The sequence below is a fragment of the Bos indicus x Bos taurus genome, chromosome 11 (assembly GCF_003369695.1).
Source record: "Bos indicus x Bos taurus breed Angus x Brahman F1 hybrid chromosome 11, Bos_hybrid_MaternalHap_v2.0, whole genome shotgun sequence".
Lineage (NCBI taxonomy): Eukaryota > Metazoa > Chordata > Mammalia > Artiodactyla > Bovidae > Bos > Bos indicus x Bos taurus.
The window spans coordinates 7125806-7250255 of NC_040086.1; the positions used below are offsets into that span (position 1 = coordinate 7125806).

The window sequence follows — 124450 nt, forward strand, 5'->3', positions numbered from 1 at the left end:
AGCGTTCCTCATGATGTACTCTGCATAGAAGTTAAATAAATAGGGTGACAATATACAGCCTTGATGTACTCCTTTTCCTATTTGGAACCAGTCTGTGGTTCCATGTCCAGTTCTAACTGTTGCTTCCTGACCTGCATATAGGTTTCTCAAGAGGCAGGTCAGGTGGTCTGGTATTCCCATCTCTTTCAGAATTTTCCACAGTTTATTGTGATCCACACACTCAAAGGCTTTGGCATAGCCAATAAAGCAGAAATAGATGCTTTTCTGGAACTCTCTTGCTTTCCCCATGATCCAGCGGATGTTGGCAATTTGATCTCTGGTTCCTTTGCCTTTTCTAAAACCAGCTTGAACATCTGGAAGTTCACAGTTCACATATTGCTGAAGCCTGGCTTGGAGAATTGTGAGCATTACTTTACTAGTGTGTGAGATGAGTGCAATTGTGTGGTAGTTTGAGCATACTTTGGCATTGCCTTTCTTTGGGATTGGAATGAAAACTGCCCTTTTCCAGTCCTGTGGCCACTGCTGAGTTTTCCAAATTGCTGGCATGTTGAGTGCAGCACTTTCACAGCATCATCTTCCAGGATTTGAAATTCCATCACCTCCACTAGCTTTGTTCGTAGTGATACTTTCTAAGGCCCACTTGACTTCACATTCCAGGATGTTTGGCTCTAGGTGAGTGATCACACCATCATGATTATCTGGGTCGTGAAGATCTTTTTTGTACAGTTCTTCTGTGTATTCTTGCCACCTTTTCTTAATATCTTCTGCTTCTGTTAGGTCCATACCATTTCTGTCCTTTATCGAGCCCATCTTTGCATGAAATGTTCCCTTGGTATCTCTAATTTTCTTGAAGAGATCTCTAGTCTTTCCCAGTCTGTTGTTTTCCTCTGTTTCTTTGCATTGATCGCTGAGGAAGGCTTTCTTATCTCTCCTTGCTATTCTTTGGAACTCTGCATTCAGATGCTTTTATCTTTCCATTTCTCCCTTGCTTGTCGCTTCTCTTCTTTTCACAGTGATTTGTAAGGCCTCCCCAGACAGCCGTTTTGCGTTGTTGCATTGTTCTGGTGAGCATAACAGTAAGTTGGGGGCTAAATTCTTCAGGGAATGTGAAACTGAGGGGACCCCTGGAGGCATCCCCAGGGACAGAACCCCGAGTCCCCCACTCTTGTCTGTAGAAGAGCTTTAGCTGCCTAGGCTTCCTTGAGTTCCAAAGAGCAAATATAATCAAAGTGAGAAAGTGCAAAAACAAAGGATAGCAATAAAACAAAATGAAATGCTAACAGTTCAGCCATAAAACTAAGTCAAGGACCTTTAGTTCCTCCTCAAGGGGTGTAGATAAGATTGCCTCTCCTGTCAAGCTCTCTTCATTCTCGATTTGAGCTGTCAAACTCACTTTATTAATCACCTCCCTGAATCACTTTAGACTCAACTCCTAGGTCTGCATCAGGATCTCTGAAGCTTCACAAAACCAGCTCCCACATTGCAACTCACTTGAATCTAGTTCAATTCAACAGGTATTGAGTACAGGCCATAGACAACCCTTATGTTTGGCCTTTCCCTTCCAATCTAGACACATCTCTTCCCAGGTCTTTATTCTTCCTGCTGTGTTGCTCCCTCATGACGCTGTGAGCCTGGAGCCTCACATGCCTGCAATATTGTTCATCTGTTCCCTGTGACCTGTCTGGAAACAGGCCTGGAAGAAACCTCATTTTCTCTTGGAATTCTAGGCAGATTTGTGACCTGGGACGGATATGTTTTGGGGTTCATTCCTAGTTATAATAACTCACTCCCTTTTTTCTCCTCCATCTCAGGTAAACACTTATTTCACCTTCATCCCAAAGTGAATGTAGTCTTCTTTTGCATTTTACATCATCCTCTAGATAAATGTAGAAAAAGCCCTGGAGCATTCAGATGCTCAATGAATCAGCCTTATCTTGAGGAAGGATGGTTTCTAGGCTTAACCAAGAAGCTTAATCAAAACTCTTTCTGACCAGGGTGCTCTCAGAGAGTCCTCAGGTTCTTATTAAGTGATTTTATTTGTTCTATGAAAGGAACAGTAATATTCTTAATTGGGATTTCCCAGGTGGCTCAGTGGTTAAATAATCCGCCTACCAACGTAAGAGATGAAGGAGACGCAAATTTGGTCGCTAGGTCGGGAAGATCCCCTGGAGTAGGAAACCACTCCAGTATACTTGCCTGGGAAACCCCACGGACAGAAGAGACTGGTGGGCCACAGACCATTGGATCACCAAGAGTCGGACACAACTGAGCAACTGAGCACACGCCACACGGGCTGTTCTTAATTATATGTTATATTTTGAATCTTTCCTTAATAAAAATAGGCACCAAAAAACCTTGGTGATTTTAGACTTTAAATTCATTTCCATGTCTATATAAATAAATTATTGTTTCAAATAAATGTTGATAGAGTTTTTTTTTTCTTTTGCAGAATTAAAAAAGTTAATCACAAGAGAAGCTTTAGATTATATCATAAAGGCTACATTTTGGGGAGTTTTACAAAACAAAATAGAAAAACCCAAAACCCACAGTTGAGAAATTGAGTTGAATGCTAATAATCTGTACAGGAAATTCCTGTAAAGGAAGTAGGCTTACTCACTCTTTCAACTAAACCTAACCGCAAACCTCATCTAGTCAAGGAGGTTGGTCTGGAGAGAATTTTAGATGCTTCATCTTTCGGTCATTTCCTTCTACTGATAGAGGCAGTTCATTTGATTTTTCTCTTTATGATCATGAATTTGACAATGTCAATGGTCATTTTCCTTTAGTAAAAGATTTTCCTTTTTTTTTCTCTCCAGTTTTAGCTTATTATTTCTAAACTTATGTGAGTTAAATGTATCTCTCTGGGCAGGATGACATACTGTATTCCTCTTTCAAAATGGATATGCTCACATTTCTTCATCAGACAGAAAAGCCGGCAGTCACTGAAATAAAGCCTTGAAGTTCCTTCCTCCTTTTCAGTGGCTTAAGGACAGGAAGTACAGGTAAGACATATTTTTCACTAGAAGTACATTTTTTTCCACTAGATTTCCTAACCAGCAAATATAAGTTGAGAAAAGAACTTGAAACATTTTCAGGATGGGTTGCTAATGCAGTTCCTTTTCCTAAACTATTTTATACTGATAGGTGTGGTATTGAACTAGCAAATTTTATACCTCTCTATATATGGAGGCTTCACGTTTTTAAAAAACTTGTGGTTACCAAATAAGCCTTTCTATAAAGCTTCAAGTATGTTGTGGGAAAGCTGGAGAGTAGAGGGATTTAAGGTGGTTGCTGAATTTCAATGCTTGTCTTGACTTGACCACCTTAAGATCTCTGAGAGTGTGAGCTACACTCTTTAAAATAAATTATTTGTTTGGCTGCACCAGGTTCTAGTTGTGGCACATGAATGAGATCTTTAGTTGCAGCATGTGGGATCTAGTTCCCTAGCCTAGATCAATGCCAGGGATTGGCCTGTGGGATTGAATCCCAGGCCCCCTGCTTTGGGAGCTCAGCGTCTTAGCCACTGGATCCAGCTATACTCTTGACCTTCTGTAATTCCTAGACAATGGTATATAAAGCTACCATGGATTATGTGAGAACCATAATTATAGTAGTTGAATTAAATGGTTGCTATTACACCAGATCAGATGTCTACATGTACCTGTGTTCTCTGTGTATAGTCACCGATGATCCCGCGGGAAATTGTCTTTGACGGTGGGATTCCCCTACTTGAGTTTCAGATTCTTTGTTGATGCCTGCCTTTCCTCTTCTTATTCTCCCACCAAAAGCCTGGATCAGCAAAAGAATAGTTCATCATCAACCAAAGATATTGAAAGCGTAGTCTTGACCAACTGATTGGGCAGAGGGGAGGGATCGTCAACCTCTGACAAAGGAAATATGGAAAGCAGGTATGGAAGCTGTTTTGGAGAAGAGACCATTCAGATACTTGAAGTCACCCTGTGACTCTCATTTCCACTTAAAAATTTTATTTATTTGGCTGTGCCAGGTCTTAGTGGCAGCTTGCAGGATTCCTAGTGTGGCATACAGACTCCTACTTAGTTGAGGCATGTGGGATCTGGTTCCCTGACTAGGAATGGAACCCAGGCCTTCTGTATTGGGAGCATACAGTCTTAGCCACTGGACAACCAGGGAAGCCCCCTCTCATCTGCTCCTCTGAGATGATGACATATGGTGATAGGAAAATTAGAGTCTCTGAGACCCTCTTCATATGGACACAAATTGCTCTTCTAATATTTCTAAGATGTGCAATTATCATTAATAGTGGGGTCCACTCTTCAAGCAATGTGAGCCTTGGTTGTCCATCAGTAAAACCAGAAAGACAACAGCCACCTTCCCAAGTGTGAGCAGAAAGTATGTAAAAGGTCAGGACCCCATTAGATTCAGAGCTCCCTGGCTATTGTTTTACTCCTGTTTTATGAACAGACTTGCAGCCTGGTTTGGTTAAGTTGCTCAGTGCATGATAAATGTTTGATAAAGGCATCTTGGATAATTCCTTATGATTCTTGGAAGTGTTTTGGTGATGGTGGAATGGAAGGCATCTCATAGAAACTAAAAGATCTCAAAAAGGTAGATGTTGACAAACAAAACCCATTGAGTTATCCCACACGGATGGGGTTTCCAGAATGGACCAGCTCTCACCTTCAGTTCACGGCAGTGCTGGCAATAACTGCCATGCCCTTGCACAGACCCACCTCCCCAGGCTCTATTCTTGCCCTTGAGCAGGACTGCCCCGGGACGCTGTCTGGGTCACGGTGACGTCCCTGACACTTGTTTGTTTTTTCGTTTATTTATTTTTGGTTGCACTGGGTCTTCACTGTTTCACGCAGGCTTTTCTCTAGTTGCGATGAGCAGCGGCTCCTCTTCATCGCGGTGCACAGGCTTCTCACTGTGGTGGCTTCTCTTGTTGCCAGCATAGGCTCTAGGCTCGTGGGCTCAGTAATTGTAGCACACAAGCTTAGTTGCTCCACAGCATGTAGGATCTTCCCAGGCCAGGGATAGAAACCCTGTCCCCTGCATTGACAGGTGGATTCCTGTCCACTTTACCACCAGGGAAGTCCCCTGACACTTGTTTATAAGATAGAGCCCAATGTTCTTCTCTTTGAGAATCTGATTTAATATGGTTTGAAGAGCTCAGACATCTGAATTTGTAACAAGCATTCTGGGTGATTCTCATAATGGAGATCATTTGAGAAACGCAATCCCAGAGACAAAGGCATAGCCTAGGGACAGTCCCAGGCAGCCTGAGGTCCTATGCCAGCAAGTGAGCTTGTCATGGACAGAACATCTGTCCACTCAAGATTTGGATGGGAATTTCTGAGGACTGGAGACTTACAGGTGTCGTGGTAGCCGATTTTCTATGATTGGTCATTGGTCATTCAATCATGGAACCATGGAATGTTAGAGCTGAGATAATCTTAGAAATCATAGAGTCTCATGATTTCCCCAGTCAGGGAGCTTTAAAAAAAAAAAGGATGTTTCCCAGCCAAATCCCCAGAAGTTTGAGTCCCCTAGCTCTAAGGTGAAAGAACAGCTATTACAGTCCAAATAGTTTATTTTGCAAATAAAAAATCCCGAAATGCAGAAGGAGGCTAAGTGTCTTAGCTAGAGTCACACAGCAAGTTAAGTGTCGATATCGATTTGTTTTGGCTCCTGAATTCTTCTGCATTTATTTGGACAATAGAATTGATTATGATTTATGCACGAAGATTTGTCCTAGGCTGTGCAGCCTGCGAGACAGGCTCAGTTCCTGCCAGCATGGAGCTTTGATTCTAGTTAGGGGGAAAGTCTCTAAAACAAGATGTTTTTCAGACAATAATGAGTGCTAAGACAAAGCAATCCAACACGCAAGTAAAAAGAGAGATGGCTGCTGGCTGGGGCAGTGGGGAAGAGGGAGGGAGGTAGACCACTTGATCATGCTGCAAGTGGTCAGTGGAGGTCTCTCTGGGGACGAAGCACAAGATAAGTCATGAGGGAGCCATATTAGGTCATACAGGGTTTGGCGTCTGATGCTTTGGAATGGACTCTTTATCTCATGGATGGAGGTCTGGTGAGGTTATCAGCACAGAAGTTACATTCTCAGGCCTGTTGTCTAGGCAGATGCTTCTAGGACTTATTTCCAGGCAGTGACTGGAGATGGAGATATTGTCCCTTCAGTGGCTTTGTGGGCAAAGGAAAGGCAAACAGAGGTGGGAGGCAGACTGCATCTTGAAAGGCAGTTACTTATCCTGCCCTATTCCTTGATTACAATCTTGGTAAGAAGATAAGAAGAGCCACCTCTCACCCCCACATTGTTACCACTGGGGAAAAGTGAGGCGGTGACTCTGGTCCCCGTCCCTGGCCCCCTAGGTCTTCCACCATCTTGTGAAGCCGTTTCTTCTCTGAACACGCCCTCCTCTCAGCGGATCAGCTGCCGGGTGGAAACATCCTGACTTCGGGTCCCACCTGGGCAAACGGATCTGGAGGGACCTCCCACTGTATATGACCCTGTTCACCTCCATCCAAGATAATGTCTCTGTGGTTTTCTGGGTTTGCCTCTTCCTGCCTCCTCAGAGAAGTTGGTGCATGCTCTCTCTCCTCACCCTCACTTGCATTTGGCCTGCTCCCCCTCCCACTCCTTCTCCTCCGAGGTGGAATGAAGTCAGCACAGGAGGAGACATTTCCTTGTCCTGTCTCCTGTGCACAGGGTAGCCTGGGGAGGGCGTGGCTTGCCCCACTCCCCACCTTTCTTTCTGACTCCCTCGTCCCGGTCACCCTAGGCCCTCCACACTTGCGGGTCTGATGGGCCATGGCCAAGCCGCACAGAAGCTGTCCAGTACTGCTTGTGCCCAGCTTCTCTGTGGCTTTTACCGTCAATACCGAGTCTTTCCTCCAAACTTCCTCTGTGCTTCAGGTCAGGGTGGTCTCCGTGTTCTGTTTCCCTGACATGGGTAGCCCCTTCGGCCATATGAGGACGCTGGGAAGGTGTCACTTATGAACCAGGAAAAGAGGCCTCACAGAAGGTGATCCTGCTGGTGCCTCGATCTTGGACTTTCCAGACCCCAGAATTTTGAGAAAGATGTTTCTCTTGGGTATATCACCCGGTCTTTGGTTTTCTGTTATGGCAATCTGAATGGCAAGAATACACGGAAGACCTGTGCCAAATAGGCCTTAATGACCAGGATAACCACGATGGTGTGATTACTCACTTAGAGCCAGACATCCTGGAGTGTGCAGTCAAGTGGTCCTTAGGAAGCATCACTACAAACAAAGCTAGTGGAATGATGGAATTTCAGCTGAGCTATGTCAAATCCTAAAAGATGATGCTGTTTGAGTGCTGCACTTAACATGCCAGCAAATTTGGAAAACTCAGCAGTGGCCACAGGACTGAAAAACACCAGTTTTCATTCCAATCCCAAAGAAGGGCAATGTCTTCGAAGAACGTTCAAACTACCTCACAAACCATGGGGTCACAAAGAGTTGGACATGACTGAGCGACTGAACAACAACCTGAATGGACCCGGGTGTGCACCCAGCAACCTCATCTCTCCTCTCTTTCAAATGGTTTGAAGCGTCCAACAGCCACTCTATCAACAAGATGGACAAAACCACCGTGAACACAGTCCAGGGTCTGACATTCTACCCTGGGTGACCTTCTTTCCCTTTCAGACTTCAGAGAATCCTTAGAAATGCCACCCAGCAACAATGCTCCCTGTTTCACTTGGGGCACAAGTCAAACATCCTCTGTTCTCTAGCATCTATTACAAACCAGCAAAGCACAGACATTCTCATTTATACACATGAGCTACAGGCCTCGCTTCCCTAACAAGAATCTGGCATCTTCACTCAACTTGGGTCATCTTTTCAGGAAAACTTTCTCTTAACTCTTTCTAAGCTGCTCATGAAAATATATGTGATTAGAAGTGAAGTCAAAGTCGCTCAGTCGTGTCTGACTCTGCAACTCCATGGACTGTAACCTGCTAGGCTCCTCTGTCCATGGGATTCTCCAGGCACGAGTACTGGAGTGGGTTGCCATTGCCTTCTCCAGGGAATCTTCTCGACCCAGGGATCAAACCCAGGTCTCCTGCATGGCAGGCAGATTCTTTACTGTCTGAGCCACCAGAGAAGCCTGAAAATATACATATTTGGTGAGAAACTTAAGAAAAGAAAAAAAAAAAGTATTCCAGGGAGAAATAGCATCAAAAGAACACACTGTACAGAGTATAAATTCAAGCAGGACCCAGAGTCGGAGATGCCCTTCCGCCTTCAGTTGAGTAAGAAGTGACATACGCAGGACTGCCACACACCGCTGAAAACACCACTTGAGTGCAGGCATGTGAGGGCTCTTGGGTAGGACCTGCCCTTTCAAAGCTTCCTGTGTGACTTGCGTTTTGATCGCTGGTTCCAATTTCTTCATTTCCCATTTCTTGATTTACAGAAATGAAGAGGATTCTCAGGGTGGAGCTCTGAGGGGCAATGTCCTCTACTCTGACCACAGAACCAATGTCCTGAGGCGATGACAGGGACCCAGGGAGAATGAGGCTCTCTTTGGGCTGGATACTTCTTTGGCTTGTCGCACGAGGGAGAATTAGAGGATTGAATACTCCAGGTAGGGGGTTTTCACTTTTCCTGCTGACCCTGTGAGTCTTATGTTCCAAGTTAAAAGTGACAGATATTCTGTAATACATGAGAAAATGATATAATTATACAGAGCACTTCCTTTCTGCGGTTAAAATGGGGGTGACGTGTTTGGGGAGACATGATTGGGCTGAACAGCTTTGAGTTGATCCCAAGCATTGATGGGGAGCCCAGTTACCCTCTCTGAGTGTTCAGCGGTGCAACTGAAGAGGAATTACAGGTGGGTTGGCCATCTCTAACAGGAAACCTCCATTACTATTAGTGATGCTGAAGACCAGTGGAAGGGAATTAGACCTGAACTTCTTTTCCTCACAAAATGGGAAATAATAAGAAGAAAGACCCATGGGAGCTTAATTCTTTGTGAAACCATATACTCTTTGGAAATATAAGTTAGAGTGTATTCTTTTTTTTAAATTACAACTTTCAATATTTATTTAACAGAATAGGCAATTTTCCAGTCACTGTTTAAAGACAGAGTTGCTTTTTTTTTATTGGAATGTAATTGCTTTACAATATTGTGTGCGTTTCTGCTTTACAACACCGCAAATCAGCCATATGTACACACATATCCCCTCCCTCTTGGACTTCCCTCCTACCTCCCACCCCACCCCTCTAGGTCATCACAGAGCACCGAGCTGAGCTTCCTGGGCTGTGCAACTGTTTCCCGCTCTATATCTATTTTATTCTTTATAGTGTATATGCACCAGCGCTATAGAGTTTCACCTTCTAATGTGTTTCTGGGTTGTTTTGCTTATTGTGGTTTCCAGATTGCATCACTGAAAAGCCACTTAGAACATACTCTGCAAGGTGTGGAGAGGAGTTTGTCTTGTTTTGTGATTTGCCAGAGCCACAGAAATCCCACTTCTACCACGGAAGTCAACTCTCACCCACCCGAGCTTCTGAATACCTGCCCTGTAGTGGCAGTAAGAACCTATCTGATGTCCAGTGGTACCTACAGCCTCAGAATGGAGACCCAGCAGTAGAAATCACTCAGAATGCTCCTCAGGTCATCCAGGAGAAGAGCAACCTTCATTTTCTGAGCACGGGGATAAATCATGCCGGGTTATATATTTGTAGACCTAGGATGAGGTAATGTCTCAAGTGCATTTCTCTCTGCAAACATCTCCACGTCCTTTACTATCTGAATATAGCGGCTGTGTTCATGTTGTTGTTCAGTCGCTAAATCGTGTCCGACTCTTTGTGACCCCATGGACTGCAGCACGCCAGGCTTCCCTGTCCTTCACTATCTCCCAGAGTTTCCTCAAATTTATGTCCATTGAGTCGGTGATGCCATCTAACCATCTCATCCACTGTCTTCCCCCTTCTCCTCCTGCCTTCAATCTTTCCCGGCATCAGGGTCTTTTTTCCAATGAGTCAGCTCTTCCCATCAGGTGGTCACAGTATTGGAGCTTCAGCTTCAGCATCAGTCCTCCCAATGAATATTCAGGGTTGATTTCCCTTAGGACTGACTGGATTGACCTTCTGTGTTCATGGGACTTTATTAATTTCCCTAGGAGCCCCCAAGAGAATGCCTGCTGTGTCCGGATGATCTTGGAAGTTAAGCCCCAAACAAATATGTCCTGTGAGAGTTCTGTCTCACATAAGCAACACCTTCTTCTTGGTAGTGTGAGCTCCATTTACTGCCCAGGTCTCAGCCACCAAAGTGATGCACAAAGTCCAGAGGTGACCTGGTACCAGGTAAGAATGACTTCTCTGAATCTGATGCCAGAGTTTGTTTTTTTATGGTAATAGCTCCTTACGTACATTATAGAAGCATGGGTTTGAATCTGAGGTCTAGAGCAGGGGTCCCCAACCTCCAGAATCTAACGCCTGATGATCTGAGGAGGAGCTGATGTAATAATGATAGAGCTAAAGTGCACAATAAATGTAGTGTTTTTGAATCATCTCAAAACCACCCCCTCCCCCGACCCTGGTCCATGGAGAAACTGTCTTCTATGCAACCTGCCCCTGGTGCCGAAATATTGGGGACCACTGCTCCAGAACTTCCCAAAGCGTGGCCTCATGTCTACGGAAAAGACCTGACTTCCTAAAGCAGTCTATCCCCTAGCAGCCACAGAGTCTGATGTCCCAATCATTAGAACCACCCTCTTGATCAGTGCCAGAAAATCCTCTAAAACTCAAGTCCATGACATGGGAGGTTAAGACATAAACTTATGACCACTCGCTCATGCAGAAAACCTGATTTGTTCAACTTCACTGCCTTTGGAAAGCAAAGGGTATGGTTAAGGTGAAAGGTGCACCCAACAAGTGTGTCTTGAAGGGTTTCTAGAAGCAGCAGGAGACCAGAGTAGTTTCTGAAGAGGGCACATCTGGGCAGACCAGACAGCAAACACAAGGCCTCCCAGGGGACAGGTGTCTCGCACTGGTGAGTAGCGGGTGGGGGGAGGGCAGTGTTAAGCCAAAAAGGGAACAGGAACTAGGGAAAGACAAGTTCCCAAATGATTCTGAGTTAGGAACGACGTGTGAGTAAACTTCATGACAAAAACATTTCACATTTCCACTGAGTCTTACGGTTTCTCTGAGTCCTATCAGATACACAAATGCTGCATGAGCATCTCTTCTGATGGCAGTTGACCCCGGGGTGGCAGAATCTGGGAAGAGAGTTTAAATTGCCTCCTACACTTGTAATGCTTGTTTGAAGTTCAATACTTTGCTTTAAGAAAGCATGCGAAAGTTTAAATTCGACTTCCAAATATATCTGTTTATTAATGTAAAATCATTATTTCAAATTGCCACTGGTCAAATAATTTTTATGATTTCTTTAAAAAAATGTACTTATTTATTTGACCATACCGGGGCTTAGTTGTGGCCTATGGGATCTAGTTCCCTGACCAGTGATCAAACCCGGGCCTTCTGCATTGGGAGCACAAAGTTTTAGCCATTGAGCCACCAGGGAAGTCTCTACCTGTTGGCTTTTTGTATTCCCAGACTCAGCATCAGATACTCCTGGAGGTAAAATTATTGTGGGGTGAGATGCTATTTCCTCACTTGATTCTCTTGAGATTCAGTGACAACCAGTGTTATGGCCATTGTAGAAGTAAGTGAACAGGGAGGGTGAGTGTGTGTTTAAGGCCTCAATTTTATATTTTAAAGTGACACTGAAAACATACTGCCCCATTGAAATCCTAATTTAAGAAACACCTGACTACAAAGAGGTATCATTTCACACTGGTCACCATGGCCTTCATTAAAACGTCTACAAATAGAAACTGCTGAAGAGAATGTGGAGCAAAGGAAACCCTCCGACACTGGGGATGGGAATGTGAAGTCGGTGCAGCACTATAGGCAGTGCATGGAGGTTCCTCAGAAGGAAAACAGAGTCGCCATACCATCTCGCAACCGCACTCCTGAGCACACGTGCAGACGAAACTCTAACTTGGAAAAATACGGGCATCCCAATGTTCACTGAAGCACTATTTACTATAGCCAAGGTATGGAAGTGTCCATCCAGTGAATGGATAAAGAAGATGTGGTGCACACACACACATGCACACAATACAATATTACTCAGTTGTAAAAAACAATGGAACATTGCCATTTGCAGGAACATGGGTGGACCTGGAGATTGTTACACTAAGTGAAGTAAGTCAGATAGAGAAAGACAAGCATCATATGATATCTCTTATATGTGGAATCTAAAATACGACAAAAACGAACTTATTGATGAAAAGGAAACAGATTCCCAGACATAGAAAACAAACTTATGACTACCAAAGGAGAAAGGAGGGGAGGGGTAAATTAGGAGTTTGGGATTAGCAGATACAAATGACTATACATAAAATAGATAACAAGTTTCTACTGTATAGCACAAGGTCCTATAGTCAATATCCTGTAAAAAGCCATGATGGAAAAGAATAGGAAAAAGAGTATGTATATGTATATACTTCTGCTAAGTCGCTTCAGTTGTGTCCGACTCTGTGCAACCATAGATGGCAGCCCACCAGGCTCCCCCGTCCCTGGGATTCTCCAGGCAAGAACACTAGAGTGGGTTGCCATTTCCTTCTCCGATGCATGAAAATGAAAAGTGAAAGTGAAGTTGCTCAGTCGTGTCTGACTCTTTGCGACCACATGGACTACAGCCTACCAGGCTCCTCCGCCCATGGGATTTTCCAGGCCAGAGTACTGGAGTGGGTTGCCATTGCCTTCTCCATTATATGTATATACATGTGTGTGTGTGTGTGTGTGTGTGTGTGTGTATACAGATGACACCACCCTTATGGCAGAAAGTGAAGAACTAAAGAGCCTCTTGATGAAAGTGAAAGAGGAGCGTGAAAAAGTTGGCTTAGAGCTAAACATTCAGAAAACTAAGATCATGGCATCTGGTCCCATCAATTCATGGGAAATAGATGCGGAAACAATGGAAACAGTGAGAGATTTTATTAGTTCAGTTCAGTCACTCAGTTGTGTCTGACTCTTTGTGACCCCATGAACCACAGCATGCCAGGCCTCCCTGTCCATCACCAACTCCTGGAGCTTACTCAAACTCACGTCCATTGAGTCGGTGATGCCATCCAACCATCTCATCCTCTGTCATCCCCTACTCCTGCCACCTTCAATCTTTCCAAGCATCAGAGTCTTTTCAAATGAGTCAGTTCTTCGCATCAGGTAGCCAAAGTATTAGAGTTTCAGCTTCAGGATTGGTCCTTCCAGTAAATATTCAGGACTGATTTCCTTCATGATTGACTGGTTTGATCTCCTTGCTGTCCAAGGGACTCCCAAGAGTCTTCTCCAACACCACAGTTCAAAACCATCAATTCTTCAGTGCTCAGCTTTCTTTATAGTCCAACTCTTACATCCATACGTGTATAGTGTATGTGTGTGTGTGTGTGTGTGTGTGTGTGTGTAACTGTTTGCTGTACACCAGAAACTAACACAACATTATAAGTGAACATCCTTGAATCAAAAATAAAAAATTTCATAACCTCTAAATTGTAGTAAGTAAAGTCAGTGGTTCTGTTCATTATTTTCAGTTCTCTCTTAAGAACAAAGCTTCCCACAGTTCAAATGAATCCGTCATCTGGGGTGATCAACATCTTACTATGTCAAGGTGGCTGTTCCCAGTCCTGGAAAGTAAGCTTGTCCCCAGTTATTTAAGTTGAAAATGCATTTGAAGTTTCAATGTTCGTGTCCCTGAAATGAAAGCTTTGTTGCTTTCTGGTAAGCACAATCCACAGGGTAGTTGACAGCTTTCTGTATAAACCACTCTTACGAACGAAACCCTAACACCGTGTGACATGCACAAAAGGAAGTTTTATTTCTTCTCTGGCTTGGCTTCAAAGGTCAGGATGTGTTCAGTGGTGATGTAGCATCTGTCTTAAAAGCAGGCAAACAATGACTGTTGTTAAAATTGTATCTTTTTTTAAAGTTTTTATTTTGTATTGAAGAATGATGCTAAAGCTGAAACTCCAGTACTTTGGCCACCTCATGCGAAGAGTTGACTCATTGGAAAAGACTCTGATGCTGGGAGGGATCGGGGGCAGGAGGAGAAGGGGACGACAGAGGATGAGATGGCTGGATGGCATCACCAACTCGATGGACGTGAGTCTGAGTGAACTCAGGGAGTTGGTGATGGACGGGGAGGCCTGGGGTGCTGCGATTCATAGGGTCACAAAGAGTCAGACACGACTGAGCGACTGAATGAACTGAACTGAACTGAACTGATGCCTGATTAACAATGCTGTGATAGTTTCAGGTGGACAGCAAACTCATACATGTATCCATCCTGATAAAGATTTGGACAGGTCGTTATTTAGGTTACGTTTCATGAACTGCGTGAAGTGCATGCATTGCATGTGTGTGTGTGCACCTGTGCTTACACACACACGCACACATACACGGTATCATGGAAAGTCACAGACCTCCTGGAAGCGGCATATCACTAAAAGTGATGACATTAGACAAACGGGGCTTCCCCGGTGCTAGTGGTAAAGAAACAACCTGCCAGTGCAAGAGACATCAGAGATGTAGGTTAATAATTTAATAATAAATAGATTAATCATAAATTTAACATTAATGATAAATTAATCAATTAACTCAAATGGACTGGACTGTAGCTCACCAGGCTCCTCTGTCCATGGGATTCTCCAAGCAAGAATACTAGAGTGGGTTGCCATACCTTTCTCCAGGGAATCTTCCTGACCCAGGGATCAAACCCAGGTCTCCCACATTGCAGGCAGATTCTTTACCGTCTGAGCCACCAAGGAAGCCCTAAATAAAAATATAAGAACAAATAACTGGCATAAACAGAATTCATCTAGAGATGATGTTATATTGAGCTGGTCCAAAAGTTCCTTTGGATCTTTCTTTGAGATGTCGTGGAAAAACCCAAATGAAGTTTTTTACCAAGTCAGTATCACTGGGAGGGCTTCCCTGATGGTGCAGAGGGTAAAGAATCTGCCTGAAATATGGAATACCTGGGTTCAATCCCTAGGTTGGGAAGATTCCCTAGAGAAGGGAATGGTAACCCACTCTAGTATTCTTGCCTGGAGAATCCCATGGACAGAGGCCACAGTCCATGGGGTCACAAAAAGTCGACATGACTGAGAGATTCATTCTTTCTAATATTAAGGGGAGTGTGTTTTTTGTTCAATCTTTAGTGAATCTTTGACCCAAGGCAGAGTTAGAGCAGTGGGAGAGGCTCTTCTGGAAGGGCTTGGGGCACTGAGCCTTGGGTGCCCACGACACGGCCATGACCTCCTGCCAGTAGGACTGTGCCCAAATGACTTTTCCACTGGTGGTTTAAGATGGCCTCACTCACACACCACAGCACTGACGTGGCTGCTGCATCCTCTCTGAACCTGAGTTCCATGGAATCTTCACACATAGACCGCCACTTCTTTTCATTTCCTCTGGCCTCATTCTTCTTGTCCCTGATACCCAGTGACATCCTGTGAGCCCAGGGTCATGGGGAGCTGGGGAGCAGGTGAGACTCGCCAGACCAAAGGCTGATATGATGCCAGGGAGGGAGGGGGTTTTGGAAATTATTTCCAAGGTCCACACATTGGCCCATTCAATGGTTCTCACTGTGAAACTTCTGAACCCTCGGCAACTTCCTACCCTCTGTGCAACGCTACCATCCACAGGGTGTCAGAGGTGTCAGTTCTCTGTAGGACTCACTGATGCTCTTTACATACACTCACGCTGATCCGCTCTTCTCCTTCCCTGTTTTGTTCATGACTGTTTCATGTCTGAGCAAAACAAAGAATTTCTCATGAGGCCCCAGCGGCACCTCTTTCTACTTGGATCATTTACGATTGTTTTATTAGAAGGGCTTCCCATCCGTCTTGAGACAAATGGTTTATCTCTTTTCTTTGATGTTTTGCTTGAGTTCTGTCTCATAAAGTCTTGTTTTTAAATTTTTGCTTATTTTCGGCTATGCTGGGTCTTTGGTGTTGTGCAGGTTTTTCTCTAGTTGAGGCAAACGGGGGCTACTCTCTAGTTTAGGTGTGCAGGCTTCTCATTGCTATGGCTTCTCTCGTTACTTCAGTAGTTGCTGCACGGCTTAGCTGCCCCTTAGTGTGTGGAATCTTCCCTGATCAGGGACTGAACACTTGACTCTTGTGTGGGCAGGCAGATTCTTTACCACTGAGCCACTAAGGAAGCCTCCATCTCATAAAATCTTAGTGATACATACTCAGCCATACTTACTTTTCATTAAAATAAATCAGGCTCACTTAGTAATTACTCATCTTCCGCATGGCCCAGCTACAGTCTGGTTCCAGTTCTGCATCCTCTTCTCTGTACTACTTTCTCATATAATTTAAAACCCATCTTCACCAATTTCTGTTCTTCAGGTATATTACCATCTTCTCTAGAAGTTTCATCTCTGAGTTTTACCCCATGCTCTGAAGCTTCCTTTTAAAAGCTTCTTGATCCTTGAGATCCACTAAACACTGTCTAACCTCATCTGTCCCCCTTCTTGGTCTTGTTTGACTTCCTACCTGCAGTTGCCCAGCTCTGACCAGCTCTGATCTTCTTCTCAGCCCTTGGCCAACCTACTGGAAATTCTTTCTGGGGCCACAGGAAACACAACAGAGACTTGAGGAGGGGAATTCCTGCTTCTGCGAGTCAGCAGGCAAAGTGGAAGGGAAATTCCTTAATCAGAACATGAAACTCAGAATCAGAAAAATGTAGATGGATCCTCAGGTCTCTCATGAGCTGTACGATATGGAGTAAAACACAGACTTCAGAACCTCAGTTTCTCATCTGTAAAATGGAAGCGTAGTCTGTGCAAACCCAGTCAGAGAATCCTTAGAATAATCATATGAAATACGCAGAGAAAAAACTTAGCAGTCTACATGCATTGTTGTTAATGGCTAAGTCATGTCCAACTCTGTTATGAGCCCATGGACTGTAGCCTGCCAGGCTCCTCTGTCCATGGGATTTTCCAGGCAAGAACACTGGAGTGGGTTGCCATTGCCTTCCCCAGGGGATCTTCCTGACCCAGAGATCACACCCGCTTCTACTGCATTAGTAGGTTGATTATTTACCACTCAGCTACCAGGGAAGTCTCTACATGGGTAATCAGATCAGATCAGTCGCTCAGTTGTGTCTGACTCTTTGCGACCCCATGAATCACAGCACGCCAGGCCTCCCTGTCCATCACCAACTCCCGGAGTTCACTCAGACTCACGTCCATCGAATCAGTGATGCCATCCAGCCATCTCATCCTCTGTCGTCCCCTTCTCCTCTTGCCCCCGATCCCTCCCAGCATCAGAGTCTTTTCCAATGAGTCAACTCTTCGCACGAGGTGGCCAAAGTACTGGAATTTCAGCTTTAGCATCATGGGTAATAGATTATCATTATTTTGTTACTTTTGTTTTTTAAATCTCTTTTCCCTTGACTGCAGTGGTGAGAAATATACCATTGGAGTACTTGTTGGTACACTCTTAGTGGGGAGTTGGAAGGCCAAGTGCTATGTGAAGGTTAGAGAATTAATGATTACAAGACTAATGATAAACTTATCACCCATCATTCAGTAAATATTACAGTGTCCCTAAAGATACAAACACAGAATTTTTTTCACAATTTGAGGGTATGATTTCTGCAATATCCTTATGTCTGACTGACCTTCTCTGGTTCAGATTTGTGAGGTTTGGCTATAGCAGCACTTCATCTGAATAGTAACTCTCTGGTTACGTTCTTTAATTTTCTTCTCTCTTGCATTAGAATGGAAAACTTCTCTCTGAAAAGAGGAGCAACCCAATTGAAGTGGATGAAGTTTATTACTATCACCAGGGCACGTACGTGTGTGATTACACTCAGACAGATAATTCAAGTTCATGGACAGTAAGAGCTGTTGTTCATGTGAAAACCATTGGTAAGTGAGATTTTTTGGTTTCAATATTTGATATTTCAAGTCCAATTATCCAATTAAAGTTATCTTCTTTGGCTTAGTGATGTTTTTCCCTTTGGGGGGTGAGGGGAAGAAGATAGTCATAGACTATAGTCATGAAAAGCCTGGAATATTGGTAAACATCAATTTTCCATTAACCCAGCTTCCATCCTCTAAGGAAGGCCTTTTTGTGGATCATATTCAGGTGTCACATTTGGTTTTTTTACGCACTGATTTTTTGTTTTGTGATACTATATATATATATATATATATATATATATATATATATATATATTGGACTTTCCTGGCAGTTCACTAGTTAAGACTTTGCCTTCCAAGGCAGGGGATGTGAGTTCAATCCCTGGTCAGAGAGTCAAGATCCCACATGCCTGCTGGCCCAAAAACCAAAACATAAAACAGAGGCAATATTGTAACAAGTTCAATAAAGACTTTTGAAATGATCCACCTCAAAAAAAAAATCCTAATTAAAAAATGAAAGATTCATGCACAGAAACAAAAAAGATTAAGTATTTCACACATGAGTGGTAATACATTTAAAAATAATACTAAAGGTTTCACATCCAGAGATAAGCGCCCCTCATGTGCCGGTCACCAGCTTCAACAGTGGCTTTTCCATCCCACTGTTTCTTTACTGAAACAAAACGCTATAGACAGAGCTTGAGGTCTGGGTCCCCAGCCCTTCCCACTTCCTCTCTTTGCAGTTGTAGCCCACTGTTTCCATCTACATGTTTATGCTTTTGCTACGTATGTATATTTCCATTAATAAAGTAGGATATTGTTTTATGTTATAAAATGAGATTTGTGTTATAAACACATGGGATTGTTCTTAAGCATTATTTTGCTGAATTATACCCCCATGAGCAATGTACAGATTCCTATTTGTCCCAAATATTAATAATATTTGGTGGTTTCAGGCTTTCTATTTATTTTATTTTTTGAATTATGAAAGTATGATAATATGTTTATAAGAAACTTAGAAAATCCAGAACAAAGTTACATATAGTTCTACTATATACTACAATTACGTTTTTAAGTAGATAGATTTTTAGTTGGAGTTTGAATATAAAACTCTCAAAAATTAATAGAATGAATATACAGAGAAGCAGAAGGATATAGTAGACCTGAAAAGCACTGTGAACCAATTCAACATAATTAAGATTTATACAATTTTCACACAACAGCAGAATATACATTCTATTCAAGTTTCCATAGACTATAAGCCAGGAGACATTGGGACATATCCAAGGACATAAAACAAGGTGCAAAAATTTCATGGTCTAAAGGTATTGAAATCATACAGAGTGTGCTCTCTTATCACTGTGGAATCATGTTAGAAATCAATATCAAAAGATATTTGAAAGTAACCCACGTAGTTTCAACTGCAACGTGACACTTAGCAACAGAGATCTTTGACTTGGCCATTGAAAGCCTCAGTAAAGTCAGAAGAGGTTTCAGACTTTCTGATTTGTCTCAGCTGGACTCTCTTTTTCCATTCCGATTTACGTTTCTCTGACGACTATCAAAGTTGAATACCCCGTCACTCGTTTCTTGGCCCATTGGGCTTATTCTTCTGTGACTTGTCTATTTTCACCCCAGGCTTTCCGTTGGGTCATTCTCATGCGATTTACAAATATCAGCATGGATAAACTATATGATATAATTTAAGTATGGCTGATCTCAAAACATAACCACTCAGAATGGTTGACTTAGCTCTGAGTAAATCCATTAATTACTTTTACTTCCTCTTCTTTCATTACGAGATACAAACCACATGAGGCACCCCGAGACCTGTCTCCTTCCTGGCCCTCGCACTCGCCACCACTGCCGACGTCAGAGATTTACATTTATAAGAGGTTGTTCCTTGGGTGAGGGCTTAGAAGGCAAATAGCCCACATGGAGCACTGGCTGCTCCTCCAAGTGCAGTTGCTCTTTCACTCAGGCGTGATAACTCGCCCCATCAAACTTTCAGTGGCAGGATTTGCTTTTCTCTCTCCCAGAGGATACCTTGAAACATCCATTGCATCTTTTCATGCCTTCTCTGTCATCATGTCTGTCTTCCTCACTTACTCGTTCATCCTCTCATGTATTCATTCTCACACAAGTATTTGTAGAACATCTAATACATTTCAGGCACTGGGCTTGATGCTAAAGATGTAAGAGTGAGCATCTGGACATTTCTCTGACCTCCCAGAACTTTCTATCTTGTGGGACAAACCGGGAGGATTCAGGCTTCTACGGTTCAGTAGGATGAATAGAGAGAAAGGGAAGCAGTGAAGCATGAGGGAGGCCCATCAAACCCACACCTGGGTACCGAGGCCAGCGGAAAAGTGAGGGGCAAAGACAAAAAGATGGGCAAGATGCTATTCCAGCCAGAATGAGCAGCACAGCTAATGTGCGAGAGATGAGAGAGAGCATGGTGCATTCAGGGCGCAGAAGAAAGTGAGTTGAGGGTATCTGGAAGCAGAACTGACTCCACACTGTTCTAGTAAGTCTGGACTTTGTTCAAGGAACAACCGGGAGCTGTTGAGGGTTCTATGAAGGAGAGTGTCATGAATAGATCTGGTTTTGACATAGATCTCTCTGCTTATTGTGCAGAAAATGTGTTTGGGGGAGCAACAGTGGAGGCAGGAAGAAGAATTAGGAGGCTACTATCAGGCAAGCAGGCAACTGCTGATGGCGGCCTGAACTAGGAGGGATGGAGGGATAGAGAGAAGTGAATGAACTCCAGAAATATTTAAGGAGTTACACGTAAAGGGGCTTGGGAATCAGGAGTGAGGAAGAGGGAAAAGGAGGAGTCCAGGACGAGAGCCAGGTTATAAGTTGGGCAAGGAGGTGGACTTTCTGTAATACACTGAGAGAAGATGAGATAGAATGGGGAGGAACGGGGTGAGCTGGGATGGGATGGAACAGAAGTGGAAGGGCAGGATGTGGTATAGGGGGCTGGTAGAGGGAACAGGCAAGAAGCAACAGGTTTGAATTATGCTCTTGAAAGATGTCTCTTGTCACTTTTGGGGGGAGGGGCTGTGCTGGGTCTTCATTTCGGTGTGTGGGCTTCTCTAGTTTCAGTGCATGGGCTTCTCTAGATGTGGCTTGGGCTTAGCTGCCCCATGGCATGTGGGGTCTTAGTTCCCCAGCTAGGGTTGGAACCTTGTCCTGTGCATTGGAAGGTGGATTCTTTACCACTGGACCACCAGGGAAGTCCTCTCTGGTTACTGTTTGAGCAGACCTAGCAGAGGTGATTAGAAATGGCTTTATATATATGTAAAAAACATGTGGATGGAGTTTAAGTGCAAGATGAAAGAGGAAACTCAAAGACGGTTTACTTTTCTGGCATGATGAGTTGGCAAACCGTGGTACCATGCCATGAGACAGACGAACAAGAAGTGAGTATGAGGAGGAAATTCAGTGTTAGCCTTGAAAGGACTTTCAGTCACCAAGTCACCGTGACAAGTGGGTGTTTGGGTAAACCAGACTGGGATGTAAGAGTTGGAGCTGTGAATGTGAGAATGGTTGGCATACAGTCCAGGGAGACGGGGTCAGGCTGGGAGTGAGGACAGAGAGAAGAGAGCCAGAGCATCCAGCGCTGGGGGGTGTGGGGGACGAGGAGCGTCCTCACAGGAGTTGAAGCAGGGGTGCGAGGACAGAGGAAAACTGCCCCGGAACTCAGAGATAAGGTGTTGCAAGAAGGAGGGGGTGAGGCTTGGCCTCATGTGGTGAGACCCGGGAACAGATCACTGGCTCTGGGAAGAGAAGGGTCATTATTTGCATCAGCAAGTGGGTATCAGTGGAAGGGCAGGAGGGAGCAGTTACACAAGTGAAACTGATGATGCAGGAGAGAGACCCTTTCAAGGGCAGAGAGGTCTCATGGGGAAGGCACCTGGAGCTGCCCCACATGGAGAGCAGGTGCAATGAAGACCACTTGGAAAGAACTGCGGAGTGATATTCACCAGAGGCAGAGCGGGAGGAGGAGCCCACAGCGCTTAGTGCAGTGAGCAGAGACTGGGAGGACAGGCCAGCTTCGGGGCCCGGAAATGTGCTGCCCAAGGAGGAGAGGAGAGCGTGCCCGGCAGCAGCCAAGGCTGCTTGCTGTTGTTTAGTCGCTCAGTCATGTCTGACTCTTGTGACCCCACGCAGGGTCCCACCAGGGTCCTCTGTCCATGGGATTTCCCAGGCAAGAACACTAGAGTGGGTTGCCATTTGCTTCTCTGACCTAGCTACTAAGAGGGAAAGCAAGTTAAAAACTCAGCTGTGCCCAGCAGATTTTTGTGCAAGGAGGTCATGGAGGTCACTGGCAACTTTGGCCAAAGGGCTTTCAGTGGAGAGATGGGAGCAGAAATCAGATGCGTGGGAGGGGAGGGGGAGGAAATGAACACACAGTGCTCCTTGCAGAACTCAGCGGGGAAGGAAGGAGAAGGGGTGGGGATGTGAGTTGAAGGGTGTTTTTACTCCGTTTTAAGATGGAGAGACTGGGGAATTCCCTGGAGGTCCAATGATTAGGGCTCTGAGCTCTCACTGCTGAGGTTGCAGGTTCAATCCCTGGTCAGGGAACTAAGATTCCTACAAGCCACTGCGGGGAGTGGCAAAAAAAAAAAAAAAGATGGAAAGACTGAGCAAGGATAAATGCTGATGGGAAGAGAGAGAGAAAGTCAAAGATACAAGAAGTAGGTGGTGTAATTGAAGGAAGGAGGTCCCTGAGAAGTGGGAGAAGAATAGGAGGTGCCCAGAGTAGAAGAGGTGGATTTTCCTATCTTAGGAGATGAGGCATCTTCAGGAGGGAGTTTGACAGTGGAGGCACATTTGAAAGTTTGTGACAGAAAGTTGAGGGATAAATGATTCATGAAGGGCTGAACTCACCTTTATTTTGAAATAAATCGTAAATTTGAGGATGGAGGAAGAGGTGAACTCCAATCTGGCTGACCTGTGCATTTCCTCAGGTGGGTTCTCCTTCCTGTTCCATTTCTCCAGATGGACCAAAAACCAATCTTGGAGGGTAAAGATGAGGGTTCAAGTCTGTGGTCAGCAAGCAGGCTGGCCTGGAAGAAAATGTACCTGGACAGATATGGACTTATCAAGGACTCCTGTTTTGCCAAAACCTGCAATCTGATGTCACAGTCATTTCTGGAAGCATGATTTTCACATGCAAACTTGAATTTCTAGTCTTATGGATTATGAATAAAATCTGGAAAAGTTCCCCCAAATTAGATCAAAATGTGACCCTGCAGACCAGGCCTTCATATTTCCAATGCAAATAATGATTTCTATTTTTATCTTTTAGTGAAGAACACTAATCTCAAACCAGATATTCTGGATCCCATCAAGGACACCTTGGAAGTAGAACTTGGTAAGATGGGTGGGGTCATCACCCCTGAATGACCTTGTGCTTCTGGGAGCAGGTCTAAGTGTGGTTCAAGGAAGAGCATCAGGATTTCAAGTCAAACAGAACCAGAGGTGAATCTCGACTCGGCCACTGACAAGTTCTGTGACCTTATACAGTTGCTAAATCTCTTGAAGCCATGGTTTGTAAAAGTGACCTCACAAAATTGCATTGAGAAATAAGGGTGACTTGAATGTCAACCATGGTTAATAGATTTTTAAAAAAGATTCTTCCGTACTCCACATAAATTGGAACATAGATTGGTTAGGTCCATTGATTATAAATTTAACCATTTACCAACTTAGGCAGCACTAAGTATGTATGAACACAGAGTTTGGTTTGGCCTTTAAGATAACCACAAGAGAATACTACAATCCCTGTTTAAATAAGTTGTATTCCAAAGTAGTGTCTTCTTTGGGGTGGAGGGGGAAGCAATGTCTAGTGGTTCCCTTTGATTTTGTCAGCTTCAATAATATCTGCATCTTCCCATATGGGCAAGTAAGAACTGCTGTCTTCAAAACCAAGTGCTGATTGTGCCAGTAAAATAAATGCTACTTTAAGTGCTAATAAAGTATTTATCCTTGTAGAAAGAAAAAAAGTAATACTATCGTAAAAGACCACTGTGTAGCAGTTTCTTTTAGGTGCTAATTATAGCTCCCCTGATGGCTCAGGGATAAAGAACCCAGGAACCAAAGCAGGAGACACTGGTTTGATCCCTGGGTCAGGAAGATCCCCTGGAGGGCAAAATGGCAACTCACTCCAGTATTCTTGCCTGGGAAATCCCACAGAGGAGCTTGGTGGGCTACAGACAAGACTTGGTGACTAAACAAGAAGATAATATTATCTCATTATAGAAACGTCAAAATAGATATGGTAAATTACCACTAGGTGGCGGTAGCGGTATATCCTGGTAATGAACTAGAGCTACTGGGCTGGCTAAACGGCTCATTGGGTTTCCCCTGTAAGACCTCATGGAAAAACCCAAATGAAGTTTTTGGCCAACCCAATAGTACAGGCAACATCACAAGAATTAAAGGAAGGAGGAAAGAAGGAAGGAAAGCATTAATTAATATAAAAATAGCCAAGTTACCTATGTGCTGTGCTAAGTAGCCTCAGTCGTGTCTGACTCTTTGCGACCCTGTGGACGGTAGGCTCCTCTGTCCATGGGGTTCCCCAGGCAGGAAGACTGGAGTGGGTGGTCATGCCCTCCTCCAGGGGATCTTCCTGACCCAGGGCTTGGACCTGAGTGTCTCATGTCTCCGTCATTGGCAGGAGGGTTGTTTATGGTACCAGTGAATGTTAAAGTTATTACTGTAGGAAAAGCATTATCAAGGTGAGTTTTCAAATGAAGTCCCTAAACTTTATATGGTTAAAATACTGAATTTCTGGATAACCCTTCCCCAGAAAATGGGTAGAAAGAAGGCAGTATAGTTACGTACACACCCATCCACAGAGCACAATTCAAAATAGAGCTGAATATCCAGATAATCACAAAAACCTCAGGATTTTCATTTAGCATGCAAGTGCTTCTGGCCACCTGATACGAAGGGCCGACTCATTGGAGAAGACCCTGATGCTGGGAAAGATTGAGGGCAGGAGGAGAAGAGGGTGACAGAGGATGAGATGGCTGGATAGCATCACCAACTCAATGGACATGAGTTTGAGCAAACTCTGGGAGATGGTGAAGGACAGGGAAGCCTGGCAGGCTGCAGCCCATGGGGTCACAAAGAGTCGGACAACAACAAGAAATGCAAATACTGCCTATAAAATATTCTTCAGCAACACCCTTGTAACTGCTTGAGCAGCAGCGTTGGAAGACAGGGCTAGTCACTGAAACTGCTCATTTTCCTGGTGTTTATCCTGAAACCACATCAGAACTCTTAGTGTATGACCATGCCAGTCTTCATTTGGGTAAATATAGCCACAGGTTTGAGATCTATTCCTGGTTTTACACGTTTCTCAATGAGAGACGGGTGGACGGTTGGCTATGTCCAGCACGCCTGCTCTACCTGTGAACCTGACCACCTCAGGGGACAGTTTCCAGGTGGCGTCTTCCTCCTTCACAGGGCACATCATTCTCACCAGCGGCCTTCCTGTTTTCTGTGGCCCCTTCCTTTTCAGGAAAGCCTTTAACGCTTAACTGCACGGCACGATTTGGCTTCGAAATAAACTTTAATCCTGTGATAAAATGGTACATCAGAGATTCTGACCAGGAGTGGGAAATCAAAACACCCAAGGGAAGAAGGTAAGAAGGAAATGAGCCAACTTATTCTTTGCAACTCCCACAAAAGTCTTTCACCTTTAAAAAACCCCTCAAATGTCCACCCAGAGCTGCACACACACACCCACGGTTGATGGTGTGGCCACTAGCGCCAGCTAGTGGAGCAAGCAAAAGCGTAGACGTGCAAAGTGTGAGTTAATTTTAAATTTGGGGGCCAAAGGCAGTTTTGTATGGGCTTCCCTGGTGGCTCAGAAGTAAAGAATCTGCCTGCCAAGACAAGAGATGTGGGTTCCATCCCTGAGTTGGGAAGGAGTAGGAAATGGCACCCTCCTTCAGTATTGTTGCCTGGGAAATCCCATAGACAGAGGATCCTGGCAGGGTACAGTCAAGAGGGTCATAGAACTAAATATTTCAGTTGTTTTATTACTTTTTAAATTTATTTTTTATTTTTGGCCTTGTGACTTGTGGGATCTTACTCCCCTGACCAGGGATTGAACCCAGGACCCTGGCAGTGAAAGCCTGGAATCTTAACCACTAGACTATCGGAAGTTCTCCCCTATCTCCTTTTCTTTTTTTCCTGTACTTTTTTTTTTTTTTGGCTGCACTGTGCAGCATGTGGGATCTTAGTTCCCTGACCAGGGATCAAACCTGCATTCCTTGCATTAGAAATGCAGTCTTAACCACTGGACTACCAGGGAAGTCCCTGAAGTCCCTTTTTAAAAATTACTTTAAAAGTTTTTATTTTTAAAAAATTGTATCAGCTGTTTCAAAGTTCTGTTTGTAGAACAGTTTGCTGTGGCTGCTTTGCCCACCATGCTAATAAGTAGGCACACTGACCCAGGCTACTTGAATAGACTCGGTGTGTCCAACAGACTGGAGAAGACTCTGCACCCGTGCCAGACTCTCCCATCCCCCCGTGGGGTCCTCCTTTCACAGTGGGGTGAGTCAGGGTCTGAACTCTGTAGTCCTTAATGGTCCGAGTGTATCCAGAGGAAAAGGCACAGGAATAAGCAGTCTGACCAAAATTATGAGGCATGAGGAATAGTTGACACAATCCGACCTGGAAAATGAGACCCAGAGATGGGATAGCTATTTTTTTCTTATTTTTTTATGCACGTCCACAGCAGCTTTATTTACAATGCTGTTGTTGTTATTGTTCAGTTGTTCAGTCATGTTAGACTCTTTGTAACCCCATGGACAGTAGCCCATCAGGCTCCTCTGTCCATGGGATTCCCCAGACAAGAATATTGGAGTGGGTTGCCATTTCCTTCTCCACAGGATCTTCCTAACCCACGGACGGAACTTGCGGCTCCTGCATCTGCAGGCAGATTCTTTACTGCTAAGCCACCAGGAAGTCCTTCAGTAGAAGTTAGACATTTATAAATTGTAGTATCTCTTCTCAAGGGGAATTTGTCATGAAAGAAAGATCGGATGAGGCCCACAAGCAATTATCAGTTCAGTTCAGTTCAGTTGCTCAGTAGTGTCTGACTCATTGTGATCCTATGGACTGCAGCACGCCAGGCTTCCCTGTCCATCACCAACTCCCAGAGCTTGCTCAAACTCATGTCCATCAAGTTGGTGATGCCATCCAACCATCTCATCTTCTGTTGTCCCCTTGTCCTCCTGCCTTCAATCTTTCCCAGCATCAGGGCCTTTTCCAATGAGTCACTTCGTCGCATCAGGTGGCCAGTGTTGGAGCTTCAGCATCAGTCCTTCCAATTAAAATTCAGGACTGATTTCCTTTAGGAGTGACTGATTTGATCTCCTTGCAGTCCAAGGGGCTCTAAAAAGTCTTCTCCAACAACCAATTATATTCTAGTATAAGTGCTTAGTATGATGCTTAGCCAACTCCATCATTTTTAAAAAGTGGCTCATCCCTGAGTATCCTCCATCCTTCCAGCATCTCCTTGTACTATCTGACAGCTCTTCTGAAAGCCAAACAGTTTGTCTGCTTATACAAGTTCCAAAAACTGTTTAATGCATGTCAATCTGTGTTACCCAAGTGGTGTGGTATTTTGCCTCTTTTCCTAGTGTTAAATCCACCTTAAAGGATGAAGTCATAGAACGTGTTGTCCTCTTGGAAAAAGTTACTCAGAGTGATCTTCACAGGAAGTTCATTTGCTTTGCCCAGAACTCCATTGGGAACACTACTCAGTCCATCCAGCTAAAAAAGAAGACAGGAGGTGAGCCTGAAGGGGGATGCAGAATGCACGCAACTGCTTTTACCTAGGAGGAGAGGAACTTCCCTAAAAAGTAGTCATGGTGATGATAGCCACAAACGTGCACTAGATGCCAAGCTAAGCATGCACTTTGCTTGTGTTGATTCACTCAATACCTTCACCAAGGCCACACAGCTGTAAGTTTCACATCAGTGACCGAGAGCTGGTCCTCTTACTAATATTCTGCATACAGGGGCTGTGCTGGAGAAACCTATCATTTGTTCACTCACTCCTTAGTTCATTCACTCATTCATTCTTTCTGTAAAGACCTACAGAACATGCCCTACATGACAGGCATCACGCTGGGACCTAGCCCTCTTTCTTATTGTCCTCCCCTGGCTTCCAAATCCGGAGCATGTGATGGTCTGGACTTGGCGAGTGGAGGAGAGAAAGAAGGGAGATGGAGAAAAACGCTCAGTTTAGGAGTTACATGTATATATCACAGATTGTGGCTGGAGAGGAAATTCTTGATAAGGAATGGCTTTCAAATTTCTTTAAGAAGTTCAGAGTTGAAGGTGATATCATTTACTCACCAATGAATAGAGATGAGAGAACAAGCACGTTTGGAATGCTTGTGGGGCTTAACTAGGACACACGTAATGCCCGGCGCCTGGTGGATGCTCTGTAGAGGTGTGGGTTGAAGGTGCCAGGTGTTAGGTACTTTAGAGGTGAGAAAGCAAGATGGAAGTAGCCCTGGGCTCCAGGAAGTTTAGATTTTAGTAGATTTGATAACACATGAAAGTAAATTACAATAAATGAGAAGGAAGCTTATCAGGGAAAAGTAAATAAAAGTAGTTTTTGTCAGCTTCCCCAGTCACCCCAGTCAGGAACTGGCCATTATCCTGGGTTCTCTTGAGTTTATTTTATGACAATTCCTTCAAGATGTGATCTAAGACATGTCCGGAATCAAGAGAAATGTTTTCAATGGCAGTGATTCTGGTAAATCACCTCTGGCAGAGGTGCCGGGCAGGCGCTGCTTGAGTGTGGGTGTGTGGGAGGGCGCTCTGCCTCTGTGACTGCTCAGCTCACACCCGCGCATCTCTGTCCCCAGTGGTATTCCTCTACATCCTCCTGGGCGCAGTCATGGGCCTGGCAGGCGTGCTGACCGCGGGCGCACTGCTCTACATGTACTGGATTGAAATAGTGCTGGTCTACCGAACCTACTGGAGCAAAGACAAGACGCTCGGGGGTAAGACGGCCCACCTCGCCTCTGCTGCTTCCCCTCTGAATGGACCTAGAGGGAGAGAGCTTGGGACACGCACGTTCCCTGAGGGGCAAAGTCATGACCCCCAGCTTCTGAGGTCCTTCTGCTGGTCTGGTGGCTTTACACCTGGGAGGGTTGGGCCCCTGGGGGAGAAATGATCTCTTCTCATTCCAGTTACTAGGAATCTTGCCAATGATGCTATTGTAGGACATATTGGACTTAAAAATGACTCTCCACTCAACATCCTAAAGCAAGATGGTGGATGACTTAACATCTCCATGCCTCCTTCGTTCTCTCTTCTGTGAAGTAGGGTTGTAATCACAATGAATGCCATGTGGGCTCGTTGAATGGACACACTGAGGGTTAGAATGGCATGTAGCACAACATAAGCACACAGGACGTGTCCGTGCCAGGCTTGCCAGGTGGCACTATTGGTAAAGAATCTGCCTGCCAGTGGGGATTGGCAGAATCCAACCCCCTGGGTTGGGAAGATCCCCTGGAGAAGGGAATGGCAACCCACTGCAGTATTCTTGCCTGGGAAATCCCATGGAAAGAGGAGCCTGGTGGGCTACAGTCCACAGGGTCGCAAACAGGTAGACACGGCTGAGTGATCGAGCACGCACCCAGAGCTGCTCTACAACGCTGTGTTAGTTTCTGCTGTACAGCAAAGTGAGTCAGCTATATGTATACACATATCCCCTCTCTCCAATAATACTATTTGAGAGGCATTATGCAAAGGGCTGGAAAATGAGCCAGTTGTGTCCAATTTCAGAGTCCAGAGGCTAACTTTTGAGATGTTCTAAAGTTTCCATTCGGAGAAGACAATGGCACCACACTCCAGTCTCTTGCCTGGAAAATCCCGTGGACGGAGGAGCCTGGTAGGCTGCAGTCCATGGGGTCGCTAGAGTCGGACACGACTGAGTGACTTCACTTTCACTTTTCACTTTCACGCATTGGAGAAAGAAATGGCAACCCACTCCAGTGTTCTTGCCTGGAGAAACCCAGGGACGGGGAAGCCTGGTGGGCTGCCGTCTATGGGGTCGCACAGAGTTGGATACGACTGAAGCGACTTAGCAGCAGTAGCAGTAGCAAAGTTTCCATTTAGTTCTTCAGCACACCTTAGAATCTATGTGTATTTATAATAGTTGAGTCAACAACGGCATTTGTTGTTATTGTTATTTGGTCGCTAAGTCCTGTCTGACTCTGTGTCCTCGTGGACTGTAGCCCACCAGGCTCCTCTGTCCACGGAATTCTCCAGGCAAGAATACTGGAGTGGGTTGCCATTCCCTTCTCCAGGGGATCTTCCCCATCTAGGGATTGAACCCACCTTTCCTGAATTGGCAGGCAAATTCTTTGCTGCTGGGAAGCCCCAACAGAATCTTATGAGACCTTGCTGCTGCTGCTAAGTCGCTTCAGTCGTGTCCGACTCTGTGCGACCCCATAGACGGCAGCCCACCAGTCTCCCCCATCCCTGGGATTCTCCAGGCAAGAACACTGGAGTGGGTTGCCATTTCTTTCTCCAGTGCATGAAAGTGAAAAGTGAAAATGAAGTCGCTCAGTCGTGTCCGACTCTAGCGACCCCATGGACTGCAGCCTACCAGGCTCCTCCGTCCATGGGGTTTTCCAGGCAAGAGTACTGGTGTAGGGTGCCATTGCCTTCTCCGTATGAGACCTTAAAATACCCTAAACAAGTTCCAAAATATAGTTCTCTATCTGAAAGGGAAAGGAACAAGACTGCTGTAAGTCAGACACTAAACTCTTCATCTACATTATCCCAGGAAACTCTGGCAGCAGCCTGCCAGGGGTTGTTCGTCCCTGATTTTACACTTGGGGGTTCAAACCCTGGTATGTGTGCCGTCAGCGCGCTAGCGTGCCAGGCCCTCACAGGGCTTTGTTCTCTGGATATTATCATGCTTCGATGGAGCAGACTGTCCTTTGATGTGTACCTAATAAGACAGCGGGGCTGCAGCTACAGAGACAGCCTGGAGGAACTCCGGAGTGTGTGTTGTTTAATCAGAAAAAAAGCCCCGGCTGTTTGATCTGACCTCAGGGAAGACACAGGAGTGCCTCATTGATTAGAATCTGATTCTGGGTGCACAGTGGATGCCCCTCAGCAGTGTGGTTCTGAAAAAGTGAACACAGATGCTGCTTTTGACTTTCAAAATCAGTTCAGGGCTTCCCCAGTGACTCAGTGGTAAAGAATCTGCCTGACAATCTTGGAGACGTGGGTTTGACCCCTGGGTCGGGAAGATCCCCCTGGAGGAGGAAATGGCAACCCACTCCAATATCCTTGCCTGGAGAATCCCGTGGACAGAGGAGCCTGGCGGGTTACAGTCCATGGGGTCACAAAGGGTCCGATCCAACTGAGTAACTAAACAAGGATCCCAAGTCTTAATTCTTCCCCACTTACCATAAGGCTTGAGCTTAGGTAGGTATTCACATTCTTTCTTGTTGCTCTTTCTCAGACCAAAAGGAGTTTGACGCCTTTGTATCCTATGCGAAATGGAGCCCCTTTGAGAGCGAGGCCTCTTCATCTCTGAGTGAGGAAACCTTGGCTCTGAATCTTCTCCCTGATGTTTTGGAAAACAAATATGGATATACCCTGTGCCTGCTTGAAAGGGACGTGGCCCCTGGGGGAGGTAGGTCTGCAGCCGGCAGAAAACGCAGAACAGGAGAGCTACAGGCATGCACTCTGCATGTTGTCCTCCATTCTTTCTCTTGGGCTACATATCTTCTGGAAGGATTCATGAGCTTAGAACATCTTGGGCAATGACACAGAAAGCCATGTGTTGCAGAGACATGCTCCATCATGAAAAAAAAATCCGTCTTCAGAAAGCCCAGAGAGACTTCCAGAACAAAGATATCTTTTCTGGCTCCTCAACCGGAAGTTAGTTCTGTCTTCCCAAATGAGTGGTCCCTCTCCTTCCTGGGACTCTGCCAGCCACAGACTCAGCATTGGGCTCAGCAGGCTCCCAGGCCAGGTACCCATGAGATGTGTGGACCTCATTCCTCCCACCGTCCTCCTCTGCCTCAGAGGCCCCCACCCAGGAGCCAGGGACATTGCTTGCCCCTCCCTCATTCCAGTCAACCTGGTTCCAGTGAGTTTTGATCCTGGAGGGACTCAGAAGTTGAGGGGAGAGAACACAGGGGAGGAAGCTGAACTGACAGTCACTAGACACGGAATATAATCCAACTGTCTGTAGAGTTAGTAGATGCAGTAAAAGTGATTGAGAAAATCAGGCTTCTCCTTTCCTTTGCCATCACAAAGAACCCCGCTGGGTGGATCTGGGAGATTCAGGGTTATGGTGACTCAAGGTTTAACAATAACAATTGCAAATAATTAAATTCTTTCTCTCCAGTGTACACAGAGGACATTGTCAGCGTTATTAAGAAAAGCAGGAGGGGAATCTTCATCTTGAGCCCCAACTACGTCAGTGGACCCAGCATCTTTGAACTACAAGCAGCGGTGAATCTGGCTTTGGAGGATCAAACACTCAAACTGATTTTAATTAAGTTCTCTTCCTTCCAAGAGCCAGAGTCCCTACCTCATCTAGTGAGAAGAGCTCTCAGGGTTTTGCCTTCTGTCACCTGGAAAGGCTTAAAATCAGTTCCTCCCAACTCTAGATTCTGGACCCAAATACGCTACCACATGCCTGTGAAAAGCTCCAGGGGAGTCACGTGGAACCATCTGAGAACTATGCCATGGATTTTTTCTTTGGAAAAGACGCAGTAAAGACAGAACCCACTGGGAGGAGCTCCCAGCCTGGAGGATGGTAAAATGGATGTGAACCGCCTCCCTCTGCCTCTCGTCCTGCCCCTGGTGAGCAGAGACCTTGATGGATGGAACACACAGCACACACCAGGCTGATATCACCGGGAAGGGTCCTGCCAGCCCCAAGCAAGCTTGGCCGGCACTGGAATGAACGGAAGCTGTGGTGCAAGGCTCTGATTCCCTGGACAGGACAGAGGGAGGGCGAATTCTCCAGACTCCTGCACACATTTGGCCCACAAAGTCCCTAAGATTTTCCTAGTGGTGGCTGTGGACTGTTGTGTCTATTTTGTTTCGTACACATCACTTTAGATATCTTTGCAATCAAATAAATATTACTTTATTAGAAACAAGTGATTAAAACTTTGCCTAAAGCATCTCTGTGAAGAAGACAATTCTTACTCTGTGTTCACCATTCACTGGAGCCCAGTATGCAAGGAGGAAAAGAGAAAACAGGGGTCAAGGACCAGACAGGACCTTGGTTCATCTCTAGTGTGTCCTTGTGGGAACTAGAAGGAAGATCCCCTTCTTCTGGGCTGACACAGCCCTGAGTCAGGACACAGGCCTTAGGGAGCAGACTGGGGCTAATGTCAGCTCCTCCTTGTCTCCTGGCCTTTGTGCAGGGCCTGAAGTTCATGCTTTACTCTGGACCACAGGAAGTGGGGACCAATTAAGCCAACATGATATGGCCAATGAGGAGACAAGGAATCGACCAGTGGTTTTGCATGCGTGAGTGTGTGTGTGTATGTATGTGTGAGTGTGTGTGTTAAGTCACTTCAATCATGTCTGACTCTTTGCAACCCTATGGACGGTAGCCTGCCAGGTTCCTCTGTCAATGGGATTCTCCAGGCAAGAATACTGGAATGGGTAGCCATTTCCTTCTCCAGGAGATCTTCCTGACCCAGGGATCTTATGTGCAAAATATTGTGTTGGCCCGAAAGTTCGTTCAGGTTTTTCTGTAAGATGTTATGGAGCTTTTTGGCCAAGCCAATAGAAAGACAGTGGCAAGAGGCAGCAGCCAAGACAACAGTCTGGGAAATAATTCTCTACACTGGTTGACAGATAGCAATATTAGGGCTTGAACAGTGCTTAAGTCTGAACTGTTGGCCCATTGAGACTGGTGGTCCCCATGTGCTTCCTGACCCACCAGTCTCATTGAGGTCCTCGTAAGTGATGGACCATCAGCTGGGGGACCAAGTACCTGTTTCTCCTAGACAAGGCTCATTTCATTCTCATCAGTGTGTTTTCCTGATGAGAGTTCAACCTGCAGTTATAACAGTGTTCTAGTCACAGACGGATGTGCACATGTCATGCTCCGTCTTCCCCATTTGTTGTTATGGTTCAGTTGCTAAGTCGTGTCCAACTCTTTGCAAACCATGGACTGCAGTATGCCAGGCTTCCCTGTCCTTCGCTCTCTCCTGGAGTTTGCTCAAACTCAGGTCCAGTGAATCAGTGATGCCATCCATCATCTCATCCTGTGTCGTCCCCTTCTCCTCCTACCCTCACTCTTTCCCAGCATCAGGGTCTTTTCCAATGAATCAGCTTTTTGCATCAGGTGGCCAAAGTACTGGAGCTTCCCCAATAGAAGGGAGCAATTCATTTGTGCAGTAAAGCATAGCACCTTCTGGACTGATTCACACATACTGTGCCCTGCTCACTGGTGTGAGCATGATCCAGGTTTAAAGCCATTGTCATCTGGCCACTGCTTAGTGCCGGTGGGAAAGGCTCTGAGGTTTCTTTGCACAGAGGCACCCACATCACACAAACCACGGTGGCTTGGCATCGAGCAGCATCCTTGTTGGGAATTTCAGTGATAAAGTTAAAGATGAGTTCAAGGGTACAAATTATTCCTGGACGGAGTTTCTTGTGGGAAGCCTCATTGCAGGCTCTCAGAAGGGAAGGAGGCACACTGTCATTGTCCCATGGTGTCATGGGATGACCCGAGTCCTTGGTTTTCCGGTCGGTCACTCTCAGAGACCTAAGCCTCAGAAATCTCTTTCGGCTAGTTTATCCAGGTTTCTTTTATTCTAGAATAAGTATGGCCATAGCTGATATTTCCGGAGGTCCGGAGTTTTGTTCTTTTTAAAATACTTATTTATTTATTTGGCTGTGCTGGGTCTTAGTTGCAGCACTTGAGATCTTCAACCTCCGATTTGGCGTGTGAGATCTTTAGTTGAGGCATGTGGAATCCATTTCCCTGACCAGGGATCAAACCCAGGCCCCCTGTATTGGGAATGCTGAGTCTTAGCTTCTGGACCACCAGGAGGTCCTTGGAGTTTTGTTCTTAGATTAACCAAAGCTTATTGCTGCATACACACAAAAAAGAAACTAGGTCTACCATTTACAGAATACACTCTTTCAGGCGAATCGGTGCACTGAGAATGACAAATAAACATTTAGGATAAAGCTTTATTAATATTTCTTACAGGTAATTCAATCAAATAAGGTGGACAGCCAAAACGAGTTGGTGATACAGGAGATTGATGGTAATTAAACAATTGACCTCGGTAAAATGCAATGTGAAGGAATAATTTTTTTCCCCCACCACACCTTCTAAATAAGGTGCCCATATGCTCTGCTTCTGTTTCACACCTGTTGTCCAAGTACAATTTTCATAGTGAGAGGATAGTTTCTGATTCTGAAAATGTGTCCCACTTTAGATTGTGGTCATCTTACCTCTAGGGCACATCGTAGAATGGTCTTTACTGACCCTGGATGATATCTCAGGCAGATCTGACAATGTACCTGGTCTCACCTTGGTTTTAACACCCACATTTACTATCTATATTATTACCTTTCCAGACTGCTGCTGCTGCTGCTACTAAGTCGCTTCAGTCGTGTCCGACTCTGTGTGACCCCACAGACGGCAGCCCACCAGGCTCCCCCGTCCCTGGGATTCTCCAGGCAAGAACACTGGAGTGGGTTGCCATTTCCTCCTCCAATGCATGAAAGTGAAAAGTGAAAGTGAAGTCGCTCAGTCGTGTCTGACTCCTAGCGACCCCATGGACTGCAGCGTACCAGGCTCCTCCGTCCATGGGATTTTCCAGGCAAGAGTACTGGAGTGGGGTGCCATCGCCTTCTCCGACCAGATAAAATGGAGTAAGCATTCAACCACCTTTTCCCCACTCATTGTGGCTATGAAGCTTGGATTAGATGCATATAGGGATCAGTTTGGTTTTTCAAATATGACACAAAAGAACCTATCTATGAAACAGAAACAGAATCACAGAGAGAACAGACTGCTGTCTGCCTAGGGAGCAGGGGTTGGAGGAAGGATGAAGTGGGAAGTTGGGATTAGCAGATGTACGCTTCCATATATAGGACGGATAAACAAGGCCCTCCTGTACAGCACACAGAACTGCATTCAATATCCTACGATAAATCATCGTGGGAAAGAATATTGTCAAAGGTATATATGTACACATACACGCATAACTTACACTACTGAGTACCTGCTTGGCTTCAAGAGCCGACGTCTCTGTGGTGGGGGGCGGGGGGATGTGTCCGTTTTGATTCGTGGAGCTGTGGTCTCAAGAGGGCGTGGCCAACATCTCTTGACCCTTCCTTCTTTCCTCTTACCACCTGGTGGGGGCGCTGGAAGCCGCGACGGGAAACGCACTGCAGGGTGGGGCGCTTAAGGGCACCCGCTCGCTCGAAGAGGGAGCCAGAGGTGTGTAGAACCTGAGAGTACCTTGCTGAATATAGACAGGAAGGCACTCAGGAAAGCAAACTCACCGCCAAGCCTCAGAGGCGTGAATCTGACCCTAAATAGAACAGCATAAACTCTGAGAACAGCACTATAGGATAGACGGCTTCCTGAGCTCCAGGGACCAGCCCAGACAGAACTGAAGGACAGTGAAAAAAAACTGACAGTGAAACCACAAGGCTGGTTAGCATTTTGGGCTTGAGTCCAACTAGGTCAGTTGCCTGCTTAAACAAAGTGGCATCCTACATAGGATTTCATAAGATCCAGAGTTGCATGACATAATATTTCAAATATCCAGGATAGAGTCCATTGAGAGCAAAACAGTGACATTTTCGGATGGAATTTTCAATGTAGGTAGATGTAATATCAACATACAAGGGACAAGGTAGGGGCCTTTGTGTGGTGGTAAGGCACACACAATTTGAAGTAGTAAAATATTATTTCCAAGTAGAAAGTGAGAGCGTAAATATATTTTTATTCCTCGTGTTGGGCTGTGCTCAAGTCATACTTTCTCCAACCCCATGGACTGTAGCCCTCCAGGCTTCTCTGTTCATGGACATTTTCAGGCAAGAGAACGAGTGGGTTGCCATACCCTCCTCCAGAAGGATCCTCCCCACCCAGGGATCGAACCCATGTCTCCAGTACTGGTAGGCGGGTTCTTTACCACTAGGACCACCTGGGAAGCCAGTGTGCAGGTGAGTCAGAGTGATGTGGCTGTGCACAGGGGCACGGGGTGGGGTTGGGGGGTATCCATCGTGGGCCAGAGGCTTAAACTGCATGGTGTCCAGGACAGATGAGAGGCAGTTTCCTCTGTGTGTACAGCCTTGGAAGGGCACTGGCAGACACCACACACCCATGCTGCTGATAGATGGGGCAGCAAGAGGAAGAGAAACACGGAAAACAGCAGCGGGAAACAGGAAGGCTCTCCTGCATGGTCCCTCCAGCGCCCTCTGCTGACGGAGCTACACGGTGCTCACCATAAAGGATAAATGCTTCAGAAACCAAGTCCACTCCGTGGAGCAGATACTGAATGGTGAATCTGGGGCCAAGAGGTAATCGAGTGATTCCTGGCATAGAGTGCACCAATCCATCAATAGCTGTACATGCAAAAATTAAGTACTTCTCAGCAATAGAAGAGAATGTACCACTGAGACACACAACAGTTTGGCTGAAGCTCAAAGTGTGATGTGCGTGCATGCATGCTAAGTCACTTCAGTAATGTCCAACTCTTTGTGACTCTGGACTGTAGCCCGCCAGGCTCCTCTGTCCATGGAGTTTCCCAGGCAAGAATAACCATGCCCTCCTCCAGGGGATCTTCTGGACTCAGAGATTGAACCTGAGTCTCTTATGTCTCCTGCATTGGCAGGTGATTTCTTTACCATTAGTGACACTTTGGAAGCCTGTTGTTGTTTAGTTGCTAAGTCGTGTCCAGCTCTGCCACCCCATGGACTGTAGCCTGCCAGGCGCCTCTATCCATGGGATTCTCTAGGCAAGAATACTGGGGTGGGTTGCCATTTCCTTCTCCAGGAGATCTTCCCGACCCAGGAACTAAACCCACACCTCCTGCATTTGCATGCAGATTCTTTACCACTGAGCCACCTGGGAAATAGATACATGTATGAATGATTCAATTTACTGTAATAACACAGCGTTGTAAAGCAACTATATGCCAATAAATTAAAAAAAAAAGAATCTAAAATTCATCTGGTATCTATTATGTACTAAGCACTTTCCTCTCAGACATGTGTTTAATCACTTAATCTCCACATCACCTTTAAGATAGTCATCATCACCACCATCACCATCAGAACCATCATCATCACCATCAATAAGGCAGTTGAAGCTCTGTGGTGTTTAGAAGAAGCCCAGGATCACACAACTTCAACTTTCTTCTCTCTACAAAATCCCTATTCCCTTAGGGAAGCGATCACATTAGAATTGAAGACCGAGCCAGGAGCCACACTCTGGTGTGAAGACGTGTTTCATTTCAGAGCTCATATTCACACCCGCCCCATCCACCAGCAGCACCGTGGTGCCTCTACTCTGACGATGCGGAATCTCCCAGAGTACAGCGCACCCTTCCACAGCGTCCTCTGTTCCTCCCTGAGTAGTGGAAGTTTGACTTTGGGGAGCAGAGACAGAGCTCAGCTCTTCTGTCCTGAGAGCGGGGTCAAAGCTCTTGACTTCACTCCAGCACGGGATGCAGGCTTTCAATTTAGGGTGTGACGTGCCAGCCCTTGATCCGAAGCCATCCAGCTTAATTGCTAGTTGCGGGCTTGGAAAGCAAATGGTGTTTCTGGACAGCACTGGCCAATTCTCTATCCCTGCTTTCTTCTCCTTTCTTCCTAAAAAAAGAATCAAATTTAAGCCCCAACAAAGTAACAAGAGCTTTGGGGCAAGCGATGGATACTTCAATTCCAGAAGCACTGTGCGGTAAAGTCAATTATGCCGCCTACTAGGGGAAAGAAGAAAAGATGTGCTGATCATTTTGTTTAAAACTATTCTTGGAGGAAGGTGATTATCTAATTAACCATGGGCATGCACAGAAAAGTCAATTCTGCTCTTTGAGAACAGAAGCGGCTTTGTGAAACTGAGGGTAAAAAGGAAGAAAACCAGCAACCCCCACCTCAAACTTTGTTTCCAACTGTGCACAGTTGAGGTCCTAGGTGAAGAGAGATTTCTCTGCTGGGTACATCACCCCTTAATTAGTCTCTTGAGGGTGGACCGGATTTGGTCACTTAAATTACAAGGGATCCACTGGGAAGAGGATGTCCTTCCCTCCACACCACTGGACTCCACGAGAAGACGGGTTTAGAAGAGCAGATGACAAGGATCACAAGGCTTCTTGGGACCCGGCACCAAAAACGGTCAGAGGAAGCCAGGTTTCTACCGCTAATACAGTCATCAGATGATCAAACCAAAAGCTTCAGATGGGTCATGAGTTTGCTGACCTGAAATGCCATAAAAATTCCTTTGGTGCTCTGCTTTGCAAGCTGAGTTTCCCCTCCATCATATTTCAAATCTATTTGTCTATGAACCTGGTTTAGATGACGATTACATGGTCACCTTAATCTCTGGGCTTCCCTGGTGGCTCAGACAGTAAAGAATCTGCCTGCAATGCAGGACACCCAGGTATAACCTCTGGGTAGGGAAGATCCCCTGGAGAAGGGAATGGCAACCCACTCCAGTATTCTTTCCTGGAGAATTCTATGGACTGAGGAACCTGGGGTGATACAATCCATGGGGTCACAGAGAGTCGGACACCACTGAAATGACGAATCAGTTCAGTTCAGTTCAGTCGCTCAGTCGTGTTCGACTCTTTGTGACCCCATGAACCGCAGAACGCCAGGCCTCCCTGTCCATCACCAACTCCCAGAACTTACTCAAATTCATGTCCATTGAGTTGGTGATGACATCCAACCATCTCATCCTCTGTCATCCCCTTCTCCTCCTGCCTTCAATCTTTTGTAGCATCAGGGTCTCATTGGAAAAAATGAGTCAGCTCTTCACATCAGTTGGCCAAAATATTGCAGTTTCAGCTTCAACATCAGTCCTTCCAGTGAACACCTAGGACTGATTCCCTTTAGGATGGACTGTTTGGATCTCCTTGCAGTCCAAAGGACTCTCAAGAGTCTTCTCCAACACAACAGTTCAAAAGCATCAATTCTTCGACGCTCAGTTTTCTTTATAGTCCAACTCTTACATTCATGACAACTGGAAAAACCATAGCTTTGCTGCTGCTGCTGCTGCTGCTGCTAAGTCACCTCAGTCGTGTCCGACTCTGTGTGACCCCATAGACGGCAGCCCACTAGGCTGCCCCGTCCCTGGGATTCTCCAGGGAAGAACACTGGAGTGGGTTGCCATTTCCTTCTCCAGTGCATGAAAGTGAAAGTGAAGTTGCTCAGTCGTGTCTGACTCTTAGCGGCCCCATGGACTGCAGCCTACCAGGCTCCTCCGTCCATGCGATTTTCCAGGCAAGAGTACTGGAGTGGGGTGCCATTGCCTTCTCCGTTGACTAGTACTTAATCATTAATTGAACCTTCCAAGGTGTAGTACTGAGGCTGCCCACTAGGTGTCAGCAGTGTAACTGCCAGAGAACTCAGGGAAAGTATTTCATTACAGAAGTCAAATCTGAGCAAATAATTAAGTGTGGTTCAAGAGCTACCTGCAACCTTGGCCATGCAAAACAAGGGAGCTAGCAGGGGGAGGAGAGAAGGAGCAAGTGCAACCCAGGTTTCTGGGAGACAGGGAAGAACCCTCTTCCTGGTTAGGAGGGCCCCAGTGACACCTGGAATGAGAACCATGGTGTTCTTTTTAATTTTCGCTCACAAGATGAAACCAGTGTGCAGTGACGTGAGGAAACAGCTTTAAAGGAACAGGTATTTCTGCTTCATAAATTGCTCTTCGAATCATGATTGGATGGAAGTCACACAGGTAGTTAGTTCTCTGGGCTTTCTCGAGTCTGCTGAGTGACAGGATGCGTTAAGTCAGAAGCTGTGTTGCCTGAACACAAATGCTGTAAAGGTGACTGGAAAACATGTGTACTTGGAGCTCAGTGACACGCTTGGACTCTTCCTGGAACGACCCACGGGCTGTGTGTACATCACCTGTGACCCAGGTGGCGGCTGGCACGCTCTGACAATCCTCCTCTCTTCACAAGAGTGGTGCAGCAGGGCACACGCCCTGAGAGAAGCCCCAGCATGGGCATTCGGGGGTTTGTGCCTTTCTGTCCTTGGAATTGGTGCCTGTTGCTAGCGACCCTCCAGTGCTGCGGAGCATTTTCTGAGTTGAACAGATCCACAGACTCCTCTGCCCGGCGTGAGCTTAATGTCCGGTATGCTGCTGCCAGCTCCCAGCCAGCCGAGACAATATCTGTCTTCACACTGGATTATGACTACGTGCAAATTCCCTACGAGGTCACCCTCTGGATACTCCTAGCATCACTTGCAAAAATAGGTAAGGCCCCGAGTGTGTTAGCTGGTTTGGGGAGTTGTTTTCTATGTGAGATAATGTGTATGAAAATGCCTTGTAGATGGTGGGTCAAGTGGATTTTAACTATTGCTGCTCTTAGATAAAAATTGTATTCTCTTGACTCAAGGGAAAGGCATTTTTGTCTGGCCATTTATTGCTTCAGGTTGTGCTATGAAATTTAAGAACCTACTTCTGGGCTCTGGGTTGTTTCTATTTCATCTCCTTTCAGGGTGACAGCCATGTGACATTATTTGGTATGTAAAAATCTCAAGTTCTGTGCGTTAAGAAATGCGGAGTAAAGTATGCTGACCTTGGGGTGATGCCCACTGGAAATTTTAGGACCCACATAATGATTCTTCTGTAAAATGTGCTTTCTTCATTCTTGGCCATGGAACCATGGGCTTCATCAATGACTCTCTTTGTTCATTTTTAAAAGTGGTGTGTGCTCCTTGAAAATTGACAGAAAGCAAGAAACAAGGCAACCAGTGGCAACTCATATCCCTCAGTGATGAGGGAGGGTGGAATTAGAGATGGTATCTGTCAGTAAAATCTTGGTTTACACCTGAGCCAAGAGGAGCCAAGGGAGCACTTGTGGTTTCTTCTGCGACATAAAGTGGATTCAAGCTAATGGATGAAATTCTAGCCAGGGTTCTTAGTGCCTCCAGCCAAAGTGAGGGATTCCACTCTGAGACCATTTAATCCCCAACTTCACCCCCTTGTCTCCTTAAAAACAGGTATTCCAGAGCGGAAGGCGGATACAATTATCTCAGTGGTCAAGCATAGCATCTCCTTTGCCTTAGTGATAAACTTTGTTATTTGAATAGATAGATTGTCTCAGTGAAGGAGACACAGTGAAGTATGTAGGTGGCTATTTATATGTTTTGTCTGGAATGGCTGTGAAGTGTGGGTTAAGGCAAGAAATCAGACAGTTAACTCAGGATTCTGGCCATTTCATTGAACTCGCTCCTCGTGGATGTTGGGGGCACCGGCATATTCATTAGGCGCCCTTCATAACTGCCATTCATTTTGAGCTCGTAATGTATGCAGATAAATTGTCAGTTTGAAGAACTCTTGTGCGGTCACATGACCTGATGACACAGAGGGTCTCACATTATTTCTGAGAAGTGCTCAAGTAATCATGGGGTTTCCCAAGGGGATGATATTCTCGCTTCAGAGCTAGGGGTATATCACCTTTCCTGCAAGCACACAGATGCTAAGAACAGTCCAGGTGATCTTCTGTGACCTTGAGATGTCCTTTGTCAAAATGCCAGCGATTCTGGTCCCACCCACTCCCTTCCTTTCCACAGGAATGCGTGATGTTGGTCCAGAACCAAGAAACTAAATCTGCCACTGACTAGTCACGCTGCCTTTTTAAATCTCAATTTGTTCATCTGTGAAATTATTCCTGAGATCTCTTCCTGGTGCAAATAAGGATTTCTTAATGGAAAAGAAGCTTCCATTCTATACCACTAAACATCTCAATGTACACAGTGTATGTTTTATACCAACAGAAAACACAGATAGTCCTTTAGAGGTGTTGCATGTGCCCAGACTATGTCTACAAGTTGAGAGTCCTGTGAGGATGCTGTTGTTCACTGAACTGCTGCCTAAATGTTCTTGATTTTCATGTGGATGCAACTCAACATGCTATAGAAAAAAAAAACTAAAGTAAGTTATCAGTTGGGGCATGCCTATTGAAAAACAATGTCATCTTTGCTGGCCTTTAAGAATTCAGATTATGTTTGTATTGTACATGAAAAGAGGGATTCCCTGATAGCTCAGTTGGTAAAGAATCTTCCTGCAGTTCAGGAGACGCCGGTTCGATTCCTGATTTGAGAAGATCCCCTGGATAAGGGAAAGGCCTGGAGACTTCGTGGACTGTATAGTCCATGGGACTGCAAAGAGTCAGACACGACTGAGCGACTTGAAATGAAGGTCAAATTTAGTGAATGCATAGTGTGATCCAGGCATTGGGCTTGTAGCTTTACTCTTGTTGCTGTTCAGTCGCTAAGTCATGCCCGTTTCTTCACATCCCCATGGACTGCAGCACACCAGGCTTTCCCATCCTTCACTACCTCCTGGAGTTTGCTCAAACTCATGTCCATTGAATCAGTGATGCCATCCAACCATCTCATCCTCTGTCGCCCCCTTCTCCTCTTGCCCTCAGTCTTTCCTAGCATCAGGTCTTTTCCAGTGAGTCGGCTCTTCGAACCAGGTGACCAAAGTATTGGAGCTTCAGCTTCAGCACCAGTCCATCCCATGAATATTCAGGATCGATTTCCTTTAGGATTGACTGGATAACTTTATATACGATAGCAAACAAATAATAATAATAATGACATAAAACTTTAACACTTAAGGAGTCCACAAAGATTTTTTAGATTCTATATTATAAAGCTTGAATCAAAATCTGATTAATAATCGCTAGTATTATCATTCATTCTTTTATTCAGTCTTCTACCAAGACACATGTATTGAGTGCCCAGGCAATGTGTGGGAATCATTTCGGTCCCTAGCCTCAAAGGAAAAGATGGGTGAGTCTAGTCGTGCCTCATAGGTGCTCCAACAAGGGCCATCTTTGACTTTCAGGCAGGACTTAGTTATCTGTGGCCATTTAAGTTTCAGGCCCTGAAACTGTAAAGTCTAAAAGTGAGTGACTGTTTTGTCCATTATGGAAAGGGAGAAGAGTTGAGAAAGGTGAAATTCACAAAATATTTCCCTGAAAGGGCCCTGCTTACAGGCTGAACCCTCTTGCTGCTATCAGTGTGTAGATACGCCTTAGTTTCAGGCAGGTGACGTGGGCTCATTTCAGGAAACTCAGTTCCTGGAAGCAGGACCACCCTGGGGGAGACACAGGGCCTGAAAAAAATCACACTAGGGGCTCTTCTGCCTACCTTACATATTTTAAAAGTTAAGTGTGATTAAAATAAGCACTCATGAAGAAGGAAGAGGAGCAAGAGAGGGGAGAAGGAGAAGAAGGAAGCTCTTAGTAAGAAATGGAGAGCGCTTCCCTGGTGGTCCAGTGCTTAAGAATCTGCCTGCCAATGCAGGGGACCCGGGTTTGATCCCTGGTCCAGGAAGATTCCACAGGCTGCGGGCAACTAAGCCTGTGTACCACAGCTGCTGAAGCCTGTACACTTCAGCCCATGCTCTGTAACAAAAGAAGCCACCACAATGAGAAGCCTGGGCACCGCAACTTGAGTGTAGCTTCCGCTCACCTTAACTGAAGAAAGCCCTCATGCAGCAATAATGCACAGCCAAAAATAAATAAGAAAAAAAAAAGGAAGAAACAGAGAAAGCAGCACTCTAGAAGGCGAACTTAAACTGGTCTTGAAGCCAGTGGGCTGGGTGTGTGGTTTGGCGTGTCTCTGGATACTAATTAAAGTCCATTGTATTAGTTCAGTTCAGTTAAGTCGCTCAGTCCTGTCCAACTCTTTGCAACCCCATGAATCGCAGCACACCAGGCCTCCCTGTCCATCACCAACTCCCGGAGTTCACTCAGACTCACGTCCATAGAGTCAGTGACGCCATCCAGCCATCTCATCCTCTGTCGTCCCCTTCTCCTGCCCCCAATCCCGCCCAGCATCAGAGTCTTTTCCAATGAGTCAACTCTTCCTATGAAGTGGCCAAAGTACTGGAGTTTCAGCTTCAGCATCATTCCCTCCAAAGAACACCCAGGGATGATCTCCTTAAGAATGGACTGGTTGGACCTCCTTGCAGGCCAAGGGACTCTCAAGAGTCTTCTCCAACACCACACTTCAAAAGCATCAATTCTTCAGCACTCAGCCTTCTTCACAGTCCAACTCTCACATCCATACATGACCACAGGAAAAACCATAGCCTTGACTAGACGGACCTTTGTTGGCAAAGTAATGTCTCTGCTTTTGAATATGCTATCTAGGTTGGTCATAACTTTCCTTCCAAGGAGTAAGCGTCTTTTAATCTCATGGCTGCAGTCACCATCTGCAGTGATTTTGGAGCCCAGAAAAATAAGGTCTGACACTGTTTCCACTGTTTCCCCATCTATTTCCCATGAAGTGATGAGACCGGATGCCATGATCTTCGTTTTCTGAATGTTGAGCTTTCAGCCAACTTTTTCACTTTCCACTTTCACTTTCATCAAGAGGCTTTTCAGTTCCTCTTCACTTTCTGCCGTAAGGGTGGTGCCATCTGCATATCTGAGGTTATTGATATTTCTCCCAGCAATCTTGATTCCAGCTTGTGTTTCTTCCAGCCCAGCATTTCTCATGATGTACTCTGCATAGAAGTTAAATAAGCAGGATGACAATACACAGCCTTGACGTACTCCTTTTCCTATTTGGAACCAGTCTGTGGTTCCATGTCCAGTTCTAACTGTTGCTTCCTGACCTGCATATAGGTTTCTCAAGAGGCAGGTCAGGTGGTCTGGTATTCCCATCTCTTTCAGAGTTTTCTACAGTTTATTGTGATCCACACAGTCAAAGGCTTTGGCGTAGTCAATAAAGCAGAAATAGATGTTTTTCTGGAACTCCCTTGCTTTTCCCATGATCCAGCGGATGTTGGCAATTTGATCTCTGGTTCCTCTGCCTTTTCTAAAACCAGCTTGAACATCTGGAAATTCATGGTTCACGTATTGCTGAAGCCTGGCTTGGAGAATTTTGAGTGTTACTTTACTAGTGTGTGAGATGAGTGTAATTGTGCGGTAGTTTGAGCATTCTTTGGCATTGCCTTTCTTTGGGATTGGAATGAAAACTGACCTTTTCCAGTCCTGTGGCCACTGCTGAGTTTTCCAAATTTGCTGGCATATTGAGTGCAGCACTTTCACAGCATCATCTTTCAGGATTTGAAATAGCTCAACTGGAATTCCATCACCTCCACTAGCTTTGTTCATAGTGATGCTTTCTAAGGCCCACTGGACTTCACATTCCAGGATGTCTGGCTCTAGGTCAGTGATCACGTCATCGTGATTATCTGGGTCATGAAGATCTTTTTTGTACAGTTCTTCTGTGTATTCTTGCCACCTCTTATTTATATCTTCTGCTTCTGTTAGATCCATACCATTTCTGTCCTTTATCGAGCCCATCTTTGCATGAAATGTTCCCTTGGTATCTCTAATTTTCTTGAAGGGATCTCTAGTCTTTCCCATTCTGTTCTTTTCCTCTATTCCTTTGCAGTGATCACTGAGGAAAGCTTTCTTATCTCTCCTTGCTATTCTTTGGACCTCTGCAACCAGATGCTTATATCTTTCCTTTTCTCCTTTCCTTTTCACTTCTCTTCTTTTCACAGCTATTTGTAAGGCCCCCCCAGACAGCCATTTTGCTTTTTTGCATTTCTTTTCCATGGGGATGGTCTTGATCCCTGTCTCCTGTACAATGTCACGAACCTCATTCCATAGTTCATCAAGCACTCTATCTATCAGATCTAGGCCCTTAAATCTATTTCTCACTTCCACTGTATAATCATAAGGGATTTGATTTAGGTCATACCTGAATGGTCTAGTGGTTTTCCCTACTTTCTTCAATTTCAGTCTGAATTTGCCAATAAGGAGTTCATGATCTGAGCCACAGTCAGCTCCCAGTCTTGTTTTTGGTGACTGTATAGAGCTTCTCCATCTTTGGCTGCAAAGAATATAACCAATCTGATTTCAGTGTTGACCATCTGGTGATGTCCATGTGTAGAGTCTTCTCTTATGTTGTTGGAAGAGGGTGTTTGTTATGACCAGTGCGTTCTCTTGGCAAAACTCTATTAGCCTTTGCCCTGCTTCATTCCATATTCCAAGGGCAAATTTGCCTGTTCCTCCTGGTGTTTCTTGACTTCCTACTTTTGCATTCCAGTCCCCTATAATGAAAAGGACATCTTTTTTGGGTGTTAGTTCTAAAAGGTCTTGGAGGTCTTCATAGAACCGTTCAACTTCAGCTTCTTCAGCGTTACTGGTTAGGGCATAGACTTGGATTACTGTGATACTGAAACGGTTTGCCTTGGAAATGAACAGAGATCATTCTTTCATTTTTGAGATTGCATCCAAGTACTGCATTTCGGATTCTTTTGTTGACCATGATGGCTACTCCATTTCTTCTGAGGGATTCCTGCCCACAGTAGTAGATATAGTGGTCATCTGAGTTAAATTCACCCATTCCAGTCCACTTTAGTTCGCTGATTCCTAGAATGTCGACGTTCACTCTTGCCATCTCCTGTTTGACCACTTCCAATTTGCCTTGATTCATGGACCTGACATTCCAGGTTCCTATGCAAAATTGCTCTTTACAGCATCAGACCTTGCTTCTATCACCAGTCACATCCACAACTGGGTATTGTTTTGCTTTGGCTCCATCTCTTCATTCTTTCCGGAGTTATTTCTCCACTCATCTCCAGTAGCATATTGGGCACCTACTGACCTGGGGAGTTCCCCTTTCAGTATCCTATCATTTTGCCTTTTCATACTGTTCATGGGGTTCTCAAGGCAAGAATACTGAAGACGTTTGCCATTCCCTTCTCCAGTGGACCACATTCTGTCAGACCTCTCCACCATGACCCGCCCATCTTGGGTTGCCCCACGGGCGTGGCTTAGTTTCATAGAGTTAGACCAGGCTGTGGTCCATGTGATTAGATTGACTAGTTTTCTGTGAGTATGGTTTCAGTGTGTCTGCCCTCTGATGCCCTCTTGCAACACCTACCGTCTTACTTGGGTTTCTCTTACCTTGGACGTGGGGTATCTCTTCACGGCTGCTCCAGCAAAGCACAGCTGCTGCTCCTTACCTTGGATGAGGGGTATCTCCTCGCCGCCCCTCCTGACCTTGAACGTGGAGTAGCTCCTCTAGGCCCTCCTGCACCTGCGCAGCTACCGCTCCTTGGATGTGGGGTTGCTCCTCTCGACTGAGGGACTAACACTACCTCTTTAGCCTTGAATTTCACACCCTTCATTGTTTAGCTCAAAATTATCTTGCAACTCTTCCCCTAATAATCTTCCCAATTAAAATGTGCTCCAGTCAGATTGTTGCAGGGAAGAACAAAATCTGACTACAGGTCAGATCTGTTTCTTTTACTTTAACCTTTGCTTCTCGTTGCTTCTGTTTACTAAGAGGATACTGTCTGTACACAATGGCCTGCCTTGGTGAACCCAGCCTCTCGGCCTGAAGGTTAAACCAAAGTGCCTTTGCTCAGGGAAACACCCTGACTGGGTCCACCTGTGGGTTGCTACAGGAAGGAAGAAATTAACACATGCCCTCCCAGTGCTAGCCATCCCAGGAGATATTTGCAAGATTACAGGGCTTTTTACTTTAATTCCTCACCACCTCTGTCTCTGTGTTTTAAAGAAACTGGCATCCAGGCCCTCCAAAGAGCAAGTTTGGACTCAGTAACAAGGTGAATCTACTCAATGAATGAAGATATTTTTGAAACCATCTAGCCGGGCTATTGGAGAAGGCAGTGGCACCCCACTCCAGTACTCTTGCCTGGAAAATCCTATGGACGGGGGAGCCTGGTAGGCTGCCGTCTATGGGGTCGCACAGAGTCAGACACGACTGAAGCAACTTAGCAGCAGCAGCAGCAGCTGGGCTATTCCTGACTCTCCCCTATTTCTCTCCGAGTTCTCCCCTTCTAAAATGCCTTCCCTTCTGTTATTCGATTATTTAAGCCCTTGTTGTAGTTTAGTTGTTCAGTCGTGTCTGACTTTTTATGACCCCCCTGGACTGTATCCCTTGAGCGGGGATTCGACACCCAGATATACATGGTGTAGAACATCTGGCAGCAGGAAGTGGAATGCACTGGGAGATGGGGGGTGAAGTAGGAGGTCAGGAAGACACTGCAGTGAGTGGATGAGAAGTGGGGAGAACCTGCCCTCAGTGAAAGTCACGGGAGTGGAGAAGAGTAGATACGTGTCAGGGGCAGCGAGTGGAAGGTGTAAGTGATAAAATAGGTTGCTGATGCATGAGGAGCAGAGGTGATGGAGTCCTCATAAGAATGCCACTTGACTTCCTCTTAAGTGGATGACTGGGTGGCAATGTCACTGGTTAAATCAGGGAAACAAAGATTTTTCATCTTTATTTATTGGTTTGGTCGAGAAGGAGGTGTACATTTGGAAGGAGCTGGTGTTAAATCCCAGTGATAGACATTTTTTTTTTAAGTTAAAAATGCTTGTTTTATTTTATTTTTAGTTGAAGTGCCAGTGTATATATAAGTTACAGGTATAGGACATAGTGATTCATAATTTTTAAAGGTTATACTCCATTAATGCATGGGTGCTAAGTCTTCAGTTGTGTCCGACCCTGTTCGACCCTATGGACTGTAGCCAGCTGGGTTCCTCTGTCCATGGAATTCTCCAAAGAAGAATACTGGAATGGGTTGCCATTTCCTCCTCCGGGAGATCTTCCCAACCCAGGAATCAGAACCTGTGTCTTTCATGTCTCCTGCATTGGCAGGCGGGTTCTTTACCACTGGCACCACCTGGGAAGATATACTGTATTTATAGTTATTATAAAATATTGGCTGTATTCTCCATGCTGTACAATACATCCTTGTAGCTTATGCTTCACCTAATAGTTCGCACCTCTGACTCCCCCACCTATATCTTACCCTGGCCCCGTCCCCCTCCCCACTGGTAACTACTAGTTTGTTCTCTATACCTGTGAAGTTGCTTATTTTTTTGTTAAATTCGCTAGTTTGTCCTGTGGATCCCTCAAGACTCTTGCTTGAGCTTCAAAGGCGAGTTTTGCATGAGAGCCGAGTTCTCTCTCTCATAGCCCTCAGGATGGAGGAGGCAGAAAGCAGGAGGAGGCAGGAGGGCACGGGAGGACTGAGAAGATTCTAGAACCTGCACAGGCTGTGGGAGGCACTTGATCTTGTCAAGCTCCAGTCTTGACAAGGATGCTGAGGCTGGGGGATGCGTGCCGGCTTGCCTGGGTACCCATCTGCGTGGCTCTGAAAGGCCCCTGGCACCCACCTCCACTGGTGTCCCAGCGACCGGAGCCGGGTTACCTGCCCACCTCTCATCCTGGTTCTCTGCTCCGCAGGCTTCCACCTCAACCGCAGGCTACCGGGCCTCATGCCCGAGAGTTGCCTGCTCATCCTCGTGGGGGCGCTGGTAGGCGCGGTCATCTTCGGAACGGACCACAAGTCCCCGCCGGTGATGGACTCGAGCATCTATTTCTTGTACCTCCTCCCGCCCATCGTCCTGGAAAGCGGCTACTTCATGCCCACGCGGCCCTTCTTCGAGAACCTCGGCTCCATCCTGTGGTGGGCGGGCCTGGGCGCCCTGCTCAACGCCTTCGGCATCGGCCTCTCGCTCTACCTGATCTGCCAGGTCCCGGCCTTTGGGCTGGGCGACATCAACCTGCTTCAGAACCTGCTGTTCGGGAGCCTCATCTCGGCCGTGGACCCGGTGGCCGTCCTGGCCGTGTTCGAGGAGGCGCGTGTGAACGAGCAGCTATACATGATGATCTTTGGGGAGGCCCTGCTCAATGACGGCATCAGCGTGGTGAGACGCACACACGGTCCCCAGGGAGCGGGGCAGGGGTCGGGGGTGGGAAGCGGGCAGCACAGAGACTGGCCCGGGCGGCCTGGCCACATCCGCCACTGGGATCTGCAGGGTGCCCACACTGGCTTGCTACACTGCTCGCCTTCATTAGCTTCTAAGTTTTGTGTTTTTTGGCCAAGAAGGATGTGGGATATTAGCGCCTCCATCAGGGATTGAACCTGCAACCCCCTACACTAGAAGGCAAAATCCTAACCACTGGACTGCCGGGGAAATCCCCACTATCTTCTTTAAAGAGAGAAACAGAGGAGAGGATGCATAAGTCTAGTGCATTTGGTTTTTCACTTTGCAGAAACCCTTGCTGAAGGCTCTTCTGTGTTTTCACACTGGGTCGAGCAACACTATTGTTGTTAGTTTCTAAGTCGTGTCCATCTCTTTTACAACCCCATGGACTATAGTTGGCAGGCTCCTCTGTCCATGGGATTCTCCAGGCAGGAATACTGGAGTGGGTTGTCATTCCCTTCTCCAGGGGACCTTCCCAATCCAGTGGTTGAACCTATGTCTCTTGTGTCTCCTGCCTTGGCAGGCGGATTCTTTACCACTGACACCTGGGAAGCCTGGGAGAAGTAATACTTCGGATTTAATGTTCTCTCAGCATCGGACCTCAGCTTTCAGATTTCTTTCTTAAGTCCTGATTTAGATGATGAAGTTAGATAAAAGATAGGGGTCGGGAGAGAGATGATGGCGGGTTTGCATGAATGCATTGGCTTGTTTATCAGTCTCAGTTGTGTGACTCCCATAGAGAATGTGAGGGGGCACCTTTGCTTAGGAGTCCTCTGGGAGAGAAGCTGAGAAGGGTTTACAGGCCAGATCAGCACAGAGCATCAACCCCAGAGGTGTCTTTGGCTAGAGGTGCTGGAACATTCTAGACTGGCTGTTGCACTTCACCAGGGGTTAGTCTCCATGATTTTATATAAACTTTGATGCACCTTTCTTATTTTTACATTGATATCACATCACATAACAAATACTAGAATGCACTTTCAGTGTAAGAGACTCCAATAGTACAAAATTATACCGAGTAAACAAAAGCCTCCATCTGGCCCTCTCCTCACCCTCCTGGATCCAGTTTCCATATCCCTTCCGGTCTTTATGTTGAACACAGGCATATGCATAGGTAAGCATTGTTATTGTTCAGTCGCTAAGTTGTATTGGAGAACTCCAGGCATCCTTGTCCTTCTCTACCTCCTCGAATTTGCGCAGATTCATTCCTTGAGTCGGTGATGCCATCCAACCATCTCATCCTCTGCCATCTACTTCTCCTCCTGCCCTCAGTCTTTCCCAGCATCAGGGTCTTTTCCAGTGAGTCACTTCTTCACATCAGGTGGCCAAAGTATTGGAGCTTAAGCTTCAGCATCAGTCCTTCCAGTGAATATTCAGGGTTGATTTCCTTTAGGATTGACTGGTTGGATCTCCTTGCATCATTCTACATAAACTGGGTGGGATTATATCAGATGTATGCTTAGATGTAACAAATCTTAGACTTCTTTCTAGATCTTTCCCACTGTTGCAGAGTGTTTCATAGATGACATTTGCAATGATTTATTTAACCATTTCTCCATGGATGGATATTCACGTGGTTGCCAGTTTTTCACTTTCAAAAACAATACTGCAATAAGTATTCTTGTTTCTACATGCATCTCTCTTTTGTACTTGTGTGCCTTTATATAGGATAGTTTCTTGAAAGTAAAGTTTCTGGGTTAAAAAGTAGTTGTACCTGGGGGCTCCCCTGGTGGGCCAGTGGTTAAGACTTCATGTTCCAGTACAGGGGGTACAGGTGCGACCTCTGGTTGGGGAGCTAAGATCTTGCATATGTCACAGCAAAACAAAACAAAACAAAACAAAACATGAAACAGAAGCAATATTGTAACAAATTTGATAGACTTTTAAAATGGTCCATGCTGAAAAAATCTAAAAAAATTAAAAGTGTTTAAAAATAGGTGCACTTAAAAAGTTGAGAGACGCTGTTCTAATCACCTCTTCTTCATTCAGCTGGTAAAGGAGGGATTCCCACCCCAGGGTTCAGGAGTGACTCCAGCAGTTAACAAAAGAGACTAATGATAGTGTATTAGTCACTTATACTCACAGTTCAGGGGAGGAGACGTAACACACCCCACAGGGTCACGTGGGAGCTGCACTCGGAAACAGTGAGCTCTCAGTGTCTGCAGAAGACACTGTTAGAAGGATGGGGTACCTCCTGGGTCCTCGGGAAAGATGTGCTTGACTTTTTTTTTAAACAAACATTTATTTGGTACCTATTTTGTTCTAGGCATTGTGCTAGCTACTTGGGTGGCAATAATGAGATGAGACGAGGTTCTTTGCTCTTTTTTTAGAAATTTTTTTATATTGGATCATAATTGATTAACAATGTTGTATTAGTTTCAGGTGTACAGCCAAGTGATTCAGTTATACATGTATCAATTCTTTATCAAATTCTTTTGAGTAATTCCACAAGCTGGCAGGGAACTGGGCCCCAGTTTGCATGGATATGCAACTACTGGTCCCTGAATAAGGAGCTTATTGGCTGGAGGATGTTACCCTGGTGTCAGGTTGCAGGGGGAGCTTGCAGTAGGGTCACTCAGGACCCCGCCCCTTTTTACCAAATACAATATTAAACCTTAATTTCAGTTTTTATGTACACAGCTGCCAAGATTTCCTGGAAATCTTTATGGACTTATATTTCCATAGAACATGTGTTATTAATAAGTGCATATTTCCTTGTGTTGCTGTCAACAAAGGGCCTTATTTTCTTAATGTTTTCCCATCTAATGAGAAAAAAAGGATGACAAGTGTTTGTTGTAATTTGCATGATGATTAAGCATCTTTTCAACAATTGTAGATCATTAGTGTTTCTTATCCTGCAAACTGGATGTTCATGTCCTATCAGGGTTGTCAGACTTAAATAAATATATAGGACACCAGTTAAACTTGGATTTCATATAAAAAATGAATCATATTTAATAAGTGTGTCCCAATTATTGTATGCAAGCATTGATTTTTGTCTCTTTTCTTTGAGACCATTTGCTGATCTTTTTTTTTTATTTTTTAAAGAAAACTTTAAAAAGGAACTTTTTAAACTTTCTAAATTTTAAACTTTTGGATGCTACATAAAAAGCAAATATTTTCTCCCATTTTGATCCTTAATTATTTTAAATCTTGGTATCCTGTAAAAGTTTTAAATTTGTATGTAGTCAAACCTACTATCATATTATTTTCATATTTTGCTTTCTGACATTGTACATAACCAAAAATCATACAAACTTTAAAAAAATTTTCTCCCTTTTGCAATTAATTATGTAAGTCACCTAGCATACAGTTTTTTAGTATTGTTAGTCATAATTTTATTTTCTCTTTTTAGAATTTTCATGTATCAGTTTTATTGAAGCTAATTTACCATGTTGTGTTAACTTCCGCTGTACAGCAAAGAGACTCAGGTATATACATACATACCTTCCTTTTAAAATTCTTTTCCATTGTGGTTTATCCCAGGATATTGATTATAGTTCCCTGTGCTCTAACGGTAGGACCTTGTTCATCCTGGCACAAGATTCTATTGTGAGAATTTGATCAAACTAGGTCAAAATAGATAGTACTGGGGGCAGGGGAAAGTAATCCAAGATATGGGGTGGATTCACCAAGTGGAAGACCCACACCTGAAATTAGAAATCACTTCATTTATTCATAATGAGAATCTCTAAGTGTTGAGCATGACTCTAGGCTCATCAGACGGGCACAAGCTTTCCTGCTGGGTGAGCGTCTCAGAAAGCCAAGTTGTCAGCAAGTCGCCACAGGACCCTGGGCTCCAGCCTGCCAGCCCATTCAGAGACCTCATTTCTCAGCATGTGGCCCTCAAGCTCTGTGCCTCAGAATCCCCCAAGTGGGTCTGATGGGCACTCAGACATCCAAACCCCACCCCAGACCCACTGACCCCCACTCTCTGGGAATGGAGCCTGGGAATCTGTATTCTTAACCAGCATCTCAGACAATGGCTATTGTTTGAGAACTCCTGGTTCATGGCCTTTAAGTGTCAAGAAACTGACCCATCTGGATATAAAATATTGCTACATCTGGGAAAGGACTGGGCTGGACTCATCTTGGAGATCCCCTTTCCCCCACCCTTTCTTTCTTTAGATGCTTTCTTGCTTGGGGTTTTGTTACAGTAGAATAAGTGATGCCAGCTGGAAACCAGTTCCCCCTCCTAGGGCAGCTTCTCTGAGCTATGGTGCCTCCAGACGTCATCTCACTGTACTCATATCCAAGTCCCTTGGGGTCCCTTGCTGACTGTAATGCCATGTAAGGCCTCTTGGCAACCCATCATGAGGCCATTATTCTACTTCCTCTTCATAAATGTTTAGTGTCATGGTCTGTGCGCCAGGTGGAGAAGAATTTGCAGACATGAGACAGAATGAGAGGTGAATATCTTTTAGAGTGAGAGATGCTGTTAGAATAGTGGGCCATTGCAAGGGAGAGCCGACAGCTTTCACTGGATAGTAGCCAATTATTGTAGCCTCAAGACAGAGGAAACTCCTGCAGGAAGGCTGGCATTAGGTGATTGGTTAGGACGCTATAGGGTGGGCATTTTTACCTAATATGGGATCCGAGAGCTGTATGGTTCAGGTCAGGGGAATTCAAGGCAACTGTTGCTATGGGGCTCTGCTGCTGAGTCACGTCAGTCGTGTCCGACTCTGTGCGACCCCATAGATGGCGGCCCACCAGGCTCCCGTCCCTGGGATTCTCCAGGCAAGCATACTGGAGTGGGTTGCCATTTCCTTCTCCAGTGCAGGAAAGAGAAAAGTGAAAGTGAAGTGGGGCTCGGTCACTTCCAAAGGTGACCTCGGTACAGGGCTCCACATCTGTGGCCTTGGTGATCTTGGTATAGGGCTCCACAGTTAGAGAAATTTAGAAATGACAGTACCACCTCACTTACTTTTCATAGAACAATCTCTTTCTTGATGCAGCCTATAAACTTTCTTGCCGAGACGTAGTCTTTATTGTTGTTCAGTTACTAAGTCGTGTCTGACTCTTTGTGACCTCCATGGACCCTTTCCTTCACTATCTCCCAGAGTTTGCTACAACTCATGTCTATTGAGTTGGTGATGCCATCCAACCATTCCCATCCTCAGTCTCCCTCTTCTCTTGCTGTTAGTCTTTCCCAGCATCAAGGTCTTTTCCAATGAGTCAGCTCTTTGCATCAGGCAGCCATGAAAACATGGGGCTCTGCTATCTCCCTGGCTGCCTCTGAACTTGAGACTCACTTCGTCCTGAATTGTCTCTAGATGTTACATCTAGACCCGTCACGGCTTGGGGGTTCTTTGCTGACGAAATTTGTTTGACTTTCCCAAAGTTTAATTGCTTCCACTTGGACTTTTTTTTTTTTAAATGATCATTTCAAAATAAAATTGCAATTTTCGGCTGACCAGAGTATCTGTGGAGGGCCCTGCTGTGACCTCCACCCGGCGAAGCTGCTGTGGCGTTGGCTCTGGGTTGAGATGGGGGCTTGCTCACACGTCACTCCAGGTCACTCTGTGGTCACCCACAGCACAGTGATATTAAGTGTGTGCTGGGGCCCTTCTGCATCCCTGCGTGAAATTGGAGAAGCTCCGGGCTGGATTTAGAAAGCAGTTTGACAGCAACTGGTATTTAATGCAGGGCAGTTGTATTTTGAGTGCAGGGCTTGGACTCACCCTTTCATTGAGGAGGGCAGCCATCACACGCGGGCTCTTCCAGCAGAAAGTCTGAATCAGCAGAGAGAGACCTGTGATTTGCGGGTGACTTGAGACAACTTTGCAGATCCTCATCCACGGAAGAGCTGCCTGGCGCTGAAGGGAAGATGTTGCAGAACCATGGAAAAGAGTGATGGCCCTGACCCTCCAAGCCTCTTGTCCACTTAACTTCTCCTTCTTGCTGCATATTTTAGGTCATGATTCTAATCATAAGAATTTTCTTAGTGGTAGGCAGAGGAAGCAGAGACAAAACCCAAATACCTTTTAAATAATAACTAGTATCCTCAGCAGATGCGTCCCAGGTGGCTCAGTGGTAAAGAACCCTCCTGCCAGTGCAGGAGATGTGGGTTCGATCCCTGGGTCAGGGAGATCCCCTGGAGAAAGAACTGGCCTCTTCGGTATTCTTGCCTGGGAAATCCCATGGATGGAGGATCCTGGTGGGTTATAGTCCATGGGGTCACAAGAGTCAAACACGACTTAGCAACTAAACCACCACCCATCCTCAGTTGAATCTCATGGCCAATTTCATAGCAGAAAAAGAGAAGCAGCTGCTATGTCCAGGCTCTGTATGGGGGTCACTTGTGCATTTACTATTCGATCCAATTCCTAGATTTTTACTGTCAGGCCTGAATGAATAACCATATTTCACAGATGAAGAAACTATAGCAAAAGGAGTAAAGTTGCAGAAGGGCATCCGGCCTGGCCATGATGGACCAGACATGGGTGCACAAGGAGGTCTCTTCCCATTCTCTTTTCTTTTTTCTCATTTTATTTGTATTTGGCTGTGTTGGCTCTTCATTGATGCTTAGGCTTTTCTCTAGTTGCAGTGAGCAGGGGCTACTCTCCATTGCTGTGCATGGGTTCCTCATTGCAGTGGCTTCTCTTGTTGCCGAGCATGGGATCTGGAGCACAAAAGTTGTGATGCAGGGGCTTAGTTGTTCGTCGGCATGTGGGATCTTTCTGACCCGGGGATTTGACCCTGTGTCTCCTGCATTGGCAGGTGGATTCTTTACACTGAGCCACCAGGGAAGTCCCCCTTTCTCTTCTCTCTTATTCTTACCCTTTGAATGTTCAACTCATGGAGCTGGAAAGACAGGAGAGAACCCATATGTTACTGACGAGGAGACTGGGCTCATGTCCAGTGGGCAGGAAATACAGCGGTCTTTCTCCAAAATAGAGTTGGCTTGTTTGGCCAAGTCCAGCATGTGGATCCAGGAAAGATTCTGGTCATCTCTGTGCCTGAGTTCTGTAAAATTAGGGTGATGGTATTACTTAGCTCTTAAGACCACTAGAAAATTCCTGTTAAGCTTTTAGAACAGTGAGTGCTCAGCATGCAGGGAGAACCCCATGCACGCTGGCTATTGTTTTATATCACACCAGCTCAGGTCAAAGCCTTTGACTGTGTGAATCACAATAAACTGTGGAAAATTCTGAAAGAGACGGGCATACGAGACCACCTGACCTGCCTCTTGAGAAATCTGTATGCAGGTCAGGAAGCAACAGCTAGAACTGGACATGGAACAACAGACTGGTTCCAAATAGGCAAAGGAGAACGTCAAGGTTGTATATTGTCACCCGGCTTATTTAACGTTTATGTAGAGTACATCATGAGAAATGCTGGGCTGGATGAAGCACAAGCTGGAATCAAGATTGCTGGGAGAAATATCAATAACCTCAGATATGCAGATGACACCACCCTTATGGCAGAAAGTGAAGAGGAACTAAAGAGCCTCTTGATGAAAGTGAAAGAGGAGAGTGAAAAATTTGGCTTAAAACTCGACATTGAGAAAACTAAGATCATGGCATCTGGTCCCATCACTTCATGGCAAATACATGGGGAAACAGTGGAAACAGTGTCAGACTTTATTTTTTGGGTCTCCAAGGTCACTGTGGATGGTGATTGCAGCCATGAAATTAATAGACACTTGCTGCTTGGAAGGAAAGTTATGACCAACCTAGACAGCAGATTCAAAAGCAGATATTACTTTGTCCACACAGGTCCATCTAGTCAAGGCTGTGGTTTTTCCAGTAGTCATGGTTTTGGAGAAGACTCTTGAGAGTCCCTTGGACTGCAAGGAGATCCAACCAGTCCATCCTAAAGGAAATCAGTCCTGAATATTCATTGGAAGGACTGATGTTGAAGCTGAAACTGCAATACTTTGGCCACCTGATGTGAAGAGCTGACTCATTGGAAAAGATTCTGATGCTGGGAAAGATTGAAGGCGGGAAGATAAGGGGACGACACAGGATGAGATGATTGGATGGCATCACCGACTCAATGGACATGAGTTTGAGTAAGCTCCAGGAGTTGGTGATGGACAAGGAGGCCTGGCGTTCTGCAGTCCGTGGGGTCACAAGGAGTCGGAAATGACTGAGCGACTGAACTGAACTGAACTGAGCTCATGGAGGTCTGTGCTGGTTAGCTCCCTCCTCGTAGGCATTTGGTTTTAAATATGGCACTGCTTCAGGTACTGTAGGCACTTTGTTCTTATATTTGTATCCCTCCCTGGTTTTCCTGCATCAATTTGTGGAATAAGCAACAAGGTAAGGCCACCAAGGTTCCTATCGCCTCCCATCTCACCCCATACCCTCCTCCTCCACCTCACTGAGGGGTCTCAACATCCCCCCTTCCACCTCATCTGAGGGGTCCCTACATTCCCCCTCCTCCACCTCACTGAGAGGACCCCAAGTCTGCTTGGCCAAGGCTGAGATTTGAACCTCGGCAGCCTGGCTCCAGAGCATCTCTGCTTCTAACTGCCACGCCATGCTGCCTCTTCACGCCTTGCTCCCTGTCCCTCTACTTTCTTCTCCTCTAGTTTTTCTCCGTCCTCTGATAATGTCTTCATTGGGCATCTTGCTGCCTCTATGGTCCATTCTTTGGGAGCACAGTGGATGAGAGAGTGGTAGAAGAGCCACTGAGAGTTTCTGAGCAGGAACCTTCGGCCAGCCACATTGGCGGGTATTTGACATACTTTTGCTTCTTGCATGCTGAGTCACTCAGTTGTGCCTGACTCTTTGCGATCCCACGGATCACCAAGCTCCTCTATCCATGGGAACAAGAATACTTGAGTGGATTATCATTTCCTCCTCCAGAGGATCATCCTGACCCAGGTGGTATGGATGACGTCTTAAATTCAAAGCAAGCTAGGATGGCAGGGGAACAGCTTGCCAGAGGAAACTGTATCTAATTTGGAAGAGATTTTCAAAAACATTCATTTGGGGGTGAATTTTTCTCCATAGGAGAAGGCAATGGCACCCCACTCTAGTATTCTTGCCTGGAAAATCCGATGGACGGAGGAGCCTGGTGGGCTGCAGTCCATAGGGTAGCTAAGAGTCAGAGACGACTGAGCAACTTCACTTTCACTTTTCACTTTCCTGCATTGGAGAAGGAAATGGCAACCCACTCCAGTGTTCTTGCCTGGAGAATCCCAGGGACAGGGGAGCCTGGTGGGCTGCCATCTATGGGGTTGCACAGAGTCAGACACAACTGAAGAGACTTAGCAGCAGCAGCAGCAGCAGTTTCCTCCATAATTCTCTCTGGTTTATATTAATATTTTCCTGCAGCAAAGAAATCCTAGCTCCAGGAAGATCGCATTCAAGAGGCAGTACATTGTGCCCGTGAGCATGGACAGGGAGGCCACATGCCCTAGTTCAAGGCCCGGCTTGTTTACCTGCAAACTGTGTGCCTTCAGTTGAGTGACTTAACCCCTCTGACCCCCAGTTTCCTTTCTGCAGACTGGAGCCAGGATGTCTGAGGGTTCAAGTGAGTTGATACACGTAAGCATTCAAAACAACACCTGGCACAGAGTGAAGCACAGACCTTCGCTGTTTGTAATATTATGATTTACAAGAAGAAACATATATATTTGCTCTTTGTCCCCATTCAGGGCACTGCTATTGTTGTTCAGCTGCTCAGTTGTGTCCAACTTTTTGCAACCCAACCCCATGGACTGCAGCACGCCAGGCTTCCCTGTCCTTCACTATCTCCTGGAATTTGCTCAAACTCATGTCCACTGAGTCAGTGATGCCATCCAACCAGCTCATGCTCATTCAGGGCATTGAGCTCATTAAAACACTTGGAATTTCCTAAGTGAAGAGAGCTGAATTTGTTATGCTAATGAAGTGACTTTTGGAAAGCCCCTACGTAGGGGAAGAGGGCTGGTTGCCAGTGGAATCAACCTTATAATTAAGGAGTTGGACTTCTCAGTCTCCCTCCTTAAGCCTCCCCCCTCCCACCTACAGGAAAGGGAGCTGAGCTGGAGTAAAGTCAGTCACCCATGACCGGTGATTTAATCAACCCAGCCTATGTAACGAAGCCTCTGGAAAAAGCCTAGAGGATTGGCTTTGGAGAGCTTTCAGGTTGGTGGAGATTTGGGGAGGGTGGTGGTCCTGGGGAGGGCATAGGAGCCCCACAACCCTGCCCCCATCCTTTGTCCTAAGAATCTCTTCCATCTGGCTGCTCCTTCTGTAGTAAATCAGTCGTCAAGTTAGTAAGATGTTTCTCTGAGTTCTGTGAGCCATTCTAGCAAATTAACCAACCCCAGGAGGGTCTTCCCTGCTGGCTCAGAGCTTAAAGCGTCTGCCTACAATGCGGGAGACCTGGGTTCGATCCCTGGGTTGGGAAGTTCCCCTGGAGAAGGAAATGGCAACCCACTCCAGTATTCTTGCTTGGAGAATCCCATGGACAGAGGAGCCTGGTGGGCTACAGTCCACGGGGTCGCAAACAGTCAGGCACGACTGAGCGACCTTACTTACTTACTTAAGGAGGGTCTATAGCTGGTGAGTCAGAAACCCAGGTGACAACCTGGACTTACTTGTGCTGGACATCTGAAGCAGAGAAGGGGCTGTCCTGCGAGGCTGAACCCTTAACCTGTGGGATCCGACTCCCATCTGGTCCTGTAGGTGGACTGATGCCAGATGGTGAAATCAGTCCTCTGGGCATTTGCTCCAGGTTGGCGTGGAGGTGATGAGAGATGTCAGGCTGGTTGGTTCCTTGATGGGATCAGGGTTGAGGAGCAGTTGTGGGTAAGTGATCACTACTGGGCCTTCCCTGGTGACTCAGAGGGTAAAGAATCTGCATGCAGTGAGGGAGACTCAAGTTCCATCCCTGGCTTGGGAAGACCCCCTAGAGAAGGGAATGGCACTCTCCACCCACTCCATATTCCTGCCTAGAGAATCCCATGGACAGAGGAGCCTGGTGGGCAAATGTCCACCAGTAATCCATGGGGTAGCAAAGAGTTGGACACGACTGAGTGACTAACACTTTGACAAGATCACTCTTAGTTCTGAACTGCTAAGTCTGAGATGCCATCAAATCAGCCCACTGAAAAGAAATTTTCCCTAGTTTTAGAAATAGGAGTCTAGAGCCTGGAAGAGAGATTGGAGGGAAATGCGTATTTGAAAGTGATTGGCAGGTAGATGGTAACAGCAGCTATGAAGTATGGTCTGTCCTTTACCCTACCATGTTTTAAGCTGAGAAGGAGTGTCAGGCTTTTTAAATTGAAAAGAAGCTCCTTAAAGAAACTTCTTTGCTGTGTCCTAAATCAATAAAATCCTGCCACTCTTTGTTAAATTTTCTGACCTTTTTTTAGAAGTAAGGTAAAAGCTTCTTCCCTTCTGTCATTTTTTAAAGCTTTTTTTCTAATTTAAATTGAAGTATAGTTTATCTACACTTATCTGAAAGTTAGTTTCAGATATATAGCAAGGTGAGTCAGTAATATACTGAATATATGTGTGTATACACAGTATATTACACAGTATTTATATTATATTACATTAGTATATTATATTATATTGGTGTTTATATTACACAGTGTAGTACACAGTATATTACTGACTCATCTTGCTATATGTATGTATATATATATATACACACACACACACACACACACACACACACATATTTGTTGTTTTTTAGTCGCTAAGTCATGTCTGACTCTTTGTAACCCCATAGACTGTGGCCCACCAGGCTTCCCCGTCCATGGAATTGGCCAGCGTGAATACTCAAGTGGATTGCCATTTCCTTCTCCTGGGGATCTTCCTGACCCAGGGATTGAACTGCATCTCCAGTTTATCATTTGTATATCATTCCTCAGTAAAGTTGGTAAAAAAACAAATACCAGCACATTTGAAGTTGACTCTCCACTTCTGCTAAACCCTGGGTGGTGGGCAGGTGTCTTTGATCATTATTTTCTGTGTTGAAAGACCTTTGCAAACTTTTATAGTGGTGTCCATAAAGGGTTACCAGTACTGTGATCTTGGGAGGTTGGTGAGCTTGTTAAAGGTAACAGAAAAGGACCACTTAATGAAACTTCTCTAAACTGTTTTTTAACAGCATGACTTCTGACACCAAATGTGTGCATGTTTTTCCCAATTCCAACCAGTTCTCCAAATCTTCAGATACCAACTTAGTGTCCTACAATTTGTTTCAGTTCTGACACTATTCAGAATTAGCACAAACCCCACAGGTTAAGGGCTCAGTCCCATAAGACTCCTTGACCTCAGGTACCGACCACAAGACAACATGCTTCTGACTGACTGGCTGTAAAATTGGGCGTCCCCACAACTCGCTCTTTAGGTTTGACAATTTGCCGGAACAGCTTATAGAACTCAGGAAAGTAGCTTAGTTTTTATTTCCAGTTTATTGTCAATCTTAAAGGACTTCAACTCTGAATAGTCATTGGAAGGATTGAAGCTGAAGTTCCAGTACTTTGGCTACCTGATGTAAAGAGCTGACTTGTTGGAAAAGATCCTGATGCTGGAAAAGACTGAGGGAGGAAGAGAAGGGATGACAGAGGATGAGATGGCTGGATGGCATCATCTACTCAGTGGACATGAGTTTAAGCAAACTCCAGGAGATAGTGAAGGACGGGAAAGCCTGGTGTGCAGTCCATGGGGTCTCAAAGAATCAGACATGACTGAGCGACTGAACAGCAACAGCCAGATTTTTGGAAAGGGTGCAACTCAGGAACAACCAAATGAAAGGGATGTGTAGGGTGAGGTCCCGAGGAGTGTGTGCAGAGCTTCCATGTCTTCTCCAGGTGCACCACCCTCCCAGCACCAACCTGTAAGCTTTCTGAACACTGTTCTTTGGGGTTTTTCCGGAAGTTGCATTACTTAGGCATGACTGATGACGTTGTTGGCCACTGAGTATTGAAATCAAGCTCCAGCCTTTCTCCTCTTCCTGGAGGGTCAGGGAGTAGGGATGAAAGATACAACCTTACCATCACATGGTTGTTTCCTCCAGCAACCAGCCCCCTCCTTGCGGCAGGGTAAGAGGGAACCCCAGCAAGAGTCACTTCATTAGTGTAAATTCAGGAGGGATTGAAAAGCACTCATTACAAATGACTCAGGGAATTACTAGATCTTTAGGAACTTTGTGCCAGGTACTGGGGACAAAGGAAAACATATACATATTTTTTTATTTTTAATATTTTATTTTTTTAATTTATTTATTTGGCTGCACTGGGGTTTAGTTGCAGCACACAGGATCCTTTTTTCCTCCGGCATCTTTTGGTTGTGGCGTGTGGGATCTTTAGTTGTGACTTGCAAATTCTTAGTTGTAGCATGTGGGATCTACTTCTCTGATCAGGGGTGGAACCAGGGCCCCCTGCTCTGGGAGCATGGAGTCTTAGCCACCAGACCACCAGGGAAGTTTTCCAAAATATATATTTCTTATTTTGTCCCGATTTTGCACCTGCCCACTGAGCAAAGAAGGTAAATATGATTTTGTTTCCCCTTAGTGCCAGGGATGTGTTTGAGTGTTAGCATTGGCTGAGTTTCCCCTTCCAATATATTAAAAATATACACACATGATTGTGATTTGAAAGGAACCCAAAGAAAATCTTTCATAACTGTAATGACATTCACAGCCATATAATTTGAAAGATAAGAATTGTTTTCCATGTAGTCATATGGATTATGTCTGTAAGTGTAGTCTTCTTAATTATACGTATGACTTTAGCTTCTGAAAATGCCATAGCCTCTTCCTGGCAGCGCGCACGGGTGTCTGGGGCCAGGACTAGTCCTGTTGACCTTCCCAGGTCCTAGGAACAGATCAGGCTGCTCCTTATAATCTGTAGAGCAATGCAAAAGAGTTTTCTTTTGTGGCCTAAACATGCAAATCTTTGAGTCTCAATCATACTCCATGGGTTTCCTTGGGTTTAAGAGTCAAATAAACTCCCAGAGTCTCAATTAGACTCATTCAGATTTGCTTTTTGAGTCTCATGCTAGCTTCCAGCTTCTCGTCTTGGCTTCACTCCTTGGGACATGAGCACAGCTCCAAAGTGCAACACCCAGGCCTTCTGAGACCTGCACGTGGGTTGCCCCAAGGTCAGGCAAAAGGTTAAATCGAACTAAAGAAAGTCACTGAGTTGGGATACAACCACTAAGTTTCTTTTGGATTCCTTTTGAAACCATAAGTCACAATTTTCTTGCAAAAACTCAGGCAAGGTTTTTCTTAGAGCATGGTTTTGCTTTGCTTAAATAATATCCGTGCCCGTGTAGTCAGTCGTGTCCGACTCTTTGCGACTCCGTGGACTATAACCCGCCAGGCTCCTCTGCCTATGGGATGTCGTAGGCAAGAATTCTGGAGTGGGTTGCCATTTCCTCCTCCAGGGGATATTCCCAACTCAGGGATAGAACCTTTGTGTCTCCTGCATTGGCAGATGGGTTCTTTACCATTAGCGCCTCCTGGGAAGCCTTGTTACAGCAGCCCTAGGGAACTAACATAGAAGGCAGTGTGGCCAAGCTGCCCTGGAGCGGGGCATGAGGGCCTGTGAGCAGAGGGGCCGTTGCATGCCCCCCTCATGGTCCTTCCCCTCCGTTAGTAGAGTTCACTAGATGAAGCCACCCAGATGAAGACTGGTAACACTTGAACTACTTTCAGAAATGTTGCTCTCTGCCAACTCACATTCCAAAGACAAAACCTGTGCTGGGCTGGATAACACTCTGGACCTTCATGTGCAAATGGACAGCAAAAAGTGTATGAATTGATTCCATCCTGACTCCGGAGAGCAATAAAAGACTTTCATTGTTTATTATGGAGCCTGTGTTGAAGGGTGCATTCAGAGCCAGAGGAAATCAATTGATAATGACACCAAACTCAGCGAAGAGGCTGGCGCGAAGCAGGTGCTCCATGCTTTAAAGCTGTATTATACTTCTTGGGGCTGCCCAGGTAGTTTAGTGGTAAAGAAACCCCTGCTGATGCAGGAGACACAAGAGACGCAGTTTTGATCCCTGGGTCGGGAAGATCCCCTGGAGGAGGGCATGGCAACCCACTCCAGTATTCTTGCCTGGAGAATCCCATGGACAGAGAAGCCTGGGGGCTACAGTCTATAGGGTCACACAGAGACAGACACAACTGAGCAAAGGACAGATTGTACTTACTCCCTGAAGCCGAACAGGTTTAAATGATTTGGAATGCATATAATCTTTCGCAGCTGTGTCAATATTTCTTCTTATGCAATTTATTGTGGTGTATTATTCAACTAGACCCAAAGTTAAGAATCTGTGTGTAAACCAACGATGTATAAAGTAGATAACTAATGAGAACCTACTGTACAGCACAGTGGGCAGAAAAGAATTAAGGTACAATCTGTTTATAGAACATGGGTTAAGCTAAGCTTGAAAATGCATTCCAGTATACAGTAGGTGTAGACACATAGGTTTTGATTCCACTCATACGAGGTACCTAGAATAGGCGACTAATCCATAGAGTCAGAAAGTATATTAATAGATTGTGTGGCTGGGGACTTAGTGTTTATTAGGGACAGAGTTTAAATTTAGGATGGTGGAAAATTGGGAAATGGATGATGGTGAGAGTTGCAGAACAATGTAAATGTACTTAGTACCACTGACTGCTACTGCTAAGTCACTTCAGTCATGTCCGACTCTGTGTGACCCCATAGACAGCAGCCACCAGTCTCCCCCGTCCCTGGGATTCTCCAGGCAAGACCACTGGAGTGGGTTGCCATTTACTAAACTGTACAGTTAAACCTGGTCAAAATAGTATGTTTTATATTATGCGACTTTACCACAATAAAACAATTAAAAAAAAAAGAATCTGTGTGTAAACTGTTTTTCATTTGTTTCTTTAGAATTAATTTCATTAATTTTAATGAATAATTTAAACAAATTAACATCTGAACTCATGGTAAGGACTGGCTGGTATTACTAGCTGGAAGATTTATGTAGATGACTTTGTAAAGGCTACCTTGATTTCTTTTTCTTTTTTCTAAGATGCTTAAAATTTTTTTTAATTTATTTTTATTTTTCCCCAAACTTTAAACTTTTTATTTTGTATTGGGGTGAAAAAAAATGTGGAACTCTTCACAAATTTGCATGTCATCCTTGAGCAGGGGCAGTGCTGATCTTCTCTGTGTCATTCCAATTTTAGTATATGTGCTGCCAAAGCAAGCACGACTGTTTCTCATTTCTAATTTAAGTCTACTTTCCTTTTTCTCATTTTCTTTTCATCTAGGTCTTGTATAACATCTTAATTGCCTTCACGAAGATGCACAAATTTGAAGACATAGAACCCGTGGACATTTTGGCTGGATGTGCCCGCTTCGTCATCGTTGGGTGCGGGGGGGCATTTTTTGGCGTCATCTTTGGATTCATTTCTGCGTTCATCACCCGTTTTACCCAGAACATCTCTGCGATCGAACCCCTCATCGTCTTCATGTTCAGCTACCTGTCCTACCTAGTGGCCGAGACACTCTACCTCTCTGGCATCCTGGCGTGAGTACAAACGGAGGACCCACTCCCATCCCATAAGGAGAGTTTAGGACCACATCTTGTGGACCAGAATTGGGAAAGGCCCGACTTCTAAAGCTAGTCCTCAAAAGCGATGCAGGAGGATTCAGGTTTCTTGAACTTCTGTCAAATCCAGTTCAGGTCCTTTGCCAAACAAATGTTCTCCCCAGCACCTGCGCTTGCTCTGTCCTGGTGATTTGCCTGAAGAGAGCTTGCTTAGCAAGTTTATAATGCTCAGAAAAGCTGGTGCGGAGATGATCTGGGAGAGGTTCAAGGTTAAGGTCTCACTTCAGTTGTTACCTTTTTTCCTTGAAAAATGCATTATTTTAAAGGGAAGCATTGGAGAAAGCAATTGGCACCCCACTCCAGTACTCTTGCCTGGAAAATCCCATGGATGGAGGAGCCTGGAAGGCTGCAGTCCATGGGGTCGCTGAGGGTCAGACACGACTGAGCGACTTCATTTTCACTTTTCACTTTCATGCATTGGAGAAGGAAATGGCAACCCACTCCAGTGTTCTTGCCTGGAGAATCCCAGGGATGGGGGAGCCTGGTGGGCTGCAATCCATGAGGTCGCTAAGAGTTGGACACGACTGAGCAGCTTCACTTTCACTTTTCACTTTCATGCATTGGAGAAGGAAATAGCAACCCACTCCAGTGTTCTTGCCTGGAGAATCCCAGGGACGGGGGAGCCTGGTGGGCTGCCGTCTATGGGGTAGCACAGAGTTGGACATGACTGAAGTGACTTAGCATAGCACAAAAGGAAGCATGCCAGGAACTACTGTCATTCCTGGACTCTGCTTTCTGCTCTTTCACTTAAGTCATGTCATTGCTCCAGGACTGGTCAGTGTGGAGTAAAACTCAAGAGATAGGATAAGACTAGAAATTCAGATTTTTTTTCTAATGAAAATGTTTTTGAAATGTTTATCCTTGTTTAGATCTTGAAATCAGGCTTCTCAACTTGATTTATTGTATCTGATCACGTTGCCTTTTTAAAAATGACATTATCCTCATACCCAGATCCTTGGGCACGCTTTTATTGTATAGAAGTATTTATTTTGATTACATACAGTAGTGTAAAGTCTAGGCAGCTTCCCTAGTGGCTGAGACTGTAAAGAATCTGCTTGCAATGCAAAAGACCCGGGTTCATTCTCTGGGTTGGGAAGATCCCCCAGAGAAGGGAGTGTCTACCCACTCTAGTTATTCTTGCCTGGAGAATCCCATGGAAAGGGGAGCCTGGCGGGCTACAGTCCACGGGATCACATAGAGATGGACACAACTGAGCAACTGACACTTTCCCTTTTGCTTTCACAAAGTCTAGGCACTCATCAGTCTTTCTCCTTAAAAGTGAATGTGGCTGGACCTAGAGTCTGTTGCACAGAGTGAAGTAAGACAGAAAGAGGAAGACGAATATCTTATACTAACGCGTATGTGTGGAATCTAGGAAATGGTACTGATGAGTCTGTCTGCAGGGCAGTAATAGAGCTGCAGACAAAGATAACAGACGTGTGTACACACATGGGGAAGGAGAGGGTGGGAAGAATTGGGAGAGTAGCATTGACGTATGTACACAGCCTGCGTAAACATAGCGGGAAGCTGCCATTGCACAAGCAGCTCAGCCTAGTGCTCTGTGGCGACCTGGGGGGCGGGGATGGGTGGGGGGTGGTGGGAGGAAAGACCAAGAGGCAGGGGATATCTGTACACTTAGGGATGGTTCACACTGTTGTACAGCAGAAACCAACACAACGTTGTAAAGCAGTTATATTCTAAGTATAAATAACTAAATACCATCAGTGAAAGGAAATTTCTAGTTCTCATCAGGAAGTCCCAAGTCTAAAATTAAGTAACGATTCTGCCAATTTATTCAAATTAATGTATTTGGCTCATATAACCTCTCTTGCATTTTTGAAACCCACCTGATTTATTTGATACAATATACTAAAAGTATACATATATTTTGAAGAATAAAACCTACTATGTACTGAAAAAAATTGAGCAAACTACTAAGGCAAAGCAAATCCTTTCTTTCCTTTCCAAACTTGCTAAGTGGCTCTAGAATGAAGCATTTTAAGTGAAAATGTTCTCATTAAATTTTTGTAGGGAACATTATCGTATGAGGGGTCTTGCTGAATTATTCTTTCTGGGAGACTGCACTGGCTTTATTTTGGTTTAAGGCAAGTGAAGCTGGGGGTAAGAGATAAGGCTGACATAGCTTTTGATGAGAGCAAGATAGAAACAGTCCTGCTTCTGGCTCCTGCATGAAGTATGCACCATTTGGTTTTCTGGAAACCATGCCACTCCCACCTTCCCCTATCACAGTCAATTTGTGCAGACCCCTTGGGTAGTGAGAAGAAGAAGAAAGAAAATGAACATTTGCAGTTGGAGATGTTCTGTCTGGATAAAAACAGGATTTGTGTCTCTGTGCCATCACGGGCTTCCCAGGTAGCTTAGTGGTAAAGAATCCGCCCACCAATGCAGGAGACGCAGGGTCGGGAAGATCCCCTGGAGGAGGAAATGGCAAACCACTCCAGTACTCTTGCCTGGGAAAAGCCCATGCATAAAGGAGCCTGAGGGGTTACAATCTATGGGGTCACAAAGACATCAGACACAACTGAGTGACTGAGCACCCACACACACCATCACCAAAAGAGGATTCTCCAGTGAGGGGCAAGGTCCTGTGGCTTCTCTCTGTTCCTGCTGCAGAATCACAGCCTGTGCGGTGACCATGAAAAAGTATGTGGAAGAAAACGTGTCCCAGACCTCATACACGACTATCAAATACTTCATGAAGATGCTGAGCAGCGTCAGCGAGACCCTGATCTTCATCTTCATGGGCGTGTCCACCATTGGAAAGAACCACGAGTGGAACTGGGCTTTTATCTGCTTCACCCTGGTCTTCTGCCAGATCTGGAGGGCCATCAGTAAGACATGGCAAGCCCCACGGAGTCCTACCTGCTTCTCTTTTTATTTTTCTTATTCCTTCCTGCAAGGTTAAAGCATAAGCAATGAGATGATGCCAACTGGTGTAACTGGTTGGGGGTGGGGGTAGAGGGGTTGGGTACCTTATGGTGACCAGGAATGTTCTCTGGTTCGTTCCTCAATCAGTTCAAAATAATTACTAGCTGATAAGTGTTTGCACTAAAACAAAGCTGGAGCCAGAGCACTTTTATTTTTTTAATTGAGGAGAGAAATTTCACAAAGACACATTTAAATATAACTCAGTACATTTACCTTTTGCTCATCACATCTTTGCCAATTTGTACCTTCTTGCACCTTAAATTAGATATAGATTATAAACTGCAGGCTCTCTTTTACACTTTTGTTACAGGAAAAGTGAAATCTCACAAATTGTAGTCTATAGAAGGCAAATCCTGCTAGAAAACAACCTCCTAAATATTATAGATGGTTTTAGTCAAGGATTGAGTATGATGTATAGAAAACAAAGGAAGTGGATCCTTTCTTTTTTTAAAAAAAAATGCTTTGTAAAGGCAACTCTGCAATGTAACTCATTGTCTGTAGTTCAGTCCCTAAGTCCTGTCCAAATCCCTGTGATCCCGGGGACTGCTGCATGCTGGGCTCCCCTGTCCGACCATCCCTATCAAATATGCATCATTTAAAAACACGAGATGTCTTGTCAAAGGCCTTTTAATTTAACTTGTATATTTGTTTCTGGAATTAGTAAGAACACTCATTACTGAACTATATGATTTCCTTTGATTAGAAGCAGTTATATTTTAAAATGGTTTTGACCAATATTTGATGCATTTTTACATGACTTTGATAGGTAATTTCAAGCCAATTACTCAGAGAGAAATTAGGAGAAATGGCTGATAACTCATCTTGAATATATCCATTCTAAATTCAGAATGGTTTTTAGGATGTAGGAAAGAATAACAAGAATGCAGAAATATTAAAAACATTCATAAAAGTAACTCTGAATATGTGTGCCTTGGGTCTTCAGAGGAGATGAGAATTAAGAATACTCTGATATAAATTTATAATCTCACATCAAGCCTTATCACTAATTAGCTATTTGACCTTGGGAAGACAGTTACCTGTGCTTCCCAGGTGGTGCAGCGGTTAAGAATCCGCCTGCCAATGCTGGAGATGTGAGTTCAATCCCTGGGTTGGGAAGATACCCTGGAGAAGGAAATGGCAACCCACTCCAGTATGCTTGCCTGGAGAATCCCATAGACGGAGGAGCCTGGTGGGCTACAATCCATCACAAAGAGTTGGAGGCGACTGAGCACACATACAGAAGGTTAACTCCTGGAAAGCTTCTTCCCCAACCACAAAACAGTGTACGTGGACAAATTTCTTAGGTCCTTTTAAGTTCTAATACTGCAGGGACCTACAGAGTCAAGTTAATGTCAAGAGGAGCATCAGATTCAGAGCCTCAGCCCAGCCAACAGGAATAGAAACCATCTAGGAGATTAATGTTGCAGAGACCTCATCATGGTTGACCCTTGGTGACCATCCAGCCCAGCTCCTGTATTTTCCATCCAAGGGAAATGATGGAACAGTTCCCAAGAAAATGACTTGGCCACATCAGGGTGAGGGACAGAGCCAGGTGTCAGAGTCCAGCTCTCTGGCTACTACCTGACTCATCGTAGCTAAGAATAGTTCTCACTCACGAAGGGTTATAACATAGAAGGTCATGTTTTCTGTTATTTATAAATATTGAGTTTATTGAACTTTACCTCCATCTTCTGATATAAATACTGTCAGCATCTCCATAAAGCAGGTGAGGACACTGAGTATCTGACAAGATTAAGACACTTGTCCAAGGTCGCATGACTAGCCTGTGGAGGAGCCGGGACAAACAAAGCAAAATGAAAAACATTAAATTGCATTGTCTCCTGCATTTTCAATGTCCCTACTATCAAAGGATGCTAGGAAAGAATAACAAGAAGGTGGGAATATTTAAATTATTCATAAAATTAACTCTGAATATGCGTGCCTATTGGATCTTCAGGGGAGAAAAGAATTAAGAATACTCTGATATAAATTTATAATGTCACATCAAGTCTTGTCACTATCACTAACTAGTCATTTGACCTTGGTGATGGTGGTGGTGGTTCAGTAGCTAGGGCATGTCCGACTCTGTAACCCCGTGAATTGTAGCACACCAGGCTCCTCTGTCCTCCACCATCTCCCAGAGTTTGCTCAAATTCTGGTCTCTTGAGTTGGTGATATTATTTGATCTTGAGCGGACAGTCAACTACTCAAAAACTTCTACCCCAAGCACACAATGGTGGGTGTGGACCAATTCATTAGGTCCCTTTCAGTTCTAATACTACAGCGATCTATAGGGCAGTAGAGTTAGTGTCAAGGATGCTTGCTGAGATGTCTGTGTCATTAGAAGTCACATGAGGATACCGAGTGCTTTATTATTCTCTGATTAGGAGCTTAAGTGAAGGGACTGCTCTCACCAGGAAATCCTGCATTGGTTGTAACTCAGCCGTGTGGGCCACTGGGAGATGGAGAAAGATGTGATAGACAAGACCTGTTTCCAATAAGCTCTTCCACCCTCCATTTCCACTTACTGACAGTAAGAAGCCCCCTGGTGACCCCTTGCCAACTTCCCTTCTTGTTTGCATTGAGTTTCAAGAAGAACCAAATCACCCACACAAGCTCTGCTCACCTGCAGAGAACCCCCCAGGCACTGCGAGGGCCCCTCTCACCTTCAAAGTCACACACCTCCTCTGCTGACTCAGTGAGAGTAGGAGTTGATAGAAAGGCTTGTACCCTCCAAGTAATACCATTGCTTTTCTTAATTTTGAAAGGCAGAGCAAAGTTTACGAAAATGGATTAGAAAATAGATGCCATTTCTTATAGCAAAAGAATCAAGATGTATTCCTCTAAATACACAGACGTGCTCAGTCACTGAGTCTTGTCCCACTTTATGTGACCCCATGGACCGTAGCCCACCTGGCTCCTCTGTCCATGGTATTGTCCATTATTGTAAGAATAATACCATGGGCTGCCATGTCCTTCTTCTCGATCTTCCCAAGCCAGGGGAAGCCCTCGTCTCCTGCATTGCAGGCTGATTCTTTACCACTGAGCCACCTGGGAAATCCCAAATACACACACACACGAAAACACACACATTTGTGAGCATCCCTGTCGGGAACAAGACTTCTGACTTGAAGCACTGCTGTGCCACAACTAGCCGAGAAGTGAAAAGCTTTGTAAGCTGATCTGTTGGGCTCAGACAGCTGTGGGTGTGATGGAATTCAGTTGCCTTGCTTGGGGGCGCGTGGCATGACCTGTATTTACTAGCGCTGCTGTGTCTCTGCTCATTCATGACCCTCTCCTCTAATACATATTCTCCCCCTTCTAGGCGTGTTTGTTCTCTTCTATGTCAGTAACCAGTTTCGGACTTTCCCCTTCTCCATCAAGGACCAATGCGTAATTTTCTACAGTGGTGTCCGAGGAGCTGGAAGTTTTTCCCTTGCGTTTTTGCTTCCTCTGTCTCTTTTTCCTAGGAAGAAATTGTTTGTTACTGCTACCCTAGTCGTTATATATTTTACTGTATTTATTCAGGTTGGTAGATTTCTTTCCTATTTGAAATGTCTATTCCTCTCAGGATTGTGTGTTAAATTAATAAAATACCAAGACAAGGATACTGTTATCTGATTTTCAGATATGTGTTCAATACTGAAACTAAATTCCCAAATATGTCTAGATCATGTTTTGGGTCATCCCGGAAACTCTAAATTTTGATGACTTTTGAATAATAAAATCAAAATGTTCTTAGGTACAGGTAAATGATAGCACCTCTAATGTGTATTACTGAAAATAAGATTCCAGTTAGTACTAGTTTTTATTTTAACTGGAATTAGTGCTTAGCAAACTAATGGGAGTTTATTTTAAAGAATGAAACTATGTCCTTGGTTTAAAATAGAATACCTGTTTTTATTGCAGAATTTAAAAACATTAAATAAGAACTAAAGTAAACACTGGAGCATTTATTCAGGAGAAACTAGTATAAAACAAAGCTATAAAAATGGGGAGTCCCCATAGTTTTGCTAATAGATTCGTGGTCTCTACAGTGACAATCTTTGCTACAACAAAACCTTTATTTTGTTGTTTACAACATAGGGAATCACAGTTGGCCCTCTGGTCAGGTATCTGGATGTTAGAAAGACCAATAAAAAAGAATCCATCAACGAAGAACTCCATACTCGTGTAAGTCATCTCTTGGTCATGATTAATAAGTTAGTAAGACGTGCCTTCTTGGTCGCCTATGGGAGTTGGTTTAGAGGTGTGGATATGTCACTAGACGTGGCCTCTTCCCTCTCCAGCTCCACCAGCAGTGTCGCTGAAGGAAATTATCACAAACTCAGTTGCTTTCATCTTACAGTTATTATCTTATAGTTCTGGAGGTCAGAAGTTCATAGTGAGTCTCACTGGGATGAAATCAAGATCTTGCAGGACTGACTTTCTTTCTGAAGGTTCTAGGAAAGGGTCTGTTTTTTTCTAGATTTTTTTTGTTTTGTTTTCCATATAGGCCATTATGGGCTTTCCTTGTGGCACCGATGGTAAAGAATCTGCCTGCAATGCAGGACACCCAGGTTTGATCTCCGGGCCGGGAAGATCCCCTGGAGAAGGGCATGGCAACCCACTCCAGTATTCTCGCCTGGAGAATCCCATGGACAGAGGAGCCTGGCATGCTTCAGTCCATGGGGTTGCAAAGCGTCGGACACAACTGAGCGACTATACAGCAACAAGTGGCTCTGGGGAATAGAAATGGGAACTAATGCACGGACGATGCACTGTGAGAAGCTTCGGTTCCTAATGAAGAGCATCGGGACAGTGGTTTCTCGTACGGCACAGTCACAGGTGAAGTACAGACAGTAACCGGGGGACACTCGGCACAGGCGCTGTCCTGGAGATTCAGGCTTCCAGCCACAGGCTTCGAGACCATTGACCCACATAATGTGTAGTTTTCCTTCATGTCTGAGAGTCCTTAACCCTGATGCTGGAAAAACTGATGAAGTCAAAGTCAGCGCAGAATTTCATGGCCAAAGTCACCCATGAAAATAAGATAATTTTAATTCCAGGAAATCCAAACCGAAAAATTTTCCAAGCCCATTTGGAAGTATTTAACAGCTGGGGATAAGGAGTGAGCGTTTTAAAAGAAGTATTCCTCTAAACACAGTGGAATACAGCCCGAGTGCTTTGGGCTTCCCTGGTGGTTCGGTGGTAAACAATCTGCCTGCCAGTGCGGGAGACACAGATTCCATCCCTGGTCCTGGAAGACCCCACCGGCCTCAGAGGAGCCTGTGCACTGCAAGTACCGAGCCTGTGCTCTAGACCTGGGAGCCGCAGCTACTAAAGCCTGCATGCCCTAGGGGCCGTGCTCTGCAACAAGAGAAACACCGCAATGAGAACACACGCTGCTACTAGAAAGAGGGGCCCCCAGCTGCCTCAGCCAGAGAAAAGACCAAGTGCCAGCAAAAACCCAGCACAGCCAACAGTAAATAATAAATACATGGAACTTAAAAAAAACTGTGCTTTAACCTGACTGAAGATTTTTGTCTCTGTCTTTATCCCCTCTATTCATTACATTAAGAAATTAGATAGTATACCTAAAATAATAGAACCTGGATATTTCACCCCTTTCGTATTTATCTCTTTTTATCACAAAAGATATAATTATTGGTAGAAAGTGCATAATTGTTTCAGAATTAATTGAATATTTTCATCTACTTTCTCCCCACAATTTAGAAGCCATGATAAACTTCACTAATTAGATTATTTGTAAATTAATAAATTATAAAGAGATTGTGTTTTTCCCTAAATTCTTATAAACAATTTGGATAAAGCAAATGGAGTATAACTGGCGTGGATGGTGAAATGTAAATACTGAGACAAAAAGATCAGATAAAAACATATAATTCTGTCGTTATAATTTTGTTGCTCAGTCATGTCTGGCTCCTTTTGCAACCCCGTGGACTGTAGCCCACCAGGCTCCTCTGCCTATGGGAATTCCCAGGCAAGAATACTGGAGTAGGCTGCCATTTCCTTCTCCAGGAGGTATTATAATAGAATATCCATAAAACTATATTTTTAGAAACTGTATAAAAAGGCACTGGCATTTTCTTTTCTTTTTGCAATGAAATTAGAGCGATGATTGGTTATTAGGCTTTATATCCATGTCATTTCAGTAATGAGAATCTTCCTTGATCATTCTAGAAAGATAGTATTCATAGCAAAGCAAGTACCTTGTTTTCCTTGGAAGTCGTATGCTTTATTGAAGAACTTATCTACAGAGCCTTTGAATTATGAAACTTGGTGGCATTACTGGGAAAGGCATTGTAAGCTTCGGTTCTATCAACAGAGTGATAGAAAAGAAGATATGAGCTAGGAAACCAAAGCCTCCTTTGTTTTTCACCGCGTGTTAACTTTCCTTGTGTGTCTTGTAGGGTTAATGCTTCACTAGCAATCATTTTTCTGTGTTTGTTGTCAGCTGATGGACCACCTGAAAGCTGGAGTTGAAGATGTGTGTGGGCAGTGGAGCCACTACCAAGTGAGAGACAAGTAAGAGACAGCTTTCAGCCCCGAGGAGGGGTAGCTGTGACGTGGGGAACCGCGGAAGCTTCCCCTGGAAGCTGAGCATGAAATTCGAGAGAACCCCGAGGAAGGGGGCCAGGAAGACAAAGGGCCTGGGAGTCATGGCATATAGGAAGCAGGAAGAAGTCCTGGGAAGTGGACTCCCAGGGGGTGGAGGCGGTGAACTTGGATCTGAGTGCTTTACAGAGAATTAGTACAACCTGCTTCCCAGGTGGCTCAGCGGTAAAGAATCCACCTGCCAATGCAGGGGATGTGGGTTCGATCCCTGGCTCAGGAAGATCCCCCTGGAGAAGGAAGTGTCAACCCACTCCAGTATCCTTGCCTGGAATATCCCATGGACAGAGGAGCCTGGCGGGCTACAGTCCATGGAGTACAAAGAGTTGGACAAGGCTGAGTGACTGAGCATGCATGGGCATGTTATAACAGAGGCAAATGCATAAACTATATAATAATGTGGGAGTGCGTTTGGAAAATAAGTGAGGCAGAGAATGCAGAGAAGAATGCAAGCCTGCCAAGCATCAGCAATAGCAGTGTATTTCCAAGCAGTGTATCTCCCTTGCAAAGGCAAGGCAGAGCATGTCCCGGTTTGGATATGGTCAGAAAGATGAGACAAGGTGAAAGATAGGAAAGACAAGGATGCACTTTTACAGTGCAGAGTCCAGCATCTCTGTACAGCCATTGATACTATAAAGTTCAATTTCATCTTTAAGACTCATATCAAAAGGCTATTTATTAAGTAGGAGCATAGCCATACTTGGACTTCGGAAAGCAAACTACACAGTGATGTGGAAGCTGGATTAGAAAGAGAAAAATTAAATGGGGAGACACATCGCATTGACAGATATACACTACCATGTGTGAAACAGCCAGCGGGAAGCTGCTGTGCAGAACAGAGAGCTTGGCTGGTGCTCTGTGATGACCTAGAGGGTGGGATGCGGGGGTGGGAGGGAGGCTCGAGAGGGAGGCGATATATTTTACTATATGAATGGTGAGTATATTAACCCGATATTTTAAAGCAATTATACTCCAATAAAAAGAAAGAGGGGAATTATCTGTCACACCAGTTATCTCTCACATGATCTCCTTAACTGTCCTGTGTTCTTATGCTCATTTTAAAGATGAGCAAACCAACTCTGAGAAGTCAATTAACCTGCCATACAGTGGAACCTGGATGTGCATTTAGGTCTGTTGTTTTCAATGAGCCACAAAGTTTCCAGACTAGTGAAGGTCAAGAATTAGAAGAAGGGATATTGAAATACTTCTAGGGGAGACATGCTTGCTATGACATCAGAAAAGGAAGATGAAGCAAGGGAAAAATGAGAATGACCATCTGATCTTCAGATAGTGAGCAGAGGGAGGTAACAATGTCATGGTTAAGTTTATAGACTGTAGAAGAATGTTCAGAGTTAATAGCAGATTCTGCTTAAGTGTCCCATACTCACTTAACCCCTTTTGGAACTGACTTTCAAGTTCAGGAGGAAATCGTGACTGTGATAGAGATTGTGAATTGTCAGCATTTGGTACCCAAAGATGTGGATGTGGCTGAGATGACTGGGATCCTGGGAAGAGGGGAAGCTCCCTGAGGACAGGAGTTGGAGAAGCTTTCCTTTTTTTCCTTTCTCCTTTCCTCTGAGGCAGGAAAGGGAGAGGAAGAACAGAGGAGCCTGGGAAGAAGTCATGAGAAAGGCTAGAAGGGAAGTAGGACATGCTGGGTTTGTAGGAAGTGACCACCAAGTCGTCCATCAGGAGGAGCCAGTGGCTAACAGCACAAGGGCAATGGCGACCACTGGTCTTAACCAGGACAAAGTCAAAGTGAGCCCAGGTTGAGAAACTCAGACAAGTTCTGATAGTTGAGTGACCAATGGCGATAGACTGAGGAATAAACAGAAACCACTGCTTCTCATGAAGAAGGCTGAGGGATGACCCTGTTGGAGCCAGAGTGAGCCTGGTATGAACCAAACACAGATCACAGAGCCCATGAGTCAGAGCCTGCTCAATCCAGAGGAGCTTTGGCTGATTAAGAGTCCATTCACCCCACAGACCAGGAGACCAGGTGACATTCCAGCAACCCAGGAAATAAAGCAGCAGATACATTACTCTTTGAATGGAAGATGGCTGGAGGTATTGAAAATTCCTCCTCCAAACAAATGGCTGACACTGAAGGCCCCACATTCTCTGAGTGGCTGAGTCTAATGGGTCAGCCCGAGCTTTGAGACAATGGTCAGCGGCCATCAGCGTCTGGCTTATTCAGATGCTCCATCATTCAGGGTATATGTGGGCTCTCCCACCAGCCTCCACCTAATTGGCAGGATTCAAAATGATCTGCAGCATAATGAATGAAACTACTGTAACTACCAGGCTATTTAAACGTATGGGTTCTGGCTGAATAGGCCAGCATCGCTGTAAGTGCAGCTGCCACTGTTACAGTTACCAGGATGGGCCAACTAAAGCCCCGATCAACCCCTCCTTTCTTCTCCCACAACTGGAACTGAACTGGTCTCTCCTGCTTCCCATCTAATGCCTACTTTTTGCCCTGATTATAGCTTGTCCCTTCCTTTAGTTAGGTTGATTTTCAATGTATTCAGGCCATCTGGCCGTTCTTTCTTTATTTAAAAAAAAGTGTATGAATTCTATGATTAAAAAAAAAAAAGTGTTCAGAGTCTATGAATTCCAGGCACTGTCCTGGCGTTTTTGAGAATAATACAGTTAAGTGGGAGTTTGTTTCAAGAAAAGTGTATATACTTACATAACATGACAGACACTGAAGATTTCCAAAATATTGGTTTTCATTTTCAGGTTTAAGAAATTTGATCATAAATACTTACGGAAAATCCTCATCCGAAACAATCTGCCAAAATCAAGCCTTGTTTCCTTGTACAAGAAGCTGGAAATGAAACAAGCAGTTGAGATGGTGGAGTCGGGGGTTCTAAGTTCTACAGCCTTTTCCACCCCCCATCGGTAAGTGACATTGCCCTTGATCTGGACTTTCAGTGTCAGAGTTACAGAGAGCAGTAGCTCATTGTTCTATTTAAAGGTGATCCTAGGAGTGAAGAGGCAGAGATACAACAAAGCAAAAATGAGATGAATAACGTCTACATCTTGGCTCCTTGTAGCTTGGTCCATGCTCCATCGATTTCACCTAAAGTACTTTCTAGCAAAAAAAGGAGAGTTTTTTGACATCTTTCTTTGGGAGGGAGGGGCGAGTTAGTTTATAGAATATTTTTAGCACATTTTAGAAGTCTTTCTCTTCCTGGTCAGACATGTCTACCCTTTAAGCCCTGCTGATGTGCCTCTGCTAGTCTTACATTGTCTTCTCCCATGAGTCGTCTCTTCCTGTCTTCTATGAAAGACCAGGTCTGCATCCTAGGATGCTAACTGGGATTGGGGGATGAGGGGGTAGGAGCAAGAGCTGTGGTGATTGGTGGGATATTTAAAGAGAAGGCTGTGTTTGTAACTGTGTCTCAGGCAAAGATCTGTGGGAAGTTGGGAGATGGCTTGAGTCTATGTGAGACCAGCTGTGAGCAGGAGCATGGAGGGGCCAGGGGACCTTAGGGAGTTGGTAAAGAGGCAGTGTAGGGAGAGGTAAGTCTGGTACATACTGCATCATTATAAGAGGATCCCCTTTGAAACCTGGTGCTTCAGCCAGAGCACCTGGAAGGCGGTAGTCCCAAGAGCTGGTAGAAATTTTAGGCCTCTGATGGAGGCTTCCCAGGTGCTGCGGTGGTAAAGAATCTGCCTGCTGATGCAGGAGATATGGGTTCAATCCCTAGGTCAGGAAGATACCCTGGAGAATGGAATGGTGACTCACTCCAGTATTCTTGCCTGGGAAATCCCTTGGACAAAGGAGCCTGGTAGGCTACAGTCCAGGAGGTGGAAAAAAGTGGGGCATGACTGAGCACGTTGACATTGATCTGAATTTATAAGAACCCCTTCAGTGTCATAAGAATTATCCCACCCCCTACCAAGGATGCCCAGTTTTCCTCCAAGAAACAATGCACAAATTGGGGAAAGTAGTCACGATGTATATTTAGCATAAGTGACTCCAGCCTCTCCACCCTGGCATCTTTAGAAGATCAGGAATATCCACCTTCTCCTAACCTCCTCATGTTTGAAAAGCAAACAGACAAGAGATAAGAATCAACTTGTCCTCAATGCCTGAGTGTTATTTCTCACCCTTACTTGCTAATGAATCAGAAAAACCATCACCTTTCTTAAGTGGGAAAAATCCCAGTCTGGGGAAAAGATCTAAAGGAGCATCCCTGAGGGCGTCTCGGTATAAACAGAAAGCTTTCTGCCTTATTTCTTGGTGAGACTGCTTTTGTGGTTGGTTGGTTTGTTGGTGGGTTTTACATAGCTTTAAGGAAACTTCCGATCCTAAAATGAGAAGATGATGACAAATATTAATTGGCAGTGACGTGATGAGCCATATGAGAGCCTGAGACAGGAAGAAAAGTGGGAGATATTCATCTTGCCTTTGTTTAAAATGTTGCTATTTCATTCATCACTGATAATTTTGCATTTACTTTTATTTTCTACAGCATTGCGCTCAAATCCTACATCACTTAATTCCTGAACTTTTGGGCATCCCCTTACCCGAGGTTTCCCTGGCAGCTCAGACAGTAAAGCATCTGCCTGCAATGCAGGAGACCTGAGTTTGATCCCTGGATCGGGAGGATCCCTTGGAGAAGGGAATGGCTGGCTACCCACTCCAGTATTCTTGCCTGGAGAATCCCCATGGGCAGAGGAGTCTGATGGGCTATAGTCCAAGGGGTGTCAAAGAGTTGGACACAGCTAAGCGACTAACACTTTCACTTTTTTTCACTTTTAATGCTCAACAGGAGAGGTGCAGGCAGTTTAGATCACGAGGAACATCCTCAAACATCTACTCACTAGTGATGTGAGGACTTGTCTGGGATAGGGGTGCTTATCTCAAATGAGACCAATCTGTTGTGTGCTAAAACATATTTTGGATCTCTGTATTATTTTGTATTGCTCATAAGCAGGTGACCTCAAGGCAAATTTTAATCCAGTTTCATTTGGAGGCTGTGTTTGGATTGAGTCAGTTATTTTTCTGACATTCAAGATTAGTAAGAGAGCCTTATAGCTTAGAGATACCCCCTCCTGTAGCCCAAACTAGTTAGTTAACCAAGGTGGGAGAGGTTTTTTAAAATCGATATTTACTACAAGTCTAGTATTTAAATTGCCTTCATTTGATCTCATCAGAAATCTGTAGGACATCAAGCAAAGAGGAATTCCTCTCCTAAGATCAAAGCAGCTAATTTCTTAAAAAACAAACCTTCATACAATAATAGGAAAAAGAAGTGTGTACTCAGCTCGCTTTTTGTGATTCTCTATGAGAGCATAACAACAAGACGCACACATATTTTTTTTCTTTAGAAGTTGAAGCAATTGTTCTCCAAGAGGTTAAGATTTCTAAACTCGGTGACCTTCAGGAGAACACTACCCCCAGAAGTTGTGTATGGCACGCTGTAGACGATGCTGATTCTAGGGAATTCCGTTACTTTTACATGCATTATTTTATTTGAGTCTCAAAACAACTCTATTGCATAGATAAGTATGTATTTGGATTATGATTCTAAATATGAGGCACCTTGCTTTACCCATGAGCAGTAAGCTCTTCAGAAACATCAGTGGGTGGAGGCTCAAGCTGATTAAAAAAATATGTGGTTGCTATTAAAGCGCTAGTGGTAAAGAATCTGCTTACGAGTGCAGGAGACATAAGAGATTCCGGTTCGATCCCTGGGTCAGGAAGATCCCCTGGAGGAGGGCATGGCAACCCACTGTAGTATTCTTGCCTGGAGAATCCCATGGACAGAGGAGCCTGGCAGGCTCAGACACTGCTGAAACAACTCAGCACACAAAGAGATATTAAAATATTTATAATAAACACATAGGCATAAACACTACAGCTATATGACTTCCAAATATTGTCTTTAAAAACTCCCAAATACTTATAAGGTCATTTATTAAAAAAAAAAAAGCACATATTGGTTGATTATAATTTAAGAATTTTTCAATTGATCACATATTGCCAGGTATAGGTTTATAGTCGTACATGCTGACACCAAAGGCTCTAGAATGAAGATTCTCACACTGTGTTCACTTCTGTGATGGAATATCGTCTTGTGGGGAGCCGGGGCCACGATGAGTCCTCACTCATCCTCAGTGATGGCCACTTTGGTGACCTTTCTGAAAAGACACAAGGCAGCCACACACAGAGAAGAGCTGTTGGTACCACTGTTTACTCAGTGAGCACGTCCTTTGGTCAACATACATTTTCCTGGATTTCATGTATAAAGCTACTAAAGGAGCATGGATTCTTCCAGATAAATCCAGATATGTTCGATCTTTTGGGACTTCAGATTATGGCATGAATATAACATCTACTAGATTTCATACCTACATTGCTGTGTTTAGAATTGAGACCTCTTTTTAAAAATAAATTTATGTATTTATTGTTATTTTTGACCACTCTGGGTCTTCCTTGCTGTGCGTGGGCTTGTCTCTAGCTGTGGAGATCAGGGACCACTCTCCAGTGGTGGTGCTTCTCATCGCACCGGCTTCTCTTGCTGTGGAGCCCCGGCTCGAGTGCATGCAGGCTTCAGTACTTGTGATGCACAGACTTAGTTGCTGCATGGCATGTGAGATCTTCCAGGCCTAGGGATCAAACCCATGTCCCCTGCATTAGCAGGCAGATTCTTAACCACTGAACCACCAGGGAAGTCCTGAAAATTCTTTTTACATTATTAGAGCCTCTGATTTTTTTTAAAAAGATTAAGAGAAATCTGAACCTTTCATTCAAACACATTTACACCCCAGTTTTCCCAGTTTGATCTGAATGGCCATGAAATTACCAGTGACCTTTTCTTTAAGGTGATCAAGACTTCCTTTCTGTCTTCTTCCAGTGCCAAGCGTCTTTTAGTTTATAATTTTACTTTTCTGACCTAGAGATTACTAACATTCAGTTTTTCTGTGGTTTTTATCTTTTCTGTGGTCATGATATGATCATTTCAGGGGTGATTTTGCTAATGAAGTAGCAGGTAGGAAAATGTATGCATCACCATGCTTGGGTCAGTAATTCTTCCTTATAATTTTCTAGCTACAGCTTCTCAGTGTGGATTAATAAGAGGCAGTGCCTCTGGGATCCCTGCATTATATACCCAACCAGCAACCTAAATGGGCTCTAACTCAATCTGATCCTTCCCAAAATGGTTAATTATAAACTGGGGAGAATGCCAAATTAGATCTCCTATCTCAGGTTTAACTTTATCATTTCCTTTACCCATGGTTTTTCCCTCTTTGGTCAGTTTATTATGAACACAGGAAGTGGAACTCTTTGATTAGCTGTAGTTTCTGTTTAGCAATAGATTCCTTCCACCATAATAAAGGAATGTGTGCAGATGCGGATTGTGGGAACACGTGGGTGTATCTACATCAGAGTGAATTTTGTTTGAAGGACATTTAGGTTGAAATAGCCTGATAATATTGTTTAAATCACTGAGGGTGGTAACGGAACACCAATACTGTTGATATTTTCAGCTCTGATATATAGAAACTGATTTCACTGATTTAATAGAAAGGTATTAGTCCGTTGGCAGATTGCATTGCTAAGTAAATGCTGGCGTCCTGTGGTTTTTCAGGATTCAAATGGTTGAAATCCTTTTACCGGTTGTACATTATTTACAAAATGTCTTTGCTATTTATTGACAATGATGCTACTGTTTGAGGGGGGAAAGGACTTAAAAAGTGGCCTGTATTGAAAGCATTAACTACTCATCTTTACGATCAATTATCCTAAGACCTTTAGAAGCATGTAATAAAGAATCCACCTGCCCATGCGAGGGATGCAGGTTTGATCACTGAGTTGGGAAGATCCCCTGGAGAAGGAAATGACAACCCACTCCAATATTCTTGCCTGGGAAATCCCATGGACAGAGGAGCCTGGCGGGCTGCAGTCCATGAGGCCTCAGAGAGTTGGACACAACTGAGCATGCACGCATACGTGGAGAATAGTAAATCAGCACACGTGTGCATTTCAAAAAACTGCAGCTAGAAAAGAAAAAAAAATCACAACTCCTTAAGGGTTTATACCAAGACGTCAAGGGAGGTGACAGTATTAAAAGATAGATTTAATTTTCCTTAGTTCTCTCCTTTTTTGTTCATATGTTCTACAGTGAGCATATATGATTCATACAGTAAGTTATTAGGAATTACAACCTCTAGACTCAAGTGATTGAAATTGAATATGTATGTCACATGAGAATTCTGCACATAGCGATGTCATGACTGAGAACCTCCGAGGACAATTGTGCATTGTTGGCTAACCTGGCCCTGACTTAGCTTTTGAGCCCTTTTAGGAGGGGGTGGGGGGTGGAGGTGCTCATGGTCAAGGAGGCCAGAAGTCAACTGCTTCTAGAATCTCAGAGGGTCCAGTGTCTCCAAGCTGGGCTGGTTTTCCTGGGTGGAGATAGTTTAACTCTCTTTGTAAAATATGATTTTAGTTTCTTCCCATTATTCTTTAACCCGAGATAAAATCCCTAAAGAGAGAATTCCAAGATAAATGTACTCAAAGTTTTAATACTGGATAGGTTGTTGTTGTTTAGTTGCTAAGTCATGTCCAACTCTTTGCAACCTGGGGCCTGTCAGGCTCCTTTGTTCACGGAATTACCCAGGTAAGAATACTGGAGTGGGTTGCCATTCCCTTCTCTAGGGGATCTTCCCTACCCAGGGTTCGAACCTGTGTCTTCTGCACTGGCAGGCAGAGTCTTTACCACTGAGCTACCTGGGAAGCATAAATTAGTGCTGTTCCAGATGTGGTGACTACACGGTGTTATCTGTGAGCCTTCAAGGAATAAGCTAATTTGTGTTGACTCGAACAGTGAATTATTTGATTTACATTTTGTGGCATCCTTTCTAAGAATGTATTTTCTAATCATTGATTTTTATTTTTTTATAAACATATCTGTTCATAATAGATATGGAGGAAAAAATAACTGGTTTGTCACCAGTTTTTAAAAATGCATTAGGCAATGGAGGGACAACTACAAAATTCGCAGACTTGATTAAACTTCTGAAATGTTCAGGGAGAGACAAAGAGGAGGAAACACTAATTATTCATAATGTTCTGTTTCTATGCTGCATGGTGGATGTGTGCATGCTTTATTATTATATTATTCTTTACACCTTACATATAGTAGAAATTTTTTATGGGCAAAAATATTTTGTAAGATTTTAAAATAGGAAATTTATATTGTTAATGTAAATACGTGGTTTGATATGCTGGTAGTAATTTTTCCTAATGTACATTGAAATAAAAACAAGCCTATTAAAATTTTAAAAATTATATGTGTATATATATATGAGTTAGAATAATTCTCACATAAAAGTTATAGACAAAGAAACTATATGTTCAAAATGCAAGTCAAGGCACATGTGCCAATATTTTCTACAAATTTCCTAAAACAATAAGAAAGCTTATGGAAAAACAGGGGTTCTGGGTATTGGAACTCCTAAAAGTAAATTGATGGTTTTGTACTTGTCTTGCCAAGATGAAAGAATAATGCTTGGCTTCCCTCCAATGATGTTTCCAGGGTCCAGAAGACACAAGAAACCAAAAGACTTTCCCCTGAAGACGTGGAGTCCATGAGGGACATCCTGACACGCAACATGTATCAAGTTCGACAAAGGGTGTGTATGTAAGACTTGTCCCTTATTGGAACCGGTCCTCCAGATATCAGTTCTTGTTCGGGTTACCCTCTCCCAAGCAGCCTTCCTGCTGAGCAATTTCTCTCTGCTTTGTTTGGAAAACAGAAAGTTAATTGTTATGTTTCTGCAGCAAAATTGGCCCCCCGTGGTAGAAAGAGAAATGCAGATCCAGTTGCTGGCCGTAGGGGTCAGGCTGCCCCAACCCTGCAGACCTGGCTTTCCAGGATCAGCAGGGCTCCCTCCCCCTTCAGAGACAGACCGATGATGGAGCTTGTCCACCAGGGAAGAAATATGGCCCCAGGATGCCAGTGGTGATGGAGCTGTCTCAGCATAATTGGTTGTAATAGAGCTTAGAAAACTGGGATGGTTTAGATTAAAATATCAAAACCACAGTGCTGAAAGCCTGAGGAAAAAAAAGAGAGACATATCAGGGACTTCCCCAGCAGTCCAATGGTTAAGACACCAAGTTTCTAAGGCATGGGTTCTCTCTCTGGTCTGGGAACTAAGATCTCACATGCCACTTGGCCAATATACATTTATTTATCTATCTATCTATCTATCTATTTCCACCCCCCCCCCACACACACACACAAAAGAGACCTATCAAGCGTACTATTTATCAGTTTTGGAAAAGGTATAGAGGCTATTCAGGTGAGTTCTTCTGAAATTTTGATTTAGTCAAATGACATGTATACCAATGTCCTCTAATTAGGAGCTCTTTAAGGTTGAGGATTCAGTGGAACATCCCAATTGTTGAGTAGGGTTATAAGTGAGTTTACTGCTAGGGCCTTGGTTTTTGCGACTATGTCATGGGATCCCCCAAAATCATTTAGTCACAGTTTCTCATTTTCAAGTAGAAGATGCTGAGGTTAGAAGAGTTGTTTTGTTTTTTTCTGTCTTCATCATGTCTGACTCTTTGTGACCCCATGGACTCTAGCCTACCAGGCTCCTCTGTCCATGGGATTTTCCAGGCAAGAATACTGGAGTGGGTTGCCATTTTCCTCTCCAGGGGGTCTTCCCAACCCAGGGCTCAAACCCAAGTCTTCTGCATTGGCTGGTGGGTTCTTTACCACTGAGCCACCCTGGAAGCCCTTGGAGAGTTATCTAACTTGTTTAAGGTCACAAAACAAATTTGAGTTAAGAACCCAGGTCTTCGAACTGCCTAGCCATAGCTCTTTCCATGACTTCAGAATTACATGATCTGGGGTAGGTGAATGTGTTCTGGCTGCTGTTTTGAGAAGGTCAGTGATCAAGGGGAATGTGTCAGCAAAAGGCCCTGCACCTGCTGGAGGAACGCGGGTCAGCAGCAGATAGCACGCGTCAAGTAAACCCAGCAGCTTTCAAATCTTTCCAAGTGAAACCATTTCCACAAGACTATCACTTTCTGCCTTAGATAAGTAGGTAGAATTTCCTGGTTGAAAGAACACCAGCCTGCTTAGGGAGGGTCACAGCCCCAAGGGTGCCTGGTACTGAGACTTTCCCCATGGAGGTGGAGAGTGAGGTTAGAGAAAGTCCTCAGTTGGTAAAGAATCTGCCTGCAATGCAGGAGACCCCAGTTTGATTCCTAGGTCAGGAAGATCTGCTGGAGAAGTGAAAGGCTACCCACTCTAGTGTTCTTGGGCTTCTCTTGTGGCTCAGCTGGTAAAGAATCTGCCTGCAATGGAGGAGACCTGGGTTTGATCCCTGGGTTGGGAAGATACCATGGAGAAGGGAAAGGCTACCCATTCCAGTATTCTGGCCTAGAGAATTCCACAGACTGTGTAGTCTATGGGGCCACAAAGAGCCGGGCACAACTGAGTGACTTTCACTCACTCACTCAGAAATAAGAGAGATACTGGAACTCCAACCCACCGTAAAATGAGGCTAACTGTCCATCGTCTCTTTTCTTATCAGGTTCCTAGATAGTCATCTTTCTTCTTCTTTTATCAGGGCCTATTCAGTCGCCCTCCAGGTTTCTCCCTTCTAAGCTTTGTAGGCTCTCCCTTCCTTGCTGAGATGAGCAGATAGGTGATAGTGAGTCCTGTGGGGAGAACATACATGGTAAATCCAGGGGCTCTACCGGAGACGACTTTTGCTTCTACTTATGTTTCATGAGAGAACGAGACTCACCTGTCCTGCCCTTTCTGTCTTTCCTTTCTCATCCCATCTTTTTTTTTCTTTAATTTCATAATATATTTTATTTAACCTACTTTATGAGCTAATGGTAAAAGAACCTGCCTGCCAATCCAGGAGACATAAGAGACATGGGTTCTATCCCTGAGTTGGAAAGACACCCTGGAGGAGGGCATGGCAACCCACTCTAGTATTTTTGCCTGGAGAGTCACATGAACAGAGGAACCCGGAAGGCTACAGTCCATGGGGTCACAGAGAGTCAGACATGACTAAAGTGACTTAGCACGCACGCATGGACACACATCAAAAATATTTCAACATGTCATAAATATAAAAATTACCAATAAGATATTTTATATTCTTTTTAAAAAATTAATGTCTTCAGAATCAGTATGTAGCTAATACAGTACATTGCAGTTGGAATTAGCCACATTTTTCCCCTTAAAGTCTCCTTTATTTTTTTCCTATTTTTAAAAAATTTTTGTTTTTTATTTGTGTCATTGATTAATGATGTGTTAGTTTTAGGTGTACAGCACGGTGATTCAGTTACACATCTATATGTGTCCATTCTTTTTCAGATTCTTTTCCCATTTAGCTTTTTACAGAATACTGAGTAGAGTTCCAAGAGCTATACAGGAGGTCCTGGTTGGTTATCATGCTGTCTTGACATAGGTCACGTGACTCCTCCCTCCACCACAGTTCTCTTGTTCTCTTGAAGGAAAATTCAAGGTTGCAGTTCAGGACAACTGTCTGTCTACCTCGTTGCTAGTGGAAGACCATTAGCAACACTGACCGTTCTACAGTGCTGAGGATGGTCACAAAGGAGGCGTCTACAGTTGGGCATCTGTACCTCTGGGAGGACCACTCTGAGGGTCACAGGATGACAGCACAGCGGGGGCCACTGCCCCTGCGAGCCAGGGGCATGGGCTTCAACTGCAGCTCCATCCTGGTGGGCTGGCCCGGATCTCAGACCTTTCCTCCAGAGCCGCAGATTGCATCTCTGTAATTGAGGCAGAGGCTCAGAGGGCGTGGGTGTCACCTTCTCCTTCTACTAATCATTTTTTTAAAATATGTATTTGGGTGCACCAGATCTTAGTTGTGGCACAAGGGATCTTCCATCTTCATCACTTCCATCTTGCAGGATCTTTAGTTGCAGCAAGTGGACTCTTAGTTACCTCATGTGATATCTGGTTGCCTGACCAGGGATCGAACCCAGGTCCCCTGCATCGGCAACCTGGAGTCTTAGCTTCTGCACCACCAGGGAGTCCCTCTACTAGTTTTTGTGCATGACTTTCCCATGGTCTCCAGAGCTGGAAGCCGTGCAGAGATGTCAGTACATGTTCGATGCCCCCTCTTTCTGCAGACCTTGTCCTACAACAAATACAACCTCCAACCCCAGACAAGCGAGAAGCAGGCGAAGGAGATTCTGATCCGCCGTCGGAACACCTTCAGGGAGAGCGTGAAGAAAGGGCACAGCCTGCCCTGGGGGAAGCCGGTAAGGGGCAGACACCAACTCACCCCGAGCTGGGCCAGTCCCCGACCAGGGCCTCCTCGGGTGACTCCCATCACTGTTTAAACAAACAACCACTCCCTTGGTGCCAGAGTAAGACAAAGCGAAGGGGGTACGGGACAGCAGACACCCCCTTCTCTCAGCCCAGGGCTTTTGGGGCCCAAGCTCCAACCCACACTAACGTGAGGCTAGCTGTCCATTGTCTGTTTTTAATCAGGTTCCTAGGGGGCCTTTGGGGCCCGAACTGTCCCCGGGGTTGTTGTTGTTCAGTCAGTCAGCTGTGTCCAACTTTTTGCAACCCGATGAACTGTAGCCCACCAAGCTCCTCTGTCCATGGATTTCCCGGGGAAGAATACTGGAGTGGGTTGCCATTTCCTTCTCCAGGGGATCTTCCTGATCTAGAGATCAAACCCAGGCCTCCTGCATTGACAGGTGGATTATTTACCACTGAGCCACCTGGAAGTCCATGGGGTATGGGGCAGCAAACCGCACCTGCTCAGGATGAGCCAGTGACTGGAACATACTCCCTGGACTGTGAGGCTAGACGAGCTCCCATGGTGGCCAGAGACTGGACTCCAGGGGCCCCTCCATGGATGGGGGACCCAAGGATAAGGAAGCTTGCTTCTCTACCAGGAAGACACAGGGAGGAATTTGTTCTTGCCAAGATTCTTGGACCTTATCTTCATGGCACCAGCTGTGCATCTTAACTGCTCCTTTTGAGGCCACATCTTGGGCTTCCTAGGTGGTTCATCAGTAAAGAATTTGCCTGCAATGCAAGAGACACAGGAGATGCGGGTTCGATCTCTGGATCAAGAAGACCCCCTGGAGAAGGGCATGGCAACCCACTTCAGTATTCTTGCCTGGAGAATGCCACGGACAGAGGAGCCTGGCGGGCTACAGTCCATGGAGTCGCAAAGAGCTGGACACAACTGAGCACACACCAGGCAATCTTAAAAGGAGACGCTGGATGAACATTGAATTTGGAGTAGCTCCTAATCTCTACCCTGATCCCAGTGGGGCCACGGGAGGAACTTGGAGAGGTTTATCATGGTCTGTTCCATCAGGAGAGGGAAGGGAAAAATACTGAAGGTGGAAGCATTGTTTTCCTTAAACTAAAGTAACTGAAAGGCAGTGATGCAAACAGGATGCTCCATTAAGACTCTGTATCCTCCTTGTTTGCCATGTGATGCCCTCAGTTACAGGGGCTGACTCTTCTTTTTATTTCTCCTTGTTGCCTGCAGGCTGGTACCAAGAACATCCGCTACCTCTCCTTCCCCTATAGCAAGCCTCTGCCAGCAGGCAGAGACATGAAGGTGGCTGAATTCACAGGTAACTTGCATCCACGGCTGCTTCTCTTTATTTTCAGGCTTGTAGGTCAAAAGGCAAAACCAAGAATATTACATCAGTATACACATGACAAGCAAGAGAGAACACAATTGTTGTTATCGTTCAGTTGCTGAGTCATGACTCTTTGCGACCCCATGGACTGCAGCACTCCAGGCTTCCCTGTCTTCACTATCTCCAGGAGTTTGCTCAAACTCATGTCCATTGAATCAGTGCTGCTATCTAACCATCTCATCCTCTGTCTTCCCCTTCTCCTCCTGTCCGCAATCTTTCCCAGCATCAGGGTCTTTTCCAATGAGTTGGCTCTTTGCATCAGGTGGCCAAAGTATTGAAGCTTCAGCTTCAGCGTTAGTCTTTCCAATGAATACTCAGAGTTGATTTCCTTTAGGTTTGACTGGCTTATCTCCTTTCAGTCTAAGGGACTTTCAAGAATTTTCTCCAGTACCACAGTTCAAAAGCATCAATTCTCCAGCACTCAGACTTCTTTATGGTCCAACTCTCATATCCATACATGACTACAGGAACAACCATAGCTTTTATTAATTGAATTAATAACTTTAGTGATAAACAGTGAAATTTGTGTAATTTTTACTTATTGAGAAATATTCTTAAAATTTTTTTCAGCCATTTAGAAATGTAATGATCAGTCTTAGCTCAAGAGCTGTACCAAAAGATACAGCAGGGTGATATACCTGGGGGTCATCAATTGCCAACCCTTGACTTAGAGAAACATAAAATGGGCAGTTTTTTAAAGTTATAGGATTCATCTGTGGTTTATAAATTAGAAGAATTCTCCAAAGTTGGCTATATTTTACTAAAATACTTTCACCAAATTTACTTATTGGATATTTCCCATTTAATATCTAATGCATGCTCAGTCGTGTCCAACTCTTTGTGACCCTATGGGGCACCAGGCTCCTCTGTCCATGGGATTCTCCAGGGAAGAATACTGGAGTGGGTTGCCATGACCTCCTCCAGGGGATCTTCCGAACCCAGGGATCAAACCAGTGTCTCATGCATCTCTTGCATTGAAGGTGGATTCTTTACCACTGAGCCACCAAGGAAGCCCTTAATATCTAATACTTAAATAGAATTTTAGAATTATTGAAATTGCCTATTGTGCTCATAAAAGCTGTTATTTTTAAATGTATATAAATTGATTTTCTATTAGCATAAAGTGACATATGATATGCCACGTTCTCTGTTCTAATATTACAAAATTTTTAAGACTAAAAATCACATTGGAAATGTAAATAAACTAAACACATAGGATTTGAGAATTAAATATTTGAAGAATGAATATAATTATTCCTTACAATGAAACTTTTTCTGATATAAAAGCATGTTTGATATAAAATAAAAATCAACCAGTAGAGAAAAGCATAAAAAAAGAAGGTTGAAAGCACTTGAAAACCCCAGCACCCAGAGATATTCACTGTAGAGTATTTTGGTAAGCATCCTTCTATAATTCTACCTACATCATTCTGGTCCTTATCCTACCACAACCTGCTTTAAAAAAAAAAATCACACATAGCACTACATGATACATTGTCACAGGATAGTCATTGTTTGGGAATTTTTGTGAATCGTCCAGTTCACTCAGCCTTATGTTGTGGAAACATTTTGCTGTCAATAGATAGGAACCTAGTAATCATATTAATGACTTAATGATAGTCAATTATATGAGAGCCCCATGGGGTTCCCAGATGGCACCCTGCTAAGGAATCTACCTGCCAATGCAAAAGATGCAAGTTGGATCCTTGGATTAGAAAGATCCCCTGGAGGAGGAAATGGCAACCCGCTCCAGTATTCTTGCCTGGGAAATCCCATGGACAGAGGAGCCTGGTGGGCTATTATCATAGGGTCACAAATACTCAGACAGGACTAAGCAACTGAGCATGCCCAAAGAGAGTTGTAGACTCTTAATTCTGTATCATTGATCTAGTCATCTATTCCCAGGTCACACTCTTGTAAGTAGCATTATTTTATGATAAAAAGAGCTATCACACAAAAGCAAACAAACAAAACAAAATAACAGCAGCTATAGGGTGTATAGTCGTTTAATTTTTAAAACTCTTCCGGGTACAAACAGCTGGTGCTGTTAGGTTGCTTGAATGATAGACAGCCTGACAGTCTCCAGTCATTTCTTGAGATGAATGTCAATATCACAAGCTATGATAGCAGCTTCAACTACTAATGTACAAATCTTAAATAGTCATAAATAAAATAACAGCAGAATATTAAAGGCTTACTATACCTTAAAAAAAAGGACTTATCCCAGAGGTGGGGTTTGTTTAACATTTGGAAATGCATTTGCATTATTCACCAGGTAAATAGGTCTAACGGCTGTTTCAATAGATGCCCTGAAAGACATCTCACATATGCTCTCAATAAAAATGACAAAGTCGTAGGAAAATATATATAGGACTTACATGAAGAAAACATAAAACTCTACTTTTCCATGCTTCATTACCTCTTTGTAAAGAGGAGAATGTTGGTACCCCTCACAGAGAAAAGTGTTGCCCTGAGTGAAGCCATTTAGCACAGATAAAACTCTTAGAACAATGCCTGCAACCAAGTAAGTGTGCAAGAAATATCCATGCTTGTGCTCAGTTGTGTCCAACTCTTTGTGACCTAATGAACTGTAACCTGCCAGGCTTCTCTGTCTGTGGGATTCTCCAGGCAAGAATACTGGAGTGGGTTGCTGTTTCCTATTCCAGGGGATCTTCCTGATCCAGGGATTGAGCCTGAGTCTCCTGCATCTCCATATTAGCAGTTAGATTCTTTACAACTGAGCCACCTGGGAAGCAAGAAATATTAGCCATTATGACTGTTACCACTGAGGGACCTCATAGAAGTCTTGACTTGGGTAGATAGGGGTGTTCTTCAAAGGAAGATGATGCTTTAAAATGTCAGTTCAATGTGAATTAATCTAGACACTAAATGAAATCTTAGTCCCAGTGAATTTTTTTTCCCTCAAATGTGCTCAATTGGTTCTAAATTTCATGGGTTCTTTTTTGTTGTTAGTTGCTCAGTTGTGTCCAACTCTTGGTGACCCTATGAACTGTAGCCCACTAGGCTTCTCTGTCTACGGGGTTTCCCAGGCAAAAACACTGGAGTGGGTTGCCATGCCTTCCTTCAGGGGATCTTTCCACCCCAGGGATTGAACCAGGTCTCCTGCATCGACAGGCAGGTTCTTTACTGTCTGAGCCACCAGAGAAGTGCCTCTAAATTTTGTTAGGTGAGCAAAAGGAGTGGGTAACCCAGAAATTTGAGAAGGAAAAGTAGTGAAGTGGGACTTAATTTTATCAGAGAATTGTAATCAAATGTCAGATAATTGATATTTGAGATAATTCTCCATCTGTATCTGGGCACAGTTGTTTGCACTCACTTTCTCCCCAAATCTTTATCTGTCTTTATCCCACAGAACAAGGCCAGCGAATGCCCATCAGGGCTCTAGGGGAGGGCGTGGAGGGAGGTGGGGCATTCAGCAGATAGTCCCCACAGCTCACGGGGCTGTGACATGGGGATCACTGTCCCTCCCTACTCAGTCCGTGTCCTCCTGGGTTAGGACACCCCTTCCCTAGATGTGTAGGAACTTCCTGCTGCATTGAGGCCTACATACATTCTTCCAAGGTTCTTTTGCCTTTGGGGCCCACTTGGTGGTATAAATAGAGAGGTCCTGCCTGGACACCCCTCCTAAAGCCCAGGAAGACTGGGACAGGAGGAACAAGCTCTATGGATGGACCATGGCAATGGGTGCCCAGCCACGTGACTTCACCTGATGCCACAGGTGAGCGTAGGAGCTGAAACACCAGGAGGACTAGGCCACCCTTTTCGTTCCTGCATCTGGATATGATGTCCCCACTCTCGGATATTAAGTCCTGTTCTTTTTTCTTTCGTCATACTTACCCAGATCACGACGGCAGTGACTCAGAACTCCCTCCCATCACGTTCAACACACACTCTCCAACGGGGACGATTCAGGAAAGACGATGGACACCTGAAGTCATCCCGATGAAGCGCTTACACGGAGCAGGGACGCCACTGCACTTCGGTTACCGGAGAAACGCTGGCCGAGAAGAGCACCTGGGCAGGGGCGGAAGGGCGATCTTGAGGCCCAAACCGCTCTTTCACGCAGTGGATGAGGAGTTCGAATCCGAGGAGGAGAGTGAGGAGGAGACCCCAGCATTTGGGTCCCTACTGTCATCGGAGCTCAGACCTGGCGGGGACTGCAACGTGTCCCACAGCCCTTTGCTCCAAAGAAAGTAGTATCGTGGTGTCATGTCCACGGGATTGTTTCTGGGTTTTTCCAGAGTCCACTGTCTGCTGATTATGTTGAAAGCAGGGTGTTCAGAGGTCTGGAGAGAGTTAGGGTTTTTGGAAGCTATTAGACAGCAAGACTCTGTATTCTATAAGACATGATTCTGTAAGACTCTATTACACATGATTCTGTAAGACTCTGTAAGGGAGATTTTTCAGAGGGCCAGGAGCACACCTGCCGGTTCTGCCATATTCTCAGCTGTGCTTCACAGTTGAATTGTCTGCAGAGGACAGACATCCATCCCCGCAGGAAGTATTCACCAAGTGTGCCCTTAGTGTAATTACTGAGATATAAGCAGGACTGGGCAGTAATTCTCCTTGGCTCTGCTCATGTCTGTGTGTGCTCTTTCTCAGTCGTGTCTGACTCTTTGTGACCCTTTGGGCTATAGCCCACCAGGCTCCTCTGTCCATGGGATTCTCCAGGCAATAGTACTGGAGTGGGTTGTCATTTCCTTCTCCAGGGGATCTTCCTGACCCAGGGATTGAACTCACATCTCCTGCACTGGCAGATGGATCCTAAGCCACTGAGCTACCAGGAAAGCCCCTTGTACAGCATCGGTGGTCCATAACACATCTCAGAGCTAGAGGGACGTTAGAGAAGGTGATATCAGACATTCTTATTTTCCAGGGGACAAAAGTGAGGCCTTGAGAAGCTGGCTGGTGCCTCTTCAGGGTCTGCTTCCCTAGGAGGCCATGGGCTTCTCTCTAGGACAAACGTGGACACCAGGGGCTGACAAGAGCTATCTTACTATCCTGGATTTCTGTTTTGTAAATGATGTTAACTCAGGGTTCTGCAGCTGTGGTGGAGGTGACCTGAGAGGAGCATTCTGTCTCTCTTCTTCCCAACCTGCGGTATAAGACTGCTTCTAGTATGTTTGTGCTGTAGCTCAGTCATGTCCTATTCTTTTGCAACCCCATGGACTATGGCCTGCCACGCTCCTCTGTCCATGGAATTTTCTAGGCAAGAATACTGGAGTGGGTTTCCATTTTCTCCTCTAGGGGATCTTCCTGACCCAGGGATCAAACTCGTGTCTCTTGTGTCTCCTGCATTGACAGGCAGATTCTTTACCACTGTGCCACCCGAGAAGCCTAGTATGTTTGACAACTTTATAAATTAGGAAAGTCATTTTTTATATAAATAAAATCAGCAAATATGTTGATGTTGTCTAAAGATTTTGCAAGTATGTTTTATCCACAAATAATGCAGGTGGTTTCTTGGAGTTTTTAATTGTTTTTTCCAAACTCAACTCTGTCAAGTATCTTATTTCTAACTCCTCCTGAGAAAACCCAGCCACACAGACAGAAAGCTCTTTCTTAGAACATTAGTGGGTGTTAATTGTTAATTGGGCCATAAGCTACTGGGAATGAAAGAGACACCCGCCTCAGTGCTGGCCACTCCTCTAATTAGCAAGTGATATGTTGTTTCATCTGCCCACAGTATTTGATTTAATAAATTCTTTTTCTTTCTGAGACTCTAACCAGCTTCCAAGCCAAGGATGCTCAAGAAGTATGACAGGTAAGAAGTCACAATTCCTGCCCTACTCACAGACATTTTACTCAGCAGAGAAACGAGAACCGTGTTGCAAAACGAATGAAGGGGGTCACTACTCTGTTTTCAGGCAGAGCAATGCAGATCTGGGATCAACATGCATATGTGTGCAGTCGTGTCCAACTACTTGTGACCCCATGGACTGTAGCCAGCTAGGCTCCTCTGTCCATGGAATGTCTCAGACAAGAATACTGGAGTGGGTTGCCATTTTCTCCTCCAGGGGATCTTCCCAACCCAGGGATCGAACTTGGGTCTCTTTTGTCTCCTGCATTGGCAGGCGGGTTCTTTATCTCTAGTGCCACCTGGGAAGCTGGCAGTGGCTGGAGCCAAATTACTGATGGGGAGTGTGCATCTCCCATTCAGTAGTACAGTGAAGTGAAAACGTGAATTATCCTGTAAGCAATTATTTGTATTTCTGTATTTTATTTCTATTGACATATTATCTTTGAACTCAAGGAAATATGAGAAATAGAGCCAGTTAGAAACTTATAAAATAAAGGGTCACCTAGCATCATGGCTCTGGACCAGTTTAAAAGGAAGGAAGGTTCCACGGGGTTTCATTTATTTTGTTTCCTCACAGGAGTTTTTTTGGGTGACTAAGAGCAAGTGAAACTCGGATTCTGGGTTTCGCTGGTGTTGTGTTTCGCCGGTGAAGGCTGCCCTTGTTTTGAGTTTGTTCTTGTCCCGGATCCGGTTCAGGAGGCAACCCTGTTATTTAACTATACTGTATTCAAAAGGGACTGTGTAAGGGGGACAAGGGTGTCCCCAAAGTTACAAATGCAGAGTTAAAAAAAGACACACACACAACGAATCAGAAAGAGGAAAGGTATTCTTAGAGGCCAAAAGGACAGGTCCTCATCCAGGGACCCGCCCACGGGAAAGTCACACAGAGCAGGCAGCACAAGCCAGCATGGATTTAGCAAACAATGCTTGCTGCCTTCCACCCACACCCTGGGAGCAGAATTTCAAGTTCTGAATTTAGATAATACTGCTGGAATTCTTGCAGTTTTGCTACACCACGCTTGAGACTTCAGGCAGCTCTCTGTTAAAAATATCTGCAAAGACTATTCATTACATTTCAGTCATGACAAGAATGAAAATGAGTATTTGCAAAGTAGGGCTTCCCAGGTGGCTCAGTGGTCAAGAACACAGCTTTCAGTGCAAGGGATGCAGGTTCCTTCCCTGTGTGGGGAAGATCCCTGGGAGGAAGGCGTGGCAAGCCACTCCAGTATTCTTGCCTGAGAATCCCATGGACAGAGGAGCCTGGCCGGTTACACCCCACAGGGTCACAAAGAGTCAGACACTACTGAACAACAGCAATATATTTTATAGTATTTTTATTTTATGTATTTTATGTTTTGCTGTTTGCTTTAGTCTTTAAGTCATGTCTGACTCTTTTGCAACCCCACAGACTGTGGCCCTCCAGGCTCTTCAGTCCATGGGATTTTCCAGGTAAGAATACTGGAGTGGGTTGCCATTCCCTTCTCCAGGGGATTTTCCCAATTCAGGGATCAAACCTGGGTCTCCTGCATTGGCAGGCAGGTTCTTTACCACTGAGTCACCAGGGTGTCTCCTATTTATTTTATAGTATTTATATTTTCTATATTTCATATATATTAATATAGATTATATATGTATATATATGTGTGTGTGTGTGTGTGTGTGTATACATCTTTGCAAACTGGAGATCCAGGAAAGCCAACGGTACAGTCCCACTGAGTCCCAAAAGGCAAGATAACCAGGAATGCTGATGGTGAAGGTCTCAATCCAATGGCAAAAGAAAATCAATATCTCAGCTCAAACCAGACAAAGAGACAGAATTCATCTCTTCTCAGTTCAGTTCAAGCCACCATGGGTTGGATGATGTCCGTCCACAGAGGGAAGGACTGTCTGTTTCACTCATGCCACGAATCTGAATGCTAATGTCTTCCTAAACACCTTCGCAAGGGTGAATGAAGAAATCAATGAATGAATACTGCGGCTTAAAAATATGTACAACCCGAGAGTTGCAAATTAAGTTTTATTTGGGGCAACATGAGCACTACAGCCTGGGAGATGGCACCTCATCTCTGAGAAACTGCTCCAAAGAGGGGGACGGGAGTGGGGGGAGGTCAGTAATATGTGGTTTTGATGAAGGAAGAGTATATGCTTAATTAAGCACATATTTTTTTGTAGAAAGTTTCTACTAGTCTCATGAAACTTTGCCAGTCATGAACAGTCATTACCATGAAGGATTTTAGTATTTTTCTAGATTTCAGGAGATACAGGAATCAGGTTCATAAAGTCAGCTCCTGAGAATATCTAACTATCTGAAGACCTGCCCTGCCAGTTTCTCCCTGCAAGCACAGACTGCCTCGTTTCTGCTATCTGTCCTGAATTCCTTCAGGGAATGCTGAGGGTCCCCAGCTGCAGGAGCACATGGCTTTATCCTTGTAGAGGTAGATGGCAAGTGCCCGCAATGGCAAGTCAACAAAACCATCTAAGTAGGCTTCTTGATTTATGGTCTGCTGTGGTGCACACTAACGTGTGCAAGGTTTACTATTGTTTTTTTCTAGAACCTAAAATTAGTGTTTGAAATATGTGTGTGTTCAGTCGCAAAATCGTTTCTTACACTTTGCAACTCCATGCACAGTAGCATACCAGGTTCCTCTTTACTTGGGATTTCCCAGGCAAAAATACTGGAGTGGGTTGCCATTTCCTTCTCCAGGGGATCTTCCTAACCCAGGAATCAAACCCGAATTTCCTACATTGGCTAGAAATCTAGCAGTTAATTAATGGTAATTATTCTTTTGAAGTAGAACAAATACTACTTTTACTTTTAGAAAAAGAACTTGTCTGAGACTACCCAGTTAGTGAAAATATGTGATATTGGCGATAAAAATAGATTCTGTAGTCAGACTATTTTTAATTGAAAATATGGTTTCATCTTCTCTAGCTAGGTGACCCCCAGAAAGTCACTCTACTTTTCTGTGCCTCAGTTTCCTTATCTATGAAAAGGGGGCAATAATAGTTACTATCTACTTTGTGAGATTGTGGTGAATTTTAAAAATTCTCCTTGAAGATCCTGAAAACAGGGGCTTCCTCGGTGGTCCAGAGGTTTAAAACGTTGCCTTCCATTGCAGAGGGTGTGGGTTCAACCTCTGGTTGGGGAGTAAGATCACACATGGCTTATGGTCAAAAAACAAAACATAAAGCAGAAGCAATACTGTAACAAATTCAATAAAGACTTTAAAAAATAAAAGGTCCCTAAAACAAAGTCTTCCACATGGTATGCCTTCAACTGATATTTATTTAGTTTTTGCAAATGACCAGTTCACCTGATCCTATATGGAAATGTGGTTCCTGCAGTTGAGAGGTCTCAATCTGGGGAGTCAGAATTCTTGCTTCTCTGGTTGGGTTTTCTTCTCTAGACTTTCTCTAGCTCCACACGAGGGTTAATGGTCTGCCACTGAATCGTTCACTAGCTGCTTGAGGGCAATCATCAGGTCTTATTCATTTTTATTTCTTGAAAGCCTAATAGGGTACCTGCTGCTGCTGCTGCTAAGTCACTTCAGTTGTGTCTGACTCTGTGTGACCCCATAGACGGCAGCCCACCAGGCTCCCCCGTTCCTAACACTTAGCAAAACGATTTTCATCTTTACATTAAACAGACTCATATGAAGGAAGCAGGCATATCAAGTTCTTGCTCCATCAGGGTTGTTTAAGAATTCTGTAGGTTTTCTGAGAGTGTTTGGTTTGGTATAAGATAAGGAAATGAACACGAGTTTCTCTGAAACTTAGATAGTTCATACAAAGGAGAATATGGAAACCAAGAAGCAATAATGGTAAATATGACTCAGAGAGGTAACCAGTCATACTCAGAAAATATAGCAGTACATCTCTGCATAGACTGCTAACAAGGAAAACAGGTTGAGTACAGGGTGGGGAAGTGTTTGTCAAAGGAGGCTAGAAAAAATGAGAATGGTGTTTCTGATATGAATGTTTAGGGCACTTGTGCCTCGGTATTATGCAAGTAACCCAATTACACACAACCCTGTGAATAAGTGGAAACTACATTTGGCGAATTTTAGGAAGGCATCCTCAGATACACATACCTCATGGTTTCTAGGGTTTATTTTAAAATAGTCCGAGTGGGAAATGTAACAAGAATTGCGAAGATCAAATGTGGAGGGAAATGCCGAGAAAAAGCGACAAAAAAGTTTGTTTTGGGGGCGTAGATATAGGCCAGGGGTTACGAGGGTAGCTCTGGAGTCTGACTGCCTAATTTTTTTATATAAGATCCTATACTGGTGACTCAGATGGTAAAGAATCTGCCTGCAATGCAGGAGACCCAGGTTCTATCCTTGGGTGGGAAAGATCTCCTGGAGAAGGGAATGGTGACCCACTCCAGTATTCTTGCCTGGAGAATCCCATGGACAGAGGAGCCTGGTGGGCTAACAGTCCATGGGTCACCAAGAGTTGGGCATGACTGAGTGACTAAAACACACTTATATTGATTGGTTTTATGATGTTGGGCAAGTAATCTTTGGTTTTCTCATCTCAAAACTGATGATAGTGGCCATGTGATTTGGGAAATTAATAGACTTCTTGGGAGGCATTTAAGATATTGCAATAACAACTGCTTGATCCATGTTATTCCTATGATTATTTCCCAACAAAATATGGACATTTTTCAAACTTTCTTTGGCCTTTCAATAATACTAGCACACTGTCATTTTTTTTTTTAAGTACTCTCTAATCATAGCCTTTGACTCCCTTTATCCAGGAGAATTACAGAACCATTTCTGGTGAAAGATGAAGTATGCTAAGGTAGGGAAGGAGTCTGCTGTTGAACAGACTCTGAAAACCTTGGCTTTCTTACCTAAGGACACTGTTACTTGTCACTGAAACATTTGCACCCTTACACATCGCCAGCGCTTGCAGTTGGGTGCAACTACTGTAACTCTGTAGCTTTGAATTCGTCAGTTCAGCTATATGGATTCCATACTTAGCTACCTGATCTTAAATATGTAGATCAAAAATCACTGTGTGTGTGTGTATGTGTGGGTCTGTGCCTAGACCCTACAATGGAGAAAAATCTGAAAAAGAGTACATACGTGTGTGTGTGTATCAAAGTGTTAGTCGCTCAGTTGTGTCTGACTCTCTGTGACCCCATGGACCCTTAGTTTGCCAGGCTCCTCTGTCCTCGGAATTCTCCACGCAAGAATAGTGGAGTGGGTCACCATTCCCTTCTCCAGGGGATCTTCCCAACCCAGGGATTGAACCCAGGTCTCCTGCTTCACAAGCAGATTCTTTACTGTCAGAGCCACCAGGGAAGCCCATATATATATATATATATCTGAATTACTTTACACATGAAACTAACACAATATTGTAAATCAACTATACTTTTTTAAAAAAGAGAATAGCACAGAAAACTTGCTCAACTCTTACAAAGAGCCCTCTAGTTTATTGTCCACGTATATTCCAGTGAATAAGCCTGAAATAACTCTCTTGGCAGTCTCAATGCTGCTCTCAACTTGATCTCCATGTTAACAGAGCAACTGTGAACACCATGATCAAGTACTCAGACAAGTCATGAGAGGAGAGTCAGAATTCAAGCAAGGATCATTTAATATCAGGAGTAGAAGAAATATTTGAAAAAGTGGAGATTCTATCCGTTCTAAAGATCTTCACAGTGAAATGAAAAAATACTATGTATCTTAAGATCCACATAGACAATCTAATGAAAATTGTGCATTATGGTGCCACTTCTGAATGTCTTTCTCAAACAGTCCTTATATAATTAATTGTAAGTCTGGGACTATCTGATGACCTCCTTTGAATAATGGATCCATGGACCAGCCACCACATACTTGTGGTCAGGCATAATCCATTAGCATCAGACAAGGATCAATCATGTCCTGCCTGAAATCTCTGGCCATTAAGAAGCTTGCCAAGTTGAGAAGGCACCCCCTGAAATTTTATAGGAAAGAAATCCCCAAATTGTGTGAAATGACATCATTGTTTCCATAATGGATAAACATCTTTCAATGGAGGGGGGGGCGGAGTTTAAAACTAAATTTAAAGAATATTTATGAGATCTAATCTGTGATACTGATATCTTAATTAAGGAAACTGTGCATGTTTGCAACTGTATACTTCTATTGTTTGAGATTTTGAGTTGACAGAGACAAAAGATTGAACTTAAATTCCAGTATAAAGTGAAAACTTAAGCGCTTGAAACAGTCAAATCATTTTTCAATAGACATCTTGGCAAGATTACAAATAGCAATGGAAAGTTTAGGAGAATTTAATTTTCTCAAATAATTGTAAGTTCTGATTCACTAGCCCACTTCTGTCCATGGAACTGTCCAGACAAGAACAGTGGAGTGAGTTGCCATTTCCTTCTCCAGGGATCTTCCCCGCTCAGGGATCGAACTTGTGTCTCTTGCATGTCCTGCATTAGCAGGCAGATTCTTTACCTTGCACCACTTGGGAAGTCCCCTTGAATGTGAATCCACCTTAAATGTTTAGAGAAACTTAAAAGGTGTGACTTTAATATATTTATTGTCAGCTTCTTTGTGTGTGTATTTTTTTTTTAATTATCAAAGATTATAATTGTACAATCTTGAAAAGTATAGAACAAAGTACAATTATTGAAGGACAATTGTCTACAATATTGTGTTGGCCTCTGCCACACATCAGCTTGAATCACTCACAGGTGAATTTATTGCCAACTTTTTAAAAGCAAAGTAAACCTCCAAACAATTTTTCCAACTGCCCTGTATAAATAGTATAAAATTGCCCTGCAGGCGCCAAAACGCACATATTTAATGTGAACTAATCTCTCGCTAAGCTTTCTGCCTGTTTGACTTTGCATTTGGCTGTTCTTCAAATTCTCCTAGAAAATGCCTTCAGACTTGGGGGTGGCAGTTTGGAGCTGAGGACAAAATCCCAAGGTGACACCCCAAGACCGTGAAGAGTTACCAGATGAGGGGATGGTGTGTGTGGCCACTGCCAGGCTCTAAGCTAGGCGAGGACCGGGGGAGGCTTTGGGAATCAATGGAAATTTCTCAAGAAACCGCAGAAGACCTCTGCCTACAATTTGGCGAACCCGGACCTATAAGCCTAAACACATGCCGTACTCTTCCACCAGAGGGATCCAGTTCTCCACGTTTGGTCTTGATGATAAGGGACCAAGGCTTAAGAGCGTGTTTCTGAGATTACCTTTTGTTATTCTGTGCTGTTGGGGTTTTGTCTTTCCCTAAGGGTGAGTTCCCTGGCAGAATGGCCCACTCCCTTCTCCACGTGGATGCTTTAGCTGGCAAAAGAACTGAGGCTGAAATCTGAGATTGGCTTTATGGGTGAGGTTCCTGTTTGTTCAAAGCCACCTCCTATCTTTCCCCTCTGAAGCCACCAAAGAAAACTCAGAAGATCCTGGAGTGACCCTTAATTAGCTCAGCTCCGGGAGGAGGCCCAGAGACGCTGAAATAGAACGCCTTTCTTTTTCTGTATGGCAAATATGGTCTGGGTGAAAGGCTGTTATGGATTTATCTGTTCTCCCCGGTTTGATCTATTATCTGGCTAAAGTGAAACGGGCTTGCCTCTGTTCCTTTCAGACCAGGGACCAGAATTGAGAGTTAGGCTTCCTTTAGCTCTGGCAGTTTTGCTTCAGGTAGCCCAAGGCATTGCCTCCCAATCGCTAGTCCCTTCCCTTTAGGGGAAGGAAATGGAACCCAGCAGGCTGGCCCCAGGAAAAGGAAGGGGGCAACTTTGTCTGACACTTCAGTCTCTTGTTGCTGTGCAGATCTCCTCCCTCCTCTGGGCTTCCCCTTGCCCCTTTTACTAAATTTTCCCTTTTTAAGAAAGTTCTGAATGAGCACCTCACATTTTGGCATGTTAGATCTTTCAGAGTCCTAGCATTTAAGCCTCACTTGAGAAAAATGAGTTTCAGGCATCAAAGTGGTTGAAAAGAGTTTTTGAAGGAAAGAGAGACTTCCTTCTCACTGTGAAATGAAATATTTCCTGCCATATCAATAAATGAGAAATGTCACAGCCATCAGCGATTCCTGACTTCCAAATGTGAATGAGGGCTCCCAAAACTGTGATGGGGTGGTAGGTGGGGGGGGGGGGTGCGGGGGTTTGATGCAAAAAGCAGTCATCTGCCACTCTTTAAGGCAAATAAGAAAACAGGATTTGACCCCAGATAGTCCATTTCAGTCATTCAGTCGTGTCCAACTCTTTGCGATCCCATGAATCGCAGCACACCAGGCCTCCCTGTCCATCACCAACTCCCGGAGCTCACTCAAACTCATGTCCATTGAGTTGGTGATGCCATCCAACCATCTCATCCTCTGTCGTCCCCTTCTCTTCCTGCCTTCAATCTTTCCCAGCATCAGAATCTTTTCCAATGAGTCAGTTCTTCGCATCAGGTGGCCGAAGTATTGGAGTTTCAGCTTCAGCATCAGTCCTTCCAATGATATTCAGGACTGATTTCCTTTAGGATGGACTAGTTGGATCGCCTTCCAGTCCAAGGGACACTCAAGAGTCTTCTCCAACATCACAGTTCAAAAGCATCAATTTTTTAGCACTCAGATTTTTTTGTAGTCCAACTCTCACATCCATACATGACTACTGGAAAAACCATAGCTTTGACTAGATGAAACTTTGTTGGCAAAGTAATGTCTCTGCTTTTTAATATGCTGTCTAGGTTGGTCATAACTTTCCTTTTAAGGAGTAAATGTCTTAATTTCATGGCTCCAGTCTCTATCTGAAGTGATTTTGGAGCCCCCCAAAATAAAATCTCTCACTGTTTCCATTGTTTCCCCATCTATTTGCCATGAAGTGATGGGACCAGATGCCATGATCTTAGTTTTCTAAATGTTGAGTTTTAAGCCAACTTTTTCACTCTCCCCTTTCACTTTCATCAAGAGGCTCTTTAATTCTTCTTCGATTTCTACTGTAAGGGTGGTGTCATCTGCATATCTGAGGTTATTGATATTTCTCCTGGCAATCTTGATTCCAGCTTGTGCTTCATCCAGTCCAGCGTTTCTCATAATGTACTCTGCATATAAGTTAAATGAGCAGGGTGTCAATATACAGCCTTGATGTACTCCTTTCCCAATTTGGAACCAGTGTGTTGTTCCATGTCCAGTTCTAACTGTTGCTTCTTGACCTGTGTACAGATTTCTCAGGAGGCAGGTCAGATGGTCTGGTATTCCCATCTCTTATAGAATTTTCCACAATTTATTGTGGTCCACACAGTCAAAGGCTGTGGCATAGTCAATAAGGCAGAAGTAGATGTTTCTCTGGTATTCTCTTGCTTTTTATATGATCCGACGGACCCCAGATAGCGGAGGTACATATGAAAGGAATGAATTAAATGAGCCCAGAGGTTTGCATCTTCCCATACATAGAATGCTAGATTCCTTAATTTGATCTTCCCACATGGCCACCTACTTGATCTCAAGTTAGTTTTTGGGATTCGCCGGGTAAATTCACCTTTGGGTTTGGGAAGCTTTTTATCTATATTTTAATCCAAGCTTTAAAATGTGTTTGCACAGAATAATACAGAAAACTCTGTAATCATTCTTTTAATTAACTCTTATGATTCCATTTTTATATTTAACTCTTGGATTCATATGGAATTTACTTCCATGTGAAGAATAGGTAATAAATAAATTTTTTCCTTCAAATAACTAAAATTCAATAAACTAAAAACAAATGACAAAGGTCAGTCTAGTCAAAGCTATGGTTTTTCCAGTAGTCATGTATGGATGTGAAAGTTGGACTATAAAAAAAGCTGAGCACCAAAAAATTGATGCTTTTGAACTGTGGTTTTGGAGGACTCTTGAGAGTCCCTTGGACTGCAAGACCCAACCAGTCCATCCTAATGAAAATCAGCCCTGAATACTCATTGGAAGGACTGATGCTGAAGCTGAAACTCCAAAACTTTGGCCACCTGATGTGAAGAGCTGACTCACTGGAAAAGACCCTGATGCTGGGAAAGATTGAAGGTGGGAGAAGAAGGGGATGATGGAGGATGAGATAGTTGGATGGCCTCACTGATGTGATGGACATGAGTCTGAACAGGCTCTGGGAGTTGGTGATAGACGGGGAGGCCTTGTGTGCTGTAGTCCATGGGGTTGCAAAAAATCGAATACGACTGAGCAACTGAACTGAACTGAATAACAGCTTCCTGAAGAGAAGTGGGACATTCTCAGATCTGTATACAAACCCAAACAGTGATCTGAACCAGACCTTGTGCAAAACTGACATGAAGTCACCCCTTTCAGCCCAATTTAGTGCAATGAAAACCAGAGAGCACTTAGGAGTGTCTCTTTAAGCTCAGTTGAAGAAAATATGAAAAGAAAAGAAAATGAAATTGTTTTTGCCACACAAGTTTAAACCGCCTTCTTTTGGGAGGTCTTTCAATAGAAGACAAGTTGAAAGCTTAAAATGTTATTTTCTGAATGTTGGGAAATATGAAATATTTTCTTAAGAACAAGTATAATTACATGCAAAAGTAATGCTTGCTTATATCAACATTTTATCTTCAAACTTTTATTTCTGTATTTGGCTGTGCTGGGTGTTAGTTCTGGCATGTGGAATTTTTTATTTGTGGCATGCAAACCCCTAGTTGCGACCTGTGGGATCTAGTTCCCGGACCAGGGGGTGAACTTTGGCTCCTGCCTTGGGAGCACAGAGTCTTAAACACTGGACTGCCAGACAAGTCACACCTACCAACATTTTGTCTTAATGATTCTCAAACCTTATCATGCATAAGACTCACCTGCAAAACTTGTTCAAAGCATGAGTATTGGCACATTCTCCCTCTCACGTCCTCTGAAATGATCCACGAGGTCTGTGCTGGGGCCAAGGCATCTGCATTTTGACAGATGTATGCAGTGTCGGGTCTTCAGTGAACCAGAGGGTGTAATTTATCTGCAGGACCACGGAGCCCACCCTCTTTCTTGGTCTTGGCTATGGCGGGGGCCCCCTCGGTCCTTCCTTTTCTACCCTTGCCTGTTCTGCTCTTTTCCCTGCATAGGGGGTGGGTGGGGGCAAGCTCCATGCATCAAATCACTGGACTTTGTAAGATTAAAATGGTAGAGAAGGTTCCATATGAAGAAGAATAAATCAGTCAGTGTCTATTCATCTGGAAAGTCAACAATTGCCCAGTAACACCCCAGATTCAGAAGAGCAGAACTGGTTGGTACCATGGGGATCCATCTGGAAAGTCAACAATCGCCCAGTGACACCCCAGATTCAGAAGGGCAGAACTGGTTGTACCATGGAGACTGAGGGGTTGCTAACCTCTTAGAATCACTGAAGAAACATGTGAGAAAGAACAACATCACTTGGCCTTGAATCCTAAAGGAAACATCTGATCACAGCTTGAAAAGGTTTGGGAAAGGTAACTGTATGACCCAATCAATGATGTATTGAATATAAACAACTTATTATCAGCAAATAAATTATGTTAGAGATTTTAAGAACATTCTGGAGACTTTTATGCATGTTGGATACATGTTCTTACATGTTTCTATGTGTGTGTGCTCAGTCACTCAGTCATATCCGACTCTTCCTGACCCCATGGACTGTAGCCCGCCAGGCTCCTCTGTTCATGAAATTTTCCAGGCAAGAATACTGGAGTGGGTTGCCATTTCCTACTCCAGGAGATCTTCCCTACCCGGGGATCAAACCTCAGTCTCTAGTGTCGGTAGGCAGATTCTTTACCACCGTGCCACCTTATTCTCTCATTGTGTTTAAATATAATGTTACAAACACCATATATTATAGAAATATTACTTGCTTGCTATTACTTAGGGTATGAATTCTTCAAAGCTCTTTAAAGTATTTTCAAATTATTTTTCAAATTCTCTCTGCTACTTCATGTGGTCTCCAGCAATGGACAGGTACACCAATTCCATTTATATGTTCAACAGAACCACATACTGTAATTTTTAAAATTATGCAGGAACTTCATTGTTGCTTTCATTTGAGATCTTCCACTGTAAATGCAATTGGACAATTTTCACTTGACTCACACACCTTTATTTACCTCCCCATACTTTGTCCATAATGCAATAGAAAGTATTTTAGTGATTTTTATGCCTTAAAAATAATTGCCACATATAGGGAGAAGGGATACATGTATATGTATAGCTGAGTTGCTCTGCTTCACACCTAAAACTATCACAGCATTGTTAATAGTCTATACTCCAATATAAAATAAAAGTTAAAAATAACTTTATTAAATGACATTTTTATACAAGCTTTTTAAACTAAAACTGATTCTCTTCCTGCAGTTAGTCTTCACATAGGTTAAAGCGCATGTCAGTGAAAAGAGTAGTTGTTTCACTTAAGAAAGAAGTAAAAATAAAGTCATGTTCTTTTCCTTGATGGGATGAGAACCAGTAAGTATGCTGGGCAGAAAGGTCTCTCTATAATCAATTACAGAACCAGGGTAGAGGTGGGAGTCACAGTTTTTGTTTGAGGCCAAACTAAGGGAAAGGGAGCCCTCTTGTCTGATGCCCCACGTTTGTTTGCTTATTTACCTAGGCAAAAGGGCTTAACTGCACAGAAAAACCAGCTTATACTCTATTGACATAAATCTCATTTCACCTGACCCACAAATGACGGTTTTTCTTGTTCAGTGGCTAAGTCATGCCTGACTGTGTGCGACCCTATGTCAGACTCCGCGATTCCCTATTAATACTTCACTGTCTCCTGGAGTTTGCTCAGACTCATGTCCATTGAATCAGTGATGCTATCCATCCATCTCATCCTCTGTCACCCCCCCTTCTTTTGCCCCCAGTCTTTCCCAGCATCAGGGCTTTTGCCAATGAGTTGACTCTTCGCATCAGGTGGCCAAAGTATTGGAGTTTCAGCTCCAGCATCAGTACTTCCAGTGACAATTCAGGGTTGATTTCCTTTAGGATTGACTGGTTTGGTCTCCTTGCAGTCCAAGGGACTCTCAGGAGTCTTCTCCAGCACCACAGTTAGAAAGCACCAAGTCTTTGGTGCTCAGCCTTCTTTAAGGTCCAACTCTCACATCCATACATGACCACTGGAAAGACCATATGATAATGGTTGGCAGCCTTCAAAAGGATACCAGCACACATCTCCAGCACTTCTTCCAAAGGAACTGCTGTACCAGCTCTACATTCAGGTTGTACAATGCTTTTGAAGAATTGAATGGCTCTCCATTTGTCAAGCATTTCCATGAAATGGGTTTTTTCTTCAATCATTTATAAAATCTCATTTCGGTGTTGGATGAGAAGCCAATTTGATGACATTGTCCTGCAGGGGCTCCCCACCCTGGCTGCACACTGGACTCTCCCGGGCCTTTAAAAGATATCAATGTTCCCACTCCCACCCCCAAGGTTCTGATGTATTGGCCTGGGGATTTCAATAAGACCCTCAACTACGTAAAGAAGCCCTCAGCACTCTAGTAGGGGGATAATGAAAGTGTTAGTCACTCAGTCGTGTCCGACTTTGTGACCCCATGGGCTGTAGCCCACCAGGCTCCTCTGTCCATGGAATTCTCCAGGCAAAAATACTTGAGTGGGTTGTCATACCCTCCTCCAGGGGATCTTCCCAACCCAAGGATCAAACCTGGATCTCCTGTATTGCAGGCAGATTCTTTACCATCTGAGCCACAAGGGAGGCCCCATTAGGGGATAACGGATGTCGTTTAACTGTTCCCTCATGTTGGGCCCTCTATTCATAAAAAATGGATAATAACACAGTAGTTTATTTCTCAAAGGAAGAGATTCATGAGGATTTTTTTGGTTTGTTTCAACCTGTTTGTTTCAAAGAAATACCTACAAGGTATCTTGACATAGAGACAGGATCAAAATGATGCAAGCTAGTCAAATCTTTTAAAAAGTAGTTCTTCATGTTTGAGGCTTTGCATTGTTGTCGTTCAGTCACTAAGTCGTGTCCAACTCTTAGCGACCTCACGGACTGCAGCGTGTGAGGCTCCTCTGTCCTCCACTATCTCCTTACAGAAATGCTGTCAAACACAATGCCTACCAAAGGTAAATAGGACATTAATGATTTCCCCCATGATCTGGCCCGTATGCACTGGTTTAGCCTGTTGAACTATATCCTCTGTTGCTCCTGCTCCATGTTCCTATGCCGTCAGACCAGCTCCTTTACACCCCTCCTTGTCCCTGCTGGCTGGCCATGGTGCCTGGGTCTGTCTACCGCATGGTTGTTGACTGACTGACTGACGGCATTTTTCCATTGTTTTGGGAGCCAGAGAGACTGTTACTAGTAGCAGTGCCACAGTGACCTCTCTTGATGAAACCAGAAAGTGCAGTGAGAGAAGCTCCATAAAGGAGTCCCGCTGAGGCTGAAATGTGAGCTATTCCCCGTGTCAGGCCGGGACCTGTTACCAGAGGTGAATGAGCTTAAGGACAATGCGGTGAGCAGAGCTGGGAGCTGCAAACCAGCCCAGCATTTTTCTTAACAACTTATCTGATTCTGTCTCTCTGTGGCCACGTTCCAGAGACCCAAGTTTGAATTCACTCTTTTAAATGATTTTGCTAATTTTTCATCATTCAAAGAATTAAACATTTTGTACTGTGCATTGTTTTAAAAAAATAAACCACCCAAGGTAGTTTCATTTAGGCAGTTTAAAAACTCCCTGCCACATTTTAAAAGAAAATGTCACAATGCTTTAGGGTAGCTTTAAAAAATATTCTTTTAATTTTTATGTGTTCTTATTGTTTACGTACTGATGGGTGGAACCACACATCGAATTCCACGTCCCCAGCTCCCCCTAACTTCCTACATACTCCTACTGCTCGCTGTCAACCAAGAGAAAATAGAAATGGAAGAGAGGGCTTCCTATAACAGTGTCAAGGTGATAGCTTTTAGAAGCCATTTCAGAAATTCAGTGCATGCCAAGACACGGAAACAATCTAAATATCCACCAACTGGTGAATGGATGGAGAAGCACGTGTCTGTGTGCTAAGTCGTTTCAGTCATGTCTGACTCTTTTGTGACCCCATGGACTGTATTTGTTTTTTAAAAATAAATTAAATGTAAGCCACTTTAATCCTATGAAAGAAGTAAAAATGGGAACACCAATCATAAACACATCTGCTAGGGGGTATCAAGCCAGCCAAGAGTTAACTTGGACTTCAGCTCTCAATGGAGTATTCGAATTTTAACCTTTAGACTGACTGAATCCCTTAACTTTCTGCCCAATTAACTCAACTTTCAGATGGAACTACACATAAAGCAAACCATATGGACAGCCGTTCTGTTTCCCTGTCAACAAGGAGGTATAATATGGCTTAGCTGCCTTCTGATGCTGCTGCTGCCAAGTTGCTTCAGTCGTGTCTGACTCTGTGCAACCCCATGGACTGCAGCCTACCAGGCTTCTCCGTCCATGGGATTCTCCAGGCAAGAACACTGGAGTGGGTTGCCATTGCCTTCTGATAACTTAGAGGTTAAAGAAAGAAACAGGAGGTAGGGTATTTATTCGACTGGAAATAAGATATTAATAGAAATGATGTTATTTGAACAAAACGATCATTTTAGAGGTGGTAACGAAGGAAAGTGGGGAAGGCAATGGCACCCCACTCCAGTACTCTTGCCTGGAAAATTCCATGGACGGAGAAGCCTGGTGGGCTGCAGTCCATGGGGTCGCTGAGGGTCGGACAGGACTGAGCGACTTCACTTTCACTTTTCACTTTCATGCATTGGAGAAGGAAATGGCAACCCACTCCAGTGTTCTTGCCTGGAGAATCCCAGGATCAGAGGAGCCTGGTGGGCTGCCGTCTCTGGGGTGTCACAGAGTTGAACACGACTGAAGCGACCTAGCAGCAGCAGCAGCGAAGGAAAGAGTATTCAAAAGAACAGGTGAACTTTCTTTCCTGGATGGAAGGGAAACACATTAAATCTTGACTCCATCACCACCTTCAGGGCTTCAGCCGTGGGACCCCCCTTCACTGTGGGCCAAAGCTGTAGACCTCCATGTAGCAATAAGTAAATCTTTAGCCACAAAAACCACTTGAGATGGAATTCAAAACAACAAATTCCTCATCAAATTATCAAATTATTTTTGTAAGACTGCCTAAGATGCCAGGTTTGGCCTATTTGTTTTTCCTCACACACCCTGTCCCTGAGGCTTTTGAAGAGTGCTAAAAAAGATACAAAACCTGAGAAAATAACAATAACATAGTTAGAAACAACAGAGGAAAGGAAACCAAAGATGGGGCCAGAAAGGCTAAAAATAAGCATAAACATGGTACCCGTGTGTCTCTTAGACTTGGATGGGCCACAATTTTGTGTCTTCAAGCCTTTCAGCAGCCAAGGTGAAAACAGGAGCCTCACCAAGGACTCCTGTGCAGCCCTTCTAAGATAAAAACAAATGAATTTCACAGAAGACAACCAAGGCTTCCTGATATTAAAACCAAGAGAGGGAGAAAACACACACACACACACACATACACACCTTATGCTCTGTCCCTATGAAAAAGAAACTACACAGTAAAATAAACAACATATTAATACAAACTTTCATAGGACTTTTCCTTAAGTTACTTCTCTGGATGGGTGCCCAGGTTAACTTGAATTCCAGATAGACAGGGGAGAATACTCTTATAAAACAATGATTCTTTGAGTGTGATATGAATTTAGCTGGCACCCTGTACTATTTGTGAAATCTGGCAGCAGTGGCCTCGTATAGAAATGCAGATCCCTAATCTGTGTATGTTTGCAGTATTGATCAGAGAAAATGAGTGTGTGCAGGGGTCAGCAGCAAGATCAGTGGGGTAGCTTAGTCATCCAGTATCCAGGTAAAGTATCCAGGGGAAAAAACATTCATAGGAGCTCAGAAGTGATACCATCTGATGAGAAAGCACTTCTGTTAAGAATTACGGGAGGTTTCGTGGCTCAGACGGTAAAGCGTCTGCCTACAGTGTGGGAGACCTGGGTTCGATCCCTGGATCAGGAAGATCCTTTGGAGAAGGAAATGGTAACCCACTCCAGTACTCTTGCCTGGAGAGTCCCATGGACAGAAGAGCCATAGTAGGCTACAGTCCATAGGCTCCCAAAGAGTTGGACATGACTGAGCGACTTCACTTCATTTTAGAAAGCACATGAATCTACTGTACAGGCAGGTCATTACTGCTCCCCTACAGTTTGTGGAATTGTGTTTTTGCTTGCTTATTTTTCTGTTCGGTGCCATATACAATCACTGGCCACTGACATAGATTAATACCTTAAAACAATGCTTCCAATGTATACAATGGGGCATGAGAAACGAATGAGACTTCCTAAAGGCATTTTTTAAAAGGCTTTTGTTGTTGTTGCTGTTTTGATGTGGACCATTTTTTAAAGGGGCTCCCCAGGTGGTACTAGTGGTAAAGAACCCGCCTGACAATGCAGGAGACATAAAAGATGCGAGTTTGATCCTTGGGTCGGGAACACCCCCCAGAGAAGGGCATGGCAACCCACTCCCGTATTCTTGCCTGGAGCATCCCATGGACAAAGGAGCCTGGAGGGCTACCATAGGATCCATAGGGTCGCACAGAGTCATACACTACTGAAGTGACTTAGCATGCATGCAAGCATTTGTTAAAGACGTTATTGAATTTGTTACAATATTTCTTTTGTGTTATGTTTTGATTTTTTGGCTGCAAGACATGTGGGATCTTAGCTCTCTGACCAGGGATCAAACTGGCACCCTCTGCATTGGAAGGTGGAGTCTTAACCACTAGACTGCCAGGAAAGTGCCCCAAATGCATTTTTAAGCATTGATTATTGATAAAGAGGCATTTGACAGTCAGTGCTCTGTGACAACCTAGAGGGGCAGGATGGGAGTGAAGAGGAAGCGGGGCTCAAGGGGGATGGGCCGTATGTATACCTATGGCTGATTCATGTTGATGTATGGTGGAATTCATCACAATATTGTAAAGTAATTATACTCCAAAAGAAAAAATAGAAGAAAATGCATTTGACAAAAATGACAATTTTAAAAGTGTTTTTAAGTTTGAATGCATTAGATCTAGCTACAGATACAATAAAGCTTAGAAATATTTCTAAACACTAGTGAAATATTGAGTATGGCATTTTAAAACTAAATTTAGATGCTTAGGAAAAAATTTCTGTTACCAAAGCCAGGTGAGTTTTCCTCATTTTTTTCCTAGATGGATCACCCCTCATCATGGTTAGTTGTTGATATCAAGAAGGATAAATGGAGCTACTGTATTCATTTGATAACTTATTCTACTAATTTTAGCCTGAAAAAAAATCAGGTATTGCATGTTTCAGCATATCCACATAAACACATAACCAAGATGGGGAACGGAATTTTCTTTTCACATTCAACTCGCTAAATATATTTAAAGATAGTTTTCAAAAATCTGTCTTCTAGGGACAGGTTAAGACTCTGCACTTCCAATGAAGGGGGTGAGGGTTTGATTCTTGGCTGAGGAACTAAGATCCTACATGTTCTGTGGTGTAGCCAAAAATAAATAAATAAAAGGTAATTAATATTATTTTAAAAGTTTGCCTTCTAAAATTTTCTATCTGTAATAATAAAATGCACTCCCAATACTTTAGAATTCAAAATTAATCAATGATTTGACATTCAAGAATTTTATTGAATTCACAAAGCAAAATTTGAGGTATAAAATTTCTTAATGTTTATTAATCTGTTGAGATACTGGCCCATGAAGGGGTCAATTCTTTCAAGTTGATTAGTGCCAAGTTTTTTTACAAAGCGACCTGAATATTAGTCCATAAATTTTGAAGGAAAATAGTAATTAAATTTGTATTGGCTCTTAGGGAGAAAATAAAGCTCATCTCTCAGATCAGTTGTGTCTTGGGACAAAATGGGGACTAGCAGTCTGATTAGGAGTCTGCAAACCAGAGAAAATTCTTTACCCACTTTGACTGGTTTTGATACCTCAACCACTTCACTTTTCTGAGTCCCAAGTTTTAAGCTCCCAACATGAAATTTGCTGTTAGCAAACTTTATATCCTTCCCACCCTCTCCTCCCTTCACTGTGTCCACAAGTCTTGCGACCCCATGGACTATAGCCTACCAGGCTCCACTGTCCATGGGATTTTCCAGGCAAGAATACTGGAGTGGGTTTCCATTCCCTTCTCCAGGGGATCTTCCTGACCCAGGGATTAAACTCAGGTCTCCTGCTTTACAGGTGGATTCTTTACCATTGGATTCCTTACCATCTGAGCCAGCAGGGAAGCCCTAATTATGAAGAAGGCTACAATAAACATTCTTCTGTACGTTTTTTTTTTTTTTGTTTTTTTGTCTTTTTTTTTTTTTGGTGGACAGGAAGTCTTTACTTCTGGTGAGTAATAACTAGGAGTGAAATTGCTGGGTCATGGGGTAAAGCTTATCCTTATGAAAAATGTCAAAGGAGTTCTCCAGTGTGGTCGAGCATCGCTGTACCCCTACCAGCAATGGAGGAGTGTTCCAGTTTTTCACAGGCTCCTCAACATTTGCTCTGTCGGGTTGTCAAGTCTGGGGGTAAGAGCTCACTAGTGTGAGTGAAGCAGTATCTCACTGTGGTTTTAATTTGCATTTCCCTATGGCTGATGATGGTGAGTACCTTTTCATGTGATCACTGGCCATTTGTACTCCTTCTTTTGTGAAATATTCCTCCCAAGGGGAGATGGATTTTTTGTTTTGGGAGTTTGTTTTTGCCATTCTAAATTGTCTTTTTTATTATCGTTTGATATGAGTTCTCTTTTTTTTTGGTGGTGGTGGCGGGGTGGGGGGGTGTGGGTTCTTAAGTTCCTTAGTCCCTCGACCAGGGATCGGACCCATGCCCTGTGCAGTGGAGGCACGGAGTTCTAATCCAGAAATGTCCTGAGTTCTTGATACATCCTGGATTCAACTCTTTAGTCAGACATATGTATTATAAATGCTTTTTCTAAAAGCTCATTTTTAAAAATAAACAGGGGCAAGTTTATATCATAACCATTCTCTGGAATAGCTGTACCCAAACATTCAAGTGACTGACATATCAGGAAGTGACTGCTACAAGAATTTAGTGTTAAAAAAAAAACTATCCTGAAACTCAATAACTTAAGCCTATAAACCTTTATATAACAACAATGGGTCCAGGTCAGTTGGGGTCAGCTGAGTTAGGCTGAGGTCAGCTGAAGTACCCTGGCTGGGGGAACTCTGCTCCATGGGTCTCTTATCCTCCTCTGGAGCCAGGGGGTGAACATGGCTATATTCTCCTGGGTGAGGCTGAGGCACACAAGGACAGAGAGAAACACGCACAGCCTCTTGAGTCTTAGACTCAGAAGGGCACAGGGTCATCTTCGCATCAATCTATTAATCAAAGCAGACATCGTGGTTGAAACCAGAGTCAGAGGTGGGAAAACTGTGTCTCCTGCCCACAGTTAGAGACCTGTGCAAAATTATGTGACAAATGACACAGATACTGGGAGGAGAGGAGAATGAGAGTAATGGAAATCGATCACAAGTGGCCCTAGTGGTAAAGAGCCTGCCTGCTAATGCAGGAGACGTTAGAGACGTGGGTTCAATCCCTGGGTTGGGGAGATGCCCTGGAGGAGGAAATGGCAACCCATTCCTGTGTTCTTGCCTGGGAAATTCCAGGGACAGAAGAGCCTGGTGGGCTACAGTCCACGGGGTCATGAGAGTCAGACACAGCTGAGATTCAGCATGTGTCACAAACAAGTAAATGTTATAAGTTTACAAATATGTTTTTAAGCACTAATGATAGAACGCAGGCATTTTAAATGATTTTTAGACTATTTTGCCCTCATGCACCAGCTCACTGTTTGATTTTTCCTCCCTCAAACCAATTTATTTCCATTTGCTGCTAAGTCGCTTCAGTCGTGTCCGACTCTATACGACCCCATAGACGGAAGCCCACCAAGCTCCCCAGTCCCTGGGATTCTCCAGGCAAGAACACTGGAGTGGGTTGCCATTTCCTTCTCCAATGCATGAAAATGAAAAGTGAAAGGGAAGTCACTCAGTTGTGTCCGACTCTTAGCGACCCCATGGACTGTAGCCGACCAGGCTCCGCCATCCATGGGATTTTTCCAGGCAAGAGTACTGGAGTGGGGTGCCATTGCCTTCTTTAGCAAATCCTAAAACAATTCACTTATCTAGGAATTCATGAATTAAAGAGCCATGTAGAACACTTCTTCTATGCCACAGCCACTGTATGCCAGGTTCTAGAATCACAGCAGTGAACCAGACAGGCAAGGTTTCTGAAATTCCGTAGTAGGGAATTCCAGTTCAACAGTATGTTACAGGAGGCCCCTGGAAGGGCTGTTTACCTGGATTCATGGTGTAAAGGAGTGTTTTTACAAAGAAAATGACATCTAGGCTAAAGCCTAACAGGTAAGCGTGCATTAAAAAGACAAAGGAGGAGAAGACTGTTAGTATGTGCAAGAGGTAGTGGAGGGCAGGAAGACTTAGAAGTTAAAAGAGTTGGATGTAGGACGGCCACAGAATGGAGAGTGGATTTCAGGTATGGAGCAACAGGTGGCAGGGAGGCTACTGCGTCATCTAGGCCAGAGGTGATGGTGGAAAACATGGGTGGATGCAATAGGGGTGGACGGATAGAAATGGCTTCCGGTGAGATTTGGAGTCACCAAGAGGAGTCATGGAGTTTGATTCTATGTAGGATTAAGGGGGAGTGAGAAATCAAGTGAAATGCCAACATGTCTTAAGCAATCAACATATGGTTTTGCATTTAACGAAACAAGGATTAGAGGGAAGTGTGCATGCTTAGTGCTCAGGTGTGTCCAACTCTGTGGGACCCTATGGACTGCAGCCCATTAGGCTCATCTGTCCGTGGGATTTCCCAGGCAAGAATACTGCAGTGGGTTGCCATTTCCTCCTCCAGGGGATCTTCTGAACCCAGGGATGGAAACCAAGTCTCCTGCATTGGCAGGCAAATTCTTTACCCACTGAGCCATTGGAAAAGCCTAGAGGAAAGGTTACATGGAACTGATGGGAGTAATAGATAATAAACTTTATTCTAAAAATATTGAGTTACCTGTGTTAAAAGATACTTTAGTAGTAGTGGTAATATTGTTAGATGCTCAGTTGTGTCTGACTCTTTGTGACCCCATGGACTGTAGCCCACCAAGCTCCTCTGTCCATGGGATTTCCCAGGCAAGAATACTGGAGTGGGTTGCCGTTCCCTTCTCCAGGGGAAAAGATAACGTATTTTATCTTAAATTATTTTAAGAATTTGTTTGAGCAAAACTGGATTCTAATCAGGCAACAGCCAATCTAACAGATGGAAGGGAGCTCGGAGGAGGTGCACAGAAGGAGAGATTTTTATCGGTAGACAAGAGCAGAAACAAGGAAGTTACACTAGGCAAAAAAAAGTGGGCTGGTTATGGCAAGATTCCTTTCCTTTAGGGGAATGGCAGGGTCTATTAGGCAGGTGACCTTGCTAGTGCTGGCGAAGTGATTTCTGTTGAACTGGTTTAAGATTCCATTTCTGGGAGAGCTGAAACTGTAATTTAATCAAGTCTGGATTTGGTGACTTGGAGCTTAGATAAGTGATTCCATTTGGGGCTGTTGTCTTATTTTTAATAACTGTGAAATACCCTGAAGGCATTGTTCTGCAATAAATATGAATCTGAGTTCCAGAGAGCATTTAGGCATGCGTGCATCCTCAGTCGTGTCCAACTCTTTGTGACCCCATGAACTGTAGCTCTGCCAGGCCCCTCTGTCCATGGGACTTCTGAGATAAGAGTGGGATGTGATTTCCTTCTCCGGGGGATCTTCTTGACCCAGGGATTGAACCTGAGTCTCCTGTATTGGCAGGTGGATTCTTTACCACTGAGCCACCTAGGAAGCCCACAGAGTTTAGAGCTGTGGTCAATTTATGTATCACAAGACTGGCAAATTTGGACACTGGGGTGAGGGGGGAAACTTTCATGGAAAATACAAGAATAGGAGGACAGACAGATGAAGCAAGCTCAGCAGTTAAAAGACAGATGTAAGGATCTTGCCAGAGAGGCTGAAAAAGTGCCTCAAACCCACGGGATGAAGGATGTAGGGGAAGAGTGCACCCCTGCTTGATTGGAAGGTGAGACTGAGTAGCCAAGAGCTAGGGAATCATCAGGACAGCAACTCCATACCAAGCCTCAGAGAATGAGATATGAACAACAAAATTTAGGTCAGCATCATGGCCCGCTTCAGTAGGAAAGAGAAGATGGCCATGAAAGCCAGTAAGCAGTTAATCTGGTGCAAGTGAGAGAGTTCGCACCCGTGGTTTCTGTTTTTAAGAAGGATAAAATGGTGTGGGGAGTAGGTGAATTACTAACCTTGAGATAAGTAGAGAAAGTTTGAAAAAAAAAAATGAAACAATACAAACTGGGAGAGAAAATTAAGAAAACCTAGTCAGAGTCCTGGCGGAATGAAGGGTCCAGGGATGGTGGGAGACTGCGAATTGATCATGGCCCACGCCTTCCTGGCTGTGTCGTTTTTCACTGGCATCTGCGGCCACATACAGAGAAGACGCTTGGCTTCACCCAGGCAAGAGTTTGCCAAGTGCAGTGTCTGCAGAAGGACAACGCAGGGAGAGATTTGAGGACACTGGGTTTACTTTGCTCAAACCCAGCTTATTTTTTTTTAATTTTCTTAGAATTGATTTAAAAATTCAGAATTTATTATTTTTTTTTTGATGCTACTCAAAAATAATCAACTGCTTAGTCCATGGTAAAGAAACAAAAATGGTTTTCCCATAACAATGCATGCTTACTCCTTCAGTCTCTTATTTATATTCTTAAGTTTCTTTTCAAGTGACTTCAGTGGACACAATCAATTTATTAGCTTTTCTTATTCTCTATATCCAAAGATTATTTAGGAAAGAGTCAAAGATAATTGTTAATATTGCATTTTTATAATGAATTTACTAATATAGAAATTCATTAAGCTAGAAAGCCAAGTAAATAGGATTGTCAACTTCTCAAAATTCAATATAAATTTACTAGCAAGGTTGAAAATAAAATTCCTTTCAATAGAAATTTAAGTATAGACAGATGTTGAAGTATAGACTGTATAGATAAGAAATACCTCAGGAAAAAGCCTGTATATTAATATGCTAATTGACCACTATACTTTCAAAAGTTTTGAAAAAATTTATACAGATCAACAATTTACATGTTAATACATCTAACTAGGAAATATATGTTTTAATAGGCATCGTTTCAACCACAGCCTTTCAGATCAAAATACAACCATGATTGACGAAGTATTTTCCCATTTCCTAGGGTGAAAATGCATCTTAGGATAGAGACACACTGAAATGTGGGTGGAAAACGTGAGGGTGCCATCACATTCAAAACTTGTGATGAAGCCCCTTGTGATCAAGTCGTGTGTGTGTGCACGCGTGCACACGTGCATGTGTGTGTTGGGGGGGGCGTGCATGAGTGCTTAGTCACTCAGTTGTGTCCAACTCATTGTGACCCGTGGACAGGAGCGCCCCAGGCTCCTCTGTCCATGCCATTTCCCAGGCAAGAACGCTGGAGTGCATTGCCATTCCCAACCTATTCAACAATTAAAAAGGTGGAATGTGCGGACTAGGAGAAGAATATAGGCCTATTTACAGAGACAATTACACAATCTAATAAAAAGAGTTATAGAAATACGTTCTTGTCTTTTTGTTAACAGCCTAACAGAAGAACTGGTTTTACGGCTTTCCTTGATGTCTGTGAATTAAACAAGAGGTCTTAAGAACAGGTTTGTAACTGGTTCTTAAATAGTAAGAATTGGACTGCACTGTGGGCATATTTTTCAAAAGTAAACTTACTCTTGCCTTGAGTTGAATATTCACAAGGTGAGTGAGCCAAATATTCCATACATTTTGATTGTCTTGCTATTCTTATGGCTCAGGCAGCAGGCAACACCAGTGATGAAAAATGACTCAGCAATAAGCCAAATAATTTGTTCTTGTGAATACAGTCTAGCCACTACTTGGACATATCCTTTTTTTTTTTTTTCTGGAAGTCTAATTTCCAGATTTTCCTGGTCATTTTACAAGCCTAAATCCTAGAATATCTTCTCTCTTGGGACCATAGCAAATGATGTTAATGAAATGAAGATGTTGAGAGTAATTAGAGCTTGCTCTCTGACCAGCTGAAATAGACTAAAAACCCTGGAGCAGGTTAAATTTAGACTGGATCATGAAGAAAAGGAAGTGTGCCTTCTGTTTAGAAGGGGAGAAGTTAGATAGATGGATGGATAGATAGAGCAAGCTGGACATTGATATATTATCATCAGATGGAACCATTTAATTCTCGATACATGGCTTCAAGCAGAAGTGTGTATGTATGCATGTGTGCGTGTGTACGTGTGCACATGTGTGTGAAAGGAAAGAAAGAGAAAGAGGAGGAGAAGAATAAGACAGAGGATTGGGGTAGGAAGGTTTTCTCATACACACCAGGAGAAAACACGTGAAATGCCCAGGGGACCATCCCTGCCCACCCTAAAGAGTAATTCCAGTTTCTCTACCCGCTTTTGTGGAAATGCAAAGGGAAAGACGAAACACACCAACATACATGTGTGCTTACTCGCTCCGTTGTGTCCAACTCTTTTTTGACCCCATGGATTGTAGCCCTGCCAGGCTCCTCTGTCTGTGGGATTTCTCAGGCAAGAATATTGGAATGGGTTGCCATTTCCTTCTCCAGGGGTTCATCCCAACCCAGGGATTGAACCCAAGTCTCCTGCATTGCAGGCAGATTCAGATTCTGAGCCACTAGGGCATACAGAACTGATTTAAAAAATAATTAAATTTAAGAATGTGTGCTATACATTTAAACACAACTCCTAATATGGACCATACGTAGCATGAGAGAGTCAGATAGGGATGGGGAGTGACTGTTTTTGTTGGGGTTATATTGGAGGCCAGTCCTGCATCATAAAAATTAAATGGAGAAGAGAACTAATTATACAGGTAATTTAGGGAAAAAAGCATGATCATTGACATAACCATTTCTTTCCTTTTGCTTCATTCATCCAGATAATTTAAAATTTCAGTAGACCTGAAGTCTGAAAAATAGTAAGGATCTTATTAAGTGACTAAATGCAGAGGAGAGGAAAAGCAGGGTTGAGATTTCTTTTCTGTTTCCTCCTTATCCACAAGCATGGAGATTCTTATCACAACTGACCTTTGTTCCCAAGGTTTACCACATGGGAACAGTTCTGCTTAGTCACCAAGGCCTCCTCTCTGCAGCTGTTTCGCTAAGCGGGGCAGGCCAGTCTGTGGGCGTCTGGAAAACACGCCGCGGAGGGCAGCAGGTGTTGATGTCAGTGAAGCCCTGCCTGGCTTTCCTGCTGAGAAGCCAGGCCACCACTGAGCTAGGGTGTGCGTGTGTCTGTGTGTGTATATATGTGTCTGTATCTGTGTGTATCTGTGTGTGCATATGTGTGTTGCAAAATACAGTTTCTTATTTATTAAAGAGTTTAGCCTGATTTGGCCTCACCTTCTGAGTGAGCCTGTATTTTCATGGCGAATCAACAAGAACTTTCCATAATTCTTTTCTGTTGGTCAGGAGAATGGACCAGTTTATCTTGCAGACTTGCTCTCTGCGCTCAGTTGCTCAGTCACGTCCAAGTCTTTGCGACCCCGCGGACTGTAGCCCGCCAGGCTCCTCTGTCCATGGGATTTACCAAGCAAGAACACTGGAGTGAGTTGCCACTTCCTCCTCCAGGGGATCTTCTTGACCCAGGTATTGAACCTGAGTCTCCTGCATCTCCTGCATTGGCAGACGGATTCTTTACCCCTGAGCCATGGGGCTTCCCTCTGCAGATTTGGGGATCAGAAAAATTATTTGTTTCTCTTCTCCCAAATCTCACTTACCTTGACAAACTCTCAG

At 44.2% G+C, this 124450-nt stretch overlaps 2 protein-coding genes and 1 non-coding gene across 3 annotated transcripts; 2 read left to right on the forward strand and 1 right to left on the reverse strand.

Moving 5' to 3' along the window:
* Nucleotides 1–2706: 2706 nt before the first annotated feature.
* Nucleotides 2707–33154, forward strand: IL18RAP (interleukin 18 receptor accessory protein). The gene is made up of 11 exons (XM_027554773.1): nt 2707–3002; nt 8435–8605; nt 9402–9723; nt 10149–10332; nt 17824–17974; nt 23286–23351; nt 25506–25629; nt 27637–27788; nt 28876–29013; nt 31494–31667; nt 32388–33154. The coding sequence occupies exons 2-11, from the start codon at nt 8533–8535 to the stop codon at nt 32759–32761; spliced, it is 1758 nt and encodes a 585-aa protein (XP_027410574.1). The 5' UTR covers nt 2707–3002; nt 8435–8532; the 3' UTR covers nt 32762–33154.
* A 7556-nt stretch (nt 33155–40710) lies between these two features.
* SLC9A4 (solute carrier family 9 member A4) lies at nt 40711–97222 on the forward strand. The gene is made up of 12 exons (XM_027554774.1): nt 40711–41459; nt 50462–50925; nt 67186–67445; nt 70161–70378; nt 73801–74003; nt 74562–74648; nt 76933–77003; nt 79833–79994; nt 86648–86744; nt 90238–90369; nt 91626–91713; nt 95645–97222. Exons 1-12 carry the CDS (start codon nt 41204–41206, stop codon nt 95998–96000), a joined length of 2394 nt encoding a protein of 797 aa, XP_027410575.1. The 5' UTR covers nt 40711–41203; the 3' UTR covers nt 96001–97222.
* Nucleotides 67019–67125, reverse strand: LOC113902006. Its single transcript, XR_003513653.1, has one exon. It is a non-coding gene; the product is annotated as a U6 spliceosomal RNA (small nuclear RNA).
* Nucleotides 97223–124450: the final 27228 nt, after the last annotated feature.

Excerpts from the sequence above, each read along its gene's own strand:
- IL18RAP (XM_027554773.1), top strand. The coding sequence starts at position 8,533 with ATGAGGCTCTCTTTGGGCTGGATACTTCTTTGGCTTGTCGCACGAGGG. Across the intron at positions 27,789-28,875 it reads GCTAAAAAAGAAGACAGGAG|TGGTATTCCTCTACATCCTC; the intron begins GTGAGCCTGAAG and ends CTCTGTCCCCAG. Across the intron at positions 31,668-32,387 it reads GGACGTGGCCCCTGGGGGAG|TGTACACAGAGGACATTGTC; the intron begins GTAGGTCTGCAG and ends CTTTCTCTCCAG.
- SLC9A4 (XM_027554774.1), top strand. The coding sequence starts at position 41,204 with ATGGGCATTCGGGGGTTTGTGCCTTTCTGTCCTTGGAATTGGTGCCTG. Across the intron at positions 74,649-76,932 it reads ACGAAGAACTCCATACTCGT|CTGATGGACCACCTGAAAGC; the intron begins GTAAGTCATCTC and ends GTTTGTTGTCAG. Across the intron at positions 86,745-90,237 it reads TGTATCAAGTTCGACAAAGG|ACCTTGTCCTACAACAAATA; the intron begins GTGTGTATGTAA and ends CTCTTTCTGCAG.